Below are 116,751 nucleotides of genomic sequence, written 5' to 3' on the forward strand. Positions count from 1 at the left end.
GGCACAGGCCTATGGACAGAGAATTAACCCTCTATATCACTATTAGATTTGGCTGGTTTGGAATATACCAAAGTTTAATATAGAAATCAAATTTCTGGTTCATTTTTATGACTTTGTTCTATGTTACTTATGATCACTCCTATCAAACATGGAACTCTGCATTATACCTCTAACAGCTACCTAAAACAGATCAGTAGAATTGATGAAGGAGGCATGGCATTTTATATCATCTTAACCTTTTATCATCATATTGTTTTAGGTCCTAAATTCTGTGCTAATTAATATTTTTTTATGGTCACAGCCCAGTATTTTTACTACAGAGCTCCAGATCTTCCTGTAGAAATGGATATAAAGGCATACTTCCCAAGAGTCCCTTTTTTGGAAGGACAGTCGCTCTGTCCCTCTTTGCTTCTTAAATATCCCTCTTTTTGACCTGGGAAATAAATTTGCATTAATAAACTTACTAAACTTCAGAAACTGTCTAGTTCCTACCTGTATATTATACTTCAACTTTATTTCATTATTTGGTGCAATTTTGGCTTTAAAATGTCTATAATTAGATTATTTTTGCTAAGAAGATTTAAATGAGTATTCTAGGGCAAGAAAATAACTGTCAAATGAGCTGCACATGCACCAAAATACAAATCTTATACATACCTTAATGATCCCCCGTAGCTGCAGTTTTGATGGTACCTGATCGCTGCACCCCACTTCAGGCAACTGTCTCAACATGGCAGGAAATGACTGTGAATGCTGCTCAGTAAAATCACAAAATCACGACTTCCGGTTCCGGCGCCAACATGGCAGGACGCGCTGAGTGAAGCTCCGCAGCAGCCCACGCATCGCTACCCTGATTCCCCGCCTTACCGGACTTGACGGTGTTCAAGATCTGGGCCTACCTCACACAGTGACCCTCCGGTTTGTATGGACCGGTATTTAGTGACGATGGGGAGCAGAAACAAGCAGAAGGGACAACCGAAGACGGCCAGATTGCAGTCTGTTGCGCGAAATATGGCGGACCCCTCCCTCCAGTCGGATCCCGCAGCGACACCGCTGATACCCACAGAGGAAGACCCCGGAGTGGACTCTGATCAACCAGAGGACTTTACCGTGGATTACAAGCGGCTAGCTCTAGATGTGGCAGCACACATCCTCCCTTACCTGCAGGAGTCTCTCTCCACTACGGTCTCAGCCTCCCTGTAGCACATTCATCAGGACCTGGCAGAACATGGCCTCCGCCTGGACGCTGCAGAGGGGAGAATTACCTCGCTAGAGGAAGACCATAACCACTACCGCTCCGAATGCTCCAGACTCCAACAGGAGATCAAGATAATTCTACTGAAATTAGATGATTTGGAGAACCGTCCGCGGAGGAACAACTTGCGGCTAGTGGGTATAGCTGAGACCGTACCCCTGCATGAACTGGCACGGCTGTGCGAGCAAGAGCTCCCCCAGGCACTGAATCTACCTACTCGCTGCAAGGTAGAGAGGGCCCACAGAATCGGGCAAGCGCCCCTATCAGCAGGGCGGTCAGACCGGGAAACACCGGCACACGCGGCGCTCACGCAGAGGCTGAAGCAGGTGATAGTGCGCTATCTCGACTACTCAGAAAAGACGGCTATCCTCAGAGCCTGCCAAAGTCGCAAGTCACCTTTGATGATACGGGGCTCCCGGGCTCTCCTATTTGAGGAATTCTCTGCAGAGGTTACCAGACAGAGACGGGAATTTTCCTCCCTTTGCTCGGACCTCTATAACATCCAAGTGAAATTCGCCCTTCTCTACCCCGCGACCCTACGAGTACATACCACGGAGGGATCCATTGTTACCTACCAAGATCCTCAGGAGGCTAGGAATGCCCTGCAACACACACTCCTCAAGGATGGAGAACGCTCTCCACGGGAGAACAATCGACGCCACGCTTCTCCAGAGCGCAAAAGATGGAGCACGATTGGAGACCGTTTGATGCACTCCACATAATTCTACCACGTCCAGGGACACAGTGAGTACCAGACTATGTGTCTGGAAATAACCGTTCTGGGACAGACAGAGTTCGACCCGGGACTGGGTATAGTTCCAACGGCACCTAGGGCAGGACCTTATGTCCGCCTTACTCATCGTGTTCCAACTTGCTCGTCTATGACTATTGAGGCCTCCGGTTCATGTTGTCACATATCCTCAGGGCTTACATGCGGACTAGCTATTTAATTCATCGCCTTAGCGTGTCAGCGACTCACGCCATAATGTCGTGTTGGGAAGAAGTGAGGTCTAAGTTTTATAATGTTCATCTGTTTGCACTGTTAATGGGGTGGGGGGGATTAAGGGGGGTACTGTTTCTTGGGCATTGGGTTCTTCCGTCTCACATATTGGGGTCGATAGTTGGTCTCTGGAGTTGAGCCGTCGCGGAGGGTACCCACTCTACTTTACTACTATGACTAAAATTGTTACGTGGAACGTGAAGGGATTAAAATCTCCCGCACAAGAGAATCATTATCATGACACATCTGAAACGCCTTCACACAGACGTTGCCTTAATCCAAGAAACTCACCTGTCAAAGTCTGATTTTCACCGTATGCGGTGTCTGTGGGTTGGTAAGGTCCTGGGTTCTTCGGCAGCTGGCTCCAGAGAGGGGGGCTGCTTTTGATCCATAGACGTTTACAATGCACAATTGTTACCAGCACGGAAGACAGCGAGGGCAGACTCCTCCATGTCCTTCTTCAGTTTCCCACAGAAACTTTAAGTATCTATAACGTCTATGGCCCAAATGAGAACAATACCGTTTTTTTTTAAAATATACGTAACATGGTCATGCATGATACGGCATCACATTGTTTAATTGCAGGGGACATGAATACGGTTATGTCCTCCCGAGAGGATAGACGCAGCACTACGAAACAACGGCCTAAACCTAAATATAGAGATGCGATTTTGAGCAGAATCGCGTCTGACCTACAGATGCATGATGCTTGGAGATCCACCCATCCGGAGGACAGGGAATTCACTCATTTTTCCCAATCCCATAACTCCTGGTCCCCTCTTGAATACTTCTTGGTCACCGACTCTATTCTTCAACGGACAATAGCAGTAGAAATAGGAGATCTGGTCATCTCAGACCATTCCCCGGTGATCCTAGAAATCGCAGATTCCATACCGAAGGGAAGTGACTTTTTCCTTTGGAGGTTCCCTTCAGATTTAGTTTCCAACAAAAACTTTGTAGAGATGTTGAAATACTGGTGGATGGAATATTGGGAGGAGAACTCCCCCACGAGCGAGCCCCAATTGGTTTGGAGAGCAGGTAAAACAGTGTTAAGAGGTAGGATATTGGCATATGTTGCAAACTGGTGGAGAAAAATCACAGTGAAACTGCGAGAATTGGCAGATGCGCTCAGGGTATCTTACACCCAACACCTCTTGAACCCCTCTGCATCCACCAAAACCCGATGGGTGGAAGCTAAAAACGCATATGACAATTGGCTTAGGAAGAGGGAGGAAATAGAAGGCAAAAGGAAGGAGGCAAGATATTTTAAGTATGGTAACAAAACGGGGAGACTCTTGGCTTCCCTTGCAAAAGGCCTAAAACCCTTTACTCAAATAGCAGTGCTGAAGGATGTTCAGGGTTCTTTGTGTACCCAACCTAGACAAATAGTAGATATCCTTAGGGAGTTTTACGTCGACCTCTATACTTCCACTGCGAATCCTGACATTCAGGGGAGGCCGTGGCTGGACAGCTTGTCCTTACCGACGGTCTCCCAAGAGGAACTAGTTATTTTAAATAAACCTATCACTGAGGAGGAAGTTCAGAGGGTGATTAGGAACTCCAGTAATGGGAAATCACCGGGACCGGACGGCTTTACCAATGAGTTTTATAAAGCATTGGCCCCTCAGATCTCTCCGGTTCTTACATCTCTCTACAATCAAATCTTACAAGGTCAGGGAATGCCCCAAGATATGAATACAGCCTACATAAAAGTTCTTCCAAAGGCGGGTAAGGACTGTACTTTACCCTCCTCGTACCGCCCGATGTCCCTGATCAACAACGACCTAAAATATGTATCCAAAATATTAGCAGACAGGTTAGCTACATTTCTGCCTCGACTTATCTTTCCTCATCAAGTAGAATTTGTTCAAGGTAGGTCAGCGGTGTATAACATTCATAAGATTTTGGCGGTACTGGATGAGATCAAGATCAATCCCCATCTTCACCCATCTCCAGCTCTTCTCGCCATTGACGCGGAGAAAGCATTTGACAACGTGAGCTGGAGATGGTTGAACGAGGTGTTGGATGTGATGGGCTTTAAGGGACCTTTCTGGGAATACATTAATACCCTATATAGCTCTGCCTTAGCTAGGCTCTCCATCCCGGGCTTTCTGTCAGAACACTTTGTGTTACAAAAGGGCACCAGACAAGGGTGCCCGCTCTCGCCCTTATTATTCAATATTGCTTTGGAGCCGCTCTCTAGAGCTCTATATCACGGGCATTCCATTAGAGGGATTAGCATTAAATCCCAGACCCTCAAACACGCCCTCTTTGCGGATGACCTCCTGATGTTCCTATCACATCCACAATCTGACATTCCGATTCTTTTTCACTTACTGGAGCACTTTGGTCATCTTTCCGGCTTTAGAGTCAACAGGTCTAAATGTGAACTACTAGATTTGTCCCCTTCACTTAGCTCAAACCCGAAAATGCTACAAAATTTACCGGTTGTAGTGACGACTACCTGCATTAAATACCTCAGCATCAAAATAGGTAAAACACTGGATACTTTATATACTTTAAAGAGGACCTTTCACTAGAATAAAAAATCTAAACTAAGCATACAGACATGGAGAGTGGCGCCCAGGGATCTCCCTGCACTTACTATTATCCCTGGGCGCTGCTCCGTTCTCCCGGTATAGGCTCCGGTATCTTCATATGTTCAGCTCAACTGGGTGGAGCCTGCCAGCGTCTCCTTCTCCCAGGCTGTAGCGCTGGCCAATTGCAGCGCTCAGCTCATAGCCTGAGAGAAGAAAAAAAACTCTCAGGCTATGAGCTGAGCGCTGCCCCAGCTCCCACGGTCATGCGCCGCCTGCCTGCTTATCTCACTTTATGAATGAACAGGCAGGCGGCGCATGACAGAGGGAGCTGGGGCAGGCGGCGCATGACAGAGGGAGCTGCGGCAGGCGGCACATGACCGAGGGAGATGCCGGTCTGTGCCGTCTTAATGCTATACTTACAGTACTACAGTAAGTACCGAACAGTGCATATAAATTTAGATATAGATCAGATTGAATGTATTTAACAGTTGCGGGGCCCGGTGTATTAGAGTAGAGTCACTGCACCGGGCCCCGCCATGAGTGTCCCCGCCTCCTCCCTCCACACTGATACTTCGCTGGCCGCGCTGTGCAGCATAGCGGCCAGCGAAGTATCCGCTTTATAAGACGCACTGCCATTTCCCCCCCAAAGTGCGTCTTATAAAGCAAAAAATACGGTATTGTGGTAAGGTGAACAGAAAAGTGTATGGTAAAGTCCTGGAAGGGGTGTATATCCCACCCAGCTTCCTCAACTGGGTGAGGTAAATAAAATCCAGAAGGTTAAAATGGTCTCAGCAATGTGTAGGTTGCTGAGACAGTTTTGTTAAGTTTATGGGCTGGATTTTATTGGACTGGGAGAAGGTAGGGTTAGTAGAGGGACCTCCCCAGTCCACCCCATTCCGGGACAGGTTTTCCCCTAGCCTGAGGGATCCCCAGCTGAGGCCAGCTGGGATCGTCAAGGGGAAATAAAGCACAGTCCAGGCTGTCAGTCTTGGGGAGTGATGCCTGGAGAAAGTCTGGGAAGCTGGTTGCCCTGCTGGCTAGAGAAGCCGAATTCTCTGTATGAACGGTGTTCAATAGGTGAGTTAGGAACTTCATTGTATTAGCCAGAGCCCAGACGGGCAGGTGTTTATTTTGGTTTATGTTTTGTGGTGCTGGACCTTCAGCTTACCCAGTGAATTATAACTGAGGTTGCCTGTATTGCCGGAGTGTGATAAATAAAGCAACATTTGGACTTTAATTTTAACTCTGTGGTCTGCAAGAGAATCTGTCATCGCCGCCCTAACTGAGAGTGCAACCCCTTACAATATAAAAATAATCAGAGCGTGAAGTGACATGATTTAAATACATATAATCAAAAATGTGAGATGACATGATTGAAATAAATACAAACACACAGAAAAAAATTGCTAAATAGTGTGTACAACACATGAATAGAACACACATGTATAAATAATTTAAAATTGGTGTAAAAATTCATGATAAACAATAATTGAAGTGTATAAAGTGAACAAAGCAGTGGAAAAAAAAGCCGTTGAGAAAAAAAATGTACAAACAAAATGCTTGATGGTCGCATAGATGATCACATCCAGGCTTCAAAAAGATAGTTTATGGCCAAAAGAACAAAAACGTCCCAAGGCAATTGGAGGTTCCATAGCTCTAAAGAGAAAAATAAATCAATAAAAAATAATAAACAATTATAAATAAATGCCCAACAACATTAAAAAAAAACGCATTTATGAGAAGGATTTGAAGTTCACTGCTTCATTGAGCCCAAATGCACTCACTGTATTAAGTGAAACAATCCATTTAGTTTCTTTTCTCAATAAGGCCTTTTGTACATCTCCACCTCTAGAACCTAAATAGACTCTATCTATGCCTCTTACTTTAGAAGTAATAATTTTTTATTGAAACATTTTTCAAGTACATACATCAACAAGTATGTGCAATAGTGTTGTAAAATACAATCGATAATACAATAGCAGAATGCAACACATAGTAAGGCCTCTTTCACACTTGCGTTGTCCGGATCCGTCGTGTACTCCATTTGCCGGAAGTGCCCGCTGGATCCGTAACACCGCAAGTGAACTGAAAGCATTTGAAGACGGATCCGTCTTCAAAATGCGTTCAGTGTTACTATGGCACCCAAGACGCTATTAAAGTCCTGGTTGCCATAGTAGTAGTGGGGAGCGGGGGAGCAGTATACTTAGTCTGTGCGACTCCCGGGGCGCTCCAGAATGACGTCAGAGCGCCCCATGCGCATGGATGACGTGATCCATGTGACACGTCATCCATGCACGTGGAGCGCCCTGACGTCACTCTGAAGCGCCCCGGGAGCCGCACGGACGGTAAGTATACTGCTCCCTCGCTCCCCACTACACTTTACCATGGCAACCAGGACTTTAGCGTCCTGGCAGCCATGGTAACCATTCAGAAAAAGCTAAACGTCGGATCCACTAATGCGCCGAAACGACGTTTAGCTTAAGGCCGGATCCGGATTAATGCCTTTCAATGGGCATTAATTCCGGATCTGGCCTTGCGGCAAGTGTTCAGGATTTTTGACCGGAGCAAAAAGCGCAGCATGCTGCGGTATTTTCTCCGGCCAAAAAAAGTTACGTTCCGGAACTGAAGACATCCTGATGCATCCTGAACGGATTTCTCTCCATTCAGAATGCATGGGGATAATCCTGATCAGGATTCTTCCGGCATAGAGCCCCGACGACGGAACTCTATGCCGGAACACAACAACGCAAGTGTGAAAGAGCCCTAAGGCAAACTTAATCAGTATTAAATAGTGAACAGGCGGAAGACGAACCCCATCCACAGATCTTGTGGTAAAGGGGGCCACACTTCACTAGGCCCTTAGACTGGGCCTGCTAAGTGAAGAAAATGTTTGTAATCTAGGGGATTCTCAGGAATGACAGCAACATGGTAATAACACTATAAGTGATCATTAGGTGTAGTACGAGCATAACATCCAAGGGGACCAAGTCTCATCTCTCAAAGTAGGGCTAATTACGTGTTCCGGTAACAGCCTCTCATATCTGCATGTATTATTCATTGTATGGATGGCCTCCATTAAGTCAGGGGACTTCGCTGTTTTCCAGTGTCTAGAGATTATTAGTTTAGTACATAACAATATGTGTCCTGTGAGGCGCTTGAGGTCTCGAGGGATCTGATCCATCCCGATGAATAATAGGGCAAGAGCCGGAGACGGGGGGACTCTTAAACCAATGGCTTGAGAAATTAGAGAGAAAGCTTGTTGCCAAAGATTGGCAATTTTCGGACATGACCATAGATTATGATATAAAGTGCCCGTTTTTCCGCATTGTCTCCAACAGCATGCGGAGGTACCGGGATATATAATACTCAATCTTTGTGGAGTGAAATACCAACGGAGCAGGGTTTTTATCCCGGCTTCGTAATAGTTAGTGCTTTTGAAAGTAGATGACAAAAAATTTACCGCTTTGACCCATTCCTCCTCCGTGAAAGAAGTGTTCAGTTCTTTTTCCCAATTACGCATTGGAGCAGTTTTAATAAGCTTTTGTTTATCCCCAATTAAATCATAAATGTATGGAGTAGTATGGCGATTGAATAGCGATGGGTTTTGGAGTAATCTAATAAGATCAGGTTGGAGCTTGGGAGGCGAATGGAGAATGGGGATAAGGCAGTCGCGTATCTTTAAATATGCGAGAAACTCTGAATGGGGCAAGTCTTTAGTTCTATGAAGAGAATCAAAAGAGACCATGGATACATTATCAAGTAAGTGGGCTTGAGGTAATCCCCGCCGCTCGCCAGGGTGTTAGGTTTATGTTACCTATGAGCTTTTCTAGAACAAGGATTGAGGCGTTAGTAAACGCAGAGAGGTTCGGGCTTGCATCTTATGGAAATCAAACGAAAGTGATACAGCGTTACTAATAGTTAAGAGCGTAGCTTTAGGTGGGGGTAATTTCCATGTAGCCAAGTAGAGGCAGTCCTTCAGCATTCCTCCATTTAAGGAGAAGGCTTCAATCTGGACCCAGTGTTTTTCTGAAGTAGCGCTCCACCACTCCCTAAGAAAGGAAAGGGCTATGGAGCAAAAGTAATCTCTGATGGAAGGAAGGCCGGTACCTCCTGCTTTTCTTTTCCTAGAAATAATAGATTAGGCGAGTCTGGGGCGGCCTGAGCTCCATATATAAGCATTGAGGAGTTTTTGGGCGGCTCTAAAAAATTCCTCGGGCACTGGAATCGGAAGAAAGAGGAAAACGTAGATCAATTTTGGCAGGGTCATCATTTGGAACGATGCCACTCTGTCTAACCATGAGACCTCTTTCATATTGAAGTTCGAGAAATCTTTTGCCATAGTGGTTAAGAATGGTTCGTAATTGTTCTGGTATGCCAGCGAGCAGGGATAAGTGAGTTTAATGCCAAGGTATGGAACAGTCGTTGTCTGCCAGTCTAAGGAAAGAATGCCTTTTAAATATCTGAATTCAGAGAGTGGGATGTTAATGGGAAGGGCTTGGGATTTGGAGCTGTTGATTTTATAGTAGGAAAGGGATCCAAATAGGGAGATAAGTTAGAAGGCATGTTTGAGTGATTGTATGGGGTTAGTGACTGTGAGAATAATGTCGTCCACGTATAAAGAAATAATGTGTGATGTAGCACCTATCTGCAGACCTTCTATGTCTGTAGAGAAATAACCTATAAAGAGACACTGAGAACTATTAAGCTAAAAAATATTGTTTTATTAAGTATATAGTTAAAAACATATATAAAGAGATGACGAACAAATGCAAAAAGTGCAGTACAATCCTGGGAGACTTTATCAAGTACAACAAAGTAATAAGGTAAGTAACCTAAAATGTAAGTGCCTATATAAAGAGGGGCTCCTATACAACATATACACTGAAAAGAGTATCCACTATTGGTAAGAGTGCAAGTAATAGCATCAAATACAAAGTGCAAGTGCATGCTATCTTTTATAAGTAAAAGAGGAGAAATATCAACACTCGGATGTGGATCTTTTGAATGTATAGTTATATCTATTCAACCAAATACAGCAAGCAATAAAGTGCATGTGCAAGCTGCAGGAGATAATGAGCAAACAACATGACCAAGGTTGGTTCAAGAGGCAAAGAACCGCAACAGATAACATTAAACATGCGGTCCAAGAGAAGCAGGTTACATACCGTATATGAAAAGTAACAAGTCCACAGGAAGACTGCACACCCCGACGCGCGCTTCGATTTGAAACCTTTTTTTTTCCTTTATTCATCTTATCCAACACTTACAAAATTAAGAACAACAGGATACATACATTCCCAACCACCCACTTCCCTCCCCCCAAAGTGCCGCCATATCCGGGATGAGGGAGAAAAAAATAAATAAATAAATAAATATATATATATATATATATATATATATATATATATAAAAAAAAATATAAATGAACATAAGACTTTTCAGTTGTTCTTTCACCCATTCCGTCTGATATTTTCAATGAAAAGAAGGCAAGATGTGAGTGGAGGACAGAGACATCATGTCGGAAACCAGGGGTGGGAGCCATCCGTGGAATGGATGTGAGTTAGATAAACTGATACATAACTTAGTGAACCAAGAGAAAGACCAGGAAAGGTATCAGAGTACCAGCCTTCTATCACGATCCAGAATGCAAGCAAGATCTTGGGTTGATGATTCAGGAAGTGACTTTGAAGGTAAAGTTTCATCTCCGGTCTTTTCTTGAGGTAATGAGGGACTGTGATTTTCCTAGTTCGGATGTTGCTATGGGAATTTGCCATTCCTTAAGCAAGCGTTTGCCATCTTCAAAGTTCTTAACCATATAGTGTCGGGATAATTATAGGCCCGAAATGAATCAAACATGGATTACTATGTTAAATAGTGTGGCATCTGCCATTTTATGATATGTCCACCATTTTGTGTGAGCTTATGGAAAGGCCACACGTTCCTAAAGTGTATTTTTATATTTTTCTCTATAATTAAACCAGTTTGAGGGAGTACTTCCTTCCTTACAGATTATGTTAAGCACAAAACATGTATCCATATATCCTAGTTATAGTGGATTTATATAGTTTTAGCATAAATGAATTGATAAATCATATATATAATATTCTATATTGGCACATGTTATAACAAGGTATTGATATATATATATATATATATACAGTATATATATATATATATATATATATATATACACACACTTGATGCCATGTGTATCCCACTAAAAGAAAATGTATTCTTAGGATATATGGAAAGCATTTACGTTGGTTTTCTGCTAATGGGATTTACTCAGAGGGACTGATGTTATTCTAACCATAATGAATCAGTCGTTTAGACAGTTAGAATATACAAACCCACAGTGCAAGTGTAAGGCCCATTGTATTTCTTATCTGGCCATAAATAGGATGGTATGGGAACTATCAAATTGGTTCCAGTAAGTCTGGAAAGATTACTTCTGAGTGTCAAAGAAGTATCTCCCCTCTTTGATATACGTTGAGAAAGGTTAAAGGGCACATGATAAAATAAATCCACATTTTCTAAGTTTTCACCTAAAAATATGTTACACAACAGTTCCATCTGGAGACAGGTGGATATTATGACACCATTCACAACAATATTGCATTCTGGGTAAATATGATCTCATAGGATAATTACCATATGAGCACACCCATCCGATGTGATTGGAAAACCCTAATCTGGAAGGGTGTGATCATTTGATAAGTTTTTGGATAAGAAAGCACACATGAGAGAAAATCGAGATTATTAGAGGAAAAAGGAAAGAAAGAAAGAAAGAGGGGTCTATCAAGATAATGGCCATGGTGAGATGCGCTATGAGGGACCACCCAGCTTTCCTGAGAGCAGAAGTGAGATTCCTTCTAGGACTTGGTAAGAGACACAGAGAATTTTATTAAGACTAATTAGATAGTGTGGGTGAAATTATACCATCTAGATTGGCGAATAACTAAATTAATTAATTGATCATCTTCATATTGAGATGTAGTCTTAGGATATTGTGAGGCTTCATTCTACCTGCAGAAGAATCAAGACTCATAATTTATCAGAGCATTAAATGATTGTATATATATATTGATAAGAATATTCTTTGCCAAGCTAAATGATGTATTCCCACAGAAAAGACTTATTTCAAGTCCTTCCCATTTAAGATATGGTCTAGCAAAGATCCTAGATCCCTGTTATTTTTCTAAATAGTCTTACCAAAGTTATATGTGTGAAAATAGTCCAGGATGGGGCGGAAGGATACAGTTATCTCTTCTAAGTCATATCCTTGAATGGATTTGGCCATTCTTGAAGTCATGTGATGTGTAGTTGGTTAGAAGGGGGCGGAATGTATTTAGCATTCCATATTGATCTCTAGGATTAGACATGCCCATCTTGATATCATGAGGTTTCCTCTGAACAGAAGTAATATATATAACTTATGTTCCTATTTTGATATCCTAACCTAATAATAGCTTTGTTATAATGTGACTAGTTATTTCCACTCACATGTATTGTTAAAGGGAACCTGTCATGTGGATATTTGATTATAATCTAACTAATTATATACAATCATTACCGTATTTTTTGCCCTATAAGACGCACCTAGGTTTTTGAGGAGGAAAATAAGAAAAAAAATATTTTGAACCAATAGGTGTGCTTTTGGTGGGTTTTGAACTAATTGTGGTCTGTGGATGGCGCACTGTTATGGGGGATCTGTGGATGGCGAACTGTTATGGGGGATCTGTGGGTGACGCACTGTTATGGGGGATCTGTGGGTGATGCACTGTTATGGGGGATCTGTGGGTGACACTTATGGGGGATCTGTGGGTGACACTTATGGGGGATGTGTGGGTGACACTTATGGGGGTCCCTGGATGGCACTGGTTTGGGGATCTTTGTATGACAGTTATGGGGGGGATCTGTGGATGATACATATAGAGCATCTTATGCTAATGACCCTCAATACAGGGGGTGGGGGTCGCTGGCAGCGTGAGTCACTACGTCACACGCCTGCGTCGCCTGCTTCATTCACTCATAATCGGAGGAAATAGTCGGACTCAGATGTGAATTGTATCGATTAGGTTGTCTACAATTCACCAGGTCATGATTTTAAGAATTTATGACAAAATTTTATACATTTTATTTTTTTCATGGTTAATTATTTTTATGACCATAATTAATCATTCTTAATTGAATTATTACCGCCCGACAATAGGTAAGGCCTTCTTTTGAAATAAGCAGCTTCAACGGGTATCCCCACTTGTACGGAATGTTGCATTCTCGTAGGGATGCCGTGATAGGAATTAAGGAGCGGCGTTGTCGCAAGGTAGCCGCGGAGAGGTCCGTGTATAGGCGGATCGGATGAAAGGGGGCAGGCAATTTTCGTGCTGCTTGCATTATCGTTTCCTTAGTGGTGTAAAAGTGGATGCGGGCCAAAGCGTCTCTCGGAACCTCAGGTCCCAGCTAGTTCGGGACTCTGTGTGCCCTATCTATAGCTAAGTCCTGAGGCAACAGATGAGGGAGAAGCTTCAAAAACAGCCTTTGTAAATAGGAGTTGAGTTCAGAATTAGTGATATTTTCAGGAATGCCACGGAATTTGATGTTTCTACGCGAGAGGTCCTCTATATCCGCCAATTTCCGCCAATTTTAATTTGAGTACTTCCACCTCCTCCACCATGTCGTTATGGGCATCGATGATGGCATTTTGAGAGGTAGCGAATTCTGACATCTTGGTCTCTGTATGAGACGTGTAAACCTCTAACTCCTGCACTTTGGTAGAAATAGTAGCTATCAGAGTTGCCAGGTTAGTACACATTGCAGATTTTAAAGCCTGAAGCATTAGTTTCAAAGTTTCTTCGGATACTGGTTTTTCAGATGTGGGAAATACTGTTAGACAGTCTGTCTCTGGGGTCATTACATCAGAAATTGTGAGGAGATTGCCCATCTGGGAGTCCGGCTCGGTGTCCAGGTGCTGTTTCCTCTTCTGAGGGCTGCTGGAGGGAGAGATTGTAACATCCCCGGCGCCATCTTGGGCGCATGTGCCCGCTGCTTTAACGTCCTCTGAGGTCGGTGGTAAGGTGGGAGATCCCGGTCTTGGTTGGTGTGGGTGGACCGGAGGAGGCGAGGGAGAATCGGGGGTAAGAGTCTGAGCCGGGGTTAGCGCTCTCACCGGAGATGATGACTCGGCTGATTCAGGGCTTGCGCCGTCATCTTGGCTCCGGCTCTTCTCAAAGTATTTTTTTTACGTTTTCGCAGAGTAACCGCGGCAATTGTCTCTTTGTCTTGCCCATGATGTTGGTGGCCCGTTCAGGTGTGGATAGAGTAGGTGTGGGTTTTGTTGCGATAACGTCGCTGAGGTGCCGGAGCTGAATTCTCGGGCAGCCATCGCTCTCGGCAACCAACCCCCCCCCCCCCCCACCCCATGCCTCTTACTTTAAAGCCACTAGGAATTCCATTGTGATGATCCCGAAAAATGCCTAGGAATAATTTGAAACTTGTCAACAGCATCATCCGCCGCTTTACCGCCTGCTATGATCTTATTGACATGTTCAAGGACTCTGACCTTGAGAGGTCCTAATGTCATGCCTACATAAATAAGCCCACATGGGCAAGTGGCATAATAAATGACGGCTTCAGTGCGGCAGGTAATTTTGTGGACAATTTTGTATTGACGATCCCCATTGGAACTGTCAAAAGTAGCGGCTCTGATCATAAATTTACATGCTGTACAACTCCCACAAGAGTAAGAACCCCATTTTTGGCTTTTGCTGCCAAAAGGACATTTGGCTTTAGGAGGAACAAAATGACTAGAAGTCAAAATGTCCTTTAAATTGCGACTTCTTCTCCATGTGACAGATGGATATGGACAGAATGCAAATGCCAAATCTCTCTGATAGCAGAATTGGTCAATGTCGCTGAAGGATTTCTCGTATCTCTCTCCAATTGCCCTTAAATGTTGTAATAAATCAGTTTTTTTCATCAAATCGTTATATAGGTTTTTGTTTGCTTACCAATTCAAATCTTTCAAGTTGTGTCATGCTCTCTGATAGCCTTTCTGAATGGCTTTATTACTATATCCACGTTCCTGGAATCGTTTTGAAAGGAAAGATGCCTGTTTTTTCAAATTGTTGTTCGTGGAGCACGCACACCTAAGTCTCAGAAATGGACCCACTGGAATTGCTTTTTGAATCTTGGGATAATGGGAGGATGTTGCATGCAAAAGGGAATTAGTTGCCGTCGTAGTACATGACAATCTCTTTCTAACACAGCTAGACCCAGCCCTGTACCTCACATGGATCCAGAGATCTCTCCATTTGTCGCTCTGCTAGATTTAAATGAAGCTGGCAGCTTAAGGAGGGTATCTTTTCTGATGCAGCTCAGGAGACATGTCTTTTCTGCTGCAGCTCTCTCCCTATCACAGCTCAGGAGGCAGTGGAAGGATGAAACTGATCATGTGCGGCCTTCTCAGTGACCAGACAAAGAAATAAGAAAAAGAACAAACAGCAGGTGGCACTGGAGGGATACATTTTATTGAATAGCTCAGTGGCTATGCTAATTTTTTAATTACATGCAATTAAAAAAAGTATTCAGATCCAGGTGCTGGTTTGAAAATCTGTAGAATAATTTTCATGGGACAACCCCTTTAATATCAAGACTTTCATGTATGTGATGGTGTTGTAGTCATAGCTGCAAAAATGTTTTGGTACAGGCAGATCTTTCCTTTCTTCTTTTATTGTGTGGCAATAAGAGTTCATTCGTGTTCTAAGTTTTTGACCATACTTGACATTCCTGTTGTAAGAGTGGTCATTATGTATGGGCAGGTCTTACATTTTGTCTGGTTGCATGGGAATGTTCCTGTTGTTGGAGACGACAATGGGCTTCAGACAATGATGTTTCTAAGATTAGTTGGTTGCCTGTAGCACAGGAGTATGGATTCTGGAAATATTGATTTTAAACGGTCATCCTTTTGTAAAATTGGATGTCTTTGAGCAACCCTCCTCAGTATCTCCAGATTTGGCTTGTAGGTGACTACTTGAGGTACCTGATAGTTTTCTTGTTTTTTATCGTAGGAGCATACTTCTTGGTAATCTGGTGGCCCTGGCAATTTGGTTTTCCACTGTAGTTGGATGGTATCCCTGATTCTAATATCTTTTTGAGGCTTTCAAGGTGTTCATCCTTGTCTGTATGGTTTGAATATATGCGGTTTTATCTGTTAGCCTGACTGTAAATCATGGAGTTCTTATGTGTTTCGGGGGAAACTGTTCCATCTGAAGTATGTTGTGCAGCCAGTTGGTTTCTGGTAGAGCGATCTCTCTATTTTATTTATTTTATTTATTTCATTAAAGGAGTAGCTGAGTGTTAAATTGATGGTGGGATGAAACTGGTTGAAGTGTTCATGGAATGCTTTTAGTTGTTCTTCAGATTTAGTCCAGATTATTATGATATCATCAAGGTAAAGATAGTAGGCCAGAGGCTTGATGGGACAGGGAGATAGGAAGTCAATTTCAAGCTTTGCCATAAACAGATTTACATATTGTGGTGCTATTTTGCTTCCAATTTCTGCACCGGTCTTTTGAAGATATATGCTGTCTCCAAATGAAAAGTAGTTATGAGTAGTAGTTTGGTAAGGCTACTTTCACATTAGCGGTTTTTTGTGGATCCGTCATGGATCTGCAAAAACGCTTCCGTTACCATAATACATCCGCATGCATCCGTCATGAACGGATCCGATTGTATTATGTCTTCTATAGCCATGACGGATCCGTCATGAACAGCATTAAGAGGCAATGGGAGACGGATCCATTTTCTATTGTGTTCGAGAAAACGGATCCGTCCCCATTGACTTCGTTTTGCTCAGCACCACATCGCGGACAGAAAAACGATGCTTGCAGTGTTAGTCTGTCCGCGATGGGAGCGCAACCAAACGGAACGGAATGCTTTTTGGTACATTCCGTTTCGTTCAGTTCAGTTTTGTCCCCATTGACAATGAATGGGGACAAAACTAAAGCGTTTTCTTCCGCTATTGAGATCCTATGACGGATCTCAATAGCGGAATTGAAAACGCTAATGTAAAAGTAGCCTAAGTTACACAGATTTGGTGACACTTTCTTTATTTTTAATAAAAACCTGGCAGGCTTTTAATCCCTACTGGCATGGAATATTGGAATATAAAGATTCCATATCCATGGTAGCAAGGATAATTCCCTCTGTAAGGGGACCTATTGTAGACAGTTTTTTTAGTAAGTCAGTTGTCTTATTAAAAGAAAATTTCTAATCTAAGAAAGACAAGAAGGTTTAAGAGTACAAGCTTATGACAAACTTTAACACACTCAGACCAGAGTGCATTGTACTCATTTAGAGCGAAAATCATTTTTATTAAAAATTTGTAGCCTTTTTTCTGTACATAGCTGAGATGCTCTAGTAGTAGCCTCTGGATTTTTTGACGAGTTCCTTATCTCTGACATTATAAACACTTATTATAGCTCAGTTATTATCTTACTGATAAGAATGTGACTTAAATAAATGTTTAGGACCTCTTAGTAGTTTAGAGATAAGGTTTATTAGATGACGGCACAAAGTGAAAATGAAAGTACCAGCCTGGGCACATAGTTAGAAAACAGTTAGTTGTCTCATCTACCTCACTAATCCCATGTATTTTTGTGTATAAATAAGTGAATCTTCTTTTATATATATACAGTGGCGGAAATAATTATTTGACCCCTCACTGATTTTGTAAGTTTGTCCAATGACAAAGAAATGAAAAGTCTCAGAACAGTATCATTTCAATGGTAGGTTTATTGTAACAGTGGCAGATAGCACATCAAAAGGAAAATCGAAAAAATAACTTTAAATAAAAGATAGCAACTGATTTGCATTTCATTGAGTGAAATAAGTATTTGAACCCCTACCAACCATTAAGAGTTCTGGCTCCCACAGAGTGGTTAGACACTTCTACTCAATTAGTCACCCTCATTAAGGACACCTGTCTTAACTAGTCACCTGTATAAAAGACACCTGTCCACAGAATCAATCAATCAAGCAGACTCCAAAGTCTCCAACATGGGAAAGACCAAAGAGCTGTCCAAGGATGTCAGAGACAAAATTGTAGACCTGCACAAGGCTGGAATGGGCTACAAAACCATTAGCAAGAAGCTGGGAGAGAAGGTGACAACTGTTGGTGCGATTGTTCGAAAATGGAAGGAGCACAAAATGACCATCAATCGACCTCGCTCTGGGGCTCCACGCAAGATCTCACCTCGTGGGGTGTCAATGGTTCTGAGAAAGGTGAAAAAGCATCCTAGAACTACACGGGAGGAGTTAGTTAATGACCTCAAATTAGCAGGGACCACAGTCACCAAGAAAACCATTGGAAACACATTACACCGCAATGGATTAAAATCCTGCAGGGCTCGCAAGGTCCCCCTGCTCAGGAAGGCACATGTGCAGGCCCGTCTGAAGTTTGCCAATGAACACCTGAATGATTCAGAGAGTGACTGGGAGAAGGTGCTGTGGTCTGATGAGACCAGAATAGAGCTCTTTGGCATTAACTCAACTCGCTGTGTTTGGAGGAAGAAAAATGCTGCCTATGACCCCCAAAACACCGTCCCCACCGTCAAGCATGGGGGTGGAAACATTTTGCTTTGGGGGTGTTTTTCTGCTAAGGGCACAGGACAACTTATTTGCATAAACGGGAAAATGGACGGAGCCATGTATCGTGAAATCCTGAGCGACAACCTCCTTCCCTCTGCCAGGAAACTGAAAATGGGTCGTGGATGGGTGTTCCAGCACGACAATGACCCAAAACATACAGCAAAGGCAACAAAGGAGTGGCTCAAGAAGAAGCACATTAAGGTCATGGAGTGGCCTAGTCAGTCTCCGGACCTTAATCCAATCGAAAACCTATGGAGGGAGCTCAAGCTCAGAGTTGCACAGAGACAGCCTCGAAACCTTAGGGATTTAGAGATGATCTGCAAAGAGGAGTGGACCAACATTCCTCCTAAAATGTGCGCAAACTTGGTCATCAATTACAAGAAACGTTTGACCTCTGTGCTTGCAAACAAGGGTTTTTCCACCAAGTATTAAGTCTTTTTTTGTTAGAGGGTTCAAATACTTATTTCACTCAATGAAATGCAAATCAGTTGCTATCTTTTATTTAAAGTTATTTTTTCGATTTTCCTTTTGATGTGCTATCTGCCACTGTTACAATAAACCTACCATTGAAATGATACTGTTCTGAGACTTTTCATTTCTTTGTCATTGGACAAACTTACAAAATCAGTGAGGGGTCAAATAATTATTTCCGCCACTGTATATATATATATATATATATATATATATATATATATATATATGTATATTGTGAGACTTGAGTAATCCCAAAAGCTTGCAATATTTTCATCATCTCTTCAGTTAGCCATTAAAAAGTGTCAACCCTTAAGGAATCTCATTTTTATATCGTATTTACTGGCTAACATGATACAAAGATATATTTTACTTTCTTATAATTCTGTATTGTTGTTACATTTAGTTATTAACAGTAGCTGTATGATGTGGATTATGAAGTGGAAAAATAAACTAATGTATCACTTAAGAAATATTTGCTATTTTTCATTATTTCCTCCATTGTTCCAGCTGAAGGTGATGAGCTAAAATGTTCAGGTTCGAACGCTGGGCCATCATATGAATCCTTGCAGAGTGTGTTTGATAAGAAGTCATTTCGTCCAACCCTGAATTATAGCCGCCCAACCAGTGTGAACATCTCCTTCACTCTCTATGCAGTGCTTGGAGTGGTAAGATTTCTTGGATGTAATATATAAGGCTCAGAAACCATGTGGTTATAGGTGTAGAGAAGAATTTAAATAGGGTCATAGTAAGATGCTAGGCATAATCACCAAATTTCAAACAATATTAATAACTCTAAATCATTCCAATAAAGTTACACAGAAGGAAAAACTGGAAAGTATTTGGGATCAGTGGGGGAACCAGTGGCTAAAACTCCGCCAATTTATTCTTTATGACAAGTGCTATCAACACATGATCATACAATTAGTTGGAAAAAAAGACATCTAATATTTCAGTAGCTTTGTATAGATATTATATAATATTCAATTTAAAATAATCCTTCAATAGCTTTTAGTGAATTTTACATTTGAAACGGAAACCAGTCAAGCAAGAAATTATAGGTGACCACAGAAGTATATCACTATGTGATAAAAAGGATAGCTACATTGCCAAATAAGCTGTTTGATGAGAGGTCCTTAACAATCAACTAATGGGCGTGCTGGCTTTTAGATTTAAGGAATTTGTCAGTGGTGAGACAACCCCTTTAATAATCATTCATGACAAGGACGAAAGAACATAAAAGGTGGTTTATGATCAGATAATCCCATATTCCACCACTTTTATTATCACCTTTTTTAAACTATATTATTTTTTTTTTTTTTAGAATGAAAAATCTCAGATCCTTACGACTTTTCTTTGGCTACGGCTGGTAAGTTACCATACCCATCTTAATTTTGAACATATAGGGGGTCATTTACTAAGCTTAAATGCATATTAAAGGCATATTTCAGGCGCAGATGGCGGCGCAACAGTTATTTGTGCCACTATCTGTGACTTCCCCTTGCTCATGATAGGTCTAAAATTGTGGGCAAGGTGTAGGCGCTGAAGGGGTTGGGCCGGCAGGCCCATCTCATTCATTATTTTCTGCGCCTGTTTTAGGCATAGAGAATGGTCTAAATGTAAGACATTGCAAGTCTTACATTTAGAACTGGCGCTGGATGCGTCAAAGTTATGGAGAAGTTATATTCCTAATGAAAACCTGATCCAGAGTGCTCTGAACCTCAGACTGGGCCGAAGGTTCACCTTAAGCAAGATAAAGGTGGAGATTTATACTCTGCGCTGCCGGAGGATGCACCTAATTTATGACGAGGCACAGGACTTGTCATAAATTAGATGCATCCTCTGGCATTCCATGTACCTAAACCAAAATCTATGGTCGGCGCTGAGCTGCTGTGCATTTCTGGCTTCATTTCCGCCAGAAAACTGACATAAATGAAGATAAATTTGTAGCGGTGGCTGGCCACGAACCCTTCCCACGCCCCTTTCTGAAAAGTGGCGAGGGCAGTTTTTCATTGCAACTTTTTTATTTATTTATTATATATTTAAAAAGTCGCAAACATGTGTTTGTGACTTTTTAATACCACTTTTCTGGAGCAGGGAGATGATAAATCTGCCCTAATGACCCTTAAAGGGTTTCTACCACCAGATTTTGTGATTTTTCGCTGACTGACACCAGCGATCTGCTAGTGTCTGCACTACCTAACAGTGCTCTTGTATCACCTTTGTCTGCTGCCGTTAAGCTCAAAAACATACAGGGAGTGCAGAATTATTAGGCAAGTTGTATTTTTGAGGATTAGTTTTATTATTGAACAACAACCATGTTCTCAATGAACCCAAAAAACTCATTAATATCAAAGCTGAATATTTTTGGAAGTAGTTTTTAGTTTGTTTTTAGTTTTAGCTATTTTAGGGGGATATCTGTGTGTGCAGGTGACTATTACTGTGCATAATTATTAGGCAACTTAACAAAAAACAAATATATACCCATTTCAATTATTTATTTTTACCAGTGAGACCAATATAACATCTCAACATTCACAAATATACATTTCTGACATTCAAAAACAAAACAAAAACAAATCAGTGACCAATATAGCCACCTTTCTTTGCAAGGACACTCAAAAGCCTGCCATCCATGGATTCTGTCAGTGTTTTGATCTGTTCACCATCAACATTGCGTGCAGCAGCAACCACAGCCTCCCAGACACTGTTCAGAGAGGTGTACTGTTTTCCCTCCTTGTAAATCTCACATTTGATGATGGACCACAGGTTCTCAATGGGGTTCAGATCAGGTGAACAAGGAGGCCATGTCATTAGATTTTCTTCTTTTATACCCTTTCTTGCCAGCCACGCTGTGGAGTACTTGGACGCGTGTGATGGAGCATTGTCCTGCATGAAAATCATGTTTTTCTTGAAGGATGCAGACTTCTTCCTGTACCACTGCTTGAAGAAGGTGTCTTCCAGAAACTGGCAGTAGGACTGGGAGTTGAGCTTGACTCCATCCTCAACCCGAAAAGGCCCCACAAGCTCATCTTTGATGATACCAGCCCAAACCAGTACTCCACCTCCACCTTGCTGGCGTCTGAGTCGGACTGGAGCTCTCTGCCCTTTACCAATCCAGCCACGGGCCCATCCATCTGGCCCATCAAGACTCACTCTCATTTCATCAGTCCATAAAACCTTAGAAAAATCAGTCTTGAGATATTTCTTGGCCCAGTCTTGACGTTTCAGCTTGTGTGTCTTGTTCAGTGGTGGTCTCTTTCAGCCTTTCTTACCTTGGCCCTGTCTCTGAGTATTGCACACCTTGTGCTTTTGGGCACTCCAGTGATGTTGCAGCTCTGAAATATGGCCAAAGTGGTGGCAAGTGGCATCTTGGCAGCTGCACGCTTGACTTTTCTCAGTTCATGGGCAGTTATTTTGCGCCTTGGTTTTTCCACACGCTTCTTGCGACCCTGTTGACTATTTTGAATGAAACGCTTGATTGTTCGATGATCACGCTTCAGAAGCTTTGCAATTTTAAAAAAGTGCTGCATCCCTCTGCAAGATATCTCACTATTTTTGACTTTTCTGAGCCTGTCAAGTCCTTCTTTTATCCCATTTTGCCAAAGGAAAGGAAGTTGCCTAATAATTATGCACACCTGATATAGGGTGTTGATGTCATTAGACCACACCCCTTCTCATTACAGAGATGCACATCACCTTATATGCTTAATTGGTAGTAGGCTTTCGAGCCTATACAGCTTGGAGTAAGACAACATGCATAAAGAAGATGATGTGGTCAAAATACTCATTTGCCTAATAATTCTGCACGCAGTGTACTTTTATTGATATGCAAATGAGCCTCTAGGTGCTATGGGGGCGTCTTTTCAGCACCTAGAGGCTCCGTCTACTCACTATTTCTGCCACCCACCGCGTCCCTCCAGCCCGCCCCGCTCCTCTTGATTGACAGCCAACCTCGCTCCATCTCGAATTCCAGCACCTGCGCCGTGCGCTTCTGTATTCGGCGCAGGCGCAGTGACTACATCTTCACTGCGGTCCGACAGCCACTGCGCCTGCGCCGAATACAGAAGCGCACGGCGCAGGTGCTGGAATTCGAGATGGAGCGAGGTTGGCTGTCAACCAAGAGGAGCGGGGCGGGCTGGAGGGACGCGGTGGGTGGCAGAAATAGTGAGTAGACGGAGCCTCTAGGTGCTGAAAAGACGCCCCCATAGCACCTAGAGGCTCATTTGCATATCAATAAAAGTATGTTTTTAAGCTTAACGGCAGCAGACAAAGGTGATATAAGAGTACTGTTAGGTAGTGCAGACACTAGCAGATCGCTAGTGTCAGTCAGCGAAAAATCGCAAAATCTGGTGGTAGAAACCCTTTAACACACAGCCAAGACAATATTGAAGTGGCTTAAGGTGGATTTCCTACAAACGCTCGTTCCCGATAATCTACCAGTCATATACTGATGATCTATTCTAAGGATAGGTCATCAATATGTGAGTCCGGGAAAAGCCTTTATAGTAATATACTGTACAGTCATAAGAAAAACAAAGTACAACTCAGATGAACACTACACAACAGATTCCACCGTGTCATTATTTATTCAACAGCAAAGAAAAAGTGGGGGTTAGTCATCACATCCCAATGTGCAGGTGCACGTCGCCATGGCTGAAAGCACAAAAGCAAAAACAAACACAATGCAACAGTACTCTGCAAACACAAATAATCAAGTAAATACAAGTAAATGTCATTGGCAGACAAACACAAATGATTTTTTACAAAATGTATTTGCTAAGAATCTCACATTAGTACATTTTCTACACTGAGTATAGCACAATTGTATTTACTTGATTATTTGTGTTTGCACAAATGAGTGCTGTTGCATTGTCTTTGTTTGTGCTTTTGTGATTTCAGCCATGGTGACGTGCACCTGTGCACTGGGAACCCTATTTTTTTCTTTGCAGTCTGCATTGGAGGTGTGGCTAACTCCTTTGGTCGTGCACTCCTAATTAACCTGTCTGCCCCATAGGATGATTTTAATTAGTGCAAGTATAAAGTTGTAGCCTGCACTCCCTGAATTTAATGGAGGCCATTTGGCACCAGGGGAGGTAAAATATAGAGTGGGCTCAGCATGCATGTGGAGCCTGCATTCCCTGAATTTAATGGAGGACATTGGGGCACCAAAAGAGGTATAATACAATGTCGGTTCAGCTTGCATGTGGAACCTGCATTCCCTGAATTTAATGGAGGCCATTGTGGCACCAAAAGCGTTAATATTTAGTATAAGTTTCTGTCCTAAAGAGATCGCCTTGTTGTTGGTGGACAAGCACAAATAATTTTGTAAAAATGTATTTGTCAAGAATCTCACATTTATAATTTAGCATTAGTACATTATTTATTATATATTTTTTATAATCTACTTTCTATATAGTGCATTTGTACTGTGCAGCAGTTGTGTGCGGTTCTGCTGAGATACCGCAGCTATACCGAGGGACAAATGCTATTGGAACAACTAATTGCAACTGTTATGATATACCAGTTGCCCCCCAAAAAACTGATTTAGGCAGGGGTGTGATATACCTATAATATACTTTCTATATAGTGCATTTGTATTGTGTAGCAGTTGTGTGTGGTTCTGCTGAGATTCCGCAGCTATATAGAGGGAAAAACACTATTGGAACAATTAATTGCAACTGGTGGGATATACCTGTTGCCCCCAAAAAAACTGATTAAGGGGTTTGATATACCTGTTTCCAGGAAATAACCATTAAGGGGTTCTATATACCTGATTCCACAAATACTGCTCTTCTATAGGGACTTTGTCACAGGGTCATTTTGAAAATAACAGGCAGAGGAAGAGGCAGGCCACTCCGCAGGGGTGGTAGGGGTCGGGCAGGTGCACCAGACCGGAGCCTAAGTGGGAAGTTGGAGAAAGTGCGTGCTATTACGTCAAAGGACGCACCAGAGTTGGTTAAGTGGCTTACTCAGCCTTCCTCTTCTGCACCCTCCTTATCCTCTGTATCAGCACCCTCCTCACTCTCTGCTTTGTGCACCCCCAAAGACACCACCACCACCACCATAGCCCCTCCACTCGAGTCAGAGGAATTATTTTCCCATCCATTCCCAGACCTTACGGATGCGCAGCCATTCTTGGCATCGGATAAGGAAGAGGAGGTAGCAACGGCCGCCAACAGGCGGTCTGACGACAGTACCCAGATCAGCCCAAGGAGGGCGGTCCCCGCTGTTGCTGCCTACTCCGAGATCTCTAATGTCAGTGGTGGTGAAGGTGACGATGATGACGTGTCGATGGACGTCACTTGGGTGCCCACAAGAGAGGAAGAGGAGGGGAGATCAGAGGGAGATACGGAGCAGCAGATAGGGAGGAGAATGAGAAGCAGGCAGAACTCGCACAGAAGGCAAAAAGCAGACTGAAAATGTATCTGGAGCGAGCCATCCACCATGCACGGTCACATCTGGCGCTCCCAGGACGCCGGCACATGGCTCCGCAGTTTGAGCTTTTTTTAACGTGTCAGCTGCTGACAATAGTGTTGCTATCTGCAGCCTGTGCTGTCAACGCATAAGTCGCGGTAAGCCCAACACTCACCTAGGGACTTAAGAAGGCACCTGGCCTTCCATCACCGAACACAGTGGGGGCAATACCGTCATAACCCACAAAGCCACACTCCCAGCGCTCCACGTCCTGCCTCTTCTCCTTCTCCTCTCTCCTCCACTCCACCTTCCACCGTGCCGTCGTCGCGTTCATCTGGCAAAAGGCAGGCTTCTGTGGCCCAAATGTTCGAACGTAAAAAGTTGATGACGCCGGATATCCCTCTTGCCCAACGGCTGACCGCCGGCTTGTCGGAACTGCTAGCCCGCCAACTACTGCCATATAAACTGGTGGACTTGGAGGCCTTTAGAAAATTTGTGGCCATTGGTACACCGCAATGGAAGGTCCCCAGAAGGAAATATTTCTCCCAGAAGGGCATCCCAGAGCTATATGGCCATGTTCAGCTGCAAGTAAATGTCACTCTGGCACACAGTGTCGGTGCCAAGATACATCTGACCACAGACACGTGGTCTATCAAACAGGGGCAGGGAAGGTACATAACTTTTACTGCCAACTGGGTGAACCTTCTGACGGCTGTCAAGCATGCAACCCATGGCACCTGTGTGGATTTGGTGTTACCGCCATGGATTGCATGCAGGCCTGCCTTTTCTTCTCCTCCTCCTACTCCATCCTCCGTCTCCTTCTCAGCTGACTCCTCCTTTTCCACTGCTACCGCCTCTTCCGCTGCACCCCCCCAGCTCCCCTGAACCTATTCGATGTGCCAGGTGAGACGTTGCCATGCTGTGCTGCGGCTGTTGTGCCTGAAAGCCAAGAGCCACACCGGTCCTGCACTGCTTTCAGCTCTGCGGTCACAGGCCGATCAGTGGCTAACCCCGCTCAATTTGACAGTTGGTAAAGTGGTGTGCGACAACGGTGCCAATCTGCTGAGCGTGCTGAAACAGGGCAAAATGACACACATGCTGTGCATGTCACACGTCCTGAATCGTGCAGCGATTCGTTGCCAAATACCCCGGGGTCCAGGATGTCTTGCGGCAGGCCAGGAAAATCTCTAGCCATTATAAAAGATCTTACATGACCATGGCTCGCCTTGCTGATGTTCAGCGGCGACACCACTTGCCCGTCAGACGTCTGATTTGTGACTGCCCGACGTGCTGGAACTCCACCTTGTATATGCTTGATAGGCTGCTCCAGCAGAAACGTGCCATTAACGACTTCCTGTACGAACTCTGCAGCAGGACAGGTTCTGGGAGCTTGTTTTTTTTTCACCGCGCCAGTGGCTGCTCATGCGCGATGCATGCAGATTTCTGCGGACATTTGATGAGATCACCAAACTGGTCAGTGGCAGCCAGGGCGCCATCAGTGACATCGTACTTTACGCCTTCATTCTGGAAACTGCATTGTGTCGTGTCATTGATCAAGCCGTCGAGGAACAGGAGCAGGAAGATGAGGAAGTCGCAATGCTGAATGAATTCCCAGGGGGGCTACTACATCTGAGCCAAGTCAGCAGGAGTCTGAAGAGGAGTCAGAGGAGGATGGTGCCTGGGGGGGGGGGGGAGGAGCAAGAAGAGCAGGCTTTAAACTTTTCTTGGATCCCTTGTGTTGTCCGTGGATGGGGGGAGGAGACCGAGGATGACATTCTCCTGGGCGATGAGCAGGAGCCAGGCCGCTCCACCTCTTCCAATTTAGTGCAAATGGGGGCCTTCATGCTCCAGTGTTTGAAGAGGGACCCCCATATAAAAAGCATAAAGGGCAAGGACCAGTACTGGGTGGCAACGTACTTAGAACCCCGGTGCAAACACAAAATGGCGGGCATGTTACCAGCATCACAGAGGGCTGTCAGAATGCAGCATTTCCAGGGCTTGCTTCGAGAGATGCTGCATTATGCTGTTGCAGGCGCTGGCAGGGGAATTTCCACCCACAGAGAAACAGTTGCGGGTACCAATGCTACCGCCCATACAAGAAGAGGGTGGTTCGAAGATGTGTTGGTCACTTCGAATATGAGATCATTCTTGCAACCAACCCATCGACAGCCGCCCTCCGGATCCAGCCTCAGGGAACGCCTAGACCGACAGGTGTCTGACTGCATCGTGTTAACGGCCGATGTGGACGTTCTGAGAAGCGAGGAACCCCTGGACTACTGGGTGTGCAGGCTTGACCTGTGGCCAGAGCTGGCACAATTTGCCATGGAGCTCTAGGCTTGCCCCTCGTCGAATGTCCTGTCCGAAAGGACGTTCAGCGCAGCAGGGGGTATTGTGACCGATAAGCGCACTCGCCCAGCTCACGACAGTGTGGACTACCTCACATTTCTAAAAATGAATGAGGCATGGATCTCGGAGTAATTCAACACCTGTGACGACCACGTTCAATTGAATTTCACCTATTACCATTGGGGGTGGGGTTTCAAGAGGGGGATTTTGTTTGCCTTGTTTTTAATCCAATTTTATATTTTTAGTTCTTTTAAACATAAGTATTTTACATGTATTTGTATTGGCCTGCAGTAAAATTGATATCCAATGACCGTCTAATATACCTCCAGCCACATAATCACTTGATGTTTTCTGTCCGGTGAATGCCTAATGTTTGGGGCCTGTACTCCACTGGCCTGCAGTAAAATTGATATACAATGACCGTCTATACCTCTAGCCACATAATGACTTGATCTTTTCTGTACGGTGAATGCATAATTTTTGGGGCCTGTAATCTAACTGGCCAACAGTAAAAATGTTATACGGTGACCGCCTAATGTACCTCCAGCCACATAATGACTTGATCTTTTCTGTACGTTGAATGCATCATTTTTGGGGTCTTTAATGTAACTGGCCAACAATAAAATTGTTATACGGTGACCACCTAATGTACCTCCAGCCACATAATCACTTGATGTTTTCTGTCCGGTGAATGCCTAATGTTTGGAGCCTGTACTCCACTGGCCTGCAGTAAAAATAATATCCAATGACTGTCTAATATACCTCCAGTCACATAATCACTTGATCTTTTCTGTACGATGAATGCATCATTTTTGGGGCCTGTAATCTAACTGGCCAACAGTAAAATTTTTATATGGTGACCACCTAATGTACCTCCAACTACATAATCACTTGATGTTTTCTGTCTAGTGAATTAATAATTTTTGGGGCCTGTAGTCCACTGGCCTGCTGTAAAATTGATATCCAATGACCGTCTAATATACCTCCAGCCACATAATCACTTGATGTTTTCTGTCCGGTGAATACTGAATGCATAATTTTTGGGGCCTGTAAGCTAACTGGCCAACAGTAAAATTGTTATACGGTGACCGCGTAAGGCTACTTTCACACTGCAGTTTCTGGGTCCGCCTGTGAGATCCGTTTCAAGGTTCTGACAAGCGGCCCCAAATGGATCAGTTTAGCCCCAATGCATTATGAATGGATAAGGATCCGTTCAGAATGCATCAGTTTGGCTTCGTTCCGCCTCCATTTCGCTCTGGAGGCGGACATCAAAATGCTGCTTGCAGCGTTTTGTTGTCCGCCTGGCGGTGCGGAGCCAAACGGATCCGTCCTGACTTACAATGTAAGTCAATGGGGACGGATCCGTTTACATTAACACAATATTGGTGCAATTGTAAACTGATCCGTCCCCCATTGACTTTCAATGTAAGTCAGGACAGATCCGTTTGACTTACACTTAGGCCTCATGCACACGACCGTTGTGTGCACCCGTGGCCGTTGTTCCGTTTTCCGTGATTTTCTGCGGACCCATTGACTTTCAATGGGTCCGTTGAAAACTCGGAAAATGCACCGTTTGTCATCCGCGGCCGTGATCCGTGTATCCTGTCCGTCCAAAAAATATGACCTGTCCTATTTTTCTGACGGACGACGGTTCACGGACCCATTCAAGTCAATGGGTCCGTGAAAAAACACGGATGCACACAAGATTGGCATCCATGTCCGTGATCCGTGTCCGTAGGCTACTTTCATACAGACGGATCCGAAGATCCGTCTGCATAAAAGCTTTTTCAGAGCTGAGTTTTCACTTCGTGAAAACTCAAATCCGACAGTATATTCTAACACAGAGGCGTTCCCATAGTGATGGGGACGCTTCTAGTTAGAATATACTACGAACTGTGTACATGACTGCCCCCTGCTGCCTGGCAGCACCCGATCTCTTACAGGGGGCTGTGATCCGCACAATTAACCCCTCAGGTGCTGCACCTGAAGGGGTTAATTGTGCGTATCATAGCCCCTGTAAGAGATCAGGGGCTGCCAGGCAGCAGGGGGCAGACCCCCCCTCCCTCCCCAGTTTTAATTTCATTGGTGGCCAGTGCGGCCCCCCCCCTGGCCCCCCTCCCTCTATTGTATTAATATCATTGGTGGCCAGTGTGGCCCCCCCGGCCCCCCTTCCCTCCCTTTATTGTATTATCATTGGTAGCCAGTGTGTGCCCCCCCTCCCTCCTTCTATTGTATTATCATTGGTTGCCAGTGTGCGCCCCCCTCTATTGTTTTAATATCATTGGTGGCCAGTGTGAGGCCTCCCCTCTCCCCCCCCATCATTGGTGGCAGCGGAGAGTTCCGATCGGAGTCCCAGTTTAATCGCTGGGGCTCCGATCGGTAACCATGGCAACCAGGACGCTACTGCAGTCCTGGTTGCCATGGTTACTTAGCAATGTTAGAAGCATCATACTTACCTGCTGCGCTGTCTGTGACCGGCCGGGAGCTCCTCCTACTGGTAAGTGACAGATCATTAAGCAATGCGCCGCACAGACCTGTCACTTACCAGTAGGAGGAGCTCCCGGTCACAGACAGCGCAGCAGGTAAGTATGATGCTTCTAATATTGCTAAGTAACCATGGCAACCAGGACTGCAGTAGCGTCCTGGTTGCCATGGTTACCGATCGGAGCCCCAGCGATTAAACTGTGACTCCGATCGGAACTCTCCACCAATGATCGGGGGGGGGGGGGGTCGAGGGCAGGCCGCACACTGGCCACCAATGATATTAATACAATAGGGAGGGCGCACACTGGCCACCAATAATAATACAATAGAGGGAGGGGGGGGCGCACACTGGCCACCAATGATAATACAATAGAGGGAGGGAGGGGGACCGGGGGGGGGGGGCCGCACACTGTGCCACCAATGAAAATAATACAATAGAGGGAGGGAGGGGGGGCCGGGGGGGCCGCACTGGCCACCAATAAAATTTCAACTGGGGAGGGAGGGGGGTGTGCCCCCTGCTGCCTGGCAGCCCCTGATCTCTTATAGGGGGCTATAATATGCACAATTAACCCCTCAGGTGCAGCACCTGACGGGTTAATTGTGCAGATCACAGCCCCCTGTAAGAGATCAGGGGCTGCCAGGCAGCAGGGGGCAGTCATGTACACAGTTCGTAGGATATTCTAACTTGAAGCGTCCCCATCACTATGGGAACGCCTCTGTGTTAGAATATACTGTCGGATATGAGTTTCACGATCTAACTCAAATCCGATGGTATATTCTAACATAGAGGCGTTCCCATGGTGATGGGGACGCTTCAAGTTAAAATATACCATCGGATTGGAGAAAACTCCGATCCTATGGTATATTAACTCCTGACTTTACATTGAAAGTCAATGGGGGATGGATCCGTTTGCAATTGCACCATATTGTGTCAACGTCAAATGGATCCGTCCCCATTGACTTGCATTGTAATTCAGGATGGATCCGTTTGGCTCCGCACGGCCAGGCGGACACCAAAACGATGTCCGTGGATCCTCCAAAAATCAAGGAAGACCCACGGACGAAAAAACAGTCACGGATCACGGACCAACGGAACCCCGTTTTGCGGACCGTGAAAAAATACTGTTGTGTGCATGAGGACTTAGACTTTTTTCTTACTTAAGTTATGCAGACGGATCCGTACTGAACGGATACCAGCGTTTGCATTTATAGGTGCGGATCCGTCTGTGCAGATACCAGACGAATCCGCACCTAACGCAGGTGTGAAAGTAGCCTAATGTACCTCCAGCCATATAATGACTTGATCTTTTCTGTACGTTGAATGCATAATTTTTGGGGCCTGTACTTCACTGGCCTGCAGTAAAATTTATATCCAATGACCATCTAATATACCTCCAGCCACATGATCTTTTCTGTATGGTGAATGCATAATTTTTAGGGCCTGTTATCTATCTGGCCAACAGTAAAATTGTTATACGGTGACCACCTAATGTACCTCCAGCCACATTATCAATTGTTCTTCTCTGTACGGTGAAAGAATAATTTTTGGGGCCTGTAGTCCACTGGCCTGCAGTAAAATTGATATCCATCGACTGTCTAATATACCTCCAGCCACATAATCACTTGATCTTTTATGTACTGTGAATGCGTAATTTTTGGGGCCTGTAATCTAACTGGCCAACAGTAAAATTCTTATACGGTGACCACCTAATATACCTCCAGCCACATTATCAATTGTTCTTTTTTGTACGGTGAATGAATAATTTTTTGGGCCTGTAGTTCACTGGCCTGCAGTAAAATTGATATCCATTGACCTTCTAATATACCTCCAGCCACATAATCAATTGATGTTTTCTGTCCGGTTAATGCCTATTGTTTGCGGCGAGTACTCCACTGACCTGCAGTAAAATTGATAACCAGTGACCGTCTAATATACCTCCAGCCACATAATCACTTGATGTTTTCTGTCTGGTGAATGCCTAATGTTTGGGGCCTGTACTCCTGTGGTCTAAAATAAAATTTTCTAGGATCCAGCAGGGCACATTTTTGACAGTTTCCCTTTAAGACGCATAAAAATGGCCCCTGATTAAAATACATATTTTTGTGTGGAATTTTTGCCATTGATCCCCCTCTGGTATGTCACTGTCCAAGTTGTGGGACGATTTATGCACTTCCAGTAAGTATTTAGTGGCTGCAAATATGACCTGAAGGTTTTTCAGGTTTCGCCAGCCATTAAAGTGAATGGGGCCCGCCGCGAACTTGCGGATTGCAAACATTTGATCGCGTTCGCAAATCGTCCCAGCCGATGTTCGTCCATCACTAGTGTAGAGGTGGCAGCAGCATGAGGAGACCACAGAGTGGCAAGGTGACATAGAGTGGAGGTGACTATTCACTATGTTTCAATGACGGCTGGCAGGGTGCACTGCAAGTATGCTACCACCTGCTGGTTCAGGTTCTGCTCCAGGTCTAGATGCTGCTGGTGAGTAGTTTCTTCACTATGCAGGTGAAAAAAAAAGGCTGCGGTCACGCCCTGCCCTGTGAGTGATCTGAGAAGATCTGTCAGACTTGCTGCACATACAGTCAGGTCGATAAATATTGGGACATCGACACAATTCTAACATTTTTGGCTCTATACACCACCACAATGGATTTGAAATGAAACGAACAAGATGTGCTTTAACTGCAGACTGTCAGCTTTAATTTGAGGGTATTTACATCCAAATCAGGTGAACGGTGTAGGAATTACAACAGTTTGCATATGTGCCTCCCACTTGTTAAGGGACCAAAAGTAATGGGACGAAATAATAATCATAAATCAAACTTTGACTTTTTAATACTTGGTTGCAAATCCTTTGCAGTCAATTACAGCCTGAAGTCTGGAACGCATAGCCATCACCAGACGCTGGGTTTCATCCCTGGTGATGCTCTGCCAGGCCTCTACTGCAACTGTCTTCAGTTCCTGCTTGTTCTTGGGGCATTTTCCCTTCAGTTTTGTCTTCAGCAAGTGAAATGCATGTTCAATCGGATTCAGGTTAGGTGATTGACTTGGCCATTGCATAACATTCCACTTCTTTCCCTTAAAAAACTCTTTGCTGCTTTTGCAGTATGCTTTGGGTCATTGTCTATCTGCACTGTGAAGCGCTGTCCAATGAGTTCTGAAGCATTTGGCTAAATATGAGCAGATAATATTGCCCGAAACACTTCAGAATTCATCCTGCTGCTTTTGTTAGCAGTCACATCATTAATAAATACAAGAGAACCAGTTCCATTGGCAGCCATACATGCCCACGCCATGACACTACCACCACCATGCTTCACTAATGAGGTGGTATGCTTAGGATCATGAGCAGTTCCTTTCCTTCTCCATACTCTTCTCTTTCCATTACTCTGGTACAAGTTGATCCTGGTCTCATCTGTCCATAGGATGTTGTTCCAGAACTGTGAAGGCTTTTTTAGATGTCGTTTGGCAAACTCTAATCTGGCCTTCCTGTTTTTGAGGCTCACCAATGGTTTACATCTTGTGGTGAACCCTCTGTATTCACTCTGGTGAAGTCTTCTCTTGATTGTTGACTTTGACACACATACACCTACCTCCTGGAGAGTGTTCTTGATCTGGCCAACTGTTGTGAAGGGTGTTTTTCTTCACCAGGGAACGAATTCTTCGGTCATCCACCACAGTTGTTTTCCGTGGTCTTCCGGGTCTTTTGGTGTTGCTGAGCTCACCGGTGCGTTCCTTCTTTTTTTAAATGTTCAAAACAGTTGTTTTGGCCACGCCTAATGTTTTTGCTATCTCTCTGATGGGTTTGTTGTGTTTTTTCAGCCTAATGATGGCTTGCTTCACTGATAGTGACAGCTCTTTGGATCTCATCTTGGGAGTTGACAGCAACAGATTCCAAATGCAAATAGCACACTTGAAATGAACTCTGGACCTTTTATCTGCTCATTGTAATTGCCATAATGAGGGAATAACACACACCTGGCCATGGAACAGCAGAGAAGCCAAATCGTCCCATTACTTTTGGTCCCTTAACAAGTGGGAGGCACATATGCAAACTGTTGTAGTTCCTACACCGTTCACCTGATTTGGATGCAAATACCCTCAAATTAAAGCTGACAGTCTGCAGTTAAAGCACATCTTGTTGGTTTCATTTCAAATCCATTGTGGTGGTGTATAGAGCCAAAAATGTTAGAATTGTGTCGATGTCCCAATATTTATGGACCTGACTGTATTTCTTTGTTGTGGCTTTGGGCAGGATCCCACCCCCTCACAGGTTCTGCTCATTAGTTAGTGATGTTATTTATACGATATGGCGATGTTCACATCCTCCACCAGCTTAACAAAAAACTGCCACACCGCCGAGTAGGTGATTTTACCCCCAACACTACACACTACGACTGACTGCTACCGCCGCTGCCTCTGTTAACTCGTGTATCACTACTTCCTGGGCAGGTAGGCTCCCGCGAAGCGGGTGGTCTATCCCGGGCACGTTTGGTTCCCAACCTCCAAGTGCTGCCACCCTGCTGACTCCTGGCAATGCTAGCGACTTGCTGGCTCCGCTGCTGCCTCACAGGCAAGCTGCCACCCTCTTCTCCTGATGATGATGAAGCCCTTTCGTCACCCGGCTCCCAAGTGCGATCAGCTACATCACCATCATCAAGTACCGTCCGCACGTCACGGATGTCCTCCTCAATCGTCTCTGGGTCAGCAGCCTGACCGCTCGCAACACCAGCCCCCACGCCAGTCTCCTCATCACTACTTGCCCGCCTACCGGAGGAAGTGGCGGATGTCTACTCCAGATATTGGCTGGGTGGTAGATGCTGACTGTCCCCTAGTAGCTCGTCCTCGCTGAAAAGTGGAGCTGAGCCTACGGCATATAATACTTCTCGCAGTGGGGGAACTAAAAAAGACAGATGAAGGTTCAGGACAGGTGGGGGCACAGGGCCTGCTCCCGCGCAATGCCAACTAGGGGTTGTGTCTGACGAACCCACCGACTCTTGGCTGGGGGTGTCTGATGTCACTTGTGATGAAGTGGATGACCGAGTCAACCATTCAACAACCGCTGGGTTGCTGGTCAAGACACAACCGCTAGATGACACTGGGAGCTCAGGCCTCTCGCTGTGACCCCTGCTGCCACGCCCCCTTACTCTGCTGTGATCTCTGCCTGCACCATAAACATTTAGGCCTCTGCCACTCCCCTGTTCAGGCCTGGCATTTCTCTGTCTGACATACTGTTAGACCCACACGAGACCCCAGCCAGCATTCACACACATCGGCACCCCACAATCGCATTTGCGGGGTGCTGATGGGAGACAGAGGGAGTCCGCTCCCTCTGTCAGCATTTTACATGCGGTGGGCGCCATTGCCCGCGGCATGTAAAGTGTTAAACAGCCTGGATCGGCACTCCTGTGAGTGTGAGAGCCGGGGCCCCAATCCCCGCTGCATGGGGGACCCTTGCAGCGCTTAGACTGGGCCACCGTAAAAAAGTGATGGCCCAGCCTAAAGCCCCTTAGATACAGCCGTAAAAAGGCGTATGGGTGGTCACTAAGGGGTTAATAGTTTTTTTTATGTATATAGGCTAGATGAGATTCTGTGCTGGGGGACTGGGAGCCCATCTTTGTTAGGGGCCGACCGGGGGATTCCCCTGTGGGACAGTTTGAGCCTTTCATAAAAATGGAGCACATAAATAAAACTGAGCTGAAATACCAGACACTGCCCAATGGCAAGTATGATGCTTTTTTTTGGGGGGTGGGGGGGGTCCTTTTGCCATGACAGACAACCCCTATGGTTCTGTTTGATGGACACACACATTCTTCTACAAGCATATCATTATGTAACCATCCGCTTTGTCTGGGTGCCAGGAACATTATGCAAGGTTTATGATTTGTACATAGTAATTTCTATAATATTGAATAATTCCATATTTCTCTTTTTTTCAGTTTTGGAACAATGAGTTTTTAACCTGGACCCCAGCAAAATGTGGATCAGTTGAGAAAATTTCATTGCCAGTGGAGGACATCTGGACCCCAGACATAATTGTCTATGAGTTGTATGTGTTGACAGCCATATTTCTACTTGTGTGTGTATAGTCAGTAATGCCAGTAGTTGATCTGTCTTCTGTCACAGTAGGTGGGGAAAGGAAGAACACCAAATAAACAAACCACAACAGTAACACAGACTAGGCCCAAAAGCTAGTGAGGAGGGGGAAGGTAACCTCCTAGTAATCCCTGAGCCTCTCCCTGACTGCTAACAGTATGAGCTAATCCTAATGGTGGAAAAACTCATACACCGGAACCTAAGACCTGCTGAAACTGACTCAAACCCTAAATTAGGGAGCGGGGATGAGACTGCCGGGACCTTCCACCGTGAAGGGACCAGCGTCTCCCTGAGGCCTAGACACAACACACACACAAAGTAGAAACAGGAGGATTTAGCTTCAGATGAGTAAGAAGTAGGAGAACTTCTAACAACCTGTAACGGTCGCGTACACACACACACAGGGGGGAAGGAAGTGACCACTGCGCTCCACCCTCACCCCTGGCCCTGCCTACTTGCCTCGCAAGTCCTAATGACAGGGGACAACTGGACAGTAATCTCTAGCTTGGAATAAGTCCAGGGAGGACAGACCAGACAAACAACAGAATGTGAACGGACCGAGTCAATACCAAGAGAGCAACGAAGTACAAATGGAGCAAGCAGAGAATAGTCAGGAGAAGCCAAGGTCATAAATACCAGGAGAGTCGTGAAGTACCAAAAGAGTCAGGAGAGGATCGTCAGGAGGAAGCCGGGTTCAGAATACTAGGAGAGCAGCAAAGTACAGAAGGAGCAGGCAGAGGATCGTCAGGAAATCAGCAGAAGGTAAGTACGCCAGGTCAGACAAAATCGCAGGTGGAACCTAAATAACAGGCAACCTGTGGCCAGCAGGCTGCCTGTTTAAATACTGAGTAGCAGGGGTCATGTGACGTGCCCAGCTCGGTGCTCAGGCTTAATCTGGTTGCTGGGGGAACCGAGGACGCCGGCCATGCTGAGGAGACGTGCGCAGGCGGATCTGTCCCGCCCCCCACCACCTAGGAGACGAGGACGCTGCACGCGCCCTCGCTCCTGCACAGAGGCGCTGTGGAGAGTGAGCGCATCACCGGCGCCCCGTGACACAACTAGCTTGGAACTCCAGAAGGAAATAACAACCGCAAGGTCTGCAGTGAGAGGTGGGCTAAAATAGAGCCACTAAACAGCAAATGAGCAGAACCTGTGGAGAGGCGAGATCCTGCCCACAACAACAGACAGCAAGGAAAAACAGAAAGATCTGTCAGATAGACTCACGTGCTGCAAGTCTATCTGATTTTCTCAGACCTCTCACAGGGCAGGCAGTGACATCTTCCTGACGTGCTAAGTACCTTATGGTGGATACAGTATCTTCTAACTGTATCCTTTTTGATGTGAAATATCAGCCTGCTGAAACCTAATGTTTATGCTGACTTGACAAAAAAAGATTATTTTAAATGGACAGGAAAATGTTCTGAGGTGGTAGAAGATAGAGAAGATGCAGCAGGACTGAAGCAAAGGAGATTTGTATTGTAAAATTATAACTCCTTATTATTCTTGCATTATGTATGTGTGTAACTGCAAACTGTATTATTTTTTCTGCAGCATAGATGAGGATAAGTCACAGCGGACCCCCTTCGTATTTGTTAATCACACTGGACGCGTGCGATATGACAGAATGCTTAGAGTGGTCAGTTCATGTAATCTTGGCATCTTCAACTTCCCATTTGATGTTCAGAACTGTTCTTTGACCTTTGGCTCATACATGCACACAGGTGTGTATTACAAGTTCATATTGGCAAATAAATGATGTACGAAACTATACAAATAGCAAGTTACAAGTAAGTACTGAGCCCCTAGGGTAAAGGCAATGCTCCCGTTGCTCCTAGAGGCTCATTTGCATATAATAAAGCATCATTTTTCTCAGCAATGCCGGCACATATGAACATGGGACCAACACAGATGTCTTCAGCTGCCAAGCACACATGCAACAGGTCAGACAGTTTTAATGTACAAATTTGCTAACAGATGCCCTTTAAGGTACCAGTGTCCCCTTCCCGATAGCATTAAACTTTTTTATTTTTTATCTTGTAGGGGACGGCAGAAGGAATAAGCACAGGAAAAGGCACATTTCATGACCAAACTAATTTGTGGTCCATTTTTAGACTATATGGGATTAAAAACCAAATGTCAAATTTGATTCCCATTCACCAGTCATTCAAGTGGTTAATAAAAATGAGGCAAAGAGAGAGAAAGAAACACGGCGGCACTGCCCCCACCGGTGAAACCGCTGTTGTCAGCTTGCATGCGGTATGAAGATATCCAGTGCGTGGTGCTCAGCAAAAAATCATCAAGTAGAGGTTCACAATGCGAGGAGAAGAAAATAGTAGAGTTGCGGCACTCACCAGGATACAGATAAGTAATTTTATTGAAGCTTCCTTGGAAGTAGATACATTAGGGATCCAGGGGCGGACACACTGTTGCAGGCGGCGACGGCCGTTTCGCGCGTGGGATCGCGCTTCCTCAGGCCGCTCAATACGTCATGGCGCAAGTACGCACTTTATAGAGGCGGACAGGGGACGGCCGGCGCCGTCATCCACAGCTGTTCGCTCCTGAAGTGAAATGACATATATTAAAAACAAGCACACAGCAGTAACAATGTAAATATAATCAAATAGCAACATAAGTACAGGATCAAACACAATTCACTTGCTAATACCCCCACACAGTGGGACATGTATGCAAGGACCTGGATAAGTGGGAAAGATATAATACAAAGACAATACATACGGTGTCCCTGTAAACAGAGGGGGGACGCGCGCAACATTAGCATAATCAAAAACAGGCGCGTAACAAAGGACTAAGTGGACAAAGGCACCTAATGCTGAGCAGAAGGTAAAAAGGCATAAAGCGGGAAATATAAAACAAAGGATAGCCAAATATGGTGAGACACAGACCCGTAGATATGTACACAGATACATTGAGCGCATTCAAATTACAGAAAGACAGACATGTCATTTCTGTCATTCATGCCCGCTGGGCCCATAGCGCCCGTCTGCATTATCCACCTTGCCTCCCTCTGCAGGAGTAGGCGGTGTCGATCCCCCCCACGAGGGATGGGACGGACATGCTCCACCCCTGCAAAGGAGAGGCAACGCGGATGAGCGTCATGGGCGGTACGAATATGGTCAATAAGGCGAGGACTGCCTCTGCCTGACCTAATAGAGCCGACATGCTCGCGTATACGCTCGAAAAGGGGACGTATAGTCTTTCCTACGTAAAAACGTCCACAGGGACAAAAGACCATGTACACCACGTAGGACGTACGGCAATTAATAAACTCTCGCACTGTATGTGTAACTCCCCCAAAAAATAAATGCTTGCTGCACACATTGAGTGCGCAGAACGAGCAATGACCGCATTTGAAGTTGCCCTTAGGCTTACCCAGCCAGGTCTCGCCCTTGGGTGTAGAAAAAACACTCCTGACGAGTTTATTTTTAAGTGTAGGGCATCTCCTAAATGCGATCAAAGGTTTCTCGTCCGTCACACTACTGAGAGATGGATCCCCTCTCAGGAGGTCCCAGTTTTGATTGATCACCTGCTTAAGCGTGTCTGCGGCAGCACTGTATTGGAACGAAAATGCAAAACGTGATGGTATGGAGTTGGTTTCTCTCTCCCTGAGTAGGGAGGTACGATCCAATTTAGCGGCCTTACGCATGGCCGCTGAAACACCATTCGACAGATAACCCCTATCCAGGAGCCTTTTACGAAGCTCCCTGGCTTGCCTGAAAAAGCCTTCATCTGTATCATTAATCCTGCGTAATCGGGCAAATTGTCCATAAGGGACAGCACGTTTAACCGAGGGTGGATGAAAACTGGTCTAGTGGAGGAGGGAGTTGGTTGCTGTAGGTTTACGATGGCCACTGGTGTGTACAGTGCCATCCCTGACAGTGACCTGCACATCCAAAAAGTCCAGGGATTCACCACCAAACTTGACGGTGAACCTCATGTTCATCTGGTTGTGTGCGTTTAAATTGTCAACAAAGGCATAGCACAACTCCTCACTCCCCCACCAGACCAGGAAGATGTCATCCACATACCTCAGGAAAAGATGGATGTGGCGTAGATAGGGGTTATCCGTCGAAAAGATGTAGGTCTCTTCAAATACCGTCAGGTACAGGTTTGCAAATGTGCACGAGACAGGGGTGCCCATTGCAGTACCTAGTACCTGGCGGTACCAGAGACCATCAAATTAGAAAACATTATTGCTAAGGACTAAGTCCAAAGCTTCATGGACGAAGTCTATGAACATAGCACTCTTGTCGGTTTTTTGCAAAACCGTCTCGACTGCTTGAAGGCCCAAGTTGTGTGGAATGCGGGTGTATAAACTCTCGACATCAAGAGAGGCGAGGTGAAAGTCTTCCTGCCACTCAAGGTGGCTGAGCGCACGAAGAAAGTCACCCGTATCCTTCAAATAGGTCGGAGTACTACGTAACAAGGGCCTGAGGAGCCAGTCAACATAGCTAGACAGGGGCTCCATCACTGAGCCGATCCCCGCGATAATGGGACGACCTGGGGGTCGGGTCAGTGATTTGTGAACTTTTGGTATAAAATACCATGTGGGAATTTTGGGAAAAGCTGGTATGAGACGCTCTTTCATATTGTTGGGTAAAAAACCATTAAAAATATAATGGTTAATTAAAGCATACAATTTTGATGATATACCGGGTATGGGGTCCCCCTTGAGTTTAGAATAAACCATGCAATCTCCCAATTGCCGGTGTGCCTCCTCCAGATAATACTCCCTGGGCATCAGGACCACATTCCCTCCCTTGTCGGCCGGCTTAATGACCATACTGGTCTGTTTGCTCAACCACAGAAGAGCACGAGATTCTTCTATCGATAGATTAGAAGATGCTGCCGGATACACCAGCGCACAAATTTCTCTTAATACTCGTTTGTGGAAGAGATCTATAGCAGAGCCGGCCGGCATGGGAGGAAGGAAGGTGGACCTGACGCCCCCTGTGTACTTATTCAAATGGCCCACTGTGGCCACAGGCTCCTCTGGTGCAGTGTTAGACAAGAAGTGTATGCATGCAATTTCTTCCTCAGTGAATCTGCCCGACAGATGAAAGTCGGTAAGAGACATGGTTGCTGGGACCTCTCCCTGTGAGAGATTATGGCAACGGACAGGGGTCTCAGCAAACGCCTTTTTAAGATATAACTTACGAACTGATAGAAAAAGATCAATCTCAAAATCCACTAGGTTGAACTGCCCGGGCAGGCTGTATCCCAGCCCCCGATTGAGGAGTGGGATACAGCCCGGCGGCAGTTCAGAGCCCGTGAGATTGATAACAATATTATGGGTAGGTACACAGCAGTGCGGTTCATCACGCTCTATTGCCGCCAAGTAACTTGACGCCTCCTCCTCGTGGACTTTCGGGTTTCTCTTACTGTTCCTTGAGTGTCGGCCACGCCCTCTTCTCGTGCCTTTTCTAAAGGGGTCGTTTCTTCACCCGAATTGGCTCCATTGCCTTCGGATAGGCTCGACTCGGAATCAGTGGCCCAGAAGTTGTGGCGACCTCTACGTGGCATACGTTTGGGGCGAATCTTTTTTTTACCCCAGTCAAATACGCGGTCTAGATCATAATCATTTTTGTCCCGGATCAATTTGTCCCTTTTACGGTCTTTGATCTCTGCCTGTGTGGTGTAACAGTACAGCCTGGATCACAGCGGCTCCCTGTGACGATACGCTGACTTGCGCTCCAGCGTGGAACGCACCGGCCGTCAGCGATGATACGCTGGCTTGCGTTCCAGCATGGAACGCAGCGACCGCCTGTGTTGTTACGCTGGCTTGCGCTCCAGCGTGGAACGCAGTGGCTGCTGGGCCGTCCTGTGACTCCGCCCACTTACCGTCCGGCCCTTAAATAGAAGACAGGTGCTAAGCAGGGTGTTCCACTAATGGAGTGCGCACCTTGCTAGCTCCACTGCATCTGAGGACTCTGTCCACATATCCAGACCTGGATCCCTAACAACAGCGTGAAGGACTGTCTACCTTCTTGCCACTGGCTTCCCCACTGCTGGCTTCCTAGCCAGGACCAACTAACCGCAAGTATATGCCTGTTACCTGCTCTGATTAATGTCCTGGAACTCTGAGTGGGGTGGTTCCTGACTGGTGTGAGACGATACTCCCAAACCAACTCTGAACCTACTGCATACTATATACTAAACTGTGGACATGCTCTGAACCTACTGCATACTATATACTAAACTGTGGACATGCTATACTAACTCTGAACCTACTGCATACTATATACTAAACTGTGGACATGCTCTGAACCTACTGCATACTATATACTAAACTGTGGACATGTTCTGAACCTACTGCATACTATATACTAAACTGTGGACATGCTCTGAACCTACTGCATTCTATATACTAAACTGAGGACATGCTATATACTAACCCTGAACCTACGGCATACAATATACTAAACTGGGGAGATGCTATATACTAACCCTGAACTTATTGCATACTAGATACTAACTCTGAACTGTGCACAAGCTTATACTAACTTGTGACTCCTGTAATACTGGGAGACCTTCCTCTCCAGCAGTAATACTAAATAGATGGATAGCGGTAAATGATTTTGTTACCCCAAACTCTCCGCCCAAGACTGAGAGAGACGCCTGGGGTACATACTGAGTAACCGCGAATCCCACAGCCAAGAACAAGGGCAGTGGGATAATAGTGCATGTCCATTGCTTCCGCAGTTGAGATCCTAACTGATCAACTAGGTGCGTTACATGTGGTGAGTAATTTTTTGTTTAGTCTCTTATCAAACCCGGCCATCTGTGATTCTAGGAGTCGTCTCTGAAGCTCCTCCTGTGCCTTGGCTAGCTCCTCTGTAACCACCACATATTCCCGCTGATCGCGGGCCAAAACAAGTTCCATAAGCTCTGTAGAAAAGCGCTGGTGCGCAGCCTTCCACTCCCCTGTGAACTGGGGATCATCGTCATACTGGACAATATCTTTGAACAGGCGCAGGCCTCGAGGGACCCGTCCGCTTTCTTTGTAGGATTTGAGGGACTCAATGGTCCAGAAGAGTCTCACCTCCTTATCCGCTAACTGAAATATTTTAGTTTCCAAATTCTTAGTGCTAATGGCAAGCACATAGTCCTGCTGGTCGCAGATAGCAAAGAATGTGTCCGCCCCTTCTCGACCCTGAATAAGACCACATGCTGTATCAGGTGCATTTGCTGATGCCGGATCGGCGGTCTGGGTGGTATCGGCGTGCTCTGCCATAATGTGTGGAGTAGTTAAATCAGGCAAAGAGAGAGAAAGAAACACGGCGGCACTGCCCCCACCGGTGAAACCGCTGTTGTCAGCGTGTGGACGTTTTTACGTAGGAAAGACTATACGTCCCCTTTTTGAGCGTATACGCGAGCATGTCGGCTCTATTAGGTCAGGCAGAGGCAGTCCTCGCCTTATTGACCATATTCGTACCGCCCATGACGCTCATCCGCGTTGCCTCTCCTTTGCAGGGGTGGAGCATGTCGTCCCATCCCTCGTGGGGGGGATCGACACCGCCTAATCCTGCAGAGGGAGGCAAGGTGGATAATGCAGACGGGCGCTATGGGCCCAGCGGGCATGAATGACAGAAATGACATGTCTGTCTTTCTGTAATTTGAATGCGCTCAATGTATCTGTGTACATATCTACGGGTCTGTGTCTCTCCATATTTGGCTATCCTTTGTTTTATATTTCCCGCTTTATGCTTTTTTACCTTCTGCTCAGCATTAGGTGCCTTTGTCCACTTAGTCCTTTGTTACGCGCCTGTTTTTGATTATGCTAATGTTGCGCACGTCCCCCCTCTGTTTACAGGGACACCGTATGTATTGTCTTTGTATTATATCTTTCCTACTTATCCAGGTCCTTGCATACATGTCCCACTGTGTGGGGGTATTAGCAAGTGAATTGTGTTTGATCCTGTACTTATGTTGCTATTTGATTATATTTAGATTGTTACTGCTGTGCGCTTGTTTTTAATATATGTCATTTCACTTCAGGAGCGAACAGCTGTGGATGACGGCGCCGGCCGTCCCCTGTCCGCCTCTATAAAGTGCGTACTTGCGCCATGACGTATTGAGCGGCCTGAGGAAGCACGATCCCACGCGCGAAACGGCCGTCGCCGCCTGCAACAGTGTGTCCGCCCCTGGATCCCTAATGTATCTACTTCCAAGGAAGCTTCAATAAAGTTACTTATCTGTATCCTGGTGAGTGCCGCAACTCTACTATTTTCTTCTCCTCGCATTGTTAATAAAAATGAGCCTGGGGTGTGGGTGATTAAAATAAATCATTACTTTACTGTTAATCTGCAGGATACCAGCACCGTACATGTATGGCGCTACCGGAAATAACTTAAGTCCAAGCGCCATACATGTATGGCACTCTGATAAGGTGGGCTCAGGGCACTCAATCAGCAGCAGCGGCCTGGCTGTTACTGACAGCTGAGCCCCTGTTGTATGTGCCAGCATCAGTGAATACACCAATGCCAGCATAATTACCCCTTGTATGCCGCAGTCAATGCTGACAACGGCATGTGTGGGGTTTGTGGAGGGTACAGGCATCCTCTGCGACATCATCAGGTCTTTGCGTTGTAGTGATTGGGACCCATAGACTGGTATGGCAGCCCAATGCCTTCCACAGGCATCGGAGTCTGCCAGCTACGGAAGCTTGATTGGGTTTCATAGGCACTCTGTCAGTGTACAAGCTGACAGGCAATGCATTATAATACACAATGTATTGTAATGCATTGTAGAGGGGATCAGCCCCAAATGTTGGAAGTCCCACAGAGGGGGGAAAATTTAAAGTAAAAAAAAAAAGTTTTTCATAATTAAAAAAATAAAAGTTAAAAAACAACACCCCTTTCCCATAATAAAGACATATAAATTTGTAAAAAAAAAAATAGAAGAAAAGGAAAAACGGATATAGTAGACATCACTGCATCTGTAACAAGTGGCCTTATAACAATATCATATAATCTAACCCCTCAGGTGAATGCCATAAAAAAATAAAAAAAAATAAAAAACTGTCCCAAAGCAGCCATTTTTTGGTCACCTTAACCCCAAAAAAGTGTAATATTGAAAGATCAAAAAATTATATGTACCCGAATAGTACCAATGAAAAGATCTATTCTTCCCACACAAACAAGCCCCTAGACAAGACGATCAGCGGAAAAATATAAAAAAAATGGCTTTAAGAAAATGGAAACAAAAAATGTTAAACTGAAACAAAAAAACAAAAGAAATACACATATTTGGTATTGTCGCATCCATAACGACCTACTCTATAAAAACAACACATGATCTATCCTGTCAGGATAACGCTGTAAAAAAAAAGATGAAGACTGTGCCAGTCATTTTTTGGTTACCTTGCCTCACAAAAATTGTAATATTGAGGAATCAAAAAATCATATGTACCACAAAATAGTACCAATAAAACTGTCACCTTATCCCGTAGTTTCCAAAATGGGATCACTTTTTGGGAGTGTCTGAATGCGATCTGCATTTTTTGCGTGTTGGATGCGGACCCATTCACTTCAATGCAAAAAAAATACAACACATCCTATTCTTGTCCGTTTTACAGACAGGAATAGGACTGTGCTATTATGGGCTGGACATTCAGTTCTGCAAAATGCGAATGTACAAGGCCAGTATCCGTGTTTTGCAAATCCGCAACTTAAAGAAAAAACAGGTGACGGTCGTGTCCATGAGCCCTTAAAAACAGAGAAATTCAAATTTGGAAAATTGCTAATTTTTCAAAATTTTCGGTAAATTTGGGATTTTTCTAGACATAAAAGAAAAACATATTGACTCAAATTTATCCCTAACATGAAGTAAAATGTGTAATGATAAAAGAATCTCAGAATGGTTTGGATAAGTAAAAGTAAGTAGAGTTATTACCACATAAAGTGACACGTCAGATTTGCAAAAATCAGCCTGGGATTTAAGGTGAAAAATCGTTTGGTTCTGAAGGGGTTAAATGGTGCTCCAATAATTCCCACTGGTTTTTGTTTACTTTGCTGCAGTGGTGACATCAGATCAACACATGCGACCATTGCAGCCAATTACTGGACCCAGTGTAATGACTGGTGCATTTAACTGTTAACCAGTTATTGACCACCAATATGCCTTTCTATGGCAGTTACTAACAGGCCTTAGGCTAGGCTGCTAGTCTAAGTGCTGCATGGGTCTGCCTTGCAGCGTAGAGCAAGAGCCCAGCTCTCACATCTCGGAGTGGCAGAAGCAGCTACCCAGGCCGTTTAACCCCTTAGATGCCGCGGTCAATAGTACAGTGAGTGGTTTAAAAGGAGGGAGCTCTCTCTGAGGCATCGGCACCACTGCAAAACAGATGGCAGGATGCTAAGGTCTCAATATGGCAGCCAGGCACAGCCTGTGCCTGTCAGTATAGTAGTGAGCTGCAGTAACAAGCTGCCAGGAGGCCACAGCACTCACCAGAGGGTTGGTGAGCACCGCAGCTTCCAGAAACATCAGGGATAGGTCATCTGTCAACAGATTTGTACCTATGACACTGGCTGACCTGTTACATGTGCACTTGGCAGCTGAAGACATCTGTGTTGGTCCCATGTTCATATGTGCCCACAAAGCTGTGAAAAATGAAGTTTAAATACAAGCAATTGAGCCCCTAGGAACAATGGGGGTGTTGCCGTTACACCTAGAAACTCTTCTCTCTCTGCAACTGCCGTGCTCTCTCTGCTTTGATTGGCAGGGCCAGGTGTGATGATTTTTTCACTGCCTGTCCCTGTCAATCAAAGTGGAAAGGCCATGGTAGTTGCAGAGAGAGCTGAACCTCTAGGTCTAATGGGAACGCCCCCGTTGCTCCTAGAGGCTCATTCGCATATTTTTAAACTATATATTTTTCTCAGCAATGTGGGCACATATGAACCTGGGACCAACACAGATGCCTTCAGCTGCCAAGCGCACATGTAATAGGTCGGCCAGTGTCATAGGTACAAATCTGCTGACAGATGCCCTTTTAAGGACCAGTAACATTAGTAGCAAGTATGCTATCTGATTGATGGGGGAGTGGGGATTGACAACGTGTATAGAAGTCGATTTTACTCCAACCCTGGGAACCTATGTTACACAGGGAGAGACAATCTATGTCTCTCCTTACTTCAGACTGTCAGCATGTCCCCCACTGCTCATGCTCTCCACCAGGCTGGCTGAGATCACATCCCAGATAGCAAGGATAACTTGCCACAAACTTGTGGCAGGGTTAAATTGTAAGTCTTGTTAACTTGCTGCACACATTATCTGGCAAGTTGTACACTTGCAGAGAACTTGCAGCACAAGTTCTAGTTGACACTTTTTCAACTTGCAGCAAATTTGCTTGGCAAGTCTCTAGCAAGAGCATAATAACTTAACGAGAATTTGCAGCAAGTTTGCAAAAGCAAGTTAATCTGGAGACTTGCAAAGCAGACTTGCTACAAGTTTGCAACATACTTGTGAAGCTTGGCAAGTCTGCAATAGCTTAGCAAGTCATTTTCAAAATTGCAGCACAATTATTTGCTATCTCGGATCTGGCTGAATGGGGGGAGGACTGTTTAATCTTAGGATCCGATTGAGCTAGAGCTGTGATCTTGGTCTAGTTTAACAACTTTAAAATAAGACTAGGATCATGATGCTAGCTGCCATAAGACAAAAGATACAGCCTTTAAAAATCGAGTTGGGAGCGAGAGCTGCAAGTTTATGCAGGTCTCATTGGGACCTGTTACGAACAGCAGTAATGGAATAGTTGCATTGAAGTTAGCACCATGATCCTAGTTTGTTTTAACACTTTCAAACAAGACCAAGATTGCAACTCCAGCTTAGTTGGATACTGTAAAGGGGGAATATTAATCACCAATATTTATGCAAATATCAATAATTAATATTCCTAAATGGGAGGAGCCGTCTATTGATGACTCCGCCCATTTATACCTTTATAAACTAATAACACAATACTTTCGCTATGCTTTACACTGATCGCTACGCTAGCTGCATGCGCCTAACTAACTAACTATCGCCAATAACTACACGTTACACAGATAGTTACAAGTAACACAGTATTTATTGCTTACAATACACTACGCACGCAATACACTAACAATACAGCACTAAATATACAATCCTAAACTACACTACACATTCCCATATTCCACCCATAAACTAACTAGACAATTCCCACATACAAGTATATTTAACAATAACCCACCCGTCTGTACTCACTGTCCCTACGGGGTTACAAGAGGGTTAATTACACAATTGTGGCACTGCAGGGGTTAATGCCTGCAGGCCAAGGAACACAGGGAAGAAGGATTGTTTGCAGAGCAGAGGCATGCTCTACAGAGTTTAACCAGGGGAATGCAGGGGTTAACCAAGGCAGGGAATACTGGGGTTAACCAAGGTAAATCAGGAATCAGGGCAACAAGGGGTTTCCAGGGATAATAGGGTCGACAAGGGGTGTACAGGGTAGGGAACCAGGGGATGCAGGGGTAACCCAGGGGTTAAATAGGGAACCAGGGTACCAGGGGGGTATATCAGGGGTGTACCAGGGGTAATGGGGTTGTCAGGGGTAGGTGGTACAGGGATAGGGGATGTGGATGGTTGGTGGGATAGGGGTTAATAGGGGGTGATACTTATGCTCGCGTCCAGGGGTCTGCTCGTTCGTCCTGGGGGGGGGGGGTCCCGATCCTCTCTCCTGAGGAGGGCAGCCTTGAGCGCCGATCGCGCTCTCCTATCTGAAGGGGGGGGGGGTTCCGGTCCGGTCGGCTGCCACGTGGGGGGCCCTGACTCCCGGAGCGCAGGACGCGCTCCTCTTCCAGGTGGGGGCTCAGATGTTCAACTCTGAGTGCAGGGGCCGCCGGATATTTATCCCCGGCGGCCCGCACTCCCGCGCCGTGCACCAGGGGGCGCGCGCCCATCATCCACGTGGGCCGGCGCAGTGATATGATGTCACTGCGCCGGCCCGCACATCGGGGACGCGCTGCACACCAGGCGGGAGAAGCCTTTGATCTCCCGCCTGTGGCACTCTACATTCCGGCCAGCGAGATGTTAATTTCGCTGCGGCGCTGGCGACAATTATATCAAAGGGCTCAGATTCTGTTGAATCTGAGCTCTTTGTTTCCATCAGGATGACCGGACCCTTGTCATTCTGATGCAATTAGCCAGATTGCATCGGTGTGAATGCTTGGGGGACATCCACACCGATGCATCTGGTTTCAGGTGTAGGAGGGGGGGGGGGGGGAATATATATATAATATACATGTGTATTGATGCTTGGGGCACATCCATACACATGTATACATTAATCATACATTCTAAGGGGGATTATATAAGGGGCCACATTCATATATATAAGGGGGCACAGATAAGGGGGCACAAGCCCCTACATTATAAGGGGGCACAAGCCCCTACATTATAAGGGGGCACAAGCCCCTACATTATAAGGGGGCACAAGCCCCTACATTATAAGGGGGCACAAGCCCCTACATATATTAAAGGGGATCACATATATCCCACAGGGGCTACATGAGCCCCTGTGGGCCACTAAGGGCAGATGTGCGCAGATGCTGGGAACATCCGCGCACATCCTCCTATAACGTGATTAATGCATGCATATATATCATAGTGTTTGCATGCATGTATGTATATATATATATGCATGCGTCTCAACCCTTCCTCAACAGATACTGAGATATTATCCATTGTCAGTTTTCAAACAAACCAAGACCATGGCTGTAGCTGAATTGCGGAACAGAAAATAACCCTCATAAGTGCCCCCTCACCCACAACCACATAGCCCAAACACAGTTTGTTCAAAACAGTGTTGTTCTTTCCTGGCTGAATCAATTGTGTTTGGGATTATCAATAGAGGGGGTAGTGTAATGTCAATGAATTGTCAAAACGTATTTTTGTTGTGTCCCTTTTTATCATGGTGGACTCAGTGCCTGACACTAACAGTAAATGTTCTGGGATTTATAGTAAAAGTATCTTTCATGGAGCCAACAGTGTTTGCTGGGCCATCCTCCATTATACAGTGGGATGCGAAAGTTTGGGCAACCTTGTTAATCGTCATGATTTTCCTGTATAAATCGTTGGTTGTTAAGATACAAAATGTCAGTTAAATATATCATATAGGAGACACACAGAGTGATATTTGAGAAGTGAAATGAAGTTTATTGGATTTACAGAAAGTGTGCTATAATTGTTTAAACAAAATTAGGCAGGTGCATAAATTTGGGCACCACAAAAAAGAAATGAAATCAATATTTAGTAGATCCTCCGTTTGCAGAAATTACAGCCTCTAAACGCTTCCTGTAGGTTCCAATGAGAGTCTGGATTCTGGTTGAAGGTATTTTGGACCATTCCTCTTTACAAAACATCTTTAGTTCATTCAGGTTTGATGGCTTCCGAGCATGGACAGCTTTCTTTAAGTCGCACCACAGATTTTCAATTATATTCAGGTCTGGGGACTGAGATGGCCATTCCAGAACGTTGTACTTGTTCCTCTGCATAAATGCCTTAGTGGATTTTGAGCAGTGTTTAGGGTCGTTGTCTTGGTGAAAGATCCAGCCCCGGCGCAGCTTCAGCTTTGTCACTGATTCCTGGACATTGGTCTCCAGAATCTGCTGATACTGAGTGGAATCCATGCGTCCCTCAACTTTGACAAGATTCCCAGTCCCTGCACTGGCCCCACAGCCCCACAGCATGATGGAACCACCACCATATTTTACTGTAGGTAGCAGGTGTTTTTCTTGGAATGTTGTGTTCTTTTTCCTCCATGCATAACGCCCCTTGTTATGGCCAAATTACTCAATTTTAGTTTCATCAGTCCACAGCACCTTATTCCAAAATGAAGCTGGCTTGTCCAAATGTGCTTTAGCCCACCTCAAGCGGCACTTTTTGTGCTGTGGGTGGAGAAAAGGTTTCCTCTGCATCACTCTCGCATACAGCATCTCCTTGTGTAAAGTGCGCCGAATGGTTGAACGATGCACAGTGACTCCATCTGCAGCAAGATCATGTTGTAGGTCTTTGGTGCTGGTCTGTGGGTTGACTCTGACTGTTCTCACCATTCGTCGCTTCTGTCTATCCGAGATTTTTCTTGGTCTGCCACTTTGAGCCTTAACTTGAACTGAGCCTGTGGTCTTCCATTTCCTCAATATGTTCCTAACTGTGGAAACAGACAGCTGAAATCTCTGAGACAGCTTTCTGTATCCTTCCCCTAAACCATGATGGTGAACAATCTTTGTCTTCAGGTCATCAGGTCATTTGAGAGTTGTTTTGAGACCCCCATGTTGCTACTCTTCAGAGAAAATTAAAAAAGGAGGGAAACTTACAATTGACCCCCTTAAATACTCTTTCTCACAATTTGATTCATCTGTGTATGTAGGTCAGGGGTCACTGAGCTTACCAAGCCAATTTGAGTTCCAATAATTAGTTCTAAAGGTTTTGGAATCAATAAAATGACAACAGTGCCCAAATTTATGCACCTGCCTAATTTTGATAAACAATTATAGCACACTTTCTGTAAATCCAATAAACTTCATTTCACTTCTCAAATATCACTGTGTGTGTCTCCTATATGATATATTTAACTGACATTTTTTATCGTAACAACCAACGATTTATACAGGAAAATCATGACGATTAACAAGGTTGCCCAAACTTTCGCATCCCACTGTATGCTGTTGCTTTCCATGCTCTGACCGTGTTTAGTATAGTCTGCAATACAGAACATGCAGAATATATTTAACAGGCTAAATTATAAATATGAAGACATCCTGCTTGGAAGTATGTATGAATTTTTAGATATTCAGGCTCCATGCTTGTCTATACATGAGATATATTTGCAGCACAATCTTTATTTTAAGTGGAGCATCACTATAATGTAGTGCAAATGTATTCTTTGTTCTTCTTGCAGTGAGGGATGTGCGCCTAGGGTTGGCCCTTCCTGTGGAACAAATCCTTCAGAACTCTCTACAGTACTTGGAGACAAGCGGTGAATGGGAGCTCCTTAGAATTGAAGGCAAACCTGATATTCTGAAATTTGGCATTGATGAATGGGATATAATTACATTTTGGGTGAGGATGCTTTTAAAACAAAATGTCAGAAAGAGGAGTGCTTTGAATATAAAAATGCTAATGTTTACTGGATTCCAAACAAAATGCTAAATTTAACAAGCCTATTCCCCCATTGTGTATTCTTGTGTGATACAATATTCTATATTTGTTTGCTGTTGTAGTGTTTTATTCTATTTGTCAACCGAAACTATTTTTTTTTTCTAGAATGATTTTCTTTTAAAATATATGTTATTTTCCTAAAATAAAATATTACAGGGGTTGTTTGGTTAAGTGTTTTCCGAGATTTTTATACTGATGACCTATTTTTATAAGACACTGGCGCTCCTGAGAGCTGTCTTCTCGCAGCTCACCCAGCACAGCGCCATACATTGTATAGTGGCTGTGCTTGGTATCGCATTCAGCTGCTCCTAGGCCACGTGATATTTAAACGTGTTGTCACTGGCCTAGGAAAAGAAGACAGAAGGCATCGGCGCTCACAGGAACGCCGGTGCCTTCTCAAACAGCTGATTGGCGGTGGTCCGATCAGATATTGATGACCAATCCTGAGGATAGGTCTTCAGTATAAAAATCTCAGAAAACCCCTTTAACAAAATGCTTAATTAAATACTAATAGGGATTTCTGAGGGTCGTCATCTACACTCCTCAATATTGAAATCGCAACTGAAAAAAGATAGAATAAGATTGCAAATCGAGAAATTTTCAAGCACTTAGCTTCAATCTGTGGTATTGGGGGGGGGGGGGGCAGAAAAGCTAGATTAAAAGCAAAGTTTTTAGCCACATGAAACCTTAGACTTCGAAACAACTTGTACAGGATAATTGTGCGATGCCTTCTGTTCATCGATGTGCCAGTTATCACCACTTGTCACAAACTGAGAAGGACAGAATCCTTGAGAGACCTTGGTTTATTGCTCTGGCAGATCGCTATGTGCCTAGATGGAGATATCAGCACTCTTCAACATTGTGTGTCCTGATGATTGGGAAAACAAAGATGAGCCGCTGAACGGACTGATTGTTTGATTAGAAGAATGGTGCGTAGTCATCCATTCTGTACGACAAATTAAACTGTACGTCATATCCCGAGGCGAGGGCAGCAAAATATGCCTAGTATTTGCAATACGAGCCAGATGTCTGGCTACAGGTGTTCCATTGACCTCATGCCACTACTCGTTCCATTGACCTCATGCCACTACTCTCAAAGGCTATAATGGTCCCGGTTTTGTCTTGAATGTAATGATAGCCAAAGATTGGTCTGAAGATCACGTGGGCAATCCCATGAAGAGACCTTCACAAGGGAACATCACATGGTCCTACTCCCAGGATTCTGGTGTGACATGGAATAATTTACAGTAGACTGACCCCTTTGGTCTTCATTTCAGATACAGTAAGAGCTCGGCGCTACATTGATTTGGTCATTGAACCAGTGGTACAGCCATTTCTCCAAAGTGTCCCATGAGCTGTTTTTCAACAGGACGTCAGGCTGCATGTTGCTTCTGCTACTGTGAGCAACCTGCTTGGCTGAAACTTGCAACCATGGCATGTAGCGTCTCCAGACTTGTCTACCATCAAGCATATCTGGGACGTCATAGGTCGGCAACTGCAAAAAGGAGCTGCCAGCAGATCTTGATTCATGTGCACAAGTGCATTCAGCGTGGCAGAACATTCATCAGAAAACCCTTAATACCCTCAGTGATAGCATGCCAAGGCCTGTAAGGGTGTGTATTTATATACGTGGCCTCATACTCCATACTGAATAAATAAAGATGTTTTGAATATTTTTTTGTCCATTTTTTATCATTTGCATATAATTAACATATTATTATTATTTATTATTAAAGCGCCATTCATTCCATAGCGATGTACATATGATAAGCGGTGCACATACATAATACAGACAATTGCACTAATCATAAACAAGACGAGTTACAAACTGGTACAGAAGGAGAGAGGGCCCTGACCGTGAGGGCTTACAATCTACATGGTATGGGAGAAGGACACAGTAAGTGTGGGTGAAGTTGGTCATGGCGGTATGGAGGCAGCAGGGTCACTGGTTGTAGGCTTGTCTGAAGAGGTGGGTTTTCAGGTTTCTTTTGAAGGATTCCACTGTAGGTGAGAGTCTGATATGTTGGGGTAGCGAGTTCCAGAGTATGGGGGATGCACGGGAGAAATCTTGGAGTCGATTGTGGGAAGAGGCGATGAGAGAAGAGGAGAGAAGGATGTCTTGTGAGGATCGGAGAGTGCGGGTGGGGGGTATCGGGAAAGTAGTTCAGAGATGTAGGGAGGGGACAGGTTATGGACGGCCTTGTATGTATTTGTTAGTACTTTGAAGTATATTCGCTGGGCAATGGGGAGCCAGTGAAGGGATTGGCAGAGGGGAGAGGCAGAGGAGTAATAGGGTGAGAGGTGGATTAGTCGGGCAACTGAGTTGAGGGTAGATTGGAGGGGTGCGAGAGTGCTAGATGGAAGGCCACATAGAAGAGTGTTGCAGTAGTCTAGGCGGCAGATGATGAGGGCATGTACAAGCATTTCCGCAGATTCAAAGTTAGGGAAAGCACGGATGCGGGAGGTGGTGGAAAGTGCTTGGATGTGCGGTCTCAAGGAGAGGGCAGAATCCAAGGTCACTCCAAGGCAGCGGACTTGGTTGACCAGGGAGAGTGTGCAGCCATTGATCGTGATAGATAGGTCTGTTGGGGGGGTTGAGCAAGATGGGGGAAAGAGGATGAATTCTGTTTTATCCATGTTAAGTTTTAGAAAGCGAGAGGAGAAGAAGGATGATATAGAATATAGACATTGTGGGATTCTGGATAGTAAGGTGATGATGTCTGGACCAGAGAGGTAGATTTGTGTGTCGTCAGCGTAGGAGTAATACTGAAAACCATGGGACTCTATGAGCTGTCCCAGGCCAAAAGTGTAGATAGAGAAGAGCAGGGGTCCTAGGACAGAGCCTTGCGGGACACCAACAGAGAGGGAATGAGACGAGGAGGTGGTGTGGGAGTGGGAGACGCTAAACGTCCGGTCTGTGAGGTATGATGTGATCCAGGAGAGGGCCAGGTCAGTGATGCCAAGAGATGAGAGAGTTTGCAACAGAAGGGAGTGGTCAACAGTGTCGAAGGCAGAGGACAGGTCAAGGAGAAGGAGGACAGAGTATTGTTTCTTGGTTTTGGCTGTCAGTAGGTCATTGGTGAGGGCAGTCTCAGTCGAATGGTGGGGTCGGAAGCCAGATTGTAGGCGGTTAAAGAGGGAGCAGGAGGAAAGGTGAGAGGACAGTTCAGAATGGACATGTTGTTCAAGTAGCTTTGAGGCATACGGAAGAAGTGATATGGGGCGATAACTGGACAAGGAAGATGGGTCAAGTGAAGGCTTTTTGAGGATGGGTGTATTGGTAGCGTGTTTAAAAGCAGAGGGGAAGATACCAGAGGTTAGTAATAGGTTGAAGAGATGAGTTAGGGCTGGGATAAACACTGTGGTGAGGTTAGGGATGAGGTGGGATGGGATTGGGTCAAGTGCACAGGTGGTGAGATGTGATCTGGAAAGTAGAGTGGAGACTTTTACTTCTGTAATGGTGGAGAAGCGGGTTTTGGGAGAAGAGGACCGAGCAGTTGTGTAGAGGGTCTGTGGGGACTGTGTAGCGAAGCTTTCTCTGATGTTGACTATCTTTTGTTTGAAATATTTGGCAAAGTCCTCAGCTGAGAAGAGAGGAGACGGGGGGGGGGGGGGGCGCTGGGGGATGGAGAAGGGAGTTAAAAGTGTTAAAAAGTTGTTTAGGGCTGTTATTGTTCCTGTGATTTCCATAATTTCACAACTTTTCTTCTTGGTATTGTAATATCAATGTTGAGGAGTGTATTAGCCACAGCACAGAGCAGCTACCTGCTCTGGAGAAACTAGAAAGTCCATGCTTTACATGGACAGTCCATTTATTTCAACCCCTTTTCAGGAAGAATGAGGAAAAAACATGTGGCTATGAAGCAAATACTTGGAGTAAGTGCCACATATTTGATCACTGTATTTGTAACGTCATAGATTTTACAAATATACAGCAGCATGTGGGCAACCAGCACAAATGGAATTTAATGGTTCATTACAGTATACGTTATGATTGTTCACCATGCAAGAAGACTGCAGTGGAATAAGAAGGATATATCAGATGTGAATCCTAATATTTTACCCCCTAAAATCAAATAATTAATCTAATTCTGCCAGTGCATTGTTCAGTAGCCTCTGATTACATCAGGTTGTTTTATAAAAGGGGTACAATATATACAGTACAGACCAAAAGTTTGGACACACCTTCTCATTCAAAGAGTTTTCTTTATTTTCATGACTGAAGGCATCAAAACTATGAATTAACACATGTGGAATTATATACATAACAAACAAGTGTGAAACAACTGAAAATATGTCATATTCTAGGTTCTTCAAAGTAGCCACCTTTTGCTTTGATTACTGCTTTGCACACTCTTGGCATTCTCTTGATGAGCTTCAAGAGGTAGTCCCCTGAAATGGTCTTCCAACAGTCTTGAAGGAGTTCCCAGAGATGCTTAGCACTTGTTGGCCCTTTTGCCTTCACTCTGCGGTCCAGCTAACCCCAAACCATCTCGATTGGGTTTAGGTCCGGTGACTGTGGAGGCCAGGTCATCTGGCGCAGCACCCCATCACTCTCCTTCATGGTCAAATAGCCCTTACTTTCAAAGTTTTCCCAATTTTTCGGCTGACTGACTGACCTTCATTTCTTAAAGTAATGATGGCCACTCGTTTTTCTTTACTTAGCTGCTTTTTTCTTGCCATAATACAAATTCTAACAGTCTATTCAGTAGGACTATCAGCTGTGTATCCACCTGACTTCTCCTCAATGCCACTGATGGTCCCAACCCCATTTATAAGGCAAGAAATCCCACTTATTAAACCTGACAGGGCACACCTGTGAAGTGAAAACCATTTCAGGGGACTACCGCTTGAAGCTCATCAAGAGAATGCCAAGAGTGTGCAAAGCAGTAATCAAAGCAAAGCTGGCTACTTTGAAGAACCTAGAATATGACATATTTTCTGTTGTTTCACACTTGTTTGTTATGTATATAATTCCACATGTGTTAATTCATAGTTTTGATGCCTTCAGTGTGAATCTACAATTTTGATAGTCATGAAAATAAAGAAAACTCTTTGAATGAGAAGGTGTGTCCAAACTTTTGGTCTGTACTGTGTATATATATATATATATATATATATATATATATATATATATATATATAGAGAGAGAGAAATACTCATAAAGAAAATGCATATATTTAGTTCCCCCCTTGCTCGGACACAGGCCTCCTACCCAGTTAAGCCAGTACTCTCTGCTCTGCACTGATGAGGGGCAATCACCCCGAAACAGCTGTCTGCAGATGAGATGCTGGCTTATTTAATATCCAAGTCATGTCTCAAGGCTTATTTTAAGAGCTAAATATTGACTTATAGGATAGCTGCCTTACATCTGGTGGCATTAGAGGCAAAGCTTGTTAAGAGCTCATTTGCATTTCTTCCCTCCCTTTTAACTAATAGAAATTGTCGTCCTGTAAATATTTGAGAATTGTCACGCTCAGATTCTGATCCTATCTGCCCCATACAGGTAGTGATCAGACGTCGTTCTGTCCTCTATGTGGTGAATCTACTTATCCCTAGTGCCTTCCTGATGCTGATTGACATACTGAGCTTCTTCCTTCCACCACACAGTACTGACCGTGCATCATTCAAGATGACCTTGCTTTTGGGATACACTGTGTTCTTACTTATAATGAATGACTTACTACCAAGCACAGCCAATGGGACTCCACTGATCGGTGAGCATCTTGCTATTTCTTCTAAATACTGGATATCTGTATAGTCGCATACCAAATATGTGGTTGCTCTAAGCTGTAATCCACTTGGTGTCCTATTGGGGTGAAGAGTCTAACAGATCCCCTTTACCCACACAAGTAACTATGCATTGTGCTGCAGGAAGATTCACAGGTCGCTGTTCCCAGAACAGTCATAGACTAGAAGCAGTAGTGCTGATGCAGAAGTAGCATAGTCAAAATCAGAGACAAGTGTCTTCAGCAGGAGGACGGTCAGGATGCAACAGGCGAGAGAACTAGATGGGAATGTAGTCAAAAGTGTAGCCAAGGGTACGAGCTAGGGGCATAACATCAGGTACCAGACAAGGTAGGCGCCAGGTCAGTAACAAGGCCAAGGTCAAGTTCTACACCATCGTCAGAAACAAGAATCTGGAAAGGAATGAACTTCAATTATCAGGCAATACATGGCAGGACTATTCCCCTATAAACAGCCAGATCTGATGTCATCTTTGGGCGCTGATTGCCTTGTAACCTGATACCGCTGTGCAGCCAGACAAGGCAAGAGACTGAACAGGAGGAGAAGAAGCATCTGGATGTCCAGATACCAGACATGACCATAACAATATCTGCTTGAGACCACAAGTGTTATATTTCTGCTTTTATTTTCCTGTAATGTAGACATAACCTGCAATTTCCCTTTGATCCCTATCTACGGTAAAGTTTTCAGTCTCATTTCCCTATCTTTTGCATATGCGCACAGACATACTACAGTCAATTTCCGAGGAACCATATTGATTTAAACAAATATATTACTGTGCTATATGTTTCATGTATTTTGCATCTATTTGAATAATATCACATTACAGATTATACTTATTTTACTACATTTTACATACTTCTAATATCAAGACTATGGTATACTCATTTTATGTTTTACAGGCATTTACTTCTCAGTCTGCCTTGCACTATTAGTACTCAGTTTATTGGAAACAGTAATAATCACCCATGTGCTGCATCGTGGGACTCTGCAGAGCGGCTTTGTGCCTTACTGGGTCAGAAGATTTGTCCTGGGTTTTCTAGCCCAGCTGATATGTTACAGTGACCCAAATGTTAATAATGGTATCACATCTTCCAATGAACATGTTCTGCCTCCAACTAATGAAAATCCAGCAAGACAGCCGCCACCCAGCTCCTGCCATGAAAAAGTTGTCAACACAGGTAATATCTATGTTTCCAGAAACACAACCGTCACTTTAGGTACAATTTGATGTTCAGATAAATGTGCTGGCAATGATACAATTAAATATTGCTTCTTGGTAGATAACTATATTGTAACAAGCCTGGAAGAAAACAGTTCCCATTTAATGACAGCAAGCAGGGGAAACCCATGATAAATTGATACAAAATGGAAAATTGCCCCAAAAATCTATTTAAAGAGCATTCCCACCATCAAAAAATCATAGTTCAGCCATTATATTTTATATACTGTGGTAATGTGAACAGTGCTGGAAGGTGTGTTGTCCCACTTCAGGTACCTCAGATGGGTGAGACAGATAAAATCCAGAGAGTGGCAGTAGTCTCAGCAAAGCATAGTTTGCTGAGACATTTTTGTATACATTTTCTGGGCTGGATTTTACTTGGACTGGTGGCTAGGCTTGGTAGAGGGAGTTGCCAGTCCACACCCTTCCAGTACGGGTTTTCCTTTCTACCTGAAGTGATCGCAGGTGAGGCCTGCTGTAATCAGGCTGGCATAAAGTGCCTCAGAGTAGGTCAGTCTGGGAACAGATACGCTGTGAGATACAGAGACCCAGAGCAGAGGCTCTGTGCGTGGTCTCAGCTCGCCAGGCTGAGAGACCAGGGCATTGTGACAGCCCGAAGTTTGGGGAATGCCGTGACGCCGGGATTCAAGGGTCACAAGGCCGGAGTCGGGAGGACTGTTGGGCCACACTTCCCCATACAGGTACGGGACTGATTACAGCTAGAGAGGCTGGGGAACTACGGGCTGAGAAAAAGCCGCATATGGGTTCCGTGTGTGAACAGGGTTCTGTAGCTGAGTCAGGGCCACGTTAACAGGTGTAGTGAGAGTGCAGCCGGGCAGGTATTTGTTTTGATGTATGTGGGAACCTCATCACACCCAGTGATTATTAACTGGACTGTTCTGTTCCTGGAGCCTCCCTGACAAAGCAGTGCTTCTGTGCATGGTGCCATCAGCCATGGCGCACAGATGCGCTCACATGGTGGGCCTGGCGGTGCTGCTGAATCTCTCAGATACCTCATCTAGCTTTAGTTTTTTTGCTACTTATGATTTCATTTTCATATGACGCAGGCTGTGTCTAAGAGCGAACAAGTTACTATCTCAGGCCCCCTATTCCATTTACACTCTCGTGCCTTGATTCCACTCCTCTCCTTCTCTAGAGAATCCTCTCCAGTCTACTAACCAGGGGCGCTGCTAGGTTAAAACATTCGGGGCCTGGGCTCCTGATGTTTTGTCACAGGCCCCGAATGTCCTGCCTGCCAGCTAGATACAACTGTATTGCACAGGACGGCAATACAATTGAATCTAATGCAGTGGAAGAGCTGAAGGACCTGTAGTGACATCACAGGTCTTGTGACCAGTAAAACAGGCAGTGGTTGAGAAGGACCTGCGGTGATGTCACCATCACGTGACCAGTGCAGGAGAGGACAGCAGTGAAGAGGAGAAGTCCTGGGGGAAGAAGCTGTGGTGATGTCTGCTACATGAGGAGAGGTAAGTGAAGGGAGAGGCAGAGCAATGCTGGGAGTTAAGGTTATTTAACTGGGACTGTATGTTAGGGCTGAAGGGAGGGATGTTATTTACATGAAACTGTGTGTTGGAGGTGGCTGGGGAGGGGGCCATGTTATTTACATGGGACTGTATGTTGATAGTGGCTGTAGGAGGGAGTGATGTTATTTACATGGGACTGAATGTTGAGGGGGCGATATTATTTACATAGTACTGTATGTTGAAGATGGCTGGTGGGGGAAAATGATGTTATTTACATGGGACTAAATGTTGAGGGGGTGATGTTTACATGGGATTGCATGTTGGAGGGGGTGACTTTATTTACTTGGGACTGTAAGTTGAAGCGGCTGGGGAGGAGGTGATGTTATTTACATGGGACTGTATATTGGAGGGGGCTGGAGAGATGGTATGATGTTATTTACATGGGATTCTATGACAGAGAGAAGGAAATAGTGCTATTTACATGGGACTGTATGTTGGAGGGGCTGAAGGGAGGGGTGTGATGTTACTTACATGGGACTGTATGGTGGAGGGAGGAATATAACTACTGGGGCACTGCAAATCCAGGGGACATTAAGCGTTCCTATTACTGACGAGCAGGACGTTGTCGGGAAGGAATAGTCCCTTCTTGACAATCTCCTACTCCATTGGGACATGTAAACCAACCTTAAACCAGTTGTCATCCAGGCAGCCCCTCTGAATTGAGCATTTAGCGGTCTTTAGTGCTGCCCTAGCCTGTAAAAAAAGCCAGGGCAGCGCTAAAGCCTGCACATTAGTGCCAGTGATGTCACCGGGAACATTGCTAAGTGGAAGCCTTCACCTAACATTGTAAAAATATAAAAGAAAAGCGCAGGGCAAGGATGAGCATGCTCCAATGCTTCACTCAGAGGGGCTGCCTGGGTGAAGAAGGGGATATGCCCGGGTTCAGCTCTGAACCCGGACAGCCCATTTACGAGAATATATGAGATATTCTTGTCATAAACATCATGTGAACAAATCTCCTCCTTGCTCCCCGACGTCAGAAAGCTAGAGAGCTGTAATCTTGCGATGTGCGAGCTAGCGCATGCGCAGTTCCTTCCCTGAGACTAATGCCAGCACAGGGAAGGAACACTCTAGCTTTCTGACGTCGGGGAGCAAGGAGGAGATTCTGAGGATGCGGGGCGGTGCTGGGCTCCTTCACACTGGACTCATCTCAGGGACAGGACTCATCTCAGGTTAATTTACATATGTATCAAATCGGTTTCTTTACACAATAAAAGCACACAGAGCTATAGGGACTGGGTATTGCGGATGTGCTAGCGGCCATCTAGGAACCCATGTCCTCAGCTCTATACACCAAATCCCGGTGACAGGTTCCCTTTAACCGCCTCCGGACCGCCTAACACACGGATGCGTCCTGGAGGCGGTCGATTCATTCCTCCTGGACGTATCCGTGCGTCATCTCACGAGACGCGAGATTTCTTGTGAACGCGCGCGCACACAGGCGCCCGCGTTCACAGGATCGGAAGGTAAGCGAGTGGATCTGCAGCCTGCCAGCGGCGATCGTTCGCTGGCAGGCTGTAGATGCGATTTTTTTAACCCCTAACAGGTATATTAGACGCTGTTTTGATAACAGCGTCTAATATACCTGCTACCTGGTCCTCTGGTGGTCCCTTTTGCTTGGATCGACCACCAGAGGACACAGGCAGCTCTGTAATAAGTAGCACCAAGCACCACACTACACTACCCATTCCCCCGTCACTTATTAACCCCTTATGAACCCCTGATCACCCCATATAGACTCCCTGATCACCCCCCTGACATTGATCACCCTCCTGTCATTGATCACTCCCCTGTAAGGCTCCATTCAGACGTCCGTATGTTTTTTACGGATCCACGGATACATGGATCGGATCCGCAAAACACATACGGACGTCTGAATGGAGCCTTACAGGGGGGTGATCAATGACAGGGGGGTGATCACCCCATATAGACTCCCTGATCACCCCCCTGTCATTGATCACCCCCCTGTAAGGCTCCATTCAGACGTCCGTATGTTTTTTACGGATCCACGGATACATGGATCAGATCCGCAAAACACATACAGACGTCTGAATGGAGCCTTACAGAGGGGTGATCACCTCATATAGACTCCCTGATCACCCCCCTGTCATTGATCACCCCCCTGTAAGGCTCCATTCAGACGTCCGTATGTTTTTTTATGGATTCACGGATCGGATCCGCAAAACACATACGGACGTCTTAATGGAGCCTTACAGGGGGGTGAGCAATGACTGGAGGGGTGATCACCCCATATAGACTCCCTGATCACCCCCTGTCATTGATCACCCCCCTGTAAGGCTACATTCAGACGTCCGTATGTTTTTTACGGATCCACGGATTGGATCCGCAAAACACATACGGACGTCTGAATGGAGCCTTACAGGGGGTGATCAATGACAGGGGGGTGATCACCCCATATAGACTCCCTGATCACCCCCCTGTCATTGATCACCCCCCTGTCATTGATAACCCCCCTGTAAGGCTCCATTCAGACGTCCGTATGTTTTTTACGGATCCACGGATACATGGATCGGATCCGCAAAACACATACGGACGTCTGAATGGAGCCTTTCAAGGGGGTGATCATTTCATATAGACTCCCTGATCACCCCCCCTGTCATTGATCTCCCCCCTGTCATTGATCACCCCCTGTCATTGATCACCCCCCTGTAAGGCTCCATTCAGATGTCCGTATGTTTTTTACGGATCCACGGATACATGGATCGGATCCGCAAAACACATACGGACGTCTGAATGGAGCCATACAGGGGGGTGATCAATGACAGGGGGGTGATCACCCCATATAGACTCCCTGATCACCCCCCTGTCATTGATCACCCCCCTGTAAGGCTCCATTCAGATATTTTTTTGGCACAAGTTAGCGGAAATTTTTTTTCTTACAAAGTCTCATATTCCACTAACTTGTGTAAAAAAATAAAATCTCACATGAACTCCCCATACCCCTCACGGAATCCAAATGCTTAAAAATTGTTAGACATTTATATTCCAGACTTCTTCTCACGCTTTAGGGCCCCTAAAATGCCAGGGCAGAATAAATACCCCACATGTAACCCCATTTCGGAAAGAAGACACCCCAAGGTATTCCGTGAGGGGCATATTGAGTCCATGAAAGATTGAAATTTTTGTCCCAAGTTAGCGGAAAGGGAGACTTTGTGAGAAAAAACAAAAAAAAATCTATTTCCGCTAACTTGTGCCAAATAAAAAAAATTCTATGAACTCGCCATGCCCCTCATTGAATACCTTGGGGTGTCTTCTTTCCAAAATGGGGTCACATGTGGGGTATTTATACTGCCCTGGCATTTTAGGGGCCCTAAAGCGTGAGAAGAAGTCTGGGATCCAAATGTCTAAAAATGCCCTCATAAAAGGAATTTGGGCCCCTTTGCGCATCTAGGCCGCAAAAAAGTGTCACACATGTGGTATCTCCGTACTCAGGAGAAGTTGGGCAATGTGTTTTCGGGTGTCATTTTACATATACCCATACTGGGTGAGATAAATATCTTGGTCAAATGCCAACTTTGTATAAAAAAATGGGAAAAGTTGTCTTTTGCCGAGATATTTCTCTCACCCAGCATGGGTATATGTAAAAAGACACCCCAAATCACATTGCCCTACTTCTTCTGAGTACGGCGATACCAGATGTGTGACACTTTTCTGCAGCCTAGGTGGGCAAATGGGCTCACATTCCAAAGAGCACCTTTTGGATTTCACAGGGCATTTTTTACAGATTTTGATTTCAAACTACTTCTCACGCATTCGGGCCCCTAAAATGCCAGGGCAGTATAACTACCCTACAAGTGACCCCATTTTGGAAAGAAGACACCCCAAGATATTCCGTGAGGGGCATGGCGAGTTCCTAGAATTTTTTATTTTTTGTCACAAGTTAGCGGAAAATGCTGATTGTTTTCTTTTTTTTTTTTTCTTACAAAGTCTCATATTCCACTAACTTGTGACAAAAAATAAAAACTTCCATGAACTCACTATGCCCATCACGAAATACCTTTAGGTGTCTTCTTTCCAAAATGGGGTCACTTGTGGGGTAGTTATACTGCCCTGGCATTCTAGGGGCCCAAATGTGTGGTAAGTAGTTTGAAATCAAAATGTGTAAAAAATTACCTGTGAAATCCTAAAGGTGCTCTTTGGAATGTGGGCCCCTTTGCCCACCTAGGCTGCAAAAAAGTGTCACACATCTGGTATCGCCGTACTCAGGAGAAGTAGGGCAATGTGTTTTGGGATGTCATTTTACATATACCCATGCTGGGTGAGATAAATATCTCGACAAAAGACAACTTTCCCCATTTTTTTTATACAAAGTTGGCATTTGACCGAGATATTTCTCTCACCCAGCATGGGTATATGTAAAATGACACCCCAAAACACATTGCCCAACTTCTCCTGAGTACGGTGATACCAGATGTGTGACACTTTTTTGCAGCCTAGGTGGGCAAAGGGGCCCACATTCCAAAGAGCACCTTTAGGATTTCTCAGGTCATTTTTTACACATTTTGATTTCAAACTACTTACCACAAATTAGGGCCCCTAGAATGCCAGGGCAGTATAACTACCCCACAAGTGACCCCATTTTGGAAAGAAGACACCCCAAGGTATTTCATGATCGGCATAGTGAGTTCATGGAAGTTTTTATTTTTTGTCACAAGTTAGTGGAATATGAGACTTTGTAAGGAAAAAAAATTATAAAAATCATCATATTCCGCTAACTTGTGACAAAAAATAAAAAGTTCTATGAACTTACTATGCCCATCAGCGAATACCTTAGGGTGTATACTTTCCGAAATGGGGTCATTTGTGGGGTGTTTGTACTGTCTGGGCATTGTAGAACCTCAGGAAACATGACAGGTGCTCAGAAAGTCAGAGCTGCTTCAAAAAGCGGAAATTCTAATTTTTGTACCATAGTTTGTAAACGCTATAACTTTTACCCAAACCATTTTTTTTTACCCAAACATTTTTTTTTATCAAAGACATGTAGAACAATAAATTTAGAGAAAAATTTATATATGGATGTCGTTTTTTTTGAAAAATTTTACAACTGAAAGTGAAAAATGTCATTTCTTTAGAAAAATTTCGTTAAATTTTGATTAATAACAAAAAAAAGTAAAAATGTCAGCAGCAATGAAATACCACCAAATGAAATCTCTATTAGTGAGAAGAAAAGGAGGTAAAATTCATTTGGGTGGTAAGTTGCATGACCGAGCAATAAACGGTGAAAGTAGTGTAGTGCAGAAGTGTAAAAAGTGGCCTGGTCATTAAGGGTGTTTAAGCTTGGGGGGCTAAAGTGGTTAAAAGACCTAGAAACCTAGGTCCATATATTTATATATTCACCCTAGTCAGCTATATATATTCTAGTGTTGTCTTGATGCTGATATCAGATACACAAATATTCAGAAATAATAAGGTAGGCAATATAGGGACCTTATATAGGGACTCTTGCTATTTAAAGAGGACCTTTCACTTGTAAAAACATTGTGAACTAAGTATGCTGACATATAGAGCGGCGCCCGGGGATCTCACTGCACTTACTATTATTCCCGGGCGCCGCTCCGTTCTCCCGTTATGCCCTCCGGTACCTTTTGCTCTTTAAGTTATAGTAGGCGGGTCTTCCCTTGTCCTGTGGGCGTCTCCTTCTCCTAGGCTGTAGCGCTGGCCAATCGCAGCGCACAACTCACAGCCTGGGAGAAAAAAACCTCCCAGGCTGTGAGCTGTGTGCTGTGATTGGCCAGCGCTGCAGCCTAGGAGAAGGAGACGCCCACAGGACAAGGGAAGACCCGCCTACTATAACTTAAAGAGCAAAGGTACCGGAGGGCATAACGGGAGAACGGAGCGGCGCCCGGGAATAATAGTAAGTGCAGTGAGATCCCCGGGCGCCGCTCTATATGTCAGCATACTTAGTTCACAATGTTTTTACAAGTGAAAGGTCCTCTTTAACCTGGGACTTACCCACGATACTTGTCTGCACCATCCAGCAGTACTTGTGAGTAATTGCATTTTGCATTATGGTGTGATGCTAATGCACTTATATTTCTTTTGTCTTACCAAGTTTTTATTCCAGTACAGGAGGGACTTGGTTATCTACTTTCACTGGATCCTCATGTTATGTATCCTTATCAAGTGCCTCACTATATATCTGTGCAACCAGCTTCCCTCATTATAGTTGTTTTTTTTTCTTTATTTTGGTATCTGTTACCCTATATTTTACTTCATTTGGTTTAGCCTATCTAGGCCTCTACTTTTTCCCACACGACCCCCTGAGGAATGCTGTGTCTCGGGGGAAACGCGTTGGGTTATAATGGGAACATCTATCAATTAGGCTCCATTCACATGTCCGCAAATGGGTCCGCATCCGTTCCGCAATTTTGCGGAACGGGTGCGGACCCATTCATTTTCTATGGGGACGGAATGGATGCGGACAGCTCACAGTGTGCTGTCCGCATCCGCAGCTCCGCAAAAGATAGAACATGTCCTATTCTTGTCTGCAGCTTGCGGACAAGAATAGGCATTTCTATAGGGGTGCCGGGCGGGTGTGTTGCGGGTCCGCAACACACCACGGACGTTTGAATAGAGCCTTAGGGTGTATTAGGGTACTGTAGGGTAGGAACGAGGACGGAGGGTCCCCACCATCAGGGGATACCTCCGGGCTGAGGGACAAGCAGGGCTAAACTGGGAAAAGATATCCCCTTCCCAAGAGTCCCTATTTTGCCTACCTTATTATTTCTGAATATTTGTGTGTCTGAAATCAGCATAAAGACAACACGAGATTGTATATCGCTGACTAGGGTGAATATATATATATATATATATATATATATATACAGTACAGACCAAAAGTTTGGACACACCTTCTCATTCAAAGAGTTTTCTTTATTTTCATGACTATGAAAATTGTAGATTCACACTGAAGGCATCAAAACTATGAATTAACACATGTGGAATTATATACATAACAAACAAGTGTAAAACAACTGAAAATATGTAATATTCTAGGTTCTTCAAAGTAGCCACCTTTTGCTTTGATTACTGCTTTGCACACTCTTGGCATTCTCTTGATGAGCTTCAAGAGGTAGTCCCCTGAAATGGTTTTCACTTCACAGGTGTGCCCTGTCAGGTTTAATAAGTGGGATTTCTTGCCTTATAAATGGGGTTGGGACCATCAGTTGCGTTGAGGAGAAGTCAGGTGGATACACAGCTGATAGTCCTACTGAATAGACTGTTAGAATTTGTATTATGGCAAGAAAAAAGCAGCTAAGTAAAGAAAAACGAGTGGCCATCATTACTTTAAGAAATGAAGGTCAGTCAGTCAGCCGAAAAATTGAGAAAACTTTGAAAGTAAGGGCTATTTGACCATGAAGGAGAGTGATGGGGTGCTGCGCCAGATGACCTGGCCTCCACAGTCACCGGACCTGAACCCAATCGAGATGGTTTGGGTGAGCTGGACCGTAGAGTGAAGGCAAAAGGGCCAACAAGTGCTAAGCATCTCTGGGAACTCCTTCAAGACTGTTGGAAGACCATTTCAGGGGACTACCTCTTGAAGCTCATCAAGAGAATGCCAAAAGTGTGCAAAGCAGTAATCAAAGCAAAAGGTGGCTACTTTGAAGAACCTAGAATATGACATATTTTCAGTTGTTTCATACTTGTTTGTTATGTATATAATTCCACATGTGTTAATTCATAGTTTTGATGCCTTCATAGTCATGAAAATAAAGAAAACTCTTTGAATTAGAAGTTGTGTCCAAATTATATATACACTGCTCAAAAAAATAAAGGGAACACAAAAATAACACATCCTAGATCTGAGTTAATTAAATATTCTTCTGAAATACTTTGTTCTTTACATAGTTGAATGTGCTGACAACAAAATCACAAAAAAAAAAAAAATGGAAATAAAATTTTTTAACCCATGGAGGTCTGGATTTGGAGTCACCCTCAAAATTAAAGTGGAAAAACACACTACAGGCTGATCCAACTTTGATGTAATGTCCTTAAAACAAGTCAAAATGAGGCTCAGTATTGTGTGTGGCCTCCACGTGCCTGTGTGACCTCCCTACAACGCCTGTGCATGCTCCTGATGAGGTGGCGGACGTTCTCCTGAGGGATCTCCTCCCAGACCTGGACTAAAGCATCTGCCAACTCCTGGACAGTCTGTGGTGCAACGTGACGTTGGTGGAAAGAGCGAGACGTGATGTCCCAGATGTGCTCAATTGGATTCAGGTCTGGGGAACGGGCGGGCCAGTCCATAGCATCAATGCCTTCGTCTTGCAGGAACTGCTGACACACTCCAGCCACATGAGGTCTAGCATTGTCTTGCATTAGGAGGAACCCAGGGCCAACCGCACCAGCATATGGTCTCACAAGGGGTCTGAGGATCTCATCTCGGTACCTAATGGCAGTCAGGCTACATCTGGCGAGCACATGGAGGGCTGTGCGGCCCTCCAAAGAAATGCCACCCCACACCATTACTGACCTAATGCCAAACCGGTCATGCTGCAGGATGTTGCAGGCAGCAGAACGTTCTCCACGGCGTCTCCAGACTCTGTCACGTCTGTCACATGTGCTCAGTGTGAACCTGCTTTCATCTGTGTAGAGCACAGGGCACCAGTGGCGAATTTGCCAATCTTGGTGTTTTCTGGCAAATGCCAAACGTCCTGCACGGTGTTGGGCTGTAAGCACAACCCCCACCTGTGGACGTCGGGCCCTAATATCACCCTCATGGAGTCTGTTTCTGACCGTTTGAGCAGACACATGCACATTTGTGGCCTGCTGGAGGTCATTTTGCAGGGCTCTGGCAGTGCTCCTCCTGTTCCTCCTTGCACAAAGGCGGAGGTAGCGGTCCTGCTGCTGGGTTGTTGCCCTCCTACGGCCTCCTCCACGTCTCCTGATGTACTGGCCTGTCTCCTGGTAGCGCCTCCATGCTCTGGACACTACGCTGACAGACACAGCAAACCTTCTTGCCACAGCTCGCATTGATGTGCCATCCTGGATAAGCTGCACTACCTGAGCCACTTGTGTGGGTTGTAGACTCCGTCTCATGCTACCACTAGAGTGAAAGCACCGGCAGCCTTCAAAAGTGACCAAAACATCAGCCAGGAAGCATAGGAACTGAGAAGTGGTCAGGTCACCACCTGCAGAACCACTCCTTTATTGGGGGTGTCTTGCTAATTGCCTATAATTTCCACCTGTTGTCTATCCCATTTGCACAACAGCATGTGAAATTGATTGTCACTCAGTGTTGCTTCCTAAGTGGACAGTTTGATTTCACAGAAGTGTGATTGACTTGGAGTTACATTGTGTTGTTTAAGTGTTCCCTTTATTTTTTTGAGCAGTGTATATAGATATATCTGGACCTAGGTTTCTAGGTCTTTTAAGTGACTTTAATAAAGACTGAGGGTTTTAATTTTGGGACGTAAGTAGAACAGGATTGAAGTGAGACAATCCCTTCAAGGATTACAGATGGGGAAAAAAAAGATATTGTTTGATCTATAAATAAAACAACCAGTCTTTATGTTCAGCCTGATCTGTTTCATCTCTGGCTCTGTCATATGTATAAGCACCATTAGCTGTTAATAAGGCAAGAGAACAGATTGTTCATTTATTCTTAGTAATAAGAATTTACAACCGCTAATGGAAATACTTAGATTTTTAAAGAACATAAAAAACATTTCCCAGCAATTCTCAATACCTAAAGAACTGAGCATACTAGGGAGGGGAAGGTCAGACTACAGGAAGAATGAGAAGGTCACAAAATAAATCATGCAGGACTGGGTAAACGTAAGCACAAGAAGAGATACCAGTTATGTGACACCTCTGTACTGAGAAGAAGGAGTAGATATTACCCCTTATAAGAGTGATGCTTTCAAGGTTGGTTTCACACAGTCTATTTTGTTTGTTTTTTTATTTGCCTTTTTTACTGCATTTTTTTAATGCTTTCTTATGCATACATCCTGTATATTACTTAAAGTCTATAGAGAATTATGACATTCAATACAGACAAAGCATTTTTGCATGCTATTTTTTTTGCATTGCATTTGTGCATTTTTGACACTTTTGACAAAACGCAGGGTCAGGTGTTTTCCCCTTAGACCCACTGTATATTGTTGAAAAAAATGCCTGTATTAAATTTTACAATGACAAAATAAAAAATGTTTAAACTATCTATAGAGATAAAAAAAACTGAATTGTTCCTAATCATATATGAGCCAGCCTACATCTACTGAAGATCTGTGGTTAGTTCTCGAAGATGTTTGGAACAACCTTCCTGCCGAGTTCCTTCAAAAACTGTAAATGTACCTAGAAGAACTGATGCTGGTTTGAAGGCAAAGGGTAGTCACCCCAAGTATTGATCCGATAAACATCTCTTTACATACATATCTCTTGTTCATTCTCTTTGCATTGTGTTAATTGATAAAAAAAAAATATTAACACTATTTTTGAAAGCGTTCTAACTACAGATGTATATCTGTATTCTTTTAGAGCTAAAGGAGTTTGTCCCACCTGTCCTGGAGATACTTCCCCCAGAGGCCTTGTGTCCTGGTGCAGAGAGACAACTCGCTCTTATTAGCCAAAACTTGCGTATGGTGAGAGAAATGTTGGAGAGTAGGAACCAGCTACGTGCACAGGAAGAAGAGTGGATTCAAGTCGGCTACATCCTCGACTCATTGTTGTATCGTCTATACCTGATCTTCATTGGATCATATGCTATTATAATCATTAGTGTGTGGTGCGTTTGGTACAACATGTAGACTGATGAGGGAAGCATTGGACTGGGCTTTCTTGGTTCCACCAGAAGAAATGATTCTGATGGTCCACCCTTCATCTATACAGAATCAACCCATAAGAGATAGACCATAATGACTACAAATTGAGTTGTCTAATCTGCTGAACTTTTAGATCCTGGATTTGCATCTGAAGATGCAACATATGACATACAAAATAAAAATGTACTTATGTTGAAAATCGAATGAACCTTTTTCTGGAGCTTATGAAAAACCTATACATAGTGAATGGTGGTGTTTAATATGAGCATGAACATTTGGAGTACACTTTTGGGACTGTTAATGAGAAACAACACATCTGTACCTTACCTTGGTGTGAACTCAGGGACAAATCCACACCCTGACCCTCGCGTAGTGTGAAACATTGTGACAATAGCCTCATTATCACATTATACTGATTTCTCTAGAGGAACTGAAATATCATATAGGAGGGATGTTTGATTAGTTAGAACTGACGGAGAAACATAAAAACGCTAATTTATAATTTGAGAATAAATGTCTAATTTTAATATTGTAAAAAAATTATAAAATGGTGTAAGGTTTTTAATAAATATGGTACATATACACCAGATTCTTAATGACGATACAATTCTGCACCAAAAAGTATTTTAGGATATGTTTACACATGGCAGATTTGTTGCATACATTTCTGCAACGGTCCTATCTCATTGTGATGTATGGAACTGATTTTCAGTCACAGAAGTTTCTGCAATGGATCTGCTGCATGAAGACATGCAAAAACTACTGTGTACCTGACTGAATCTCACTTGTGATGTCAAAGCAACCTATTTAACTGAAACCTACAGGTGATGTCACAGCAATGACCCTGACAGCACACATAGTTTTGATGTCACAGTAGGATAGCTGCCTGATACTCACCTGCGATGTCACAACATACCTGACGGAAACTCACTTATGATGCCACAGCCACCAACATGACAGGAACACACTCGTGAGGTTACAGCAGTTACTTGACTGAAACCCACTTATGTCACAGAAGAATACCTTACTGAATTCAACTGTGATGTCACAACTGGTCACCTGGCTGAAAACCAATTTGTGATGTCACAGCAGATTACTTGTGACTGAAAGTCACTTGTGATCTTAAAGTAGCTTAGGGGATTCATACCTGTGATGTCACAACACCAACTTGAGATATCACAACAACCGCTCACATAAATGAAACTCACTTTTGATGTCGCAGCAGCTTATCTCACTGAATCACACTTGTGATGTCACAACAGGAGAAACACTTGTGATATCACAATATCATAGCAGCTCATCTGACCAAAGTCACTTCTGAATCCAAGAAGCAGAAGAGGCTTGAGAAAGACCCAGCCATTGTGAGGAGTCGAAACCATACCTTTTCGTGTAAGTTGCATCAATGAAAATTGCCTAGTGGATGATGGATACTGTTGCCTCTTTTGCTTCTTGGATTGCCTAGTAACGCCATCCCAATCTGGCGTATGTGCATCCAGACTCTCCACAGTGATTTGGAACTGTCCTACACACCTTTGTCAGTAGTTAACTCAAGTGGGATCCGAAATAGTAAAATATGACAGCATCCATCTGGATGTTAAAGTGTAACTGTCATTCTTTTTTTATTTTTGTAATGTGTAGGGTCAGTTATACTGACTATTTTTGTAATATACTTTAATTAGTGAAATCATACATTTCTATCAGAAAAATAGGTCTAAAGTGGTCAATTTTGAGCATTAGCAACATTGCTCTATCTTCAGTTTAGATAACACAGTCAGTGTCGGGCAAGTCTCCACAGTTATGTAAACAGAAGACAGAGGAGCGTTGTTAAGGCTCAAAATGGGCGACTTTAAAGCAATTTTTCTAACAGAAATGTATGATTTCAGTAATTAAAGTATATTACAAAAATGCTCAGTATCACTGCCCCTACACATTACAAAAAAAAAAAAAAAAATGACAGTTACACTTTAAAATTTCAATGAGCTTTATTAATCCATCACAGGAATTTTTTTCAAGCATGGTGATACATGAACAAACCAAATATATATAGTGCCATGGTAGAATTTAAGTATGATCCCTGAACAAGAGATCGGATCATTTTGTCTGTGATTTCAAAATCCTATATTCCTTCTAGAGGTAAAAACCTCCATAAGACAGACACAGCATGCACTGTGTGTGGTGAGCAATCTTCCTGTCCTGACCAACAGCCAGAAGTTTCCTTATAGAAAAAAAACAACCTGGATGTTAACCCTTTACAGTCTAGGATTACTAATCAACCAATAGGATTATGACATATGTAAAACAAGGATTTATAGGTCTGACATCTGGAAACGATTAGTGTTGGTATTGGCGGTAAGCCAAGAATTAATTTCTCTGTATAAAATGAGAGCCTCTCTGAAGCCATCTAGCTTATATACCAGATATTGCAACCAAGGTCCTGAAATTCTGCTTAATCACTACTATTAAGAAAAATCACTAAAATAAAGTGGCCTAAATGGGAGGAAATGCTGAAAACCCCCAAACACTGTAGCGTGTTTATATTCGAGGGAGCAATTCCTCCGCATGTGATCCGTTGCTAGCGGCAATCCCCAGCAAAAAATGCGTACAATGGAGGATGTCGGCAGCGGACCACATGCACCACAAAAGCATCCTACGCAAGATGGAGTAGTGTGAGGATGAAAATATACAAATACATAAATCACTGCAAAAGGTGCACCATAATGATATGCTACTGACAACACTGGCTAATCCTTCAGGCTGATGTTAAAAACTAAGACTTTAGCCAATGTATTCCAGTCAGGAACACAACGGAGCCCTTTTGCACCACCGTCAAGGTATCTCAGTGTGGCATTGTCAGTTGCACATCATTGTGGTGCACCTTTTGCAGTGATTTATGTATTTGTAAATTTTCATCCACACAGTATCCCATCTTGTGTAGGATGCCTTTGTGGTGCATGTGGTCCGCTGTCGACATCCTCCATTGTATGCATTTTTTGCTTGGGATTGTCACTAGCAATGGATCACATGCGGATGAATTGCTCCCCCTGTTATAAACACGCTACAGTGTTTGGGGTTTTTGAGCAATTCCTCCCATTTAGGCCACTTTATTTTAGTGATATTTCTTTATATGTATGGAATGTGCCATTGCGCAACGCTGGTAACATTCTAGTGCACCTGGTAGCCTGTGTCACATGGCCTGTTATAGGTTGGGCTTACAGCTTTATCCCTTCTCCCACTGCTTGAGTGATCTCACTATGGAGGTATGTGGGAGCCAGTGGCGGATCCAAGGCCTGGTCTCGGGAGGGGCACTTCCAGATTATTTTCTGTCCGCTGCCACAAGACTACACAGTGTAGCGGTATACTGTATATTGTGTGGCACAGTATATGCTATATCTGTATAACAAACATATTTCACATGAAAACTTACAGTTACTTGGCTTGGCCCTTGGGGATCTCGGACACCACTTCAACACTTGGCTGGGGGGCTCGGCGGAGCTGATGTTGTGTTTTATCCTAATGACAAAGGATATAATAAGGATTTGGAGAAGGGGCAGAGGGATAGCAGAGCAGGGAGAGGCTGGTGCTGCTACTAGGGAGCTCATACCATGGGGGAGTAATAAAGCCCACCATAATGCCACCCCCAGTAGTAATAATTCTCCTTATAATACAGTGCAAAAAATACCCCCTTGTAATGCCCCTAGTTGAGCTAATGTCCCCATAGTGCCCCCATAATGTGCCAGTATAAAATACCCCTATATAGTGGCCCCAGTAAATGCCCCCATAGTGCTCCTATCCCCCCTTCCTCCTAGTGCTCCCCATAATGTACCAGTATAAAATGCCCCATATATAGTGCCCCAGTAGATGCCCTCAGTGTCCCTCATAATTTGCAAGTATAATTTGCAAGTATAAAATACCCCTTCTCAGTGCCCCCGTAGATGACCCCATAGTACTCCTCTCCCCCCTTCCCCACAGTACCCACCATGTGTCCCAGTATAAAATGCTACTGTACAGAGACCTCCATATAAAATACCCCTTCTTTGTGGCCTCAGTAGATGCCCCTAGTGCCCACCAATAATGTGCCAGTAAGAAGTGCCCCCAATCATGTGCCAGTAAAATGTGCCCCCACAGATGCCCCCCAATCATGTGCCAGTAACAAGAGCACCCCCCATCACGTGCCAGTAACAAGAGCCCCCCCTAATGTGCCAGTAACAAGAGGCCCCCCTAATGTGCCAGTAACGAGAGACCCCCAATGTGCCAGTAACAAGAGCCCCCCCCTAATGTGCCAGTAACAAGAGGCCCCCCTAATGTGCCAGTAACAAGAGGCCCCCCTAATGTGCCAGTAACAAGAGGCCTCCCCAATCATGTGCCAGTAACAAGAGGCCCCCCCAATGTGCCAGTAAAACTATTGTACATATAAAAAAAACACATACTTACCTCCATGTCAGCGATGCGATGCAGGCCTCTTCCGGCCTGTGTCCGGCTCAGGCGCGCGATGACGTCATCGCGCCGCCTGCGCCGGCCTCTGATAGGCTGCCGGCCTAGTGCCTGCAGCCTATCAGAGGAAGGGAAAGGGACACGCCTCTCCATCCCATGCCCGTTCGCACTCGCAGCACAGCCATCTGTATCGCTGTCCTGAGGACGGCAATACAGATGACTATGGAGATGAGCGCTTCCACAATGGAAGTGCTCATCCCCCTGTGCCCTGCAGCTTGGGAAGTGGTGGGAGCTTGGCTGTGAGTTAGATCTTAGCACCATTCAGACCGTGTTCACACACCGTAGGTAGTCTAGTGGTAGGACCCATGCCACGCTGAGATACCTTGACGGTGGTGCAAAAGGGCTCCAATGTGTTCCTGACTGGAATACATTGGCTAAAGTCTCAGTTTTTAACATCAGTTTGAGGGATTAGCTAGTGTTGTCAGTTGCATATCATTGTGGTGCAGTGATTTAATCACTACTATTACCATATTAATAGGTACACCATATGGTGCAACATTCATTTAAAAATAGACTCATTGTTAGTTTAATTAATTATTCAAGCACTAAGTCTTCGCATGATATGCACTGTAAATCAGCCAATAATCTGTGTATGTGTAACTAATAGGTGTGTGCATTCTCTCACAATTGCTCATATGATTAATAGAGTACATAAACCATAAACCAATAGCTTCATCTACAGAGAACCCACCTAAAGTAACCTAGTTCCCAAACTGAAAGGAATTTTTAAGAATGAGAAAACAGGAGAGGCTTCCACCCGTCCATCCAGTCCAGCCACCCCACAAGCCGATCCAGAGGAAGGCAAGAAACCCGGTGTGGAAGAAGCTAATCACCCCAGGGAAAAAAAACTCCCTTCCGACTCCATTCGGGAAACCAGAACAACTACCTGGATCAACAACCTCTCTCCAAAAATCCAGTAAACACAACCCACACTACTACCACACTCCACAAATGCATCCAGACCCCTCCTGAACCACTCCAGCGAGTCTGCCAACCTCCCCCCGGCAGAGAGCTCCACAGTAGCCACCACTCCAACAGCAAAAAACCCCCCTCCTTGCCTATGCAGAAAGTCTTCCCCCTCCAGACGAAGAGGACATTCCCCGCTACAGCCCCAGGTAGAAACAGTTCATGGGAGAGATCTCCACACTGCCCCAGATACACCCATCCACACATAGCTGGATCTCCCATGAGTCGTCCTCACTCCAAACCAAACAACCCGAATCTTGACAATCGTTCCGGGCACTGTAGTTTACCCACTCTAGTCACCACCCTAGCTGCCCTCCCCCGAACCCACTCTAGCTCCGCCACGCCCCCTCCACACACAGGAGCCCATAACCGCACAAAACACTACACGCTCAGCCTGACCAGCGCCTTGCAGTGGCAGGACTAAGGGGAAGATTAATAACTTCCCTTGCGCCTGTAAAGTAGCGTCAAAAAGTCAATATTCATTTTTCTCAGAAAAGGACTTATCTGAGAAAAATGTGGAAAAATTAGAAAAGCTAAGAAGCCTCTGCCCCAACACATGTAAAGTCCCAAAGGATGGTAAAAGAAGTTCTCTGGGAATGATTTAAAATGGCCAGGACAACCTGTCCTAGAATATCAGTAGGACTGGTTGCCTCCACTTGCAGAGCTGCCTGGGCGTGAGGGTGGGGCCTCACTACACTGCTCTACAATAGATGGCAATTATGCAATCCTGCCTAAGATATTCCATCATGGTTGAGCAGTCTGACAGGAACACACCAATATGTAGTATATGCAAAGTGCTAGAGCACAACATGTATTGAGGCCCCACCAATCACACAATAGCACCCTATCAGCAACAGCTTCACAGATTGAAAAACCAGTATAGAGTTAATACAACACCTGAGTACACCTTCTAGTGCCCAGACACACGCAATCTGCAATGTGGGACATCTCCAGTAACAACAAAGATTCATCTGAATAAGTTGATAAAACCACGACCTCTTGGTGGACTGAGACCTAGAAGCAAGGTCTAGTAGGCTGTTAGTGTAAAATGAACAGATGTAATACATACGTATTGCAAGATATTATACCAGTGTTCAGGGTATTGTAAGTTTAAGCCCCCTCAAGTAAAAAATAAAACAACTTTGAAAATTCAAGTAAAAAATAGCCTTTTTTACCCTTAGGGTACTTTCACACTAGCGGCAGGACGGATCCGACAGGCTGTTCACCATGTCTGATCCGTCCTTCCGCTATTTCGCCGTGCCGCCGCTCCGTCCCCATTGACTATAATGGGGACGGGGCGGAGCTCCGGCGCAGCACAGCAGTTCACGGTGAGAGGCCGCCGGACTAAAAAGTCAGACATGCAGTACTTTTAGTCCGGCGGCCTGTCACCATGCACTGCCGTGCTGCGCCGGAGCTCCGCCCCGGTCCCCATTATAGTCAATGGGGACGGAGCGGCAGTCCGGTGAAATAGCGGCAGGACGGATGCGACAGGGTGAACAGCCTGTCGGATCTGTCCTGCCGCTAGTGTGAAAGTACCCTTATCAAGTCATTTAGGGTACTTTCACACTTGCCTGAACTGCCTGCCTGATCAGGCAAACTGTATGCAAACGCATGTCATTTATTCTGACTGATCAGGCATTTTTCAGACCCAGGGTACTTTCACACTGGCGTTTTTCTTTTCTGGCATAGAGTTCCGTCCTAGGGGCTCTACACTGCGTGCAGAATTATTAGGCAAATGAGTATTTTGACCACATCATCCTCTTTATGCATGCTGTCTTACTCCAAGCTGTATAGGCTCGAAAGCCTACTACCAATTAAGCATATTAGGTGATGTGCATCTCTGTAATGAGAAGGGGTGTGGTCTAATGACATCAACACCCTATATTAGGTGTGCATAATTATTAGGCAACTTCCTTTCCTTTGGCAAAATGGGTCAAAAGAAGGACTTGACAGGCTCAGAAAAGTCAAAAATAGTGAGATATCTTGCAGAGGGATGCAGCACTCTTAAAATTGCAAAGCTTCTGAAGCGTGATCATCGAACAATCAAGCGTTTCATTCAAAATAGTCAACAGGGTCGCAAGAAGCGTGTGGAAAAACCAAGGCGCAAAATAACTGCCCATGAACTGAGAAAAGTCAAGCGTGCAGCTGCCAAGATGCCACTTGCCACCAGTTTGGCCATATTTCAGAGCTGCAACATCACTGGAGTGCCCAAAAGCACAAGGTGTGCAATACTCAGAGACATGGCCAAGGTAAGAAAGGCTGAAAGACGACCACCACTGAACAAGACACACAAGCTGAAACGTCAAGACTGGGCCAAGAAATATCTCAAGACTGATTTTTCTAAGGTTTTATGAACTGATGAAATGAGAGTGAGTCTTGATGGGCCAGATGGATGGGCCCGTGGCTGGATTGGTAAAGGGCAGAGAGCTCCAGTCCGACTCAGACGCCAGCAAGGTGGAGGTGGAGTACTGGTTTGGGCTGATATCATCAAAGATGAGCTTGTGGGGCCTTTTCGGGTTGAGGATGGAGTCAAGCTCAACTCCCAGTCCTACTGCCAGTTTCTGGAAGACACCTTCTTCAAGCAGTGGTACAGGAAGAAGTCTGCATCCTTCAAGAAAAACATGATTTTCATGCAGGACAATGCTCCATCACACGCGTCCAAGTACTCCACAGCGTGGCTGGCAAGAAAGGGTAAAAAAGAAGAAAATCTAATGACATGGCCTCCTTGTTCACCTGATCTGAACCCCATTGAGAACCTGTGGTCCATCATCAAATGTGAGATTTACAAGGAGGGAAAACAGTACACCTCTCTGAACAGTGTCTGGGAGGCTGTGGTTGCTGCTGCACGCAATGTTGATGGTGAACAGATCAAAACACTGACAGAATCCATGGATGGCAGGCTTTTGAGTGTCCTTGCAAAGAAAGGTGGCTATATTGGTCACTGATTTGTTTTTGTTTTTGAATGTCAGAAATGTATATTTGTGAATGTTGAGATGTTATATTGGTTTCACTGGTAAAAATAAATAATTGAAATGGGTATATATTTGTTTTTTGTTAAGTTGCCTAATAATTATGCACAGTAATAGTCACCTGCACACACAGATATCCCCCTAAAATAGCTAAAACTAAAAACAAACTAAAAACTACTTCCAAAAATATTCAGCTTTGATATTAATGAGTTTTTTGGGTTCATTGAGAACATGGTTGTTGTTCAATAATAAAGTTAATCCTCAAAAATACAACTTGCCTAATAATTCTGCACTCCCTGTATATCGGAAAAGAACTGATCAGTTTTAGCCTAATGCATTCTGAATGGAGAGTAATCCGTTCAGGATGCATCAGGATGTCTTCAGTTCAGTCTTTTTGACTATTCAGGACGGAGATAAAAATACTGCAGGATGCTACGGTTTTATCTCCGGCCAAAAAAACTGAACACTTGCCTGAATGCCGGATCCAGCATTTTTTTTCCATAGGAATGTATTAGTGCTGGATCCGGCATTAAAAATACCACGATGCTGGACCCGTCCTTCCTGCGCAGACTGAAATAAAATGTGAAAAAAATAAATGCTGCATACGTTTTTCTGGATGACACCAGAACGACGGATCCGGCATTTCAATGCATTTGTAAGATAGATCAGGATCCTGATCAGTCTTACAAATGCCATCAGTTGGCATACGTTTTGACGGATCCGGCAGGCAGTACCGGCGACGGAACTGCTTGCTGAATCACTCTGCCGCAAGTGTGAAAGTAGCCTTATCAGGATCCTGATCAGTCTGAAAAATGCCTGATCAGTCAGAAAAATGCATTGCAATACCGATCCGTTTTCCACTATCATCCGGCAAAACGGATCTGGTATATTTTTTCCCCCACATTTTTAAAGGTCTGCGCATGTGCAGATTGGAATACCGGATCTGTCAATGTGGCAATTTGAATGCCGGATCCGGCATTAATACATTCCTATGGAAAAAATATGCCGGCCCAGCATTCAGGCAAGTGTTCAGTTTTTTTGGCCGTAGATAAAACCGCAGCATGCTGCGTTTTTTTTTTATCTCCATCCTGATCAGTCAAAAAGACTGAACTGAAGACATCCTGATGCATCCTGAACGGATTGCTCTCCATTCAGAATGCATTAGGATAAAACTGATCAGTTCTTTTCCGGTATTGAGCCCCTAGGACGGAACTCTATGCCGGAAAAGAAAAACGCATAACTGGTGTCACCACATCTGTAATTATCTATAAAATGATTACATTATTTATTTTGCACAGTGCCGTTTAAAAAAAAACTCAACTCTTAAAAATAGTAAAATAAGCAATAAAAAAAACTAATTTTGGACCAATGAAAACTACAACTTGTCCTGCAAAAAACAAGTCCTCACCCAGCTCAGTCCCTTCTGAGCCCTGCTGTGTGCCAAAACAGCTGCTTATGACCATATGCAGGGTATTGCCGTAATCAGAAGAAATTGTGTAACAATCTATGGTGTGCTTTTTATCAAACAATTTTGAGCTAAAACTACATATTATTAAAGTGTGATTTTTCATGGTCCAATTCTAATAATTTCTATGAAACACCTGAGGGGTTAAAATACTCACTGTACCCATAGATGAATTTCTTGAGAGGTATAGTTTACAAAATGGGTTTTTGAATGGGGAGGGGGGGGGGGTTGGAACCTGATGGTCTCTGCAAACCTAAAATTTTTCCTGAAGACATCCTAAATGGAGGCCCCAAAATCCACAAGGCGCACTCTAGGGCCACATATGGCAACTGCCACACCCTCTCCACTTTGATTGACAGGGCCAGGCGTGATGATGTTTACACTGTCTGGTGCTGTCAACTAAAGTGCAGAAAGCTCAGTAGTCGCAGAGAGCAGAGCCTCTAGGTGTAACGGCAACGCCCCCGTTGCGCCTAGAGGCTCATTTGCAAATATTTAAACATAATTTCTCAGTAATACGGGCACGTATGAACATGGGACCAACACAGATGCCTTCAGCTGCCAAGCGCACATGTAACAGGTCGGCTAGTTTCATGTACAAATCTGCTGACAGATGCCCTTTAATCCATGTGTGGGCTGCTGTCATTTGTCGGCTGGCTTTTATTCCCACTCATGCTCTGGTATACACATTCAGTGAAGCTCAGCTTGGGAAGAATTACCCACTGCAAGACTTTTGACAGCAGTTGATCTCCCAGGAGATGAAAGGATCAGACTTATTGAAATTAGAAAAGACAAATACTTTTGTTTAGCTGACATCTGCTGTCAGGGAACAGTTTGGAGACCCCCACACATTAGATCATTGGCTGATCTCACCAAAATCGCCTTTATACACCGCAGAATGTCTGGAAGACTCCTGTAAAAAGGTGAAACCTTTTGAAAGTAAGCTTTTCTCTTGGATTAGGGTTGGGTTCACAACACGTTTTATTCCTCCGTTTGACGTATGCGTTACAAAAAAAAAGCATACAAAAACGCAGCACACCACGTTGTTCTATCCTGCACAGTCCGTGAAAAAAAACCCCGTATACAATGGAACTCTGTATGGCATCAGTCTGAGGCATCCGTTTAAGGTATACATTTTAAGGATGGGAAAAAAACGTGATGTTGTTATGGACTATTGATACAAAATGGATACTTGCTTGTTGAGGACTATGTTTAGCTAAGATGGCGGCCAGGCATTCAGCCAACACCTATAAACTAGAATCTTACTTTGTGTTTTATCATGTGTTTCTTTGTGGTTTCCGTTCAGCTCAAGCAAGCAGTTACAAAGAGGTTTCCGTTCAGCTCAAGCAATCAGTTACAAAGAAAGAAGAAGCAACGGTTTCTCCCACGAGCAAGGGGGGAGGGGGGAGGAATTCCTCTGAGCCGTTAAGGTTACAGAAAAGTATAGTGTTCGTAGCCAATAGAAAAGATATACTCTATCTTTCACCCCCCCTCCTACTTCTTCATGTCGTAAAACCTATGCTGTTTTCAGAAATAAACCAGAGATTCTGTTTTAACTCCGTACTGTGAGTTGTCTCAGATTTGATCTCTCCGTGCACGTACATTAATTAATTTGGAGCAGTACATTAACCGAACTGGCAGCTTGGCCAGAACCAGAACAATTTTGGCGCCCAACGTGGGGCTCGAGGATTGGACCCTCTGTTCCCGTACCCCCAGAGACCAGACGAGGAGAGGGGCACTAACGGACACCGGGATCGCAACCCGTGATATGAGGTAAGAAAATTGAGTCATCTTGCCCATAAAGTGTCCCCTGGTGTAGCCTCTTGGTGTTCGTCTGAGGGAGGGGTGCAGAAGCAGTCTGGGACGTCCTCGAGGGCATGAAAGTAAGAACCCCATATGTTTTTTTTTAAAGTCTTGATGTACTGTGTTGTGCCTATAAGTTGTGAAGACCCTGTTGACAAGTATCACTGACTGAGACACGGAGTTCTCCTGTGTGCCTGTATCAGAGTTCAGCCCGGTGTCTGACTCGAATCTCCATAAAGGGGACGATCACAGATGGGTGGAGAGCGGTCCGCGGTAGCCCAGAGTGTGCTGACCGGGACTCAAAGGTCTTCACGTCCAGTGATTACTCTATACAGAGGTCTTTAGGCGGCTTCAGTAGGTACGAGAGATAATGGGAAATGAGGAAAGTGTCCCGAAGGGCTACTGTTTACCTGAACAGTACGTGGCGGACAGGAGAGGCAAACGTTTCATAAAAGGATTAACTAAGTTGGAGAAGAGTTACTGTATAGTGTCTGTAAAGGAGGCATCCTTTGTAGTGCCACCTGGCAAGTGTTGTTAAACGAGAAGAGGGGGAAGTTAGAAGATGATAAATTGACAGACATGGTCCGTGTGTGGTTGGACTGTAGTAAAGAATTTGAACAGACCGGGGGGGAACTAAATTTTGATGAGAAAAGACAGAGATATTTCTGTAAGCCTGGTGTTGCATTGATACATGACTTGCCACCACCTTATAATGGCGCCGGGAAGAAAGCAGGTGGGTGGACCTGCAAAACATGTGGTCAACAGAATCCCTCCTCCCGTGATACGTGCCTTCCCTGTGGGGTTCCCCACCCACAAAACCACACCTTGGTAACTACTCCCCAGCACGTCCCATCACTTCCCGTGTTAGCTACAGCGCCATCTTGTCCCCAGGCAACGCCCATGAACGGACCTTTAATATCATTCGGTCCGGACCCCCCCGTCACTCCTATGTCACCCTTGCCCCTTCCTACTACCTTGTACCCCATGGTTAACCCGGACGGTACATTCATGCTACCCCACTCACCTGCCACCCTTACTCGAGGTTGCAGGGAAGGAACTTTCATTTCCTGTGGACACTGGTGCAGCCCGCAGTGTATTATGTGAGACTGCCGTACCTCATTCTTGGCTCACTGACATTCAATTACCTTGTTCTGGACTAGAGGGGGTTGTGCAACATAACTCCGTGACCAAGCCACTCACAGTCACTTCTCCTAGATTCTCCCGGACTAAAACCCCCCAACTCCACCTCCCTGCAGGAGTCATGTCGCAGTTTGTTGTCAGCCAAACATGCCCCTTCAATCTGTTAGGCTCCGATTTTCTTCAGAAAATCCAGGCTAACATACAGTTCAAAGAGGATGGAACAGTCACCCTCGGTACAGCCCTACACCCGGAGGATACTTGCCTCCTTATGGCATTAACCACACTTCAGGACGCTGACTCATATGAACAAGGGGATTCGCTGCAAACCATTTTGCACCTCATCCCCGATACTCTCTGGACCAAAGGACCCCATGATATCGGACGCCTCAATGTCCCACCGGTCACTGTGAACCTGAAGGATCCCAAGGTTCTGCCATACAAAGCGCAATATCATCTTTCTATCTCACAACAGGATGCTATTACCCTCCAGGTGCAGGCCCTCCTGCAGAATGGGGCAATCAAGATCACTACTTCTCCCTGTAACTCACCCCTTTAAAGGGAGAAAGGACAGCCTCCAGAAAAGGGAGAAAGGACAGCCTCCAACGTACCGCATGGTGCAGGACCTCCGAGCTGTCAATGAGGCTACTGTTCTTGAGACACCTATTGTCCCCAATCCGCACACACTCCTTGCTGGCATTCCACCCACTGCCACTACTTTCACTGTCATTGATCTGGCCAATGCATTCTTTTCTGTTCCCTTACATGAGAAATGTCAGTTTCTTTTTGCTTTCACACATGCAGGCAAACAGTACACCTGGACTGTTATGCCTCAAGGGGCTCAAAACAGCCCTTCCTGCTTCAGCAAGGCTATGTCCTCTGTTCTGCAACCCTGGCAAGCAGATCACCCGGATGTGGAACTCCTCCAGTATGTGGATGACCTTCTCCTCTGTGCGGTCTCTCCCCAAATCTGCATGACAAAATCTGTCTCACTTCTCCAGTTTTTAGCCTCTGCTGGATGTCGAGTCTCACAAGCCAAACTACAACTGTGTCTCCCCAAAGTTGTCTTCCTAGGTCATTGCATCTCTCAAGGTCTCAAGCACCTAACTGAGGCGAGGAAGAAGGCTATCTCTGACATCCAACTCCAGGACACTCCTCATCAGCTGCAAACCTTTCTGGGACTCATCTCCTACTGCAGGCCTTGGATATCTGATGCTTCTGTCCTCATGCAGCCCTTATATGACTGTATACCTGTCACGGATGGTGTACAGGAAACAAGACAATACCATATAAACAATGTCTCTCTGGATCCACAACTAAGGAACAAAGGGAGACCCCTGCAATAGACCTGCCGCTCTCCCTCACTGCTCAGCCTATGCGAACACCCCAAAGGTGGATGGCAGCATATCCACGTTCCTCGGCTATCTATTACCTGAAGACCCTACAATAGTGAAGGGACACGACCACCGGCTCCCTACACTGACACGGAGGGAGTCAGGGTCACCTGGATCCAGAAAAGACAAAATCATAAATACATAAACAGCACTTATCTTACAGATGACTGACGACTGAGGACTGGGAACTGGGAACAGCATGCACACACACTCCAGGAAGTTGTATCAGCCGCACACTACTGCATTATGGGGAGGAACTTAAAGGGTAGCAATCAGTCCAACAGCATGACAGCTGAGATAGACTAACGAGATGAGAAACTAAACCAAAACAAAGAAATTCAAGGAGGAGGATCTGAGAAGCTCCTGTGAGCGCTTCTCAGCTGTCTGGCTGTGACAGTACCCCTCCCTCTAGGAGTGGACTCCGGACATTTAGAGCCCACCTTCTCAGGATGGGACCTATGGAAAGCCCTGATGAGACGAGAGGCCTTAATGTCCGTCACTGAGACCCACATCCTCTCCTCAGGACCATAACCCTCCCAATGAGCGAGGTACTGGAGGGAACCGTGGACAAGACGAGAATCCACAATCCTAGAGACCTGAAATTCAAGATTTCCATCAACCATAATCGGAGGAGGAGGCAAAGACGAGGGTACAATAGGTTGAACATAAGGTTTCAATAAGGACTTATGAAAAACATTATGGATCTTCCAAGTCTGAGGAAGATCAAGACGGTAGGCAACAGGATTGATGACAGACAGGATCTTGTAAGGCCCAATAAACCTAGGACCCAACTTCCAGGAGGGAACCTTCAATTTGATATTCTTGGTAGACAACCACACCAGATCACCAACATTCAGGTCCGGACCAGGCACACGTCTCTTATCCGCCACACGCTTATATCTTTCACTCATGCTCTTTAGATTATCCTGAATCTTTTGCCAAATAGATGACAAAGACGAGGAGAATCTGTCCTCATCAGGCAAACCAGAAGAGCCCTCTCCCGAGAAAGTCCCAAACTGCGGATGGAACCCATATGCACCAAAAAATGGTGACTTATCAGAGGACTCCTGACGACGGTTATTTAAAGCAAACTCAGCAAGGGACAAAAAAGAACACCAATCCTCCTGATTCTCCGCCACAAAACAGCGCAGCTATGTCTCCAGATTCTGATTGACGCGCTCTGTCTGGCCATTCGACTGCGGATGGAAAGCAGAAGAGAATGACAACCGAACCCCCAAGCGAGAACAGAAAGCCTTCCAGAATCTGGAAACAAACTGCGTGCCCCTATCAGAGACTATGTCTGAAGGAATCCCATGCAATTTGACAATGTGGTCAATAAATGCCTGCGCCAGCGTCTTAGCATTGGGCAAACCAGGAAAAGGGATAAAATGCACCATTTTGCTAAAATGGTCCACCACCACCAGAATCACAGACTTCCCCGAGGAACGAGGCAAGTCCGTTATGAAGTCCATGGACAGATGTGTCCAAGGACGGGAAGGAATGGGCAAAGGAAGGAGAGGACCTGATGGCCGTGAATGAGGGACCTTGGCACGAGCGCAAGTCTCGCAAGCTGCCACAAAACCCTCAACCGACTTACGAAGCGCAGGCCACCAGAATCTCAGAGCGATGAGATCCAGTGTGGCTCTTGCCCCCGGGTGCCCAGCAAGGACCGTGTCGTGGTGTTCTTTAAAAATCTTGTGTCTCAAAGCGAGAGGCACAAACAACCTCCCAGGAGGACAAAGATCAGGAGCTTCTGACTGGGCTGCCTGCACCTCTGCCTCCAATTCAGGAAAAAGAGCAGAGACCACCACACCTTCAGCCAAAATGGGACCCGGGTCTTCAAAATTCCCACCTCCCGGAAAACAACGTGACAGGGCATCTGCCTTCACATTCTTAACCCCAGGGCGGAACGTAACAACAAAATTAAACCTTGAAAAGAACAAAGACCATCTGGCCTGTCTCGGGTTCAGACGCTTGGCTGACTCCAAGTAGGCCAGATTTTTATGGTCAGTAACCACGGTAATAGGGTGTCTGGCTCCCTCTAGCCAATGGCGCCATTCCTCAAAAGCCAACTTGATGGCCAACAATTCCCTATCTCCCACATCATAATTTCTCTCTGCGGAGGAGAGTTTCTTTGAGAAAAAGGCACACGGTTGCCATTTGGCAGGAGAGGAACCCTGAGACAAGACCGCACCCACCCCTACCTCAGAAGCATCAACCTCAACTATGAAGGGTAACGAAATATCAGGTTGTACTAGGATGGGAGCGGAAGCAAAACTCTCCTTGATATTAGAAAAGGCCTTACGCGCCTCTACCGACCAGGAAGAAAAATCTACCCCCTTTCTGGTCATATCAGTGAGTGGTTTAACAACAGAGGAATAATTCAAAATAAATTTCCTGTAATAATTGGCAAAGCCCAAAAAACGCATCAGCGCCTTCTGGTTCTCAGGAAGCTCCCACTCAAGCACAGCGCGGACCTTCTCGGGGTCCATGCGAAAACCACAAGCGGAGACAAGAAACCCCAGAAATTGGATTTCTGGAACCGCAAACACACATTTTTCCAGTTTCGCGTATAATTTATTCTCCCGCAGGATGAGCAAGACCTGACGTAAGTGTTCCTTATGAGTCTTGAAATCAGGAGAAAAAATCAAAATGTCATCCAAATACACTAATACAAATTTTCCCATTAAATGATAAAAAATGCTGTTGATGAAATGCTGAAAAACGGCTGGGGCATTCATCAAACCAAAAGGCATAACCAAATTCTCAAAATGGCCCTCAGGGGTATTGAAAGCCGTCTTCCATTCGTCTCCTTCTCTGACCCTAACCAGGTTGTATGCCCCTCTTAGGTCTAATTTGGAAAAGACTTTAGCCCCAACAACCTGGTTAAACAGGTCCGGGATCAGAGGAAGCGGATAAGGATCACGAATAGTGATACTGTTCAGCTCCCTGAAATCCAGACAAGGTCTTAAAGAACCATCTTTTTTCTTAACAAAGAAAAAAACAGCGGCAACAGGTGACTTCGAGGGTCGTATGTGTCCTTTTCTCAGACTCTCAGAGATATAAGCCCGCATAGCGACCCTCTCAGGTTGGGAGAGATTGTATAAACGAGATTTAGGCAGCTTGGCGCCTGGGATGAGATTAATAGGGCAATCATACTCCCTGTGCGGAGGTAAACCCTGAACTCCACTCTCAGAGAAGACATCCAAAAATTCAGAGAGGAAAGGTGGTACAGACTTAGTAGAAACCTCAGAAACAGATGTTATGAGGCAATTCTCTCTGCAAAAGTTACTCCAACCATTTTTTTGCCTCGCTTGCCAATCAATGGTGGGGTTATGTTTAGTGAGCCAGGGTAGCCCCAACACTAGAGGAGTAGGCAAACCGCTAAGGACGAAACATGACACATCCTCAACATGAGCATCACTCACAATTAAACGGATATTGTGAACTATGCCCTTTAATGATTTCTGAGAAAGTGGAGCTGAATCAATAGCAAAAACAGGAATATCCTTTCCCAAAGTGCATACCTGGAAACCATGAGTTATTGCAAATTGATTATCAATGAGGTTGACAGCTGCTCCACTATCCACAAAAATCTCACAAAAAATGCTCTTGCTCTCTAGCGCCACCCTAGCAGGCAGGACAAAACGGGAACTACAAGCAAACGGAAAACCTTCAATTTCCGCCTCAACCCTGCCAATAGTAACAGACGGAACATTTTTAAAAGATTTTTTCCTTTTTGTCTCTTTATTACTCCCAGAAAACTGCCTGAATCTCCTAGAGGGACAAACATTTGCCAAATGATTTATACCTCCACAACAAAAACAAACCCTCCCATGCGGGCTGAATCTTCTATTGTCAGAGGCAATCAACCCCAGCTGCATGGGCTCCTGCTCAGAAGGGGCTGACAGCGACTGATACTCCTGCGCACAGAATGAGACCGCTGCACTGTTCCGGGACTGAGTAGGAACAGTGCAGGAAGGAGAGATCTCTCGTCTCTCTCTAAGACGCCTGTCAATACGAACGGCCTGAGACATAGCAGAGTCCAAGGAGATAGGCCTCTCATGAAAGGAAAATGCATCTTTCAATCCCACTGAAAGACCATGGCAAAATTGACTTCGGAGTGCAGCATCATTCCAACCAGTATCAGCTGCCCATCTCCGAAATTCTGAGCAGTATATCTCTGCGGATTGTTTACCCTGGCATAACAGACGTAGTCTAGACTCAGCCAGAGCAATACGATCCGGATCATCATATATCTGAATTCATCCACTGAGCGGAGGGGCCGTGCCCCCTCCGGTAGCGAAAAGGCCCAAGACTGAGCGTTACCCCTGAGCAGCGATACAATGATCCCCACCCTCCTTTCTTCATCACCAGAAGAATGGGGAAGAAGGCGAAAATGGAGTTTGCAAGCCTCTTTAAAACGCACAAAATTCTCACTACCCCCAGAGAACGTATCCGGGAGCGAGATCTTGGGCTCAGCACAAACTCCATGAATGCAAGCTGAACCGGTCACTTGAAACTGAGAAAAAATCCTACGGAGATCAGCTACCTCCAATGAAAGACCCTGGAGGCGTTCAGCCAAAAGTGAAACCGGATCCATGCTTGAGACGGTTTTGGCGGCTGATAATGTCACGGATGGTGTACAGGAAACAAGACAATACCATATAAACAATGTCTCTCTGGATCCACAACTAAGGAACAAAGGGAGACCCCTGCAATAGACCTGCCGCTCTCCCTCACTGCTCAGCCTATGCGAACACCCCAAAGGTGGATGGCCGCATATCCACGTTCCTCGGCTATCTATTACCTGAAGACCCTACAATAGTGAAGGGACACGACCACCGGCTCCCTACACTGACACGGAGGGAGTCAGGGTCACCTGGATCCAGAAAAGACAAAATCATAAGTACATAAACAGCACTTATCTTGCAGACGACTGACGACTGGGAACTGGGAACAGCATGCACACACACTCCAGGAAGTTGTATCAGCCGCACACTACTGCATTATGGGGAGGAACTTAAAGGGTAGCAATCAGTCCAACAGCATGACAGCTGAGATAGACTAACGAGATGAGAAACTAAACCAAAACAAAGAAATTCAAGGAGGAGGATCTGAGAAGCTCCTGTGAGCGCTTCTCAGCTGTCTGGCTGTGACAATACCTCGTAATGCTGCTACTCCTTTCCAGATGACAATGGAGGCCGGAGAAGCTTTTCAGTCATTGAAGGCCGCCATTGCATCTGCCCCTGCTCTTGGCATCCCCAACTACAACCTTCCTTTCCGGCTGTATGTCATGGAACGCCAAGGTCACGCCACTGGAGTCCTCACTCAAACTCATGGTGGCCGCAATCGACCCTTGGGTTACTATTCTAAGCGTCTTGACCCGGTAGCCAGAGCTGCCCCTTCCTGTGTCAGAGCTATCCATGCTGCCAGCTCTCTTCTAAACGTCACATCTGACGTTGTGCTGGGTCATCCCCTCACTATTCTGGCTCCCCATGACATTTCTGCCATCCTCCAGCAGACTCAACCTAAACACCTCACTGCACAGCGCCACCTCCGGCTTCAGTGTAGTTTGCTTCTGCCAGATAATGTCACCATTCAGAGGTGCCACATCCTCAATCCTGCTGCACTCCTTCCTCTTCCAAGGGGGGAGTATAATGGAGATTCTGAAGATTTTATTGATCTACATGCTGAAGAGGATCTTCAGGAAGAAGAACTATGGGCCTCAACCGACTCTCTTTACAAGGAACAAGAACATGATTGCATCACAATGATGGAAGCTGAAGTAGGGACACCACCATCAGTCCAAGACACTCCTCTGACAAACCCTCATTGGATTCTCTTTGTGGACGGCTCAAGGTACGCCGATGACAAGGGGAAGTTCCATACAGGCATGGCAGTCACAAGTGAACATGAAGTGCTGTGTGCAAGACAATTGCGCCCAGACCAGTCAGCACAAGAAGCTGAACTCATTGCCCTCACTGAAGCCTGCCTCATGGCAAAAGACTCTACCGCCAATATCTACACAGATTCTAGATATGCCTTTGGAGTGGTTCATGACTTTGGACTAATATGGAAGGCCCGGGATTACATCACAGCTGCAGGAACCCCGATTAAGAATGCTGCAGCAGTAGCAGCCCTAAAGGCAGCAGTACTCCTGCCCAACCAAGTGGCAGTGATCAAAGTAAAGGCCCATACTCGAGCTGACACCCCTGAGGCCAGAGGAAACGCCCTAGCTGACCAAGCGGCCAAGGAAGCAGCAGTGAAAGAGGAAAGAGTCCAGTCAGACCAGATTATGATAACACAGGAGGACCTGGAACAAGAAGAAATCACATGGGACCTACTGAAACAAATGCAGAAACAGGCCACTCCCAGGGAAAAGGAAATCTGGCTGAAAGAATCAGCCCTCGAAGAAGAATCTGGACTCTGGACACAAGAAAAGAGAGTCTGCCTACCCAGAGCTCTTTATCCCCTAATAGCCTCAGTGGCCCATGGGCCCACCCACCAATCCAAAACCATCATGAAAGAACTAATTGACAAAATATGGGTGGCCCCAGGGATAACCCCTGCCCTGGTGAGACATACTCAAGCGTGTCTCATCTGTGCAGAGTGTAACCCCGGCAGAACCGAGCCCACTCCCAGAAAATGTCTCCCGAAAGCCTTATATCCCTTTCAGAGGATACAAATCGATCATATCCAGATGCCAATGTGCCAAGGGTTTCAATATGTGCTAGTAGTGATAGACTTGTTCTCTGGGTGGCCAGAAGCCTACCCCGTCCGAAACCAGACAGCAACCACTACTGCAAAAAAACTGATGCAGGAGCTTGTCTGTAGGTTCGGAGTACCTGAGGTCATTGAGAGTGATCAGGGCCCAGCATTCACTGCTAGTCTAACCCAAGAGGTCTGGAAGATGGTAGGGTCACACCTGGCGTATCATACCCTATACAGGCCCCAAAGCAGCGGCAAAGTCGAAAGATTGAACGGGGTGTTAAAATCTAAAATGCTGAAGATGACCAGGGAGACAGGGCTTAATTGGGTTCAGTGTTTGCCTATAACCCTCTTTTCAGTTAGGCATACACCAAGGCCCCCACACAAACTAACCCCATATGAGATCTTATTTGGAACAGGGCCAAGAATGGGACAGTATTTCCCACAACAGTTACAAATGCATTATGAATCTGTTGCAAAATATGTGATAGCCTTGAGCAAGCAATTGTCTAATATACATGCACAAGTTTTCTCTTCCATTCTAGATCCTAACTCCCTGGAGGGAAGCCACACTCTCAAACCTGGAGAGTGGGTGGTGGTCAAGAAACACGTCAGAAGCACCCTCGAACCACGATACGAGGGACCTTACCAGGTGTTGCTGACCACCCCAACCTCTGTGAAACTCGAAGGGAGACCCACCTGGATCCACGCTTCACATTGTAAAAGAGTGAAGGCTGTCCCACCGTCCCAGGAACAATAAGCCATGAGGATTCACATACTGATCATGACTTTGACAGTGGGCATATCTGCATTATTCACGCCACTGGGTGATGAATGGGACAATTCACTGATACGGCACCATCAAATTTTAGTCCAGGGGTTGAAGGAGACTGAAACTCTGAGAGATTGTTGGATCTGTACCCACAGTCCCGTGAGTTCAACCAGTATGCCTTATTTTGCAATACCCCTGGACCTTTCTGAACTGATTGACCTGTCTAATTCTACCATCTTTCTCACTAGTATACACCAAGTTAAATCCAGTACAAACAAGGACAGGGAAGTAGCCTTACCTGTTGCAGGGTGGGCAGATGCCCCATGGCTCATGATAAACAGATCAGGACCCTCGGTAGATCATAGCTCTACTCCTTGGCAAGAGGGACACTGGGCTAATGTCACATGTTTTCCTAGCTGGACACACTGTTATTGTCTCCAAGTACAAACCAAAGGTATGACATTTAGTCCACACATACACTCAGGTTGCAATGATTCAAAAACAGACAGCCACGTGCAGTGTATTGGTGTAGATGCTGTGAACGGAAAGGATCTGCCCTGTAACAACCGTACTGTACAGGATCTCCGGACAGGTATATTAGCTAACGACACCGAAAGTCAGTCAAAAGGATATGAGTTGGCGAAAGGGACACAATTAGCCAAACGAATTACCCTATTATTCAATGGCACAGCAGTAGCAGTTCCAGACGACATATACTTAGTTTGTGGACACAAAGCATACAAATGGTTATCCGACAATGTCACAGGACTGTGCACCATCGCCAGGCTTACTCCTGCTACCTTTTTAGTACCACACTCTGAAATTGACATAAATGCAGTACCTAAACACACCTTGTATCGTAGGGCCAAAGATAACACACCCAGACCAAATGGCAAGCCACATGTAATAGAGATGAGCATTACCAACAAAATTGTTAGTTCCATCTTCATATATCCCATGATAATGCAGATGTGGGATCATCTGGTAGTAGCAACAGACTACCTGGATGACCAAATATGGGAGGTGATGAGACTTATGAATACCTCAAACATTGTGCAAAACCAGTTAATCATTGTCACCAACCAACACACATTAGTTCTAGATTATGTTACAGTTAAAGATGGAGGTATGTGCCAGATTGTGGGACCCTCTTGTTGCCATTACATAGACCCGCAGGGTAATTTGCAAGTTAAAGAGGACCTTTCACCGATTCTTACCCTATGAACTAACTATACAGACATGTGGAGCGGCGCCCGGGGATCTCTCTGCACTTACTATTATCCCCGGGCGCCGCTCCGTTCTCCTGCTATGTCCTCCGGTATCTCCGTTCCCTAAGTTATGGTAGGCGGAGTCTGCCCTAGCGCTGGCCAATCGCATTGCAGAGCTCACAGCCTGGGAGAAAATAACCTCCCAGGCTGTGAGCTCTGCGCTGCGATTGGCCAGCGCTAGGGCAGACTCTGCCTACCATAACTTAGGGACTGGTATCTCCGCCTACTATAACTTAGTGAGCGGAGATACCGGAGGGCATAGCAGGAGAACGGAGCGGCGCCCGGGGATAATAGTAAGTGCAGTGAGATCCCCGGGCGCCGCTCTACATATCTGTATAGTTAGTTCATAGGGTAAGAATCGGTGAAAGGTCCTCTTTAACCACCTCAGCCCCCAGTGCTTAAACACCCTGAAAGACCAGGCCACTTTTTACACTTCTGACCTACACTACTTTCACCGTTTATTGCTCGGTCATGCAACTTACCACCCAAATGAATTTTACCTCCTTTTCTTCTCACTAATAGAGCTTTCATTTGGTGGTATTTCATTGCTGCTGACATTTTTACTTTTTTTGTTATTAATCGAAATTTAACGATTTTTTTTGCAAAAAAATGACATTTTTCACTTTCAGTTGTAAAATTTTGCAAAAAAAACGAGATCCATATAGAAATTTTGCTCTAAATTTATAGTTCTACATGTCTTTGATAAAAAAAAATGTTTGGGTAAAAAAAAAATGGTTTGGGTAAAAGTTATAGCGTTTACAAACTATGGTACAAAAATGTGAATTTCCGCTTTTTGAAGCAGCTCTGACTTTCTGAGCACCTGTCATGTTTCCTGAGGTTCTACAATGGCCAGACAGTACAAACACGCCACAAATGACCCCATTTCTGAAAGTACACACCCTAAGGTATTCGCTGATGGGCATAGTGAGTTCATAGAACTTTTTATTTTTTGTCACAAGTTAGCGGAAAATGATGATTTTTTTTTTTTTTTTCTTACAAAGTCTCATATTCCACTAACTTGTGACAAAAAATAAAAACTTCTATGAACTCACTATGCCCATCACGAAATACCTTGGGGTCTCTTCTTTCCAAAATGGGGTCACTTGTGGGGTAGTTATACTGCCCTGGCATTTTAGGGGCCCAAATGTGTGGTAAGGAGTTTGAAATCAAATTCTGTAAAAAATGACCTGTGAAATCCGAAAGGTGCTCTTTGGAATATGGGCCCCTTTGCCCACCTAGGCTGCAAAAAAGTGTCACACATCTGGTATCTCCGTACTCAGGAGAAGGTGGGGAATGTGTTTTGGGGTGTCATTTTACATATACCCATGCTGGGTGAGATAAATATCTTGGTCAAATGCCAACTTTGTATAAAAAAATGGGAAAAGTTGTCTTTTGCCAAGATATTTCTCTCACCCAGCATGGGTATATGTAAAATGACACCCCAAAACACATTCCTCACCTTCTCCTGAGTACGGAGATACCAGATGTGTGACACTTTTTTGCAGCCTAGGTGGGCAAAGGGGCCCATATTCCAAAGAGCACCTTTCGGATTTCACAGGTCATTTTTTACAGAATTTGATTTCAAACTCCTTACCACACATTAGGGCCCCTAGAATGCCAGGGCAGTATAACTACCCCACAAGTGACCCCATTTTGGAAAGAAGACACCCCAAGGTATTCGCTGATGGGCATAGTGAGTTCATGGAAGTTTTTATTTTTTGTCACAAGTTAGTGGAATATGAGACTTTGTATGAAAAAAAAAAATGAAAAAAAAATCAGCATTTTCCACTAACTTGTGACAAAAAATAAAAAATTCTAGGAACTCGCCATGCCCCTCACGGAATACCTTGGGGTGTCTTCTTTCCAAAATGGGGTCACTTGTGGGGTAGTTATACTGCCCTGGCATTTTCCAGGGGCCCTAATGTGTGGTAAGTAGGTAAATGACCTGTGAAATCCTAAAGGTGCTCTTTGGAATATGGGCCCCTTTGCCCACCTAGGCTGCAAAAAAGTGTCACACATGTGGTATCGCCGTATTCAGGAGAAGTTGGGGAATGTGTTTTGGGGTGTCATTTTACATATACCCATGCTGGGTGAGAGAAATATCTTGGCAAAAGACAACTTTTCCCATTTTTTTATACAAAGTTGGCATTTGACCAAGATATTTCTCTCACCCAGCATGGGTACATGTAAAATGACACCCCAAAACACATTCCCCACCTTCTCCTGAGTACGGCGATACCAGATGTGTGACACTTTTTTGCAGCCTAGATGCGCAAAGGGGCCCAAATTCCTTTTAGGAGGGCATTTTTAGACATTTGGATACCAGACTTCTTCTCACGCTTTGGGGCCCCTAGAATGCCAGGGCAGTATAAATACCCCACATGTGACCCCATTTTGGAAAGAAGACACCCCAAGGTATTCAATGAGGGGCATGGCGAGTTCATAGAAATTTTTTTTTTTTGGCACAAGTTAGCGGAAATTGATATTTTTAATTTTTTTCTCACAAAGTCTCCCGTTCCGCTAACTTGGGACAAAAATTTCAATCTTTCATGGACTCAATATGCCCCTCACGGAATACCTGGGGGTGTCTTCTTTCCGAAATGGGGTCACATGTGGGGTATTTATACTGCCCTGGCATTCTAGGGGCCCTAAAGCGCGAGAAGAAGTCTGGAATATAAATGTCTAAAAAATTTTACGCATTTGGTTTCCGTGAGGGGTATGGGGAGTTCATGTGAGATTTTATTTTTTGACACAAGTTAGTGGAATATGAGACTTTGTAAGAAAAAAAAAATAAAATTCCGCTAACTTGGGCCAAAAAAATGTCTGAATGGAGCCTTACAGAGGGGTGATCAATGACAGGGGGGTGATCAATGACAGGGGGGTGATCAATGACAGGGGGGTGATCAGGGAGTCTATATGGGGTGATAACCACAGTCATTGATCACGCCCGTGTAAGGCTTCATTCAGACGTCCGTATGCGTTTTGCGGATCCGATCCATCTATCAGTGGATCCGTAAAAATCATGCGGATGTCTGAATGGAGCTTTACAGGGGGGTAATCAATGACAGGGGGGGGATCAGGGAGTCTATATGGGGTGATCACCACAGTCATTGATCACGCCCCTGTAAGGCTTCATTCAGACGTCCGGATGCGTTTTGCGGATCCGATCCATCTATCAGTGCATCCGTAAAAATCATGCGGACATCTGAATGGAGCTTTACAGGGGGGTAATCAATGACAGGGGGGTGATCAGGGAGTCTATATGGGGTGATCACCACAGTCATTGATCACGCCCTTGTAAGGCTTCATTCAGACGTCCGGATGCGTTTTGCGGATCCGATCCATCTATCAGTGGATCCGTAAAAATCATGTGGACGTCTGAATGGAGCTTTACAGGGGGGTAATCAATGACAGGGGGGTGATCAGGGAGTCTATATGGGGTGATCACCACAGTCATTGATCACGCCCCTGTAAGGCTTCATTCAGACGTCCGGATGCGTTTTGCGGATCCGATCCATCTATCAGTGCATCCGTAAAAATCATGCGGACATCTGAATGGAGCTTTACAGGGGGTTGATCAATGACAGGGGGGGTAATCAATGACAGGGGGGTGATCAGGGAGTCTATATGGGGTGATAACCACAGTCATTGATCATGCCCCTGTAAGGCTTCATTCAGATGTCCGGATGCGTTTTGCGGATCGGATCCATCTATCAGTGCATCCGTAAAAATCATGCGGACATCTGAATGGAGCTTTACAGGGGGGTAATCAATGACAGGGGGGGTGATCACCACAGTCATTGATCATGCCCCTGTAAGGCTTTATTCAGACGTCCGGATGCGTTTTGCGGATCGGATCCATCTATCAGTGCATCCGTAAAAATCATGCGGACATCTGAATGGAGCTTTACAGGGGGGTAATCAATGACAGGGGGGTGATCACCACAGTCATTGATCATGCCCCTGTAAGGCTTCATTCAGACGTCCGGATGCGTTTTGCGGATCGGATCCATCTATCAGTGCATCCGTAAAAATCATGCGGACATCTGAATGGAGCTTTACAGGGGGGTGATCAGGGAGTCTAATATGGGGTGATCACCACAGTCATTGATCATGCCCCTGTAAGGCTTCATTCAGACGTCCGGATGCGTTTTGCGGATTGGATCCATCTATCAGTGCATCCGTAAAAATCATGCGGACATCTGAATGGAGCTTTACAGGGGGGTGATCAGGGAGTCTATATGGGGTGATCACCACAGTCATTGATCATGCCCCTGTAAGGCTTCATTCAGACGTCCGGATGCGTTTTGCGGATCCGATCCTTCTATCAGTGGATCCGTAAAAATCATGCGGACGTCTGAATGGAGCTTTACAGGGGGGTAATCAATGACAGGGGGGTAATCAATGACAGGGGGGTGATCAGGGAGTCTATATGGGGTGATCACCACAGTCATTGATCACGCCCCTGTAAGGCTTCATTCAGACGTCCGGATGCGTTTTGCGGATCCGATCCATCTATCAGTGGATCCGTAAAAATCATGCGGACATCTGAATGGAGCTTTACAGGGGGGTGATCAATGACAGGGGGGTAATCAATGACAGGGGGGTGATCAGGGAGTCTATATGGGGTGATCAGGGGCTAATAAGGGGTTAATAAGTGACCGGGGGGGGGGTGTAGTGTAGTGTAGTGGTGCTTGGTGGGACTTTACTGAGCTACCTGTGTCCTCTGGTGGTCGATCCAAACAAAGGGGACCACCAGAGGACCAGGTAGCAGGTATATTAGACGCTGTTATCAAAACAGCGTCTAATATACCTGTTAGGGGTTAAAAAAAACACATCTCCAGCCTGCCAGCGAACGATCGCCGCTGGCAGGCTGGAGATCAACTCTCTTACCTTCCGTTCCTGTGAGCGCGCGCGCCTGTGTGTGCGCGTTTACAGGAAATCTCGGCCATCGCGAGATGACGCGTATATGCGTGACTGTGCGCAGCGCTGCCACCTCCGGAACGCGATCCTGCGTTAGGCGGTCCGGAGGTGGTTAAGGTGGATATAGAGAAGATGGCGGATTTAAGAGATAAATGGCTGGATGCACATAAAGCTGATAAAGATACATGGTGGTCTGATACCTTCTCTTCCCTTAACCCCAATAACTGGTTCAAAGGTATTGGGGGTTGGCTCATGGGAATTGTCCAAGTAATATTGCAGGTAGCCCTAATAATATTGGTGATATATGTAGTGATTAAGCTCGTTCTTATTTGTGTGACCCGCTTTTCAAAAAGAATGAAGAAAACTGATGAACGACCTATTATGCTCCTCTACGATGAGGAAGGACAGAAGGAAACATCGTTCAACACAGCTCCCCCTCCTCACAATGATGCCTGGCTGAGATAGGGTGAGATGAATCCCAGGGTATTACCACAAGTCCGAGCAACCGGGAGCCTACCTATAAGGGGTAGGTTGTCGCCACTGCGGGTGAAGAGGATACGAATGGTATGCCCAGGGGATTCGCTAGGCGAAGGAAAAGTCTACAATCAAGTTTCCAAGGGGGGACTGTTATGGACTATTGATACAAAATGGATACTTGCTTGTTGAGGACTATGTGTAGCTAAGATGGCGGCCAGGCATTCAGCCAACACCTATAAACTAGAATCTTACTTTGTGTTTTATCATGTGTTTCTTTGTGGTTTCCGTTCAGCTCAAGCAAGCAGTTACAAAGAGGTTTCCGTTCAGCTCAAGCAATCAGTTACAAAGAAAGAAGAAGTAACGGTTTCTCCCACGAGCAAGGGGGGAGGAATTCCTCTGAGCTGTCAAGGTTACAGAAAAGTATAGTGTTCGTAGCCAATAGAAAAGATATACTCTATCTTTCACCCCCCCCCTCCCACTTCTTCATGTCGTAAAACCTATGCTGTTTTCAGAAATAAACCAGAGATTCTGTTTTAACTCCGTACTGTGAGTTGTCTCAGATTTGATCTCTCCGTGCACTTACATTAATTCATTTGGAGCAGTACATCAACCGAACTGGCAGCTTGGCCAGAACCAGAACAATGTGAACCCACCTTTACCGTTAAAGAAATGCATATGGATGACAGAATGTGAGTAAAACTAAATGAGTCAAAAACCATGATAAAACTGCATTTATTTTTCTCTAGTGTGGTTTTTGATGCAGCTAAGGCTACTTTCACACTTGCGTTTTGTGCGGATCCGTCTTGTATCTGCACAGACGGATCCGCACGAATAATGCAAACGCTTGTATCCGTTAATAATGGATCCGTTTGCATTATTAATTTTAAAAAAAAGTACTGTATACGTCAAAACTGATCCGTCTTGAGTTACATTGAAAGTCAAGGGGGACGGATTTATTTAAAAAAAATGTTATGCACTTATATAGCACTACTATATTCTGCAGCGCCTTACAGACATTAGCATCCAACTGTCCCCAATGGGGCTTACAATCTCAGGTCCCTATCAGTATGTCTTTGGAGCCGTTTTCAATTGCACCATATTGTGTCAGTGAAAAACGGATCCGTCCCCATTGACTTACACTGTAAGGCCTAATTCACACGAACTTTTTTTTGCGAGTGTACGGGCCGTTTTTTTGTGTTCCGTATACAGTCCGTATACGGAACCATTCATTTCAATGGTTCCGCAAAAAAAACGGAATGTACTCCGTATGCATTCCGTTTCCGTATTTCCGTTCCGTTGAAAGATAGAACATGTCCTATTATTGCCCGCAAATCACGTTCCGTGGCTCTATTCAAGTCAATGGGTCCGCAAAAAAAGCGGAACACATACGGAAATGCCTCCGTATGTCTTCCGTATCCGTTCCGTTTTTGCTGAACCATCTATTGAAAATTTAATGCCTAGCCCAATTTGTTCTATGTAATTACTGTATACTGTATATGCCATACGGAAAAACAGAACGGAAAAACGGAACAGAAACACAACGGAAACAAAAAACGTAATCGTGAAAAACGGACCGCAAAACACTGAAAAAGCCATACGTTCGTGTGAGTTAGGCCTAAGTCAGGATGGATCCGTTTGGCTCCGCATCCTCAGTCGGACACCAAAACGCTGCAAGCTGTGTTTTAGTGACCGTCTAAAAAACGCAACGGAGACCAAACGCAGCCAAACTGATGCATTCTGAACGGATCCTTATCCATTCAGAATGCATTGGGGCTGAACTGATCCGTTTTGGGCCGCTTGTTAGAGCCCTGAACGGATCTCACAAACGGACCCAGAAACGCCAGTGTGAAAGTAGCCTAAACCGCACCTCAACTGCAGTGTGTGAATACACTTCTTACTTCCTGACACCCAGTCTCTGAGTTCAGTGGGAGGCCTTGCTTCTTCAGCTCACATCTGCCACCTGTCTTCTGCTATTGGAACTGCACTAACTGGTACTCTCCAATCTGTTCTTCCCAGTCTGAACAATGAATGTCCAGTAATCTGTTTCACATCTGTTGTGCTTTATGAATGGAAGGTATTCCTAATCAAACGGAGTAGATAGGAATCTATAGTGATCTATAAAGATATATTTTTAAAATATTACCAATAGCTATTTTTAACATCCTTATTTCCACTAACGCATGCATCAGTCCCCTTTTTTTAACCCCTTAAGGACTGCACCACGAATCTTTGATTTTTCCACTACGACAGTCTTACATTTTTTATCTTTTTGTTCAATATCGCTTTATGCCCATTTTTTGTGGGACAAGTTTGATTTTTTTTTTTTTTATAATATACACCTGTCATCTCTGTAAGGCCTCGTTCACACTTCATTGTTTGATCAGTGATTTCCATCAGTGATTTGTGAGCCAAAACCAGGTGCGGTTTCCCTTAGGCCGAATGCATGCCGCCGCTGCACTACAGTAATACACTCGTATTGTGTATTACTGTAGTGCATCGGCGGCACGAAGCGCACGGCGTCATAGCAACCAATGACGCCGTGCGTTCCTGCTGTCAGCAGAAATCCAGGCCGGGATACCACGGACCGCTCACGGAAGGTACTCCGTGTGCATTCCATTTCCGTATTTCCATTCCGCAAAAAAATAGAACATGTCCTATTATTGTCCGTATTACAGACAAGGACAGTATTGTTCTATCAGGGGCCAGCTGTTCCGTTCCGCAAATACGAAATGCACACGGACATAATCCTTCTTTTTTTTTTTTGCGGATCCAATTTTTGCGGACCGCAAAATACATACGGTCGTGTACATGAGGCCTTAGGCCCCTTTCACACGAGCGTGACGGATTAGGTCCGGATGCGTTCAGTGAAACTCGCACCATTTTGCAAGCAAGTTCAGTCAGTTTTGTCTGCGATTGCGTTCACTTTTTTCCACGTGGGTGCAATGCGTTTTGATGCACTTTTCATGCTTGTGAACTAAAAGGTCCTGCTGAATGAAGATAGAAGAATCTTCTATCTTCATTCAGCTGGACCTGCGCTGACGTCACTGCGCTCACCACGTGGTGAGCGCGATTACGTCATCAAAGGTCCTTTTGCAGGTCCGGAAACAAGAAGAAAGAAGACGATGCCGGCTGCGCGAACAAGTGGATGAGGTGAGTTAATTTATATATTTTTTAACCCCTCCAGCGCTATTGTACTATGCATTCTGTATTCAGAATGCTATTCTTTTGCTTTATAACCATGTTATAAGAGAAAATAATAAAATGAATTGAACATCAATCCCAAACCCAAACTTCAGTGAAGAAGTCCGGGCTCCGGTCTGGGTACCACATTCAGTTTTTTCTCACGAGCGTGCAAAATGCATTGCACTCGCGCGGAAAAAACTGAACATCGGAACGCAATCGCAGTCAAAACTGACTGCAATTGCATGCCTACTCGTGCGGTTTTCCCGCAATCAGGGCTGGCGCTACCATAAGGCAGACCAAGCGGAAGAGAAGATGTGTCTGGCCAGACATTTTCCCTGCAGTGAAATGTATTACATGATGGACTTTCAAATGAATTGGGGAAAGATGCTGAGCAGGGACCCCCCATCTATGATGGACAGCGGTTGCCTTTATGTCTAATGACACAGTAAGAAAACAAGAGGAAAAATAATATAATATATAGTGTAAATTTCGCCCTATAAGATGCCCCTTTTTCCCTCCCAAAGTGGTGGGAAAATGTCAGTGCATCTTATGGGCCGAATACTAATGAGCACTTCATTAGTACAGGAGGACCGTGGAGTGGTGAATGCAGCACCCCCCACGCAGGCTCTGTACTCACCGCTTCCTGGTCTTCTTCTGCATGGCCTGCGCACAGCGTGAGGGCGTCGACTCTTTGGGACCTCACGCTGTGTGTTGTTGGGTCACAGCACACCACAACAGGAAGAACGTTGGATCTCGAGAGTGGCGGCAGTGTCCAGAGAAGGTGAGGTAAGTTGATTTATTTTTGTCTGCACTGCGGTCTAATTAACATGGGGCTCTGATCTGAGGTCTAAATGGGGGTTATTTAAATTGGGGGTCTGATTGGGGGTCACTCACATTGGGGGTCTGATCTGAAGTCTTTTTCACATTAGGGGTTTGATCTGAGGTCTGATTGGGGACCTTATGAACATTGGGGGTCTGACATGAGGTCTGAATGGGGTCTATTTAACATTTGTGGTCAGATCTAAGGTCTGATTGGGGGTCTTATAATCATTGGAAGTCAGATCTGAAGTCTGATTGGGGGTCTTATTAACATTGAGGGTCTGATCTAAGGTCTGAATGGGGCATCTTATTCACACTGGGGCTCTGATCTGAGGTCTGATTGGGGGTCACTCACATTGGTGGTCTGATCTGAGGTCTGAATAGGGGTCTTTTTCACATTGGGGCTCTGATCTGAGGTCTGATTGGGGGTCTTATGAACATTGGGGGTCTGACATGAGGTCTGAGTGGGGTCTTTTTAACATTGGGAGTCAGATGTAAGATCTGATTGGGGGTCCTTTAAACATTGGGAGTCAGATCTGAGGTCTGATTGGGGGTCACTTTCACTTCTATGGGGCCAGGGCTGCGTGAAAGATGCAGAATATAGAACATGCTGCGATTTTCACGCAACGCACAAGTGATGCGTGAAAAACAATGCTCATGCACACAGACTCATTGAAATGAATGGGTCAGGATTCAGTGCGGGTGCTATGCGTTTACCTCACGCATTGCACCCGCACGGAAAACTTGCTTGTGTGAAAGGGGCCTAACACTGAGGGTCTGATTGGTGGTCTGATCTGAAGTCTTATTTTCCTCCTCTAAAACTTCCCCCTCTTTTTGACCTGAGAAATAAATGTGCATTAATAAATTGCTCCTTACTAAGCTATCTGTATGTTAAGATCTCCACTTTATTATTTGCTTTCATTTGGACCTTAAAGGGGTTATCCAACCCCTATAATGCCCCCCAAAATGCCCAGGCACCTCATACAGGTTATACTTACCTTGCTCCCTGGCACCCGCGTCGCTCGTGATGCCAGCACGGCCGATTCTACATCTCCCCATCGCCCGGATGAAAACATCTGGTGATGGGGGGATTGGGTAATGCAGCCTCCCTAATGTCACCTGCGATGCTAGGTTGGCTTGTCACTGTCGAGGCGTGCTATTGACTGACCTCACCCCCCTGGGAGATGCAGCGATTTATATTGATGGCCTATCTGATCAGTGAGGGTCCGACACCCCCACCAATCAGCTCCATGCGCGCACCGCTTCCTGGTCAATACACTACATGTTATCCCCCATTCAAGTGAATAAAACGATTGCCTGTCATTACACTGCACTTCCGATATGACCTTCAATGTAGTGAACAAACAGATGATTGGCGGGGGGTCCAATCCCTGCCAATCAGATATTGATGACCCTATCCTATATAAATCGCTGGACAACCCCTTTAAAATATGTGTAATCACATGGTTTTAATCACCAGTGATCTTTCACACAATAAGCTACAAGTGTCCCTCTTTGACCTTCCAAAAAGTTGGGTGGCATGTAAATATGTGTGTGTGTATAAAGACAAAATGGCAGCATACTCTACTTTCGTATAACTATCAGTGCAATTTCATTGCTGACAGTATATGACTGCTGGCCCTGCGGTTGTGCAGCGCATCGTTTTAGGCGTCAGGGTGTACCAAGATGGCCGAACTATTGAATGGACAAGTCGAAAGCTTTTGTCTCTTCTAGGCCACCGTAGGCGCCGCCGGGCGACACAGAGTACGGTGGCCGAGGAGGCTAAGAGTGCATGCGTGAGTAACATGGCTTCGCGCGTAGGGAAACGCGGTGCAGGGGGAGACGATGAGCTGCCCCCGCTCCAGGCCGTGCTCATCGCCGACAGCTTCAACAGGAGGTTTTACCCCGTCACCAAGGACCGCCCGCGGGTGAGCGCCATGTTACGTGGGGGGAGGGGAGGCTGACAGATGACATGTGTGGTTATTGCATCATATGATCTGTGTGTCGTCAGAGCTGTCTCATCACAGGGGGCATCATCTTTCCTTGGCTGGACCCCATGGAAATGATAAGGCAATGGCATGTCCTAAAGTGCTGCTTCTTGTGAATGTATTAAACATGGCAGCGCCCACTGAGCGGTGAGACTGGAGGGGCGTGCGGTTTTCTTATTGGTCGTAACTTGGATTTCATGACGGCTTTTCCTATGGAAGTGAATGGGGTAGTAAGTGCCTTCTGGTAATAGACCTTAAAGGGAACCACCATAATGCCCCCCCCCCCCCCCCCCCCCCCCCAATCTCCTGGAGTACCTCTTAGCTCTGGTCATCATGTCACCACAGATTTTTATGCAGTTCGCCCGATGGGTAAATTTATTTCCCCCACTGGTGCCGTAGGAGACAGTGGTCGTGCCCTCCAGGCCCCATTCTGCCTCTGCGATGTTGATGGACGTCTCTGATGTCAGACATGAGGCTCTGCAGATCTCTGACGTACACCACCAAGAGTGAAGAGGCGAAATACGGGCTTGACTCTGAGCGCAAGACCGCTGTCTCCATGACCTCAAGTGTAACCTTTGCTTATGGCGCCAGGGGAGGAATAAAGTGGATTTGTGGTAAAGTTATCTATTGGCTGAACGCTGAAAAAACATCATTGGTGGCATGGTGACCAGAGCTGAGAGGTCCTGTGAGGGATTGGGCAGCCATTATGATGTACATTCACACGATGTTGAAACACGGACGCGTGACGGATGTTTTTTTTAATCGCACGTCCGTTTTAAGAACAGTGGTAGTCTATGGAGTTAATAACATGGCCGTTTTTTTTATGTCCTGTGTCTAAAGGCGGTCGAAAAATAGGATATGTTCTATTTTGTCTGTTTTTCACGGACCGACACCTCCATACAATTGAACTGTTTTTAACTTCTATTTCTCAGAAAGCTGTTTTTAACTGCCTTTTTTTTTTTTACTTTCATGTGATTGTAGCCTAAATCTAACTGCTGTTACCACGGTTTTTGCTCAGTCTTTGGATGACACATGGACAACTGGACTAAATAAAACCGTGGAGGTTGCCCATTCATCTGTTATCAGTTGGCCGCTCTTGTCTTTTGCATTGAACGCTTCACTTTTCAGGTCAACATCCCGATGTAGGTTGCACTAGGTTCTCATAGAATGGGGCAATAGATGGCGTAAGCGCTCATCTCCATAGTCATCTGTATCGCCGTCCTCAGGACAGCGATACAGATGAATGGTGCAGGGGAGAGGCGTCTCCCTTGCCCGTTCCTCTGATAGGCTACAGGCCTAGTGCTTGTAGCCTATCAGCCGGTGCAGGCAGCACGATGACGTCATCGCGCCGCCTGAGCCGTACAGAGCAGGACACAGGCCGGAAGAGGCCTGCATCGCATCACTGACAGCAGCATAAGGTAAGTATATGTGTTTGTTTTTATTATTTATAGTATACTGTGGCAAGAAGGGGGGTGGGGGCCCTATATCTGGCACAATATGGATTGGTACTATGGAGAAGAGGGGAAGCACTATGGGGGCCACTATGGAGAAGATGGGAAACACTATGGGGGCCTTATATACTGCCAAAATATGGGGGGGGGGGAGCACTATGGGGGCCACTATGGAGAAGAGGGGAAGCACTATGGGGACCCTATATACTGGCACAATATGGGGGGGGGCACTATGGAGAAGAGGGGAAGCACTATGGGGGCCCTATATACTGCCAAAATATGGGGGGGGGGAGCACTATAGGGGCCACTATGGAGAAGAGGGGAAGCAGTATGGGGACCCTATATATTGGCACAATATGGGGGGCACTATGGAGAAGAGGGGAAGCACTATGGCTGCCATATATACGGGCACACTATGGGGGCTCTATATAGTGGCACAGTATCTATTCTGCGAATTGAAACGACAAAGCTAACTCCAGACTTTGCTGCCTTAGCAAAAAAAGGAGACCAACAATACTGTTCCCACTAAAATTGAAGGTGAGTTATGCATACTATGTTATGAAAGAAATACATTGCATAAAAGTTTTGTACAATAACTCTTTTTATGCTTTTCTACCTTGAATTAAACTAAACCTTTAATGTTAAGAAATTAAATTTATATTAATTCACACAAACGCCCCATCCATCTACTCTTGGTCCGGCCCCCGGGTTCAATATATGAACCCATTGTGGCCACGAGTCAAAAAGCTTGCCCACCTCTGGTCTAGGCCTTCACCAGATTTATCACTGGGGCTCAGGATGGATGAGAAATGCAGTTCAGGGATAGGCACTGTTCTCTGACTCTATACCAGGCATGGCCAACCTGCGGCTCTCCAGCTGTTGTGAAACTACAACTCCCACCATGCCCTGCTGTAGGCTGATCGCTGTAGACTGTCCGGGCATGATGGGAGTTGTCGTTTTGCAACAGCTGGAGAGCCTCAGGTTGGCCACCCCTGCTCTATACCATTGGATGGCTTACCTATTAGGCCACAACCATCTACCACGAAGCCAGAGGTTTTCCCAAGAACTAGATTTTGGAGCAGAGTACGACAGTGTCTAGGTACACTAACATTAGTAAATGTGGGCCTGTGTTCTTTGGTGAGTGGCTGACTTATCTCCGAGCTGATGCGGCATACAACAGTTTTTGCCCGGCCAAAACCTGGCATTTATGCCACAAATCGACTGGACCACTGCTGGATCCCATTATTGTCAATAGGGATCTGGTGGGGATCTGTAAAATCCAGCAGTGCCAAATCCAGTGAACTCCAGAAGGCTGTTCTCTGCCTGAAACATTCACCGGAGATGTGAATTTTGGCCTATGATCTCAATCTGTCACATGATGAACCTCTTTGTATGAGGAAATCTTGAAGGTCATGGCCCTCTCTGTGACTTGGGGGGGATCAGCTCTATTAGGGCATTTTTAATGGTGTAACAATAAACCATCATGTCTGAACAATGGAAATCTGAAAAGTTATTGGAGGTGATTAAGAGGGTATTAAACTGGACAGGGTCTGACCACTGGGACCCACATGTCCACCAGAACAGGGATCCGTGGTTCCTGTTTGACTGTAGCAATGCATGCTTGCGCTCCAATCAAGAAAAAGATAGTCCTACAGACGATGAAAGAAATGGCAGTGCCCATGGTCAAGCGCCGCTCCATGGACCCTCCATTCTCGTGCCAGATGTTGGACCCCCTCCAGTCTAGGAGTTGTTACCTATCCATGTGTTTGGTCTTTATTTTTTTTTTATTTTTTTACAGGCACTTCTTCCATTGGCGAATGTGGCTCTGATTGATTACACCTTGGAATTTCTCACCGCCACTGGGGTTAAAGAAACATTTGTCTTCTGCTGCTGGATGGCAAATGAGATAAAAGAGCATCTGAGGTAATCAAGAAGTTAAGATGTCAGTAAAAAAAGCAATATCCATCCATTCAATGATTACACAGTGACTATAATGCAATTTACCCACATGGTGACCTTGTGTGATATGCAGCATTTTTGGTGATCCATGGCTCAACTTCTATGCTGTCAGTTTTGTTCTGATCTATCCGGGTAAACTAATGCACGTTGTGTGGCCAGCAAGCTTAAAGGGGTGACCTACGGTATAGGCCATGTCCATAGGCCCATTGGGGAATTTTGTTCTAAAAAAGGGAGGTCCACCTCTATTAGGCCTCATGCACACGACAGTTTTTTTTCTTCTGTTTACGGTCCGCTTTTTGCGTTCCGTATACGGAACAATTCATTTCAATGGGTCCGCATAAAGAAACGGAAATGCATCCGTATGTCTTCCGTATCCGTTCCGTTTTTGCGGAACCATCTATTGAAAATGTTATGCCCAGCCCAATTTTTTCTATGTAATTACTGTATATGCCATACGGAAAACTAGAACGGAAAAACGGAACAGAAACTGAAACAAAAAAATAGAACAACGGATCCGTGAAAAATGGGCCGCATAACACTGAAAAAGCCATACAGTCGTGTGCAATAGGCCTTACCCAGCGATCCTTTGATTTTAGTGGGGCAGGCATGAGAAAAGCTAAGTACACCCTCTTTCACTTCTATGGTTTTACGTATAAGGACATAATAAAAAAGCATCTGGTCTTTAGAAGGTCTTAAAATTATATAAATTCCATCTCTGATGAACAAGCACACATGACAGATTACACCACGTCATTATTTAGCAAAAAGTAAGCCAAAATGCAGAAGCTGTGTGTGACTGCGGCATCTAGGGAGTTAAAGGTATTTTCCAGAATTTTATAACTGATGACCTATCCTCAGGATAGGTCATCAGTATCTGATCGGCAGGGTCCAACACCCGGGACCCCTGCCGATCAGCTGTTTGAGAAGGCAGCGGCGCTCGCAGTAGTCCCGGGTGTAGGAGCCCACCGATCAGATACTGATGACTTATCCTCAGGATAGGTCATCATCAGTATCTGATCGGCGGGGTCCAACACCCGGGTCCCCCGCTGATTAGCTGTTTGAGAAGGCAGCAGCGCTCGCAGTAGTCCCAGGTGTCCTGAGGATAGGTCATCAGTATTAAAGCTCATGCACACAAACGTATTCCGGCCGTGCTCATATAGTGTCCGTATTCAAGTGAATCCCGAAGATAAGCAGCAGAGGCACGGAGTGGAAGTCCACGGAAACACTACAGAGCGCTTCTGTGGCATTTCCCTCTACCCGCAAAAAAAACATGCACTATTTTTTTTCGGTGCAGGCGGAATCGCTGACCTATTCAACTGGAATGGGTCTGCATCCGTGGGGGCTGGCAGAATGCATTCGTGCGCATGAGCTCTTAAAATTTCAGAAAACCCTTGTAACAGCCGGCATCAGAGTTAAAACGGGAGCCTGGCTTCAGTCAGTGCCGGGCTCCCGCTGAGATCACTGCCTGTGAGGTCTCTTCAGTCCCTGCCACCCGCACCAGGGTTAATGGTGCGGGTAGCAGGGAATGGACAGACCTCACAGCCTGCGCTGAGCTCCGGACAGAAGTCTGGACTGTACTTTTTCAGAGGGTAACATTGCCTTACAGGAGTCTCTGACGCTTTAACAGACGTTATTGCGACCTCCGGTCAGTGCCATTGATTAACTGATCATCAGCAATTGTGACCACCTCTATAAAAGTAGAAGTTTTGGAAGTTTGCCAATTCAGGCGTGTGTTACCACAATGCCAAGGGGGACATTGATCTTAGAAAAGCAGTTTTGTCTGCCCATCAAGCTTGGAAGGGTTATAAGGTTCTGCCTCTGGAAGATTCAGCAGAATTGATACATTGATTTTAGAGGGTGAAGGTTAATGCTATATACAACCTCTCTGAATTGTATGGTTTTACATATCGGGACGTAATACAAAAACATCTGGTCTTTAGACTATATCTACTGCAGCAGGGGAACTGAAAACAATGGGGGAGATTTATCAAACTGGTGTAAAGTAGAACTGTCTTACTTGCCCACAGCAACCAATCAGTTCCCACCTTTCATTTTTTTAACGCTCCTTTGGAAAATGAAAGGTATAATCTGATTGGTTGCTGTGGGCAAGTAAGACAGTTCTACTTTACACCAGTTTGATAAATCTCCTCAGATCTGTCTGCTTTTCCTACGATCACATAGCTGAATGGGCTTGTCTATGGGGAAGGTAGCCGTCAATTGTACCACAGGTATCTTAGGTCTGTGGTCAGAATAGAAGTGTCATATGATTTAGTAGTTATTCAGAATATGCCAAAGCTATTGTACGATGAGTAATAAAGTGTGATGTTTCCATTAAATATAGGTATGACTAGCAGTATATATTAAGCTACCTTCTAAAAAAAAATGTACCGTATTCCTCGGCAGGAATTCCAAGTGGTGTCGGGCTACCAGCTCCAATGTAGTGCGCGTGGTGACGTCTGAACTTTACCGCTCACTTGGAGATGTCCTCCGAGATGTGGATGCCAAAACCTTGGTGCGCTCAGACTTTGTGTTGGTCACAGGAGATGTGGTTTCTAATATAAACATTGAAGCCGCTTTGGAGGAGCACAGGTCTGAAGCTGAAATTTCCATAGGACTCCTAGATTTGATTTGCTAATACTTTTACTAATCTGCCATCATATTTTCTTTCAGGACTCGGCGGAAGCTAGAGAAGAATATTTCAGTTATGACCATGATCCTTAAGGAGTCCTCACCAGTGCACCATACAAGGTGTCAAGAGGATGATGTTATCATTGCTATGGATAGCAAGACCAAAAGAGTGTTGTTGTACCAAAAAAGCCAGGACTTGAAGCGCTATCACTTTCCAACGGTTAGTGATCAACCATTCATCCATAGAAACTATATAGTGGTCACAAAACTCTTCCTTTAACCTAGTGGGTCTCGGTAGGCCTCTTTAGCAGCTTATAAAACAGCCCCTCTGACAGCCATCTATTCAAGATATCTTAATATGTAAAATATTAGCATTTTATATGAATTACTCTTCGACCTAATTGCTTTTAGGGGTTTCATAGAGCAGTAAATCCTTCATGACTCATTTCTATTTGTAGAGCATCTTCCAGAGTAAGGCTCATGAGATGGAGCTGCGTCATGATTTGCTGGACTGTCACATTAGCATCTGCTCTCCCCAGGTAAGTGACTATTTGTCAAGTATCGCAGCTATTGCTGAGCTGTTTTGTAAGGAGAGATTAACTATATTAACCCTTTGAGGACGTGGTGATTTTTAGTTTTTTTACTCCTGGCATTTCCAAGGCCATAACTTTATTTTTCCATTCACATAGCGATATAAGGGCTTTTTGCGTGACAAGTTGTGCTTTCTAATAGAACCATTCAGGCCTCTTGCACACGACCGTATGGCTTTTTCAGTATTTTGCGGTCTGCAAAAATCGGATCCGAAATAAATACGGATGATGTCCGTGTGCATTCCGAACAGCTGGCCCCTGATATAACAGTACTATCCTTATCCGTTATGCGGACAATTATAGGACATGTTCTATATCTCTGAATGGAATGGAAATACGAAAACTGAAGGCATACGGAGTACCTTCGTTATTTTTTTTTTTTTTGCGGATCCATTGAAATGAATGGTTCCGTATACGGAACGCAAATGTAGGTAGTTGGAAGCTGGAAAATATAAATGGGTGGCACTGTATTAAAAAACGAGATTTTGTGAAACTCACCTGTAAAATCTCTTTCTCGCAGGGTTCGTTGGGGGACACAGGACCATGGGTATAGCTTGCTGCTGCCACTAGGAGGCAACACTAGGCTGAAAAAAGACTTAGCTCCTCCCCTGCAGGCTATACCCCCTCCAGGCTGGAGAGAGCATGTTAGTTTGTGCACAAGCAGTAGGAGCGGTAGAAAACATGTGCCAAGTAAAGGAGATGCAACAATAATAAATACTGGGTGGGTGCTGTGTCCCCCAATGAACCCCGCGAGAAAGAGATTTTACAGGTGATTTTCACAAAATCTCGTTTTCTCGCTGGGATCATTGCGGGACACAGGACCGTGGGACGTCCTAAAGCAGTCCACGGGGAGGGAAAAAGATCCACACCCATGGAATAGCAGTCACGAGGATGCTAACTGCACTGCTGCCTGCGAGACCCGGAAGCCCGGAGCCGCACTGGTGATGCCTAGAAAGCACCTGGCAAAAAAAATTGGTGAACGGGCTCCAGGAAAACCAAGGCGCTGCCGTATACAACCGCGAAGCTGATGCAGGGTGAAACATGTATGGCACAAAGAGCTGACCGCTGGTCGGATGTTCCGAACTCCGCTGGGCGGTGTCTTGCCCCGGAAGCGGAATGCCTAAGCAGCCGCCAATGGATCCACCTGGAACACCCCTTGGAGACCATCGAGCACTTCCAAGGACCTCCAGGAATGACCAGGTAAAAATCCGCACGGCGGAAGAGCCAGTCATGGACAAGCAAACCTCCGAGCTCGAATACATTCTGATGGAGAGCTCACTCTCTCGACTGCGAGGGAGAAAGAAAAAGAAGGGAAAACAACGTCCTGTCGACGCAGAAGGCGGCGACTACCGTCAGCAAAAAGAAAGTAATGGGCGGAGCACTGCCTTATGCGAGTACCTGATAAGAAAAACGTACTTACAAGAAAGGTACTCCCAACTTCCAAATTCGTTGGGTGGAAAAGCCCGCCCCCAGGAATGCCACCTTCCCAGAATAAAAAGAGGGGAAGAAGATTCACAGAGAGGGAACATGTTCCTCACTGAAACGCCACTAAACTACCCATCGGTCGTCTGGACGAAACCAGGTACCTGGCCCTAACCCTGGATGCAGATGACTTGGAAAAATGTACGTACAAGAAGGCGCAATCAACCCCGAAAACCGCCGGGTTGAAAATTCCGCCACCCGGAACGCCGCCTTCCCAGAAATAAAAAAGAAGAAGAAGAGGTCCCAGAGAAAAAGAAGTCCCAGAGGTGGCTGGGACGAAGCCGGCTGCTGGCCACAACTGTGGAAGCAGAACCAAAATCTAGGTCCGCAGGGTCCTCCTCTGGTTAAAAGGACACCCCTGAGAAAGCGGTAACTTGGTAGACTAATGTCCCTAGAGCCTTCGGGCTTGTGGTGAGACTTCTAGCGAGAAAAGCTACTGAGAAAAAAATTCCTGAGCCAGGCGTGCCCAACTGCAGGCCAAGAACCAATACCTCGGATAAAGGTAGAAGCAAAAAACGAGGTGAGCATCACCAGTGATGGAAAGCCCCATAAGTGATAAATGTTGACCATGTGGGACACTGCCTGGACGGGCAGATGACCAAGAAACGAGAATACTCCTCGTGGAAAAAAATTGAATCCGAATTCCCGAGCCGTACAACCCAGAGCTACCGGTCAAGTAGATCGAAGGGGAAGATGGCCAGCCATATCCAGCGAGAGGAAGGACAGGAAAGAAAAAGGGTGTCCCGTTCCAGGAACGAAACCCCCACCAGTGGTGGCAAGGCGTGCAGACACCCGCTCTGCCCGGTGTGGGGGGACCCACAGTCCACCCCTGGAATGAGCAGTGAAAGGAAAGACCACCAACGGCTTGAGGAGACACAGACCGTAATCATATCTGAGGAAAGGTATCACTGTAGTGGTAAACGAGTGCCGCAGGGACTCGGCTACCCAGAAGAGCGCACCCAAAGTAAGGTGCTGATAGCTATGGCATGTACGTCAATGCAAGCCCGAGTTGACGACACCAGAACAACAGTTGTCAGAGCAACGGTCAATTAACAGTAGTATAGACCATTAAGAGGCCAGGGCTAAAGCCCATTGCCATAAGAGACTGGCACTCTACAGAATCTCTTGGTAATGCAATACACCGCCTGAGGAGGAGCCTGGACAAGGGGAGCCACAAGGGTAATGCTAATGCCATACTCCGGCTGAGGAGGAGGAGGCCGCACCGTAGAGGATACTAATTCCAGAGTCAGTAGAAACCGTCATTTGACAAAGGAACTGTGCAGTAGGAACCCTAGTATGTAGTGGGGGTGCAAATACCCCTTGTACAGTAAGAGCTACAGCATGCTCCGCCAGCGAAAAATCGAGGGAGAGGCCTAAGGATACCCAGAAGTAGCATGGGACCATGCTGTCTCAGTTAAGTAGAGCCATCCTGAGGTACTCCGTGAATAAAGGGGGCTGAACCGGAGCGACCGCCGAAGCAGTGCCAGGGTAGAACCCTTACCCGAGGGGGCTGTCCCACTGCCGTGACTACGATCTCCGGCTCTAGTGTGAAAGCTTCCCCTGCTTAGAAGAACACTCTGTAGTTGCCATTGCAGATTGCCAGCAAAACACCCTCACCTAGATAAGGAAGAGTGGTGGCACAAGGACGACACATCTGCGCCCGCCCAACCAGCACCGGAAGAGAAGGGAGGATACAATATGGGAGTAGCCACAGTATCCAGTGGCAGTATCCATATGTCACTAGATGGAAAGTACAAGGCATGAACAGTGACGACTGTTGCCACAGCCCACCTGAACGAAGGCAAGGCATCTAGTGTCGTGGCTTAGTTGAAATAAAGCATGCAAGATGCTTAGCGAATTCCCGTTAGTTGTAGAAGGGGGTAATGCCACGTCTGTTGAATAGTATTCAGTAGTAGCGCACTCCTCCGGTCAAGGAAGGGGGGTAGCACGATAATAAAAAACGTATCCAACGGTAGTGTAATCACCCCTCCATGGAGGGGGGAAATACCTACGGTAAGCACTGAACTCAGTGGAAGTGTAATTACTCCTCTTATGAAGGGGAGAAAAATATACAGGAAGTACCGTATCCTGAGTTAGCACAAGAACCTCGCCTATGGCAGGGAGTAATGCACCCAGCAGGAACTGAAATCAATGGTAGAGAAACACGCCCCTAAGGAAGAGGGTAATGCATATGATCAGTCCTGTACCCGGTGGGAAGAGAAATTCCTCCACTTATGTAAGGGGGTAATGCTTACGGTAAACACTGCCACCAGTGATATTGCCATAACGTCCCCTATGAGAGAGGCTAATGTATACTGCCAGTACTGCACTCAGTGGAACGGTAATTCCATCAAGTCCGGAAGGAGGGACGCGAATGGCTGGCACTGAGACCAGTGCTAGTGCAGTCAGTCCACCTATCCAGTAGTGGTGCAATGCCGCCTAAGGAAGGGGGTAATGCATACCATCAGTACAGCTGGTCAGTATGGATGCAATACTAAAAGATTGAACTGAATTCATATCAGAGTCCGCAGA

At 45.3% G+C, this 116,751-nt stretch overlaps 2 protein-coding genes across 2 annotated transcripts in view; both read left to right on the forward strand.

Annotated features, from left to right (window-relative positions):
* Positions 1-10,439: 10,439 nt before the first annotated feature.
* On the forward strand, positions 10,440-71,731 carry LOC120999148 (5-hydroxytryptamine receptor 3A-like). The gene is made up of 9 exons (XM_040430021.1): positions 10,440-10,485; positions 19,424-19,581; positions 20,238-20,282; positions 36,098-36,207; positions 37,806-37,975; positions 52,189-52,349; positions 57,955-58,165; positions 59,099-59,377; positions 71,463-71,731. Exons 1-9 carry the CDS (start codon positions 10,440-10,442, stop codon positions 71,729-71,731), a joined length of 1,449 nt encoding a protein of 482 aa, XP_040285955.1.
* A 34,148-nt stretch (positions 71,732-105,879) lies between these two features.
* The window catches only part of EIF2B5 (eukaryotic translation initiation factor 2B subunit epsilon), a 54,500-nt gene continuing 43,628 nt past the window's right edge, over positions 105,880-116,751 (forward strand). The window contains exons 1-5 of the mRNA XM_040428485.1: positions 105,880-106,049; positions 109,359-109,483; positions 111,923-112,108; positions 112,190-112,367; positions 112,606-112,686. Coding sequence (XP_040284419.1) covers positions 105,927-106,049; positions 109,359-109,483; positions 111,923-112,108; positions 112,190-112,367; positions 112,606-112,686 — 693 coding nt within the window. The 5' untranslated portion in view covers positions 105,880-105,926. The remainder of the gene's footprint in view (positions 106,050-109,358; positions 109,484-111,922; positions 112,109-112,189; positions 112,368-112,605; positions 112,687-116,751) is intronic.

Source organism: Bufo bufo, chromosome 4 (genome assembly GCF_905171765.1).
Source record: "Bufo bufo chromosome 4, aBufBuf1.1, whole genome shotgun sequence".
Classification (NCBI taxonomy): domain Eukaryota; kingdom Metazoa; phylum Chordata; class Amphibia; order Anura; family Bufonidae; genus Bufo; species Bufo bufo.

What these genes read in the sequence shown, in the direction of transcription:
- LOC120999148 (XM_040430021.1), top strand. Translation starts at nt 10,440, where the DNA reads ATGCAAGCAAGATCTTGGGTTGATGATTCAGGAAGTGACTTTGAAG. An exon ending in TTCAGGAAGTGACTTTGAAG is followed by an intron (nt 10,486 to 19,423) that starts GTAAAGTTTCAT and finishes CCATTGTTCCAG; the next exon opens with CTGAAGGTGATGAGCTAAAA. An exon ending in CAATGGGACTCCACTGATCG is followed by an intron (nt 58,166 to 59,098) that starts GTGAGCATCTTG and finishes TATGTTTTACAG; the next exon opens with GCATTTACTTCTCAGTCTGC.